Below are 144179 nucleotides of genomic sequence, written 5' to 3'. Positions count from 1 at the left end.
TTATGTATGGAGTATTGACTAATATATTTGTACAATTCTCTGCTTTGTAGAAAGTAGCCTTATACTTTTCTTTTTTCCATAATAGTCATATGGATCTTGAGCTGTGCCCTTACATGTGATATTTGAGAAAGTAAAACAAACTTGGTTGTCTCTGTCTGAATAGATGCGTACGGTACGCTACGACGTACAAGGGCACGCTACGGCGTGAAAGGGCGTACGCATCCACTAGACGTTGCAGCAACAGTAATTGGTCTTTTACCATACATTCGCACAAACACGCATACTAATAAAATAGTACACATTAATGGTAGTTGCAACACATAGTCAGTTATGTCGAAATATAGTAGTATTTATATGTTATATTAGAGTTACATGCATATTAGTGAAATACACGGAACAGGTTGAAGGAATCATATCATGAGTGGTATCATAATAAACCTCTTTACATATCCTACTGTTTGGTTCACTCTGCGAGGGAATCGCAGAGTGCATACACAAGTTATGAATGATAGGGAATTATGAACTACTTAAGACTAAGGAATCTTGGCGGGAAGAGCCGAGCATACCCCCTGGAGAGGTGACCCCCTCCTTTGGATTCCTTAGGATGAACTAGCCAATGATTGACAACCCCTTGGACCTTCCTGAGACCTGGACCAATAGATGCAAGCTATACCATCTTCATTGTGTTACTGTATTTCTGTGTGTATATAAGCAGCAGCTTCACATCTAGTGTTCAGACATCTTGTCCACAGACTTCAGGATTGAATGACTACACACTGGATCCAGAGCGCCTGCGATAAGTAACGGCTGTATTTATTATCACTTCGCTTGAGCATATTATTCTACTATTTGCGAATAAATCTTTGTGCGTTGGAAACACAAATCGAGGTTCGACAATCGTTATTGGTTAGCGACAATACGCACATAACAATATATATATAAATTTGCAATTGGTGCTCTTTATTCCTATTGGCTCTAAGTGGACCCTAATGCCTTGCTGAAAGCATATATATATATATATATATATATATATATATATATATATAATATATATATAAATTTGCAATTGGTGCTCCTTATTCCTATTGGCTCTAAGTGGACGCTTATGCCTCTTGCTGAAAGCACAACTTAAAAGAAGGTGGTTAGTTTCTAAGCATCCTACAATGGCTCCTGAGTTAAACAACTGCCTTTCATGGGAAAGGTCTAAAGTTCTAGTCCTAAAGAGCATTATTTTGGAACAATGACCCAATGTGGTTTTAATTTTGTGCATTTTTGCACTTTTGTTATATACATATCTTTTCTTAAATTGACTGACATAATGGGTTATTTATGTTGTGTTTTAAATGGTTTAATATCCAAATATATGTGCTTTTATGTTTACACCAACTTTTTTGTAATTGGAAACTAGTGATCTGCTGTGTGTTTTTTTTCTCTCTCTGATTTCACCTGATATTAAATATGTCCAGAATCCCGTAGGCTAAAGGGCCTTTTTAAGGAAGTGGACCATTACTATTTTGCTACTCTCTGAGCAAACCACATTTGTGCAGTGGAGAATGCGTAAGAGGTTTTATGCTTCATTTGCAGTTTTAAAGTTTGGTTTCTGGATGGACTTATTACTACATCACTACCCCCGCAGTTGTAATTAAAACAATTTTATTTGTAACACTGTACGGTCCTTATTTACAAAGGTGAGCGGATATTACCGCAAGAGTCTGCAAGCATTGAATTTTAGAGAAAATCTCCGGCCAGAGTATTGCTACAAAAGGACCTGCAGGTAAGATTATCTTGCTCACTTCTAGGGGACTGATTTAAAAAGAAGGCAGCAGGAGGATTTTCATTTCACACTAAAGGAGGAATTGAAAGGTTGGTTATCAGCGGTTGGCAATTAGCTGGAATAATGCTTTGTATTCAAGAAAGGTCTGTTTTAAACTCATTTGCACTTTGAACTACATCAGTGGGTTGTGGGCATCAAGAGCCTAGAATTTATTGAAGTATAAGTGGCTAAAGCTAGGTACACACTACAGAATTTTCCACCAACTTTTTATGCTGATCGATTTTACATGCGATCGATGTTCCGATCGCTCGGTCCATGGACAGCATACACACTAGTCTTGTTTAGGACGATAAAGGGAAGAGCGGACATCCCTTTAGCGACTTTTTACAGCCATGTTGTTGTGAGCAATGACTGTAATTTCGTACTCACTGTTGTGGATCAGTCGGAACTTTATACACACTACACAGCGGAAACGAGATTGGAACGAAAATATTAAACGGTACGACCAACCAAATGAGGTGACAATTGTCCATTTGGGCAGACTTTCGACCATCGTGTCACTGCACACACTGACCCGACTTTTGAACGAGCGGTCGTATGTCGGCTGATTTAGCCGATTATTGGATGAAAACTGTGTAGTGTGTACCCAGCTTAAGGAACTAAAAGATCTTGGACCTGATTCATTAAGGTACTTAAATTAAGAAGTTTCTTATTTAAGTCTCCTGGACAAAACCATGTTACAATGCAAGGCGTGTAAATTAGTTTTCTGTTTTGCGCATAAGTTAAATACTGACTGTTTTTTCAGGTAGCACACATTACTTGATAGCTTATTTGTACACTGAAATTTAAAGTTGATATTTGTGTGCTACATGAAAAAAACAGTAAGTATTTAACTTATGTACAAAACAGAAAACTAATTTTCACCCCTTGTATTGTAACATGGTTTTGTCCAGGAGAATTAAATAAGAAACTTCTTAATTTAAGTGCCTTACTAAATCAGGCCCCTCATCACTACTTTTTCAACCTGATTTCACATTGTCTGAACTATTATCAGCCTGCATTTAACACCCATGCTGGTTTTCAACTGACCTTTTTTTTTTCTCTCTCTGTGGGGAGTGTGTAATATTGACTTTCCGAGGAGTGTACCCCCAGGGTTGAATAAATAGTCATCCTAGAAATAACTTACAAGCGCTTTATGAGGTGGATTTTTGTTATTATGTTTTAGTAATGCTATCTGATAAATTGCAGTGGATGAGTATTTTATATGTTGTGGAAATGCAATGGTTATGTGTTGTTGATGTTTACTTGTAATTAAATTAACGTATGAATTACAAATTGGTTGGTGTTTTGAAATAGTCAGAGAACAGCGCCTTTTCTTTGTCCCCCTTTTTTTTCTCATGAGTTGTCTTCACCTTTTTGGATATAGCACAAACGTTTCCATAAGAGACAGGGCCTGATCAACCACTAGGCTGACCAGGCTGCAGCCTGGGGCACTGGGTCCCGTGGGGCGCTGCCCTGTGGGTATTTTTTTTTTTCTTCATTCATTTTTTTTTCGGGGCGGGGGAGGGGGGGGGTCGCCGCGGGGGGGTGGAGGGCTCGACAATCAAAAGCAATGGTGGTCAGTGGTTAGCAACACACAGCCAATCGCCAGGCTGCCTGTTGCTGTGCAGCAGACAGGAAGCAGGACGTCTTCACTTCCTATCTGAGGAGAGGAGCGACGCTGGCACAACTACAGGTAATTGAAGGGGGGAACTGCCCTGCATATCTATAGGGAGGGGGGGGAACTGCCCTGCATATCTATAGGGAGGGGGGGAACTGCCCTGCATATCTATAGGGAGGGGGGGAACTGCCCTGCATATCTATAGGGAGGGGGGGGGACTGCCCTGCATATCTATAGGGAGGGGGGGGGAACTGCCCTGCATATCTATAGGGAGGGGGGGGGAACTGCCCTGCATATCTATAGGGAGGGGGGGAAATGCCCTGCATATCTATAGGGAGGGGTAACTGCCCTGCATATCTATAGGAAGGGGGGGGAAACTACCCTGCATATCTATAGGGAGGGGGGGAACTACCCTGCATATCTATAGGGAGGGGGGAACTACACTGCATATCTATAGAGAGGGGGGGAACTGCCCTGCATATCTATAGGGAGGGGGGGAACTGCCCTGCATATCTATAGGGAGGGGGGGGAACTGCCCTGCATATCTATGGGGAGGGGGGGAACTGCCCTGCATATCTATAGGGAGGGGTAACTGCCCTGCATATCTATAGGAAGGGGGGGGGACAACCCTGCATATCTATAGGGAGGGGGGGAACTACCCTGCATATCTATAGGGAGGGGGGGAACTACACTGCATATCTATAGAGAGGGGGGAACTACCCTGCATATCTATAGGGGGGGAACTGCCCTGCATATCTATAAGGAGGGGGGGAACTGCCCTGCATATCTATAGGGAGGGGGGAACTGCCCTGCATATCTATAAGGAGGGGGGGAACTGCCCTGCATATCTATAGGGAGGGGGAGAACTGCCCTGCATATCTATAGGGAGGGGTAACTGCCCTGCATATCTATAGGAAGGTGGGGGGAACTACCCTGCATATCTATAGGGAGGGGGGGGAACTACCCTGCATATCTATAGGGAGGGAGAGGGGGGACTGTCATGCATATGTATAGGGAGGGAGAGGGGGACTGTCATACAAATCTATAGGGTGGGAGGGGGGGGGCTGCCATGAAAATCTATAGGGAGGGAGAGAGGTTGATATGTATGAAGGAGGGCAGAGGAGGGGGGCTGATATATGTGACTGGGGGAGTTTTGATGTGACGGGGGGGGGGATAGCTAGCTAGCAGAGTGGAGGTAAGGAAAATAGCTGCAAGTGGGATGGATGCAGGGTGGGAGGTAAAGAAAATGGCTGCAGCAGGGGTTAAGGAAAATGGCTGTGGGGGGGTTGTGGTTAAGGAAAATGGCTGCAGGGGGTATTTAAAAAATACAGCAGCTTTGGGGGGCAGAATCTCATGATTGTGTGGTGGTCACATGGGTGGTCTCAGCAATCACTAGAATACTAAATATTAGTGAGATGGGGCTGGTAGAGGTTTGTATTTGATTGACAACAAATATTCAGATATTGCTTATATATCATACTTGCCAACTTTTCCTCGTTGGCTTCAGGGAGATCTCAGGGGAGGTGGGCATGCAGGGGCGGGGCTTGACGAATCGCGTCATTTGGGCCCCTCGCCTAAATGATTGTCACAATTTTGGCCAATTACAGCAGGGAGCGGGCAAAGATGACATGATATTTGCGTCATTAAGCCCCACCCCCCCACCACTTATCTATGGTAGGGGCTCCTGGGAGGTTGTCCTGCTCTCCCGAGTGGTCTCCCAGAAATGCAGGAGTCTCCCGGACATTTCGGGTGAGTAGGCAGCTATGCGTTAAAGAAAAGCAGCTAATGAATCTCTAGAGACTGAAGTGTCTTTTACATTTCTGTCTCCATTACTGAAGTCATGTTGTCTTACCTTTCAGTCTTTGATTAAATCTTGGTCTCCATGAAAATGGCCACCTCCATAGGCATCAATACATGGACATAGGACACAATTTCTGAACGGTGTCATCATGCCACAGATGGTGAAGCCAACCACGTCTTGTACTGGCTCAGCATCAGGGAGAATGCCAGACTCTTCAGGGAGTGAGGGAGATCACCCCTATTTCAGGGAGTCTCCCTGACATTCAGGGAGAGTTGGCAAGTATGTTATATATGCCTGTCCAATGGGGTACTTTTAGCTGGCCATAATGGAGTGTTTTGGTTTAACTAAAGGGCCTAATCATTCAGGGTTTGCATTATAATACATTTTTGCATTTTCAAAACAGGACGCCAACTTTCCAGAAGCCAGCGAGAGGATAACAAAGTTGCAAGAGAGAAGAGCAAGAACAGGTAAGAGACAATGGCACAATCTGTCTAAATTTGAATGCTGGAGAATACACCTGAACATTCATATTCAGGAGTGTTCCTATACACCTATATATTCGGAGGAGGGGGGGGGGGCGCTGCGGCCGTATTAGCCTAGGGCGGTCAGAACCCTTAATCAGGCCCTGATAAGAGAGCAACTGTTCTGTTATTTTAGCAATGAATGTATGAATTGTTTTAATTCTTTAAAGAGAATAAGAAGTGAGGTATAATTTACCCATAAAAGCGCCTAATCAATACACTGCAGTGAAATTCTGAAGGTATTGTGGTGTTTTATAGGTTAAACACTCTCATAGCTGGAGGTCTTAATTCTGATTTTGAATTAAAATGGTTCTTATAGAATGTTGATGATGATGTGTATATATATATATATATATATATATATATATATATATATATATCAGTTTTTTTGTGTCTTTGAGTTTTTATAGGAACAAAGACTACTGCAAGAGAGATGGATCATCAAATATGTCTTCATGTAATTTTTATATGGGGTTACTTATAGAATAGCTCATGTTTGTATTAGATAGGTGTATTTTAGTATAATTTTCAGAAATGCCTTTACAAGGCAGGATGTATTATGTTATACATAGCATTAAAAGTTATGTTAAGTTATTTTATTCTATTGACATCGTGTGGAATATAATAGACTTAGGCATGCTATTTATATTTCCCGTTTTCGGCAAGCAAGATGAAACGCGTAATGTATACAAACCTTCAAGCCTCATTATGAGGAACATAATTCCAGTCCTTATCAGATAGACGGACTATCATCCACTCCCGGTGACGTACTTCCAGTTTCGGTGGTACGTATAGGGTACATGGATGGGATTGGACTATCTGGATATAAAAAGAGTGCCGGATATGAAGTGATATAGTTTGCTTTGAGAGACTCCAGTAAGGAGTAGAAATGCTTTGGCATCACCACAAGACCCGGTCTCCAACCATTATCATGAGTAAGAAGGAAGTCCTGCAGTTACAACTTGGATGCTTTCCTTAAATGCTAGTGAGATCTGACATTTGGTACAGGCATTATCCTTATTTATTAAGGATTTTACTTTTTTTTTTTTTTTTTGTTTTTTTTATATGTCACTTGTACATACTGCTTTTGGATTAAAGTGGTAATACACTGTATAGTTCCATAGTCCCTTTTTTCCTATATATGTACCTTGGTGAGAATGAAGTCTCCAAAGATATTTTCATAAAAATACAACTTGTTATTATGATACAATACAAGATTTTATCTTGTAAGCATATAACATATAGGATAAGGCTGCATATCCACAATACGGGGTTGAATTGTGATTGGATTTCCTCACTATCCTCTTGGGAACTTTGTTGCCTTTTTTTGGTGAAGGACACCTATTTTTATGAACAAACTACACAATATTAGTTTTTGGTTTATTTTTTTACATGTATCGGTCGTGCAAATGACCATAAGAAGAATTCTGCTATTTGGTTCATGTGGATGTCTATGAGCGCCTTTGTGTCACTCACCGGACTGTGAGTGCTTCTTCCCGGACATTTAGGAACCGTGGCCGTCCTCCATCCTGAGGGACTGCGCATGCGCAGCCCTTTCTATACCTCCAGTGTATGTTCCTTTAACTTAATTGGCAGATCAGGCAACCTCCCTATATTAAGCACCTGTGGTCATCACCACATTGCCTGATCTTGGAGTCTCATTCCCCATGAGTCTCTGAAGGTGTTCCTGTGTTTCCTCGTTTATTCAGCCCAGCTGATTCCTGTGGTTTCCAAACCACTTCTACCTCTGTGGTTTCCAAACCACTTCTACTACTGTGGTTCCCATACCACTTCTACCATCTACTGTTTCATCGTGACTGTGAGCTGATTCCTATCCGCTGCCTCCGTGCACTACAGTCTTCTAATCACTTCAACTCTACCATGCATCATTAGGACTGTTAGCTGATGCCTATCCGCTGCCTCCGTGCACTACAGTCTTTCATTCACATCCACTCACCTGTTCATGATTGTGACTGCCAGCTGATTCCTATCCGCTGCCTCCGTGCACTACAGGCTTCAACCTGCAACTCGTCTGTGTTTCATCATCGTGACTGTTTGGCTGATTCCTATCCGCTGCCTCCGTGCACTACAGTCTTCAACCTGCAACCCGTCTGTGTTTCATCGTCGTGACTGCTAGCTGATTCCTATCCGCTGCCTCCGTGCACTACAGTCTTCAACCTGCAACCCGTCTGTGTTTCACCGTGACTGTTTGGCTGATTCCTTCCGCTGCCCCTGTGCGCTTCAGTCTTCAGCTCTTGTCTACTCTCCCGTGTTTCCTTGAGTCTGCTGCCACTATTGCTACCCGCTACTCTCCGTGACCAACTGTTCCAGTTCAACTCTGCTCCGGTGTCCCATCGTTACTGCACCTGCTGGTTGCTATTGGCTACCTCCGTGTTCCCGCAGAGACCCGCTGCTGTTACTTCTCAGCGCTCCTCATCCATCTACTGCTGATCCGCTCTCCACGCCTTCCTGTGTTCCCTGCTGGTCTACCTACCTGTGCTCTGCACCTGCTAGACCACCGCTTCACCCATCCAGGGACTTTGGATCCTGCCGGCCTCCTGCCCTTCAGGTATCGCTGCACTCCTGTCTGACTGCTTCTCCTGAACCACGGTATGCATACTTCCCATTGACTGTGCTGTGTATTGCATACCTTGCTGGACTGTGTTGGTTCTCCTCTGGAGTGTACTATCTGCTGACTCTATTGCCATCATTGACTGTGTTATCTCATGCTGGATTACTTCAAGAGACTTTCTATATTGGCAGTGTTGTTCAGTCATTTATACATTTATATTGTGCATATTACTGTGGATCAAAGTCAAGGTGCCCGTGTATATATTGTGTTGCAGTCTCTCCCCGTGCACCTCCTCACATATATATTCAGTGGTACAACTTGCTAGTGGCAGACCACTGACTCCTGTTTACAGTTTCACCCGTTCCAGTATCCTCTCACATAGCAGTGGTACAACTTGCTAACGCAGACCACTGACTCCCCGGATACCTCCACTTGGATTCCATTCCTTCACTCAGACAGCGGTACAACTTGCTATCCGCAGACCACTGACTCTCATCACCTCCTCGTTTCTGTTGGACATTCCTCCTCACTATAGCAGTGGTACAACTTGCTACCGCAGACCACTGACTACCTTCACGTGTCCTTTGTCCATACAGTTCCTCGTGTATTACTACCTCCATATTGCCAGTGCTGCTAGTCATAGACTTTCCTGAGCATCTCATCATCTGCTATTTCCTGTTCCGTGATCACCCTGCTACCAGAGTACCATATTACCACCTTTACTGCTCTGGTAAGCCTATCACCTGGTGATCCCTGGGTAAAGACTCCTAGTGCCCGTGACAGTAAGATCAGGCCATGACAGACCCAGATACGGAACCTACCGCTAAAGAGATGCTGCAGCATCTGGTCAGCCGTGTGGAGCAACAGGATGCTCGCCAACAGCTGTTACTTCAATGTTACCAATCATTAACCTCCCAAGGAACATCTGGACAGACTGTTACAGCTAATATTGAAGCTCCTGTGCTTTCCTCCGTTTCCCCAGTGCCATCCCAGGTGTCTACAGCTCCTACGCTTCACCTGCCTACTCCGTCAAAATATGACGGGGACCCCAAAACTTGTAGAGGTTTCCTTAACCAATGTTCAGTCCATTTTGAACTCCAACCTCAAAATTTTTCTACCCATCGTTCCAGAGTGGCCTATCTTATCTCATTGTTTTCGGGACAAGCCCTGGCTTGGGCCTCCCCCCTGTGGGAAAGAAACGATCCAATTCTACAAGATAGTGCCAAATTCATTTCCACGTTCCGAAGTGTGTTCGATGAACCAGGTCGTGTGACCTCCGCTGCTTCCAGCATTCTTCGTTTGCGACAAGGCTCCCATACAGTAGGACAGTATGTCATTCAATTTAGGATCTTAGCCTCTGAACTTCAGTGGAACACTGAAGCATTAGTTGCCGCCTTCTGGCAGGGGCTCTCCGATAAAATTAAAGATGCACTGACTACCCAAGAGCTTCCTTCGTCACTAGAAGATTTGATCTCTCTTTGCCATCGTGTAGATATGAGATTTCGTGAAAGAGAGTCTGAGAAAACAACAGCTGTCAAAGCACCTCTTCGTTTAAACCCTCAATTTCGTCCAGCTCCATCCTCTGTGATTCCCATGGAGATAGGACGTTCCAAATTATCTTCAGAGGAAAGAAAACGAAGAGTAAAGAATAGACTCTGTATCTATTGTGCTGATTCCACGCATATGCTCAGCTCTTGCCCTAAGAGATCGGGAAATGCCAGGCCCTAACTAGTTCTGGAGAGGTGAAGTTAGGGTCCCTGGAGTCCTCTCCATTGTCTATGAAATCTAAAGTCTGCGCTTTTGATGTTACGATTTCCTTTGCTACCAAATCCTTTGAGTCACAGGCATTGATTGATTCCGGAGCAGCAGGAAATTTCATTTCTAAATCACTAGTGAATCAATGGTCCCTACCAGTGATCACTTTAAAAACACCCATTACTGTGACGGCTATAGATGGATCACGCCTCATCAATGGTCTCATCACCCAGAGTACGTCTCCAGTAACCCTTCAGATTGGTGTACTACACCATGAAGAAATTTCGTTTTTAATTCTTCCAGTTACGACAAGTCCGATTGTCTTAGGCCTTCCATGGCTTCAGTGTCACTCTCCCCAGATTGACTGGCGCACCCCTCAAGTTACGTCTTGGGGGCCTGAATGTCACCATCGTTGTCTCTCTCAAGTTATTCCTCTTAAAGTACAGCAATCTTCCATCTCATCTTCCTCCCCGGGACTCCCTCCTCAGTATGCTTCATTTGCCGATGTGTTTGATAAAGCTCAGTCTGAACGTCTTCCTCCTCATCGTTCTTGGGATTGTCCGATCGACCTTCTACCTGGCAAGACTCCTCCCAGGGGTCGGGTCTATCCTCTCTCGTTACCTGAAACTCAAGCCACATCTGAGTACATACAGGAGAATCTCCAGCGTGGGTTCATTCGACCTTCCACCTCTCCCGCTGGAGCTGGGTTCTTCTTCGTCAAAAAGAAGGATGGATCATTACGCCCTTGTATAGATTTTCGTGGACTCAACGCCATTACTATCAAGAATCGGTATCCCATTCCGCTGATCACTGAGCTATTTGATCGCATCAAGGGAGCTCGGATATTTACTAAGTTGGATCTTCGTGGTGCCTACAATTTAATTAGAATCCGTTCCGGTGACGAATGGAAGACCGCGTTTAACACCAGAGATGGGCATTACGAATATTTAGTAATGCCCTTCGGGCTGTGTAATGCCCCCGCGGTTTTCCAGGGTTTCATCAATGAGATCTTTCGGGACTTATTATATGTATGTGTCGTTGTCTACCTGGACGACATATTGATCTTCTCACAGGACCTGCCTTCTCATCACCAACATGTGGCAGAGGTCCTCTCCAGACTACGGAAAAACTCGTTGTTCTGTAAATTGGAAAAATGTTCATTCGAGTTACCCCAGATTCCATTCTTGGGGTATATAGTTTCCGGAGTTGGCCTGAAGATGGATCCAGACAAAGTAAATGCTGTACTACATTGGCCTCAGCCAACTACTCTTCGTGCCATCCAGCGTTTCTTAGGTTTTGCCAATTACTATAGACGCTTCATTCAAGACTTTTCATCCATTGCATCTCCCATTGTGGCCCTAACTCGGAAAGGGGCTAATACTAAGCAATGGTCATCTGAGGCTCTCCAAGCCTTTCAAATCCTCAAAGAGGCCTTCTCGTCTGCTCCCATTCTGCGACAGCCTGATGTGACACTCCCCTTCTTCCTAGAAGTAGATGCCTCTAATGTGGGCTTAGGAGCTATTCTCTCCCAACGCTCGGAGCAACAAAAATTACATCCTTGTGCCTTCTACTCTCGGGGTCTTCTGCCCGCAGAGAAAAATTATACTATCGGGGACAAGGAGTTGCTGGCCATCAAAGCTGCATTAGAGGAATGGAGATACTTGTTGGAAGGAGCTCGCCATCCGGTGACGATCTTCACGGATCATAAGAACTTGTCATATTTGCAATCTGCTCAATGCTTGAACCCTCGTCAAGCAAGATGGTCTCTTTTCTTTTCCCGTTTTGAATTAATTATAACCTTCAAACCAGCCGCTAAGAACAAGAAAGCTGACGCTCTATCTCGAGCTTTTGTGACGTCCTCTGATGTAGAAGAGGTTCCCAACCATGCTATTCTAGACCCCAAATGTATTTCTCTGGCTGCTTCATCCACCAAAATGCTACCATTTGGGAAGACCCTTGTGCCTCCTACTCTGAGGAGGAAAATCCTTTCGTGGTTCCATGCCTCTCGTTTTTCTGGACACGCCGGTGAACACAAGACCTTTGAGATTCTCTCTCGTAGTTACTGGTGGCCTTCAATGAGGAGAGACGTCAAAGAGTTTATTGCTTCCTGTGATTTATGTTCTCAGTTCAAATCCTCCCGCAGAACTCCAGCAGGGTTGCTGCGACCACTACCCATTCCGTCCAAGCCTTGGACCCATATTAGTATGGATTTCGTTACTGATTTGCCACCAAGTAAGAATCACAATACTATTTGGGTAGTGGTAGACAGATTTTCGAAGATGGCTCATTTCGTCCCTCTGTCCGGTTTACCTTCCTCGTCTACTCTGGCTGAACATTTCATTAAAGAAATCTTCCGCATCCATGGATGTCCGTCTGAGATTGTGTCAGATAGAGGAGTACAATTCGTTTCCAGATTCTGGCGGGCCCTTTGTAAAACCTTGGGCATACGATTAGCACTCTCATCGTCTTACCATCCGCAATCTAACGGACAAACGGAACGAGTCAATCAAGATCTTGAGACTTTTATTAGGATGTTCTCTTCAGCCAACCAAGACAACTGGGTAGAATTGCTCCCTTGGGCTGAATTCGCCCATAACAACATGTACCATGAGTCATCATCCAAAACTCCATTCTTTGTGGTCTACGGTCACCATCCGTCTTTTCCGGAATTTCCTGCCCTCCCGCCCACCCAAGTTCCTGCTGTGGAGACTGCTTGTCAGACCTTCAAAAATATCTGGTCTCAGGTCAAAACCTGTTTAAAGAAGACATCTAACAAATATAAGTCTTTCGCAGATAAGAAGAGGCGGGCTATTCCACCACTAAAAATTGGAGATCGTGTCTGGTTATCTACCAAAAATATTCGTTTGAAGGTTCCATCTATGAAATTCGCCCCTCGTTTTATTGGTCCATATAGGATCATTCAAGTTATCAATCCAGTATGTGTTAAACTTCTTCTTCCTAAGAATCTTCGGATCTCCAATGCCTTCCATGTGTCCTTGCTCAAACCTCTCATCATCAACCGTTTCTCGACTCCTTCCTCAGCACCGCAGCCAGTTCAAGTTCATCAGGAGGAGGATTTCGAGATTACTGAGGTATTGGATGCAAAAATTTCGCGAGGAGTCCTCCGTTTCCTCGTTCATTGGAAGGGCTTTGGTCCTGAGGAGCGTTCATGGATCAAAGCTGAAGATCTTAATGCTCCTGCCCTTCTGAAGAAGTTTTATTCCAAAAATCCGGACAAGCCCGGTTCCAGGCGTTCTGTGCCCACCTTTAAAAGGGGGGGTACTGTCACTCACCGGACTGTGAGTGCTTCTTCCCGGACATTTAGGAACCGTGGCCGTCCTCCATCCTGAGGGACTGCGCATGCGCAGCCCTTTCTATACCTCCAGTGTATGTTCCTTTAACTTAATTGGCAGATCAGGCAACCTCCCTATATTAAGCACCTGTGGTCATCACCACATTGCCTGATCTTGGAGTCTCATTCCCCATGAGTCTCTGAAGGTGTTCCTGTGTTTCCTCGTTTATTCAGCCCAGCTGATTCCTGTGGTTTCCAAACCACTTCTACCTCTGTGGTTTCCAAACCACTTCTACTACTGTGGTTCCCATACCACTTCTACCATCTACTGTTTCATCGTGACTGTGAGCTGATTCCTATCCGCTGCCTCCGTGCACTACAGTCTTCTAATCACTTCAACTCTACCATGCATCATTAGGACTGTTAGCTGATGCCTATCCGCTGCCTCCGTGCACTACAGTCTTTCATTCACATCCACTCACCTGTTCATGATTGTGACTGCCAGCTGATTCCTATCCGCTGCCTCCGTGCACTACAGGCTTCAACCTGCAACTCGTCTGTGTTTCATCATCGTGACTGTTTGGCTGATTCCTATCCGCTGCCTCCGTGCACTACAGTCTTCAACCTGCAACCCGTCTGTGTTTCATCGTCGTGACTGCTAGCTGATTCCTATCCGCTGCCTCCGTGCACTACAGTCTTCAACCTGCAACCCGTCTGTGTTTCACCGTGACTGTTTGGCTGATTCCTTCCGCTGCCCCTGTGCGCTTCAGTCTTCAGCTCTTGTCTACTCTCCCGTGTTTCCTTGAGTCTGCTGCCACTATTGCTACCCGCTACTCTCCGTGACCAACTGTTCCAGTTCAACTCTGCTCCGGTGTCCCATCGTTACTGCACCTGCTGGTTGCTATTGGCTACCTCCGTGTTCCCGCAGAGACCCGCTGCTGTTACTTCTCAGCGCTCCTCATCCATCTACTGCTGATCCGCTCTCCACGCCTTCCTGTGTTCCCTGCTGGTCTACCTACCTGTGCTCTGCACCTGCTAGACCACCGCTTCACCCATCCAGGGACTTTGGATCCTGCCGGCCTCCTGCCCTTCAGGTATCGCTGCACTCCTGTCTGACTGCTTCTCCTGAACCACGGTATGCATACTTCCCATTGACTGTGCTGTGTATTGCATACCTTGCTGGACTGTGTTGGTTCTCCTCTGGAGTGTACTATCTGCTGACTCTATTGCCATCATTGACTGTGTTATCTCATGCTGGATTACTTCAAGAGACTTTCTATATTGGCAGTGTTGTTCAGTCATTTATACATTTATATTGTGCATATTACTGTGGATCAAAGTCAAGGTGCCCGTGTATATATTGTGTTGCAGTCTCTCCCCGTGCACCTCCTCACATATATATTCAGTGGTACAACTTGCTAGTGGCAGACCACTGACTCCTGTTTACAGTTTCACCCGTTCCAGTATCCTCTCACATAGCAGTGGTACAACTTGCTAACGCAGACCACTGACTCCCCGGATACCTCCACTTGGATTCCATTCCTTCACTCAGACAGCGGTACAACTTGCTATCCGCAGACCACTGACTCTCATCACCTCCTCGTTTCTGTTGGACATTCCTCCTCACTATAGCAGTGGTACAACTTGCTACCGCAGACCACTGACTACCTTCACGTGTCCTTTGTCCATACAGTTCCTCGTGTATTACTACCTCCATATTGCCAGTGCTGCTAGTCATAGACTTTCCTGAGCATCTCATCATCTGCTATTTCCTGTTCCGTGATCACCCTGCTACCAGAGTACCATATTACCACCTTTACTGCTCTGGTAAGCCTATCACCTGGTGATCCCTGGGTAAAGACTCCTAGTGCCCGTGACACTTTGTATGTATTGTACGTATAATTTTGTATTTGACTTTTTAACCTTTTCTATTCTGCTGCCCATCAATCATTTTATGTCAATCCAACATAAGGATGGGTGGGAGGTCCGAAGGAAAATTCCACTTGCACCACTTTTCTTTTCTGCCACTGCTGTGTGGCAGTGTTTCCTACATGCGCTATGAACTGCTGTGTGTTTGTGCCATTAGTAATCAACATAGCAAACAGGCAGCTTGCTGGAGTCTTAGAGTTCATTGACAGCACTGTTAGCTTAGCTGCCTTAAGCCCATTGTTAGCTTGTTTTGTGGGGGCCCAAATAAACCAAGCACTTCAGCCTCAAAACTGGCACTACTTGTTGCTGAAGTGCTTGGTATGGTATAGTATGCATGTACTTTTTAAGATCCAACATAAGGGTGGGCGGAAGGGACCAAGGACAATTCCATCTTGCACCACTTTGCCTTTCAGACTGATGTGTGCTTTACAAAACAGCTTTCCCAAGAGACCCATTGGTGATGCAGATGAGTCCACACAACATTTTGACCTCAGGTCTAGTCTAATTGAGTAGCCCAAAATCCGTGATACCTCTGTCGTAACTCCACCTGATCCTACTATCAACATCCAAAGAATGGTGGAGGATTATTTTAATGACCGTGTACAAATACACATGTCAGACAGTCCCTTTACATACTGGAAGGAAAAAAAGGCAATTTGCAGACCCATGTTCAAATTCGCTTTGCAATACCTAAGTTGCCCACCTTCCAGTGTGTACACAGAGTTTTCAGCACAGCAAGGATCCTTGTCAGCGATCGGCGTAGAAGGCTACTTCCTACAAATATGGGAAAGATGATGTTCATCAAAATGTAATGGTGGATTCCTGCAGGGATGAATTAATATTATGTGAGGATAATGTACACACTGATGATGGTGAAGATGATGACGACAACATTTTGCCACTGTAGAGTTCATTGATAGTACTGTTGGGTTTAAGGCAGCTAAGCTATTAGTAGCTTGTTTTGTGAGAGCACTTCAGTCACAAAAGTGGCACTCCTTGTCACTAGAGTGCTTGGTTTGTTAAACTGTACATGTCCTTATATCTAACATAAGGGTGGGTGGGAGGCCCTAAGGACAATTTCATCTTGTACCACTTTTCTTTTCGGCCACTGCTGTGTTACAATGTTTCTTACACGTGCTATGACCTGCCGTGTGCTTGTGCTGTTGCTCTGGTAATTAGTAACCAGCCAGCTCATTGCAGTCTTACAGTTCATTGACAGCACTGTTAGCTTAGATGCCTTAAGCCCCTTGGTAGCTTGTTTTGTGGGGCTCAAACAAACAAAACACTTCAGACACAACAGTGGCATTCCTTGTCGCTGAAGTGCTTGGTTTGTTAAACTGTACCTGCTACCCTCTCCTGTTTCTGTGTGAGTTTTTAAACATATGGGTACGTGGGAGGACCCAAGGACAATTCCATCTTGCACTGCTTTTCTTTTCTGTCACTGCTGTATGGCAGTGTTTCCTAGATTTGCTGTGTACTGCCTTGTGTTTGTGCCATTGCTCTGTCGCTTAGTATCCAGCCAGCTCGCTGAAGTCTTTGGCTGAAAGTGGATGAATATAATATTGTGAGGTGGTCAAAATTGATTTGAAATGACTGCAAATTAGTGTAGGAAAACACAAAAAAAGAGCCACATTATGTGATTTTAGTATATTTTAGCAATTTTTCAAAGAAATACAGATCCAAAATCAAAACCCAAACACTCTAGTGGTTTTGCCAAAATTAAAACCAAAACACAGGGGTCAGTGAACATATCTACCCATTATTTGCTTGGCTTATTTTGACTATCCCTGTATCTTCTAGTTATGTGCATGTCACTCTGTTAAGGACTCTGCTTGCTTTCACCTTTCCTATCTACCTGTGCCCTTGAATTTGACTTGTTTGACCTTGACAGTGCTGCCTATCTTGGCCTGTGTCCAACCACGTCTGTGCCTCATCAGTCTTCAGATCTGGCAGGTTACATCAGCTGCCTAGCAGGGCAAACCTGAGGTCCATGGCACGTTGCAAAGTCCATCATCTCTTTTTGGGGGATCTTTGGCATAGACCAGTTATCGATTACACTCTGACCAATGCATGACCAAGACTAGCATTTTTATGTAACATGCTACTCTATGTAGATCCTGTCACCAGATCCTGGTCCAGCAAGTGGTGTCATGAAATCCTGCCTGCCTCCAACTTCACGCAGCTTCCCTACATATCTCCCGGAGAGGAGGTCTGAAAACTCTGGGTTCTTCACATTATTGATGTATATTTTCAATCCCTCTCCCTCTCCTTGGTGGAGGTGCCACCCAATTTGCTGCACTCACTAGGGTCCTGGCACTGGTATGGTCAGGACTTCTGACGTTCACCATCGGTGCTGCTTAGGTCTCTCTGGATTAGCAGAGATCCAACACAGCGCTGTTAATGAAATCCGGCTGCTGACTAGAGCAGAGCCTGCTCCTGCAATTAGCATCCAGCTTTTATTTATAGTGCTGTGTAGGCTCTCTGATCAAATGCCAACACCTTGCTTTTGTGAAGGTATCATCACATAGACTTAATAGACTACAAATCATCCTGAAATTGATGCACTATGAAAAGGAGGGGGCTTTTAAGGAATTACTGGTTTCCATAATACATTTTAAGGCCTGTTCCCATCTAAGCCAGCCACTATATTAACTATCAACTAAGATTTACTATTTAGGTAAACTATGTCTAAGTCAGAACTTAACATTTGTTTCAACTAAATGTACTTTAATTGCCTTATTTACACTTTGGTCTTAAACAAACTCTATTTTTCTCAATAACAATAATGGAAGTTTGAATACAAGGGTACTCGGGGTGCATAGGGCAGCCTCATCTTCAAAGATGGCCGTGTCAGTATTGCAATTCTCTATGTACATTTCACTAGACTGAATTATACAATTGTTTGTTTTATTTTCAGTAGTTTATAAATATGCAACCAAATAGCAGTCACATGGACGGCTTTGGCTGCATTTGTGCCTTTGAACGTAGGGTCATTAATTCAACAGATTGTTACTGTCTTACAATTCTGAACAGTATGAAAACCACAAACATTGGAATGATTGTAATACCTTGAACAAATAATGCTAAGAGCAGAAAGTCAGTGAAATATGAAAGTCCATAGTATTTACAGACTCTGGCTTGTTACTAATCCACTCTAATATCGAGCTGCTCCCACTTCTGTCCAGCTACTTACTCTGCCTTTGTCCTCTGTGCCAATATCAGCACCAATACCAGCACCAATACCAGCTCCCCCCACACCTCAGTCACTATGCCCCTCACCCCCCTCCATGTTTATTTTATTGGGGGGAGTGGAGGGAGTGGTGTCAGGGCTCCTGGCTACTGGTCCTCAGTGCCAGACTGGGAATGTGCCAGTTTGCCATTGAGCAGCAGCATGATATGTCATCTTCCTCCTCCACCCGTCTGCTCTACAAGGAAAGAAATGGCAGGACAATCAGCTTAGTGCCTGTGACAGTCTTTAGACAATTAAACACGCACACTCCTCTTCCCCATTGTCAGTCTCCGAAGTAGGAGGGGTGTTCCTAATTTAAATTCCCTGGTGTCTGGTGGGTCATTGTAGGCAAAATAAAAACACAGCATGAGCTGCATTGTGTGTTCAGTGTTATAGGCGCCACTTATAGCTTGACACGATAGACGACTGTCTCGGTTCGCCTACTGGTAGAACAGCCCTGATTGTCCTGCAGTTTGGTACCCGATTATCTAATTTTTTTTCTGGTACAATTAACACTTTGATTTCAGTTTAGGATAGCCTCAATTTACCCAATACCACATTCACTGTCTTGTTTCCTTCTGCCTCTTCCCCAGTGTTTGTGGATTACATTTCAGCATGCCCAAAGTAACACAAAGTATCCTGTGGGGAAAAGAAGTGTTATTTATACAGAATTCAAAAATGGGATTTCTGGGTTTTGGTCTTGGCTTATAGCCTGGTGAGTATCAGATAAAGGTATATTCCATTTTGATGTCTGTTTCCATGTGTATTTAAGATGATGGATGGTTATTGATACTATCAGTTGCCTATAGGTCTAATGTTGTAACTTGACTGGGTCTGCTTCAGAGACAATTTTTGTTCATGGAAGTATTAAAGTAATTCTATCGTTTTTCAAATAAGCATTATCTAAGCGATTTCTTGTGTTTCCAAAGCACAAACAATTTATTTAGCAGATGCAAAAGTTTTAGCAGTTCAATACATAATATAATACAGTACAGCCGATACCAAAGATACATACATACCGCCGCGCCCGTCTGCGCTAGCTGCAGTCCGCTGGTAGCAGCTACAATACTTCACTCCAGAATACTGTGGTCAGAGAATGACTGGGCTAGTACCAGCAAAGCTGTATTATATACACTCAGTGTTACAAAGAATACAATGCAGATGATGTGACTTGCTTCTATTGGTCCAGGCTTCAGAAAGTTCCAGTGTACTGCAGGTCGTAGGCCAGTTCAAACCAAAATATCCAAAGGTGGGGGGATGTACTCCGACTTTCCCACTAAGTATCCAGTTTCAACTAGTCTATTTGCATTTTACAGTTGGTATCACTTTAAACATTTAGCATGTCCCTAACATCACTAACTAGAGTATGCAATGTGCGATCTCTTCTGTGAATTAATAGAACAACTGCTGAGGAATAGGGGATTACAATTATACTAAACATGACATAGTTCCTGTAACTTGAACCTTAAATATCACTAAAGTGTACATATAATATATATATAACTATAAACTAAATACCATCTGCTCATACATCACTGTGGAATGGAACCATTAAAAATATGAAATATATAAATAACTAAATGTGAGTGCGCCGTGCCACATGTTACGTGGCATACTGATCACAATCGCACGGTAAAACAGTATTAACCAATATACTTTCGTTCATCCAATTATACGACTTTGACAGAAGTATTTGTTAAAGTGTACGCATCACCAAAACAGACTGGAGACAGCCATTTTGTGGTCTGTATCAATATTCGTAAGGAGGCTGCCTATTGATTCACTTGGAACCAGTGACATGATTGAGACTTGATAGATATACATTTAAACCCAGTAAGTATAGTTAAACTGCCCACAAATTAGTTGTTCCTGCCATGTGAAATGCAAATATAAATTTATTATTGGAAATATTTGCAAAAGTGTTCTGCTTCTTACTGGCATACTGTGCTTTGTGTAGTGTTTACATCATGAGATAACTATAGATGTTAGTATTAGAGGAAATAGGTGGCTTAAAGAAGAACAAGAATTCGGCTGGGTGAGTACAAGTAACTGCAACCAGACACATTATTTAATCACACAATGTAATCTATAGCACACGGAACAGAAACCCAATAGTCTTATCTTGTATCGTTCTACTAGTTCTTTCTGCTTTATTGCATATCACCTGGTCCTAAACTCAATACTGTGGAGGTCATTTACAAAGAGCAAAACCACCACACAATACTGAAGCAGCTATGGACCTGGACAAAGCTAAGCCCAATTTAATCACTACTATAAGGTTGCTTAACTACTCTGGTGCATTATTCCAATGTAATAGCTGGTATACAGAGCTGAAAGCTATCTAGTGAAGAAGACCCACATTTAGTAGCTAGTGCACACAACAGTTCCCCAATCTGGTAGCTGATTGACCCTTATATGGTAGCTGGCATAAAATGCTAACTGCAATTTGTTGACTAGTATACTCGGCTGAACAAAAGTTAGTGACTGGTATACAAAGCAGACCATAATTAGGTAACTATCCCACTCTCTGAGGTATCCCACATGGAATGTTGAGGTGTATTATCAGTTATAATATACGAGTGGCTCTCAAACATGTCTGCAAATTCCTCCAACAGTGTACCATAGGTATTCTAGATCTCCTATTAGTACAAGTGTATTGATTAGTGATGCACTTATTATTTCACTTGTGATTTGGAATAGCACAAGTGAATGCATTAATAATTGATGCATGAATTAGTTGCATATGGAAAATTACTGCTTTCTGTCTCACAGCGCTGGGGTCATTCGTTTGATTCCTGACCAGTAGTGTGTGCAGTTTGTGTGTTCTCCTCATGTTTGTATTGGTTTCTTTGAGTTCTCTGGTTTCTTCCCACACTCCAAAAACATAATGGTATGCTAATCAGCTGGTAAAAAAATGTATCCTAGAGTGTGTGTCTCTGTCTAAGGGCTAGATTTACTATCAGGCAGGTTTGTAAACCCGCCGACTTTCAGCGGGTTTGGCGGCGGTTTAGCCATCGCCGGATTTACTAACGCTAAACCCGCTGTCTAAACGGCCAGAAATGATTTTTTCAAACCTGCCTCTTTAGAAAGCGCCATGACGGTTTCAACAATGTTCAACATACAAACAGCCGGATTTACTATTAGGGGGTTTATAAAGCCGCCGGAAAACCGCCATTCAAAAGACCAAAATGAAAGCGCTGCTTTTGAGCGGCGAGATTGTTGAAACAGTGTGCTGTTAGAGGTATTTTGCCAATCAGAACATAAGAGAAAGGCCTATTTCATGTCCAATGATCCATTAGTGTATAAAAAATGGCTAAAGTGTCATGTACTTTCAGGGTACTGTTATGTGTTTTTGGAAAAAAAAATTCACCCTGTATGATTGCATAGTAAAATCTCATTTCAGCATTGCTTTTCTAGTTGTTTTTTCCTTTGAACAAATCCACTATAATACTGGTGCCTCAAAGAAATTAGGATGCACAATGATTCATTACATAGTTAACCCTTAATTTAATGCTAATGCAATCCAAATGTGTAAAATGGTTTATCTGGCTGAAGACATCACAGACAATCACAGTCTATTGCCCAGCAGTTAATCATGATGCTTACAAAAAGGGCCCCTCATTGTTTGTCAGGTGTGGGTTTGTTGGAGAATGGCTTTTGCAGGTAATGTGGTGCATTCTTGCCAGTGTATGTTTGCAGCTTTTTATCTGATGGAGGCAGAAAGGCGCCAGGAGGAGGAGGATGAACAGCAGTTGGCATCTGTTCAGCGGACCCTGCGAAGACCCCGCACTCTACGTGCATTTCCAGTGCGTTTGAATCTGGAGTCTTTGGCTGATGTGGAGGTAGTACAAATGTTTCGGCTCAATCGTACTAACCTCATGCCACTGTATGAGCAAGTGAAGGTTGATTTGGAGCCTACAACCAGCCGCTCTAATGCAGTGTCAGGACTACACAAACTACTGTGTGCAGTTCACTTTTTGGCAACAGGTTCCTTTCAATCTGTGTCCTCCAGAGTGATTGGCATAACGCAGCCTACATTTTCCAGGCATTTTGGACAGGTCTTAGGTGCCCTTAAAAGAGTGTGCCCTAGCTATATCAGCTTCCCCAGCCAGGAGTCAGTGGCATGAGCTCAAGGGAGCTTTCTATAGGGTCGCAGGTATCCCTAATGTAATGGGTGCAATAGATTGCACTCATATTGCCCTGAGACCACCTCACCACAGGGCAGAGGTTTTTGTTAATCGTCATCATTACCACTCCCTGAATGTGCAGGTTGTGTGCGATGCTAACCAGCGTATAATGAGTGTTGTTGCAGGCTATCCTGGGTCATGTCATGATGCCTTTATCCTGAGACAGTCTACCCTTTATGCCAAATATGAAAGTGGTGAAAAGCCGGAGGGATGGCTTTTGGGTTTGTACTTTGCATGTTTTATATATCCCTTATCATTGCTCAAATTGCCTCACATGTGCTAACTGCTGTACAACATGCTCAAATTAAATGGTAGCTAACATTTTACTTTTATTGCAGGAGATTCAGGATATGGGTGTCGTTCCTGGCTCATGACTCCTCTGCTGCATCCTCAGACTCCTGCACAGCACCAATACAATGAGGCACACATAGCCACTAGAGGTGTCATAGAACGTACCTTTGAAATCTTGAAAACCAGGTTCAGGTGCCTTGATAAATCTGGTGGGGTGCTTATGTATGCACCTGAAAAGGTATCTGAGATTGTCCTGGCTTGCTGTCTGCTAAATAACCTGGCTTTACATCAACTTACCCCACCGATTATTGCAGTAGACAGTGAAGAAGAAGGGGTCCATGTCACATCTGGTGATGTGCAGAGCACAGAGGGCGGAAGGCAGATTAGAGACTGTCTCATTACAAACTACTTTACATGTAAGTGCATAGTAGGATAAAAATATATTGCTCTAAAATGTGTTTGATGTGAGCGCAATGTTTTTTTTAATTTAAATTGTTTTGGAAATTGGAACCTTTAAAAAGAGGATAGTGTGTACTCCTCATGTGGTAAATATGAACATCCCTGAAAAGTTACAGGCAGAAGTCAATGTGTAAGTGGAAATAGTGCCTTGTTTTTTACCAGCAGTATACTCTTGTTTCATTTGCAGAAAAGAAAGACACTGTGCATTGAAATGTAAATGCATTTATTGCATGACAACACAATAGAAATAAATGTACAAAACTTAACCCCCCCCCCCCAAAAAAAAAAAAAAAAACCCATGCACTAGCGATGCCTTTTTGCAGCCATATCAGTAGGTCTGGAGCCACTCTCTCCTCTTCCTCAGCCACCCCTGGTGCGAGCACCTCTCCTTGGAGGAGTACTCAGCACAGACCCACTTGGCGTGCTAGTGGTACTGGTGGTGGCTGATGACATCGGTGCAGGGAAACGGGTCACAACTTCCTGCTGGATTTGCCCTGCCAGGCGGATCACATTGGCATTACCCTCCCTAACTGAGGAATGTAAGGCCTCCACAGCCCCAGTCATTTGGATCATAGACAAATTAGCCTGCTCCATAGCAGCTGCAATCCGGTTCAATGCAGCAGGGATCTGGCTATTGGTGCGGTGTACCCGCCTCAACTGGGCCGCAATGTGTGACATGTGCCTAGTTTGACTCTCCATAAAGCTGGATTGCTGCTGCTGAAAAAGGCCAATAGACAGCGCCATTTCTCTTGCTGGGTCCATAGTTGGAGGTGCAGGTTGCTGGTGTGATGGTGGTTCTGCAGGCCCAGGTGAAAGGTCATGGAGGCCAGACACAGGGGCATCCACTGTTTGCAGGGTGATGATCGTTTGATCCTCTGGCTCAGGGAACATTTGCAGGGACTCCCGCTGAGGTGTCTGATATGAAGATGGCCCTGTGTATGAAAAATCACGGTAAGTATATAGGATATAATATGTTTGTATATTGCATTCTGAACACTGGATAGGAAAGAATAATCTTTTGCAACTACAGATTGTTTCACAATGTTTGCATTCCTGATTTCTTGTTCTATGCTACCTGCTTAAGGATGCACTTATTATCTTTTGAATACACATTATCATTTGGACTATGTATGGCTGAGGGAGCTAAAAATGCAAAGTTTTTTTTACCTACAAATATGAGGATGTAGTCAGCCAAATGCTGCTAGACCGTTCTTTGGGGTAAACTAATACTATTTTAGTACTCCCTCTGTGTAGTACATGCTGGGGTATTTTGACTAAACTGCGTGCTTGAAAAAGTGGAGATGTTGCCTATAGCAACCAATCAGATTTTAGCTGTCATTTTGTAGAATGCAATAAATAAAGTAAAGTTATAATCTGATTGGTTGCTATAGGCAACATCTCAGTTTAGTAAATGTAGCCCTATGTTCTCATTGCAAACCATATAAAAGAAACAAAATATAACATTGACATCAACATTTGCACAGAAAATCTACTAACTCCATTATTTCTTTCCTAAACAGAAATCACACACCTGCTTGCTCTTCTGGGCCCGAATCTCTCACTGAAGGTGGAGGTGTAGGTCTCGGACTGGGAGTTAACTGCGGTTCTGGCGAATCTGGATGTATTAGAAAAAACATACAATGTATTTGCAGTAAAAAGCAATTTACAGTTTATTTGAAAAATGTGTTTGCAAATAAAAAAAAATGTCCTTTAAAAACTGATAGAGTAAAAAAGACACTTTTAAAATAAAAACACATTTTCAATAGTGTTAGCGTAAAAAGGGCAAATAACTCACCAACTACTTGGCCAAACGAGGGCGAATCTGTGTCTTGCACATTTATCCCTTCAACAATCTCGGCCGGCATGATCTGGCGCAGCTCCTCCTCGTAACTAGTATATTCCATACGAAGAGGGGGGCCACCACCCGTTCTTCTGGTTGACCTCCTTTCCGCGGCCATTTTTTTCTTTTAGTCTTCTCTTGATGTCAGAGAATCTTTTGCGGCAGTGAGCCAATGACTGCTTTAGTGGCTCCACCACGTTCACTGCATCACACACTCTAGCCCACAATTGGTGGCGCCGCCTTAGCGGAGTCCGGGCTGCCAGATTTCCTAATATCACCTCATAGCAGGGAACTATGTGGTGCACCAGAACACAATTTTCGTCGTGGGAGAAACGCACATTCCTCCCTGTCTTGGTCTTCCTGCTCTGTCCTGTCTCCTCAAACTCTTCCTCTCCCTCCTCTGCCCCCTCAACCTCCATCTCCCTCTCCTCAGCCTGTTCTCCCCTCCTCTCTCTGGACATATTCAAAAATAAATGTGAAACACACAAAACACTGAAGGACTTACAAACACAAAGGACAAACTACACTAACTACAGACACACTCTCAACAGTCACACACAAGTAACACAGACAAAGGACAAGTCAAATACAAAAAATACAAGACAGAAAATAAATGAGAAAATAAATGTACAAAACAGAAAAATACCACAGGACTACTCACACTTCAATCAGATATCGCTCCACCAAACCACCAAACTCCAACTCTCACCAACTCTCACCAACCCACAATCCTCCAAACTAGGGATGTGCACCGGCGACTTTTGAGGTCTCGTGTTTTGTGTTTTGGATCCGGATTTTCGTTATTTTTGAGGTTCGGATTTGTCTCGCAAAACACTTGACGAAAGGTCTCGGTTCGGATTTAAGGTTTTGGATTCGGATTTTTTTTGAAAAAAACATAAAAAGTTTAAAAATCAAGTTTTTGGGCTTATTTTCACTCCTAGGCTATTATTAACCTCAATAACATTCAATAACAAGCATTTCCACTAATTTACAGTGTATTCTGAACACCTCACAATATAGTTATTAGTCCAAAACGTTGCAACAAGGTATCTTTCTGGACTGCGTAGAGGAGTGGGTCACCACAATATATATTAAAAACCCTGAACTTTTATGATTCGCACCAATAAATGTACCTGGACTGCGTAGAGGAGTGGGTCACCACAATATATATTAAAAACCCTGAACTTTTATGATTCGCACCAATAAATGTACCTGGACTGCGTAGAGGAGTGGGTCACCACAATATATATTAAAAACCCTGAACTTTTATGAATCGCACCAATAAATGTACCTGGACTGCGTAGAGGAGTGGGTCACCACAATATATATTAAAAACCCTGAACTTTTATGATTCGCACCAATAAATGTACCTGGACTGCCTAGAGGAGTGGGTCACCACAATATATATTAAAAACCCTGAACTTTTATGATTCGCACCAATAAATGTACCTGGACTGCGTAGAGGAGTGGGTCACCACAATATATATTAAAAACCCTGAACTTTTATGAATCGCACCAATAAATGTACCTGGACTGCGTAGAGGAGTGGGTCACCACAATATATATTAAAAACCCTGAACTTTTATGATTCGCACCAATAAATGTACCTGGACTGCGTAGAGGAGTGGGTCACCACAATATATTAAAAACCCTGAACTTTTATGATTCGCACCAATAATTGTACCTGGACTGCGTAGAGGAGTGGGTCACCACAATATATCTTAAAAACCCTGAACTTTTATGAATCGCACCAATAAATGTACCTGGACTGCGTAGAGGAGTGGGTCACCACAATATATTAAAAACCCTGAACTTTTATGATTCGCACCAATAATTGTACCTGGACTGCGTAGAGGAGTGGGTCACCACAATATATATTAAAAACCCTGAACTTTTATGAATCGCACCAATAAATGTACCTGGACTGCGTAGAGGAGTGGGTCACCACAATATATATTAAAAACCCTGAACTTTTATGATTCGCACCAATAAATGTACCTGGACTGCGTAGAGGAGTGGGTCACCACAATATATTAAAAACCCAGAACTTTTATGAATCGCACCAATAAATGTACCTGGACTGCGTAGAGGAGTGGGCACTGGGCACCACAATAAAATATATAAAAAACCTTCAACAGATCTGCATTACACTACACATACGGCTGCTCCTCCATCCTCTCCATCATATACATGTTGGAGTTTTAGCGTGTGACAACCTCTTGTTTTTGATAATGTCAGTGCATTTTGAATATTTTTCAATTTGCCCCACACCACTGAATGTACTTTATCTATGATACGCATCTATCTATCTTGACTGCGTAGTGTGGTGGCCCCGGTACACAATTTGGTACCGAGGCCACAATATAATTAAAAAACCCTCCACGTGTCAGAATTCCACCAAACAAGTATCTGGACTGCATAGTGGGGTGGCCCCGGTACCCAATTTGATACCGGGGCCACAATACCTCCTCCAAACATGGTACAGACAATTCGTCATTGAGATCCCAGACAGACAGGGTCAAAGTGTTATTGTTTGACTTTGTAAACCCAAAAAACTGTCCCTGTTGCACATAGTCGTGCAATGAAGACTGACTTTTTCATTTAAAGGCACGATCTTTCAAGTGTAGTGTTTGTAAGTCTAAGTCATATTATACTTTTGGTAAAATTGGTTTATTTTGTTCCTCTTTATGGTAATTAGTAATAGAATTAAAGTATGAAATAGAATTAAAGTATGAAATAGAATTAAAGTATTAAATAGAATTAAAGTATGAAATAGAATTAAAGTATGAAATAGAGTGGTATATAGAGTTGTAGTGTGGTATAGATAGAGTGGTCCACACAATATAATAATAATAAAACCCTCAACTGGTCTGAATTCCACCAAACAAGTATCTGGACTGCGTAGTGTGGTGGCCCCGGTACACAATTTGGTACCGAGGCCACAATATAATTAAAAAATTGGGCATCAACTGTCACCGTTGTTTAATATCTGATACACCTAAATATGGACTGCACAGTGGAGTGGCCCCGGTAGTAAATTTGGTGCCGGGGCCACAATACCTCCATCAACCCTCTAAATCCCACTCCACTGATGGCGGACACCGGGCGCACGTCTAACACCAACATTGCAGTTACAGCCGCAGTTATACGCTTTGCAATAGGGTGACTACTATCGTATTTTGTGGTCATGGCAAACGACTGTTGGACGGTCAATTGTTTTGTGAAAGACTTAGCGGTCTTACGACTTCCCCTCTGGGAAGATGACCGACTAACAGCAGCAACAGCAGCAGTGGCAGTAGTAGGCGTACCGCTGCAGGATTCCTCGGATGAATCCCGTATTGAGGAGGACTCAGTCTGGCTGCTGACTTGGGCTGCAGGACTGAATCTGATGGAGATTGTGGAGGAAGTTGACGAGGAGGGTGTTGCTGGTGTGTATCCAACTGGACCACGGGATTTAGGTGTCCCTGTACCGATGAGGGTCCTAGCCCCAGTTCCTGAACTAACCACTGAACTATGAAGGTTATTCAGGTGACGTATAAGGGAGGATGTTCCTAGGTGGGCAAGATCCTTACCCCTGCTTATTTGAGCTTTACATAAGCTACATATGGCCATACATTGGTTGTCTGGATTTGGATAAAAATAACTCCAGACCGAAGAGGTGCATTTTTTGGTCTTCTGACCAGGCATGACGATGGGCTTTTTCATCCCATGGACATCAGCTGTTTCCCCCCCTGGTGCCTCATTTACAATAACCACATCACCATCCTCATCATCAAGTTCCTCCACAGCGCCAGCTACATCATCAATAGCCTCCTCCCGAGCCACCTCTTCCCGTACAGTGATGGGAAGGTCAGGCTTGACAACCACCAACATCCTTGGACTCGCCTTGTGGATTTGTGATAATTTCTCTTTAGAAGGCAGAGTTGTTTGCTGTTTTGTTGCTGACAGCATAACTCTCTTCAATTTTTTGTAGGGGGGGGGAGGAGGAGGAGGGCTAAGATCCGTGGGTGAAGCTGAACCACTAGTCATGAACACGGGCCAGGGCCTAAGCCGTTCCTTGCCACTCCGTGTCGTAAATGGCATATTGGCAACTTTACGTTTCTCCTCAGATGATTTAAAGTTTCTCTTTTTGCTACTTTTTCTTAACTTGGGCTTTTTGGATTTTACATGCCCGGTACTACGAGATTGGGCATCGGGCTTGGAAGACGACGTTGATGGCATTTCATCGTCTATGTCATGACTAGTGGCAGCAGCTTCAGCATTAGGAGGAAGTGGGTCTTGATCTTTCCCTACTTTATCCTCCAAATTTTTGGTCTCCATTATATGTAGCACAAGATACTGCAGAATGTGTGAACTTGGTAATATTGCAGTACCAATGGACTTATACTGCTGGATTGGTTTTGCAAATTTGGTTATAATTATTATATTTTTTATTTTTTTTTAATTTTTTATTTTTTTTTACTTTTTTTTTATTTTTAAAAAACTTGGGAATAGTGGGGAAATAACTATGCCCTTAGAAGCACAGAGCACAGGACACAGCACCACTGGACTGAACAGGACACGGCACAGGACCCAGCAGCACTACGGAACTCAGCAGGACAGAGCACAGGACACAGCACCACTGGACTGATACTGCAGAATGTGTGAACTTGGTAATATTGCAGTACCAATGGACTTATACTGCTGGATTGGTTTTGCAAATTTGGTTATAATTATTATATATTTATTTTTTTTTTTTAAATTTTTATTTTTTTTTACTTTTTTTTTATTTTTTAAAAACTTGGGAATAATGGGGAAATAACTATGCCCTTAGAAGCACAGAGCACAGGACACAGCACCACTGGACTGAACAGGACACGGCACAGGACCCAGCAGCACTACGGAACTCAGCAGGACAGAGCACAGGACACAGCACCACTGGACTGATACTGCAGAATGTGTAAACTTTGTAATATTGCAGTACCACTGGACTTTTACTGCTGAATGTGTGAACTTGGTAATATTGCAGTACCAATGGGCTTATACTGCAGGATTGGTTGTGCAAATTTTGTGGTAATTAAAAAAAATTAAAGTAGTTTTTGGTATTTTTTAAAAAAACTTTTTTTTATTTTTTTAAACACAGGGGAATATTGGGGAAATAACTATGCCCTTAGAAGCACAGAGCACAGGACACAGCACCACTGGACTGAACAGGACACAGCACAGGACCCAGCAGCACCACTGACCTCAGAAGGACAGAGCACAGCACACAGCACCACTGGACTGATACTGCAGAACACAGCACAGCACAGCACAGCACAGCACAGCACAGCACAGAACTAAACAGCACAGAACTAAACAGCACAGAACTAAACAGCACAGAACTAAACAGCACAGAACTAAACAGCACAGAGGACCACCTAACACACCCTCCCTCTACCCTGATCAATGCCCGAGTGAAGATGGCGGCGACTAGCGGGGAATTTATAGGATCCGAGTATCGCGAGATCCGACAACGGGATTATGAGTCAGAGCCTCAGTTTCACTTTTGAATTTGGCGCCAATACCCGGATCTGTCTCGGATCCGACTCGGATCCGCAACGTTCGGGTGGGCTCGGATTTCATAAATCCGAGTGCGCTCATCCCTACTCCAAACTCCTCTCACAAAACTCCTCAAAACCCTATCAAAGAAAAAGTGTCAGGCCAGTGGTTTATATAGGGCTTGTGATGTAAAATCTCCTGACTTTGAAAATAGCCAATAGTAACAGGCCATGAGACAGGTGTAATTTTCAAAAAAACCTCCTTCACACGAAAGAGCCGTCATTTAAAGCAAAAGCGCCATTTTCTATTCAAAGCCGCCGCCGGCTTTGAGCATTACATCCCGCCATGACATCGCCGGCGGCTTCAAATTGAAGATCAAATGCGCCCATTCGTAAATCCGACTGTTTGCAATGCAAACGCGCCGGGAAAACGCGGCGATGCATGGCGGCTTGAAGCCGCCATGCATCCCGCCTGATAGTAAATCTAGCCCTAACTGTGTTTACTAGGGAATTTAGACTGAAAGCTCAAAGCAGGGACTCAAGTGAATAACATTTTCTTTTCCTCTGATGATGTAATATAAATAAACTATTATAATAAAAAATAAACAGAATGGCAATGGCAACATTTGTACTAAAAACAGCAACCAATAAGACACTTGCTTTCATTGTCTAAGTTGCACCACATAAAAGCGAATTTCTGATTTGTTGCTGTGATCAGTGCAAATTTTGCACCTAAATGCAATGTGGGTAAATGAAACCTAAAGACAGCAGGCACATGGGGCCATTTCAAATGCAAAACGAACGCAATGTGGGTTTTGTTAAAAAAAAAAAAGTAAAATAAAAATGCACAGACATTGGGTATACGCATGTCTGTATTCAACTACATGCAGATCTGAAGATACGTCTCTTGTTGACTACGGGTCTACCCAGCGCTGCCAAGAGTAATTCAGGGCCCCGGTACAACACCTTCATGGGGCCCCCCTTACAGTTGAGCATTGAAATTTTTTTTTGCATGCGCTGCAACAGTGGTAGTAGGTGTGTTCATACAATTGGGGGCGTAGCTATGCATCATTGGGGCGTGGCTAACCGGTGAAAAGCGCTAGTCCACCCTCCTACAGAAAAAAAACCTGCATTGTTGTGTACACCATTGGCACAAGGGTGCAGTGCCCGCTCGCCGGAGCGTGACATATGTCCCAGCACTCCTGACTTTCAGGACATCTAGCACCATAGTGTAGTATATAAAGAATGCAGTGTGTACATAAAGAGTTCATTGGGCAGAACACTCACCAACAATTGGGATTGTCCCACTAGAATCACAACATTTCACAGACTATCCTGCTCTCTCCTACCTATTCTTGTCACTTTCACCACCTGTGGCTGCAGGTTTCTTTAATTGTGGCTTTTCTGGATCCTGGAATGTTGGGGGCCCTATTTGGAAAAACAACAAATGGGTACATTTAGAAAATTCCAACCAGCCCCGGTGTTAAATCAATAGCACTACGATTAATAATTAGGCCTTCCTCCAGCCCCAGCAATAAATTAATAATATTTACATTTCATAAATATACCTATTTCCCACGCCCATCACTGCCATTAAATAATTCATAGTCACATTTAATAAAGAGACCTCATTCTCCCCAAACTCACCCCTACATTCAATAGCCCCCAAACCACCCCATCGTAAATTAATAGTCCCCACTATTAAATTGCCCCACCATCACCCCACAAACAAAATTGCACCCATTAACTAGCCACCACCTACTTCACACTACATTGCAACAAGCCCCCTGTGCCATCACACACACATTACCACAAGTCCCCTGTGCCATCACACACACATTACCACAAGCCCCCTGTGCCATCAAACACATTACTGTGCCGCTTCATCACCACGCTGTGCCCCCCTTATGATCACACTGTGCCCTCCATGCTGCCTTTCCTGCCTTAACCTGGCCCCCCTTCATCACTCTGTGCCATGCTGCCCCCCTCCATCACACTGTGCCATCATGCCCCCCCTCTCCTTCATCACTGTGCCATCCTCCCCCTTTCCTTTATCACTGTGCCATGCTGCTCATCCTCTCTCCTTCATTCCTGTGCCATCCTGTCCCCCCTCTCCTTCATGACTCCATTCCTTTACTTACTTTTGTATTGGCTTCTTTCATCTCTTCTCTCTTCTGTCTTCTTGCTTGCTCCTCTCTGCGATGCTCCTCACTGAATGTCGGGCGTGACGTCATCACCTCATGCCCGACATTCAGTGCAAACGGAGCAGAGAGGAGGGAAGAGGGGCACCGACGCCGCGATCACGTGAGTATTTTTTTTTTCCAGTACCCTGCTCCCCCACCAACAATAAGGCGAGGAGGTAAGTACATGAAGTAGGCACAAGGGGGAGAGTCAAGAGCCATATGGGAAAGTATAACTGTCTGAATGAGCTTTTTAGCAATGAATAGAACAGGTTGTATTTTAACTATATTATAAAGGAGGAAGTAAATGTAACATGGGTTATGGAAGCTGTTTGACAATCAGCTATTTTGTTTGCATAACTAAGAATAAACCTGCACTATTTATATTAATCTTGCAAAGAAAAATTACTCCAGATGCACAACATCAACCTCATTTGTGCAAACAATAAAAAGGTTCCTTATAATCCAAAATCTACTCCACAGTCACAAAATGTTGTTTTTATCAAATAGATTGTGTATTACAAAATAGAATTTGTGTTGTTTGATAAGATAATGTTGTGTTACAAAACAGATTTTGTGCCACAAAATAAATTTAGCAAGATACAAATAATTGTATGCACCTCATAATCAATGCAGTGCATCACAAAACCAATGTCTGTGTTATTTGAGATAATCTCGATTTTCGGGAATCCCAAAAATTGTGAATCTGCTTTATGATAGATCTGAGATTCACACAGATCTAGTCCTTTCTTGCAGATTTGCCCCAACAAATCTCTAAATAGTCGTATTATCAAGGGATGAAAACATGCCATAATATATATTGGGTTGTTTCTGGTTACAGCCTATCTAAAGACAGCAACCCTCACCATGACCAGGGAAGACATAGATGAAGTCAAGGATCCAGCCAAGGGTCCAAGACACTCCATACATTCTAGACATTCTTCTAAGACAAATTCCCAGATGAACAGAAATTAAGGCAATCTACAACTAAATGGCACCACAACTAAAGTCAAAGAGCAGGAATTACTTGTGTGTGGAATCCAGCTATTCAATGTAAGCTCGAATGTGAATCTTGTATGTGAGTCTTACGGTAGTACATAAAAGAGATATGAAGAACCAAGATGTTATTTTCTTTATATGACTAACAGTTGCAGATAGAATCTAGAAGTACTCCAACAGCCAATCTGCTTCAAAGATGAGGGTGAGATATCAAATATTCCTAAGAGGTTCTAGGTCTATCTACATCTATTGCCATACAAGGTGCCTGCCTCTTTCTTATGCAGAAGAAAAGGAAGATATGGAGGCGTATAGCTTTAACTTGAAGTTAGTTTCCTGATATATTAAAGTGGTGAGATAAGTTCTGGAGTTATAAAAGCCAAGATAAGCAAAGTAAAACACAAAAGTTCTTAGAACTTTAAGATAAATAGAAATAATTATTTTCTTTGGCTTGAAAGAGTGGGAAATAGTAATCAATCCAGAACCGATTTTCATATCTTTACCCCATAGCAAGTACTGCTATAATTTTCTGGGGTAATATGCCAGTAGTGGACGCAGCTATTAGCTATTTTACAATTAGCAAGACATGTTACTTTGCCGATGGAAAATTCTTCCATCTTAAAGTACTCATGTTAGTCTGTTAAATGATTTACTTATCAGTGGTAATTTGCTCTTAAATTGGTGGCAAAGCATTAAAAATGTTGCTGAATCAAATGTACTAGAATATATTTTGTAAGCTCTGGATAAATTCGTTCTCATCTCCTCCCACTTTCCCGTCTACTCTTGTACTTGAACCCCTCTGACTCCCCTTGTGCCTGCTGTCCGTCTCCCCTCCCCTTAGTATGTAAGCTCCTTTGAGCAGGGCCCTCTTCCCTTCTGTCTCAATACCATTTCTTCTTCTCCTACACCACTCTATTTGCTTTGCTTGGAGATATTGAAGTCTTGGTGATACTTGTTCTACTCTGTACTGTCATACCCTTGTATTCTGTCTGTACTGTATATTGTACGGCGCTGCGGACACCTTGTGGCGCCATATAAATAAAGAATAATAATAATAATAAATGGAAACTTCTGATTTTTTAGCATAGTCTTATGTGAATTTAGTCAAATGATGTCTAGATTGAAACAAGAAGTGTATTGAGGTTAAGACTATGGATGGCAGACCCATCTTCAAAGAGAAAACTCTCTGTAATTTTTTTCAACTGGTAAAAAATTGGTAGATGTCGCAGAAGACTATTATATCTGATTCAGGTTCTGCCTATAAACACCCCCTCCAAGATTTTTGTTACCAACAGATGATCACCTTGTTTATTTGGTCTGGTAGAAAAACAAGCACTTGGGTTGGTTAGTGGGTTGGTTGTCTCTAATTTTGAAAAGTATTTCTACGCCGCACCATTAGCATAGTGTACCAATGACATTGGGATTGCTAGTCTGGGTGGACATAGGTTCAGCAGTATTTCCTTCCTCTAACACATAAATGGTTCCCACACTCTAGCTAACCCCCTAAGGCCTGCTCCCCCCAAGTAATTAGGCTATCTATTGCAATATGTCCACAGTGCAATGGAATCTACACACTAACCCCCTCACCCACCACCCTTATGCCATTCTGGCATAATCTGGACTTCCCTCCTGGGCTTACTGCCATTGTATTTTCCATGTGTCGATGGCTAGCATTAGTAGTCACATCTGGGTATTAGATAGAATTAAAGCATTGTTTGGTTCATAATTTCTTTCTGACCATGCCCTTAGAAAGTCCAGTTGAAGAGACTGCTTTTAAGGCATACACACTAACAAAACACATGTTGACAACAGGAAGTTGTTTAAAGAAACAAACCCTGTCTAATTTGCAAAGCAGGAAGATCAGACACTCTACAAGAAAGCTACATCAGATACAAATCAGTTATCCTACAGTATATCAGCTAGTTTCACAACAAGAATTTATCTGGTTCCGGCAGAAACAAGGTTTTGCAGCTGATATTATCCTATTGTTCTAGTGGAAAGAGTGGAAACATGTACAGGGAGTTAAGCCTTTTGCTTGACTTTGAATATTGAACAAGTTCATACTAGTATGAAATTCAAAATGCAGTGCTTATCAACGTTCATAGACACTCTGAGACCAAGCTATTGAATGTTGTCCTGTGTTACACACTTATATATGCCGGTGGCATCTTCTCACCATGGTTTCTCAGGTTTGCATTAGAGGCGGAAATATTTGGAAGGCTGTTTAAAAAGGTCCTGTTAGGTGTGATACCTGATAGGCTAAAGGTGATCTGGATTCACCATCGCCTTGATAACACCCTTTAAGTAGCTTCAGACAAGGAAACATTTTACATTTATCTTTAGCTAATAAGACCCAATTTGTACCTTCCGAGGATCTGGGAGCATGCTCAACACCATTCAACTTTAGGATTGCAAACGCATCTTCAGTTTCACCATTGCTTTACTAAAAACTTTTCTAAATAAGGTCAGCCAACATAATAACATTGAAGGTGAAGTTGAAGGCAACTTATCAAGCATTTCAATAATTTCACTACTGCATAACTGAGTAGTTGAGGATTACATACACCTTACCCTCAACACATACTTATTGTGTATCACTATTACTGTTGAAATAAATCACAGAATGCACAGTATTGGCATAATTATAAGGGAGTAATGGGGCATAATCATGGGGATAGGGAGTTGTATTGGCCAAAAATTGCCAGAGGATTCTCCAGTGGGTCCAAAACGTCCCCTATAACATGTTTAATCATCATCACCATTTATTTATATAGCGCCACTGATTCCGCAGCGCTGTACAGAGAACTCATTCACATCAGTCCCTGCCCCATTGGGGCTTACAGTCTAAATTCCCTAACACACACACACACGCACACAAAGACAGAGAGACAGAGAGACAGAGAGACTAGGGTCAATTTTAGTAGCAGCCAATTAACCTACCTGTATGTTTTTTTGGAGTGTGGGAGGAAACCCACACAAACACGGGGAGAACATACAAACTCCACACAGATAAGGCCATGGCCGGGAATTGAACTCATGACCCCAGCACTGTGAGGCAGAAGTGCTAACCGCTTAGCCACCGTGCTACCCACATTTAATAAAATAATGCATGGAAAAAATATATCACATACAGATTAAAATCTCTTGCTGTGGGTGAGAAAGTGTCAGATTCTGCAGCTGTTTGTTAGAGAGAATTTGTTTTATGTGTTAATGTGGCCAATTATTCATTGTACCTGTTATTACTACATGACATGTACTAAACATTATTACGAGTTAGGCAGTTCAATACATAGTAGGGAGGGCCTACTATGACACTGGCCCATATGTGCAGTCACCAGGTCCATATTATGTACCATGGGCAATACAGCAGTCTAGCCCACAAGGCTTTGGGAGAAGAAAGAAGAATAGCCAAGATAAGCTCACAGAGGAACACGACTGCTGGATCATCATGTATTGTTAATCCTCGCTCCTTGTGATAGGGCAGCAGCAGTTTGGGTAGACGGCAGTTGAGTACCCAGCATGTCGTTGAAGTACAAAGTAGAAAAATAGGCACCAACCACCCATAAACACTACAATATATTTTGGATCATTTTATATATTAGGTGTAGCACCCCTTAAAGCTACTAAACTGCAAACCTCACTGATCAGAGCTTCCTTTAGGAATAACAAGACTTTTGGTTGCTAGCATTTCATGTCACAGGCTGTGCGCCCTCATTTAATGTCATCAGACAAACCATAACCTAATCTCCCGCAATTTCATCACATCTAGAAGTATTATATGAGTAGAAGAGCCTGGGCCTAGTTACAATAATTCTTCCCTTAAGAGAAGATGCTAATCCTTTTCCTAGGTGTAGCTGCTGTAGAAGAACAACTCTTCTAATCAGTAAAAGCACCAGCTCCAACCATCTCACCACTGAAAGAATTACTTCTGGCCATCTTGGCATAATGTGTACTGCTTGCCAATTGTTTCTAAAATATGTACAACAGCAGATACAAGTATCACAATTTATGTTCCAGGTAGAATATTTAAATTTATTCAGTTTGATATATCTATAGAAGTTGTATCTAATTGCAGCAAAATATCACTATATGCTTCTGTGCAAGGATTATGCCACAGAATCATGACAAGTACAGAGCACACATCACATTTAATCACTAGACACTTTGTAATCTACACTCGAGATGTGCAATACAAGAGTGAATTTGTAAATACACCATAGCAAAGCTGTTTTAATTTAATGTCATCAGCACCCCCTTTGCCTTTGACCTCTTGGCATAGATCAACAAGTTGCTGGAAGCATTTCTTAGAGGTTCTGGTCCATGTTGATGTGATCGCATCACTCAGTTGATGCAGATTTGTCGGGTGCACATTCATGTTCTGAATCTCCCTTTCCACCACACCCCAAAGGTTCTCTATATGATTGAGATCTGAGGGCTGTGGAGGCCATTGGCGTACACTGAACTCATTGTCATGTTCATGGAACCAGCTTGAGATGATGTGCGCTTTGTGACATTGTGTGTTGTCCTGCTGGAAGTAGCCATTAGAAGGGTAGACTATGGCCATAAAGGGATGCACATGGTCAATGACAATACTCAGGTAGGCAGTGGCATTTAAATGATGCTCATTTGGTATTAAGGTTGTCAAGAAAACATTCCCCACATCATGACACCAACACCACCAGTCTGCACCATTGACAAAAGGCAGGATGGATCCATGGATTCATGCAAACTCTGATTCTGTCATTTGCATGTCGCAACAGAAATCAAGATACGTCAGACCGGACAACATTTTTTGCAATCTTTAATTGTCCAGTTTTGTTGAGCCTGTGCCCACTGTAGCCTCAGTTTCCTGTTCATAGCTGACAGAAGTAGAACCCAGTGTGGTCTACTGCTGCTGTAACCCAACCACTTCAAGCTTCAACATGCTGTGTGTTCTGAGATGCTCTCCTACATAGCAGTTATTTGAGTTACTGTCGCCTCCCTGTCAGCTTGAACCAGTCTGGCTGTTCTCTGACCTCTCTCATTAACAAGACGATTTCACCCACTGAACTGACGCTCACTGGATGTACTGAGCACCATTCTCTGTAAACTACAGAGGTCAACACTTTCTGCGATACTCAAACCCCCCATCTTTCACATGTTCAAAAGTCACTTGGATCACATTTCTTCCCCATTCTGGTGTTTGGTCGGATTAACAACTGAACCGCTTGACCATGTGTGTGTGTTTTTTATGTATTGAATTGCTACCACATAATTGGCTGATTAGATACGGTATTTGCATTTACACGAGCAGGTGTACCTAATAATTAGACCACAAAGTATACTTCTCAGTAATACGTTAAAAGAAACCATTTAAACAAAGATACATCATACATCTGTAGTAACAGAGGAGGTATTTTAATGGAAAATAAATAGTGTTTCCCCTCTCAACCCTGACTGGGTAAATCAGTATCTACCCACTAGTAACCTAATGAGCTTAAATTAATACATTTTTGTTTCTTTTTCTTTTTTTATAACTTCAGAAGATTTCAGATTCATCCATACAAAATTATAGAGGATTATTTTTTAGAAAAAAATATTTTATTGAGGTATAAAATACAACAAATACAATTGAATGCATTATAAAATACATATATAATTTCACAATTAACTTACAATTCAATGAGTAATCAACATCTCATGCCTATTCTCATTCTCAATTCAAACCATTCATTATTATGGAAACTATTCCAAAGTTGTAATCGTATAGTATAGTGTGAGGTAAAAGAGCCATAAAACTCTCCAATGTGTCAAAAAATTGTTTTACTCTCAACCTCTTTCTGGAAAGACGTCTCTATCCAGTCCATTCAGAATATATGATAGAGTTTTTCTTTGAAAAGAGAAAACATAGGAGGAGTATCTTGGGCCGAGATCTGGAGTATGCTCCTACTGGTAGCGGCCGAAATTGCCAATAGTAGTTTCTTACATCCCTTACTAACTTTGCATCTACCTAGGAGTATTCCAAATATTGCCCATTCCGGAGAAAGGGGTGCGTAATTCACCAGGTGTGCATTAGAGAATCTTCAAATCTGAGTGCAAAATCGTTTAATTTGGGGGCATTCCCAAAAGCAATGCATCAAGTCTGCCCTTGGAGATCCACACTTCGGACAACAATGGGACCCCGATAGTCCTATCTGGAACCCGACGGGGTGGAGACAAATATGCTCTATGGTAAATATTAAGAAACATTTCTGTATAGGTCATGGCCGATAATGTTTTAATGGAGTTAGCAAGTGCTTTTAAAAGAACCTCTGGTGTCAGATGAGGGAAGCATTCCTGCCATAAAGAAAGGCCAGTTTTAAAATGGTTATAGTCAAATTGATCCTATATCAAGGAATAGTGTTGCGATATGGCCTGGTGAGTTAAGGGAGGTTTTGAGAGTATAACATCCAATGGGTTATCCCAGTCCGAGGGGAAGAGTTTGCATAATATTGTGCTGATGTAATGTTGGCATTGGAATATAGCTAGGTGATAAGGAGCCAGCTGCGGATATGTGGCACTAACCTGGGCATAAGTCAAAGGTTTATGCGTAGCTGTACCAATGTCTAGATCTCTTCCTCGAACTCAGATTCCGAATCGTAAGAGAAACCATGGCATGATCTGAGATAATTATGTCAGCGATGTCTGCCTTACAAACCCACGGCATTAAAGTGCCAGTGACTAACAAATAATCTATTTGTGAAAAGGATCCATGCACGCTAGAATAAAGTATAGTATGACCTGTCTGTTGGATTTAAGAAGCGCCATGGATCAACCATGCCACCTGGACATCAAACCAAAAAAACACTCAGAGTCCCTTTGGCTAGTTGTGGAAGTTGCGTTTGACCTATCATATTTTGGATCAATGACAGCATAAAAGTCACCTGCAATCACAAGGTTAGGGGTATCACGTTGTAGGACAAGCTGGAATAGAGGATTTTTAAGATTCAGATTTTCAGTGTGCAAAACTACATACAACTGCTCAGAATAACTACAGATAAGGGTTTGAGGTTACTTGCTTCTAGATTTCCCCCACCATCCAATGTTTACAGAGAGCCCAGTTACAGTGGGTGATGAGGAATAACTTTGAGAGGAATTGGTCATCAACAGTAGGGAATGTGCGTTGCTCACACAGGAGTCTTGCCTAGCAACTCGGAACAATAAGTGACTGTATGGAAAGTATCTGCAACTCCTAAAGCTACTAGGTAAACACATTGATCAGCAAGCATTGGAGATTGGGGGCCTTGGACATTACAATTTTAGGCGGTACCTCCAAAACCCATGACCTGCCATAGGAGAAACAGACTACATGACCTGTTGGTTTAAACTGTCCAAAGGTTTCCCTATGTGCGCACACCTACAGGGCTCAAATCTGGTAGACATGTTTCAGTTCTTACTTGCATTTCACTCTTGACAGGGTCATAGAACCACACACTTTACAGAATTAAGTTCCACTATAGGATTACATGTATCATTAAATATATGATTTTTTTTTTTTTTTTTATAAAGCTCTGGGACCACAATACCACAACCTGGAATCTAGATTAGACAATTTGGCAGCGACAGGAATAAATAACATGTCGGACGTACATAATTTCCTGTGAACTGCTTATGTTCTCCAATGACCACCTGCACCAATTGCTTAGTGGTAGAAGTAATAGCTATTTATACGGGTCGCTCTGTTTTTCTAATACACAAGAAAAGGTATTTTTCAATCTCCCATTAGAGAATGTAGCTGTGATCAGTTAACAGGGTACCAGTTTTATTTGCTATGCTTCTGAACCACACATGCCTTCTATGGTGGGTAAATGCCAATAGCTTCCTCTGATGAATATGCCTTGCTATATTTTAGGCAATCTTTCACTACTTTCTATTTGCATTTTTTTCTGCAGTAATATATTAGAACAATGTTTTCATTTTTATTTGCACGATTCTCTACACCATGTTAGTCTACTTAACTTATGATTGCGTTATTGATTGATGTTGGGTTTGACCTCATTGTATTCTCTGATTTCAGACAGAATAATTTTTGATCGCAACTCAGGCCCAAAGCTGGTGTGGTGAGAGCAGGGTGCTAGGCTAACTGAGAACAAGGGTTGTGCCCTCTTGGCATTTCCTCTCACCAGAACAATTTATATTGCCTTTATATGCAATGTTATAAGACCACATCAATCTTAAGCATACATGAGCTATAATGTATATCAGTGCACTATTGTTAAATGTCCCTAAGTGGGTTCTCTAGGCACCACTGTACAGAGCTGTAGTCACTTGAGCACTTTGGGGTCCTCAGGCTACCGGCACCACAGAGACTGTCAGCAACGACCACCAGCACTACTCTAGCAGGACTTTATCTGTAATATTTGAGAGGAAGTGCCAGTCCACTAGAAACATGACTTCTTCCAAAGACTGGAAAAATGTAAGAGCAGGAGGTGGCTTTAGATGCTCAGATACCCGGGTAATCAGGATGGATAAATAGGATTCCATTTTTGACACAGTACAAGCAGACTTCCCGGAGCCACCACTGCTGGAACCTACTAACTACATGATGGTGGAGGTGACACTTTAGATTACATAGTCTATCCGAATTAGGACTTGCTCACTAAACACCCTCCTTAGGGGCCGCCCTAGACTGTGGGAACCAGAAGGGTCATAAAAGAGCCCCCACCCCCAAGTAACAGGAGCCGTAACCCCTACTCCACACTGCCCAAAATAGACTATTAAACTGGTCTAGGATTACAGCTGTAAGACTCCACGGACCTTGCCACATTGTGAGCCTGCTATAAGCCGGGACATTGAGCTTGAAAGCTACCTTGCTGGTAGAGGAGTGGAAAGGATTGCATCCATCAGCAGGATCAGTTCTCAGGGAACAGTGATAATAGGACAGTTAGTGCAGGCTTGGTGCCATGAACCCCTGTTACTTATGTGTGTGAAATGATGTGTAATGTTGTACAATAAAGTACATTTACTATGACCAGTTACTTGCCTTGGTGATTTTTAGATCCACAGGAGGTACTGGGCTTGCTAAGCTGGAACAGAAGACTGTGTGTAGGCAACTCTGCCAGCTGGTACAGCATGAGTTAAATATGCATCTGGTAACCAGACATGATATTTTGGATTCTGTATTGTACTTTCAGTCTCAGCACCTACTATTATATTGGGACATTAGGGTTTTACTCCCATCCACAGGGTTTTGTTTTTTTAAACGTCTTTAGTCATTGAAATTGACAAGCAGGAGTGTACATTAAACAGAAGTAAAGCAGTATATTTCGATTTGAACAAAACATATTAACAATGGAGACAGATGAACTAGTAACACAAATTATCCATAGGTAATCAGGGCAGAATAGTTTGGTTCCTATTGATACTAATTGTAGTTTAGAGACACTAAATGAGGTAAATCCCATGTTATAAAATTATAAAGTGACAGTGTAGATACCCATCAGAATGAATGGAGTCACCTTGACGTGGTAGATGGGAATCCCCAGTTTGATCAAAATGTGCAATAAGGACCTCATGTTTATTCTAGCAGTATATTGTAGAGTTTACATATGTATCTTCTTTAATAATGTATTTAGTGTTAAAATGGGTACATACACATCACATGTTAAATGGTACAGGGAAATAATGTATGAAAGTAATAGTACATTTTTTTTGGAATCACATTGATATTTCCTACTATTTGATTTGTGTCAATTCTTACCAAAATAAAGTATTATGTTGGCGATGGTCAGCAAAAAAGCCCCACAATTACATTCCACTGGTTAATTGTTAGAAAATAATGAAACTGGAAAACAGAGCAACCTTTTTATTGAATAATACACAATAATGGTCCAGAACACATAATTCTTTGCTAGTATAGTAAGCAAATAATGTACAAGCATACATGAGTGTAGAGGCAGTGCAGTGCTTGTGCTAGTCACAGATACATTTAAAAAAAAAAATTAGTTTAGAAATATCAAATGCAAATATAAAAAACAAAAACAAAATAAAAACAAATAATACATAGAACAAATATTTGGCAGAATACTGTAAACAGACAAAGCATGATAGGATTCACAGCTCTTGATTATCAGTCACTAACTAGCCACTAAGCAATTCAGACTAATGGCTGCTTCATGTACTAATGTCAGGGGCAAATCAGGACTATAATCAGGGGAGGGGGTTGGATTGTTGCACTGATTAGGGTGATTCAAATGAAACTTTTCTTCAGCTATCTTCAGACAGCATTAAATCTTTAGTACTGTTTAGGACACATTACAACATGCAAACCTTAGTGCACAATTGTATTTTGGGGATCTCCATAAATCACTATGTAGACGTGGTTATATAGCAACCCTTTGCTTTACACACTGTTCTGACTGAAGACTTGTAATAAACTAGCGTTGGCAGATCTTGTTATTTCGAGCCAATAATTATTACCTATATACACACACAAGTAACTCTTCGGTTGCCTCATGGCCTGCATGAAGAACAAGATTTCCCACAAGCAAAGTTAGCACTAGAGACACCAAAGGTATAAAATAATACTATAAAAAGTACAAAAGAAGAGATTCGGCTATTTACGAGACACAGGCCAGCGTTTGCACAGCAATTTTTGGAGACCACCAATGAATCTACAAATGTTAGAATCTGTCATTTCTCTTGTGGAACTGTGAAGTAGGCAATAGGGAGTCAGACACCAGTTCAACGTTTAATTCTATGCATTGTGTCAAAGCTTTTGCGCTGTACCCTATAACAATTCACTAGAAACATTTGCAGTGGTAAAACCAGCTGAATGCAATGTGTTACAAAGTGCTACAGTTTTACTGCTCTGCATTAGAAGGTATGTCTAATGGTTTTATTATATTTTGGGAGAAACAAGGACAAAAACTGACTTTTGCTTTGGACCCTGTTTTTGTAACACTTATGTCATGCTAAGAGGACACAAAAGTCATGTGGTACATTTTAAAGCCATGACAAAAAAACCTAACAAATATTCAGGCTTAGGCAACCTGTAGCTCTCCAGCTGTTGTGGAACTACAAGTCCCAGCATGCCACCAGCCAGAGGTTGGCAGGACATTCTGGGACTTGCAGGTCCATAATAGCTGGTGATCCGCAGGTTGCCCCTCCATCGGACTCTACATTACATAACAAAGATATATCTTGTTTATACAAACAAATAGGCTAAAAGCAAACACATTCATATAAAACTAAATTTACATAAAAGCAGAAAATGCTGGTAATGAAACATTATGCAGCAGTGGGCAGAACTGGTAAATATAAAATTGACACATTGACCTAGTGTGTTTGACAGTGTAAGGCCACGGACCTTAAAGTAGTCTTTGGGAATCCGATCATAAAGGTTATGTCACACGGGTGCTTTTCAAACAAACAGAGACAATGTCACATGAGCACTTTAATTAATGGCATGACAAAAAGAACTCTATAACAAAACTCTCCAACTGGTACATTGTAACTGAGTATACCCTGTCGCACACAGTGTGGGAGAGATTTAAAGCATTGCACCTTTTCAGCTGTGAAAAATACAATATAAAAATGAAGTTTAAAGTTACCATATTGACTTCAAACGTTCAGCGTTTCCGCCTCCACTTTCCTGACCCTATCTTCTCTGTTCTTGTTTTCTCCTCCCCCTATTTTTCTTCTCTTTTCCCTTCTCCTTAAAGTTATAAGAAAGGTGCGTTGATAGACATGCAATTAGAAAGTGGAAATTGTGAGTATTGTTCCTTTATTTCAAATCTATTTGATGTCAGTGTTGTAAAGGGCATACACACTGCAGAACTGGAAGGACATTGTTCCATCATTGAACAAGATTTTCAGTTAAGTCTGAAAATCTCAATCAACGATTTCTTGTGCTTTGGAACAATGATCGTTCCTGGGTGCACACTACTGTGATCAGTCAGTCGTTTGTTGTCTAATTGGCCCGATAATCGGCTGAAAACACAGTAGTGTTTAATAAGCCTTACTCTAACACTTGTTTTGGAAGAGCGGTAAATAAAGAAAAATATATATATATATCTCTCTCAAAAATTAAGCATGGGCACTTCTACAGCTGGAAAAGGGCCCGTGTGACACCACCCTAAGAGGTGACATATTCTTGCTTGAACACAGACAAGTTGTTCAAAATAAATAAATCCTGAACACTGAGTAGTCAGACAGATACTGAACTGAAAGCCATTGTCATAGGTATCAGTGTGTTTGCATGATTCTAATGAGTAATATTTTAGAGTGAATATTCCTTTGTATGCTTTTTTTTTCTTCTTCAAATAAATAAAATAAAAGCAGACTCTGGCTCTTTGTGGCGGACATTTCAATAAGCCCCACTTAACCTCTAATTGAAGGTTTTTCCTCCACCTGTTCTATGCCAACATATAACAATGTATGTAAACATTTCTAATACATACCATTAATCAGTGGAATGAATGAAAGGAGGAGCAGATGCAGCAGTGTCAGAGTGTGGGACATGTGATACCAGCAGTGCCTGGCAACAATGTGGTCCAAAAGGTAATCAGACCCCAGGAATGTCCATGATTTTTAATATGAAATATTATTTTCTGCTAGAGATGCTTCAAGAGTGACTCCTCACCCTTTCCTTGGTTAAGCTCAGTGTTCAGCAGACTGGACGATACAGAAGCAGTGCAAGGTTCAGCGGGTAAGATCTCCTGAAGACGACTATTGGCTCATTTCATCATCACGTAAGAGGTCTAGACACTTGTCCATTCAGTCTTCAGGTCATACCTGTCATGAAATCAGTTAGTTAGAGATAGGAAACGCCTTCACCAATCACAGCACACTGTACCCAAGGATATATTTACACCCATAGTATGAGGTCCTGAAGAACAGAGGATAAGGTAGGCCGTGAGGATGAAATCAATGTATATACAATAAAGAGTTAGTTTTGGACTGAAGCAGGTAAGTAAAACTTGGAACTGTCTTTCGTCAAAATGGGGTCTTTGTAGGTTTACCATGGGGACCAGTAATTTCACATTTTATCTTCCCACTTGTTAATTCTAGCATTAGCACAGCTCTTGAAGTTGTTGCTGGATGAGGATAACACCTAAAATATATTTAGATACTTCCACTAATATTTTATGTTTATCCCCAATTACACAATCAATATAAGCAGCTGTTTGTCATAGTTAGAAATAAAAAATGCTCAAAATGAACCTTCTGGTGCCAATGAGCAGGGTATTACTTTGCATCCAGATGGCATATACCAGACAGTAATGTAATAAGAGATAGGCTGGTGTCTAATCTACCCAGATCCATGTCCTCTGGCATGGCACCAGGAAATTGTTGGAAAGCAGACAAATTGTTGGTTTAGGAGAGAACATTTGTACCTGGGAGTAGGACATGTATAATAGGGAATATACTGGAATATTTAATCAATAGCAATCAGAAATACATTACGGATATCCAGCTGGACATGGCTAAATATACTGTATTCTACAAAATGAAATCCTTTTAAAAGTAAACTTAAAATATATGGCATCATATCTGGGAGCTACCACCGATACGAGAACTTCCATACATCCATTTATCAATGTTTCAAATAAATTAAAAAGAATTCAGAGATTAGTGGATGTGAAAAGAAAGCTAATATGCTAGTACTGTATATAAATTTATTTTCAGGCTTAAAGGGGTTTCCTAACCTGTTTATAACCCCCAATGATGAAATATAGAGGAACCTACCACAACAGTATGACAGGCCGCACACAGGAGGGATTTTCAGTTGCCTGGAAACCCTGTTCCTCTGCGACCCCAAAGTTAATTATCACATCTAACAGCCAGTGCTGCGCCCAGCGCGGCACTGGCTGTTATATAAGAAGACCAGGACTGATAGGCAGCGACTGCACCCCCTAACCCAGAGTCTGGCTCCCTCCTCCTCACTGACTGACTGTTCGGTGTGATGTCATTATTACGCCTCAACGTTGTCAGTGAGGAGCTGCAGCGGGAGAAACTGCAGACGAGACTGTAGGAAGGCAAGTAAAGGTGGGGGACAGAAGTGTGATAAGGGGGGGGGGGGGGGTGATGGACAGAGGCGCGACAAGGGGGGGGGGGAAATGGACAGAGGCGCGTTACATTCTTTTTTTAGTAGATGGGATTTACTTTAAAATTGTGATAAGCATTTTATGGAGCATAATAAGATCTAGATTATTTTTAACAACAGAAATAACAAACTCCTAGCAGAAGTAGTAGGACTTAATGACAGTAAAATAATTCAAACCTGCCTGGGACAGATACAGGTCTGTTGTCGATAACCCATTAATAAGTAAAACGGGCAGATTACCAGTTACCGGATGTCGGTATTCTATATTACTAGGAAAGAGAGAGCCAAGTTTCCTCTGTGTGGTTGGCTATATATAGCTCATTAAGCTGCTTCATCAGCTGACAAGAGGATGTTAATGAGGTACTGATCGAATGTGTTTTGTGAGACACTGATGAAACTTACCACTGGTTCAGTCCTTTAGATAAGTCCACCTGAGAAAGGTCGATAATAACCTGTAATAAGAAGCGCACAGAGCAGATCAGTATCAATGCTGCATTGTGCATCCCATAAGCTACTGTCCATTCTTCTATCTAATTGCCCTTCTTTTCTATAGGACACCTGTTTTATGTTAGTATGTATCAGATTACAGGTTACTGTACAGGTGTTTACACAAGTCTCTACCACTTTATGCATTCAAACATTGAGAGGTATAAATACTAAGCTAAACTGTAACTAAAATAAACCAGGGGGGGTTAAAAGGGACTGATTCATTGTATGAGAAATACAAAAAAAATTATATTTATTTAAGCATAAATTATAGCATAATTAAGTGATCTGAAACTATGGACTAGATTCACTTTGCTGTAACATGCTGCTTCGCACACACACTTGCATCCATGTGTGAATGGACAAAACCCGTTTGATATATTAGAAGATTGAATGATCTCCTGAGCCTCCTGTATATTCAATGAGCTGTACCTTTCCGATCAGCTCCTTTTCCCTAGACATGAAGGACACACTGTTTTTCACACAGATTTCCAGTTTCCTTTTTGCCACTTCTTCCAGTGGAATTTCCCACTCCAATCTGCAACAACAACAAATATATATCAGTCGGCACAAACACAGCATTATTTATCAATCACTAAAAATGTACTTTTAATTATGGTAGTGATCGCTCTAACCGGAGATCAAGGTACCCACATACAAACCTGTTCTATTAGACATGCAGTATGTAGAGACTATTTACATACAATGTTCACACCTAGGGGCATATTTACTAAACTGCAGGTTTGAAAAAGTGGAGATGTTGCAACCAATCAGATTCTAGTCATTTATTTAGTACATTCTACATAATGACAGCTAGAATCTGATTGGTCGCTATAGGCAACATCTCCACTTTTCCAAACCTACAGTTTAGTAAATATACCCCCTAGTGTTATGGGAGCAAGCAGCTAAGTTGCCAGAGTGTTCTTACTTTTCATTGAACTCCGGGTTCCCAGTCCGTTTCTTCACACTGGTTTTTCGCTTTGTGGCACGGTTTTTATCAGGCACCAAAGTGACAGATAGGTAAGGATCAGGGAGATCCTTGGAGCTAACACTTAAATTCCTGGAAGACAGATGAATCCAAAGTGTGTTATTACATGGGCAACATAACGAGAAAAAATAAATAACTTTTTAGATACATTCGGAGACATTTATGAATACTGTTCTACAAGTAACAATGTAATGACGTTAGCTCTCATTTTCTAATCTGTGCAAGAAAAATGTCATATGATAGAAGCTCATCTTAGAATCGATTGCTATGGGCAACACTGTGGAAATGTCCCTCAATTGTTACTTTACTCTACTTGCTCACCTTTGGCAAATCAGTAGCTGGCTTTCATTTACATCCGCTGATCTCTCCTACTATGGAGATACCTGAAGATGGCTATATTTAAGTGCCAGAGCCCTGCTCAATACAACAATTGGTGAGGGCCCCATAGTGGTACACCCACTAGAGTTCAAATTCAAGATAAGGGAGAGGATAAAAAAAACGCAACAACTGAAAAACCTCTTAAGATATAAAAAAAACTAGTTCTGTTTATTTTCAATGCAGTAGTCCCTGCGAATGGTATGAATGGGAAGTTGGCTAGCAAGCACTAACAGGTGAGAGCAGTACATAGCTGGCCCATTCAAGTCTAAATCCGACCCATCCAATCGAGGGATTACTGTTTATTCATACCTAACAGAACTTCACAAAAAAACAAAAATGTTCTGTTTTAGTTGAGGTTTGTGCGATTGTGCGACTGTCTATATGTACAATTTATGTGCTCACTACCACTCCTGTTACTTTGCAATATTCTTTATGATCAACTACTCAAACAAGGTTTACAATGCTTTATAACCCTATTGTATTCACTTAATGTATTGGTGCCTAGAAGAGAGGAAACTACACGCACTGGCTATGAGAAACTTAAGGGTTTGTCATATTTTCTGACCTCTGGATCCTGACCAAAACAACAAATTAGGTCATAACTCACCCTCCATGGGTCAGTATTATTATATATTAAAAATATGGATGAGACTTGGCTACCAGTAATGATGGGCCAAGTGGAAAAAGAGTTTGAGAACCAAAACTCTAGTGGACAGGAGTAACTTGTCTGTAAACACTTTTCCTGAAATCTTTAGATTATGCTTCCTCTATGCATGGCACTGCAGGCCCCTTGTGGTGCCATATAAATAAAACATAATAAAACATAATAATAAAAACATAATTATAATAAAACATAATAATAATAATAATAATAATAATAATAATAATAATAATAATTATTATAATAATAATAATGCTTATTTATTGCATCTGAAATTATTATCAGGGGCGGACTGGGCCGGGGGGCAGTCTAACCGCTTTTTAGGCCGGCCGCCCCAAAAAGCCCTTCCGTGGATGCCATATTACTTGAATATTACCGGCGGCCGCATCAATGACGCAGCTGCATCGCGTGTCATGTGATGCGGCCGCCTGTGCGCCCCCCAGGCTGAAATTTGTCATCCCGCGTCGGATTATTATTATTGGGTGTACAATAAGTTAATATGTTATGCTTGCACTTATACACTGATCAGCCACAACATTAACCAGCTGCTTAAATTTTGTGTGGATCCCCCTCGTGCCGCCAAAACATCTCTGACCCTTCGAGGCATGGACTCCACAAGACCTCCGAGGGTGTCCTATGGTATACGGCACCAATACGTTGTAAGTGGTTTTAATTTTGCGGCTGCTCGGTGTATGTAGATATGAAAGATCAGATGTATCTTACCTGCAGCCGTGCATCACTGCAAGCAGCTTTCCTTCCTTCGCGGGGTAATACACCGTCACCTGTAGCTGACCTACATTAGAATGTGTGGGCTCTGAATCACTGTGGGCGAAAAGCACAATAATTTATATTGCAAAATGTTCTAAATTTTAGTATTGTTCATCAAATATCCTATTGAAAAAAATGTGAGCCATTAACTAGGTATCTCAATATATTAAATATTGCATTGCAAATTTCCATCCCACACAGAAGGTGTGATGTCTACTCTCTATACCATACGAGTTTTATATGTGTTCTGCATACACCAAGTGCAGCTAAGCTATGTACATAATATATAAGAGCTGTAGAATTGGTTCTAACCCTGTCTTAGATCTATCTTACTAGAAAACATACTACTCTAAGGGAAAACAATCATATCATGGCAGATGGAAATTTACAATCATGACACAGAATTTATATTACCTACACCATTGCCTTCTCCAAACACTAACCCATACAAGTGACATTTGCTTCCCCCATTGTATTTGGTTATCTTACTAAGCTGTATATATTGGTGGTACTCACCTGTTTGCATGGGGCAGCCTTTGTCTCAGCTCTCCCGCAGAGCTCTCGTCATTGTCTAAAGCAGATTCCAAACTAAAGGCCGTTTTATGAGGACTAGGGGGTCTTGGAGGATCAGAGGACGCAATACTAAGAGAACGGAGCTCAGGACTGACATTTGGAGAGGCCAGAATCTGGAAGAAAAATGATTTGAGCAGAGACTAGTGGACAGAAAGAGAAAACAGTGACTTGCAATGATGCTGGGAGTGTGGACTTTATGCTTATATCCTGCTGCGAAATATGCATATCACTGTCACATCAGTGATCATTCTTTATTGTTTCTGAAATCTAAAAGACGAGCCCTCAACATTCTCAATGAAGAAACCACCAATCTCTGCATTAACTAACTCTAGAAACGACTAAAAATGCAACTTGCCTCCCTGTCCCCCCCCCCCCCCCCACAAACACACGAAATTCACTGTGCGAATCCACAATAATGTAAGCACATAACGTTTGCACTGAATACTTAGGAACACTGTGAGAGACAACTGGGTTCTCCCATTTTGATACTGAATATTTTATTTAATATAAAATTGTGCCTGCTCTCCAATATTAATAGAGGAAGTGGCTCTGGTTCTTTTCTGCATCCGGAGGGTCTGACCCTGCAGCAACTTCTATCATCTACTGTTTTGAAGACTGTGAGGAGGGTCTTAAACACAAAAGGCTACAAAGAAAACATACAGAGACATCAATGTAAACAAATAACAGAGAAGCCTAGTAGCATCACAAAAGGTAACATACAGTTATGCATAGACCATGGTCTATGTTTAGATTTTCCGTTCTAAAGTTATTATTTGAATGTGGTATTGTAAAGTGAATAATGAGCAGGCTGTTTACAGAGCATAAATAATGTAGTATACTATTAGGTGTAAACAATAACTGCACCTGGCACCTTGTTAATTGACAAGGCATATAAAGCAAATAGGTAGGTTACGTGCTTCAGTATTCTAGTCATTAGCATAACGTGATTCTGTGTGTTCACAGTGCCGAGTATGAATTCTACAAGAAGAGTAATGGATGCAGCAATACACTAACACACAATGTATTTTACATACCCAGGGTCGATTTATCACACCTTCTAAAAAGGAAAAGTGGAGGTGTTGCCCATAGCAACTAATCAGATTCTAGCAATCATATAGTACATTCTATAAAATGATAGCAACCAATCAGATTCTAGCAATCATATAGTACATTCTATAAAATGATAGCAACCAATCAGATTCTAGCAATCATATAGTACATTCTATAAAATAATAGCACCAATCAGATTGGGCAACAGCTTCCATCTAGAAGGTTGGATAAATCTACCCGATGGTGTCACAGACCCCCTGATATGTATAGATGTATAACCTCTATAGATATGGACTCCTATTAGGTTTACGTGCATGTAGTACCACCATGTACCCTGTACAAACCACAACACTCTTGAATAAACATGAACAGAACAAAAACAAAAGCAAGAAACTTGTAGGTGGGTTATCTACATAGAAATTGGAGATGTATTTTCAGTGGAGTGGGAAATAGGATGAGGAAGATAATCCACTCACCCTCATCTGAAGTTTCATCAGAACTTCACTGTTTGCTCCAGATGGACTCAGAGGGAACCACCCATCAAGGGTCAGAGATTCAGCAGTCAGGAGATCAGAAAGCGGAATGGCGAGAGACCCTAGAGACTTGTTAGATTCATCATGAACCTTTAGGAAAATAGGGAACAAGATATCACAGCCTGACAAGATAGAGTGTTCTGGAAGTTACAACACAGAACAGGCCTCATACTGACCTGAAGCTGCAGCGTTTCAATATTGGGGTTCTTGACGAGGAATATAAAGCTTTCATCCCACACTGGATTGCTGCTCTTTGAGGTGATCTGAAGGACACAAAGCAAAAAAATTAAAACAGAGGAAAAAGGTTGGGATGTGTGGCTGCGGTTCGAGAATTCAAACCATAACGGTGCATATAGGAAGCAAAGACAAGCAAAACTCCTATGGTATTCAATGATTTTCTCATAGAGGGTTACAGAAAAATTAAAGATATCAAAGGTCATTTACAACCCCCCACACCTCCCCCCCCACCCAAAAAAGAAGTGGTCACAGTGTGGTGATGTTATGCGCTTATTTTTGCACAAATGCGCTATTTATACAAGGACATGCACGGATTAGCTGGCCAAGATGATGTTGATTGTGGTGGTGCAAAATTCTGAAGGAGGCGGATTGGGGTGTTCTTTCTGGAACGGGAGCTGGGAGCACTTGTGCTCCTCGTATTGCACCCAAGTGATAAAACAAGATGCCAGTTTGGGTGACAAGATAATGAGATTCACATGTGGTGGCTGAGATCAGGCCTCACCATATACTTGAAATACGACTCCTTCTGCACCTTCTGGGCCCTTTATAAAGGCAAGTGATATTTTCACGATTGTCACCATGTGCACGTCGAGCTACACGTACAATTCCAGGAGCAGTACCCAGAAGCAAGATATGGGAGCACGTCTGACAAGTAGCTGCATTTGCACCCAATGAAACGCACTGTAAACTTTCTAACCATGGAATGTTTTGCACTGTATCACTTCCATGACCATCCAGACAGCAGAGCAAAGTCCGAGATCCCCCCCCCAGTAGTACCTTGGTCTTGTAGGTAGTTTTCCTCACAGTTATCTCTGCATTTGCAATTGGCAGTTTGACTCCTTTCTTCATCTAGTTCACAAAGAGAGTCAGTTAACTCACAGAACATGGAGAAAGATGGGAAGAGAGACAACAATGATAGATGATGATTTGTGATGAACGCAACGTAGAACTTGTTACAATAAAAAATAAAATAAAGGATTATAGGATTCATTTAAAAAACAAAAAAAAACAAAATTGCTGACAGACTAGTGTGACGTTAGATTTCTCACCGGCAGGTCACTGGCTCGTTCTAGATAGATGCCCAGGAGGGCAGTAGAGAAGTCCTCATTATGCGCTGGTTGAGATAGGCTGTTGACCAGCAGTACCTAAATGCCAAACAGTTCAACAACATGCAACAGATGTTATTTCACAGACATAAAAAATGCAGGACATTATCAGAATAAGTAGCAGCCAACAGGGAAGCCTGACGAGGGCATGGGACAGGGCAGGGAGAGCGAGTACTCCCAAAACAGGCAGAGGGCAGGGAGAGCGAGTGCTCCCAAAACAGGCAGAGGGCGGGGAGAGCGAGTGCTCCCAAAACAGGCAGAGGGCGGGGAGAGCGAGTGCTCCCAAAACAGGCAGAGGGCGGGGAGAGCGAGTGCTCCCAAAACAGGCAGAGGGCGGGGAGAGCGAGTGCTCCCAAAACAGGCAGAGGGCGGGGAGAGCGAGTGCTCCCAAAACAGGCAGAGGGCGGGGGGAGCGAGTGTTCCCAAAACAGGCAGAGGGCGGGGGGAGCGAGTGTTCCCAAAACAGGCAGAGGGCGGGGAGGGCGAGTGTTCCCAAAACAGGCAGAGGGCAGGGAGGGCATCAGGACAGTTTGGCCAAATCAGATAGAGGACAGAGTACTACCACAACAGGAAGGATGCATGGAGGCATTACCTGTTCTAGCTGAATGGGATCTGTAAGAAGAGACAGACACTCTACTTTGACATGCAATCTTCCGGACTTCACAGCCTCCAGAGGTAGCCACTGTCAAATAGTACAAATACAAACAAAACTGAGAAAACAAATCTAGATTTGAAAGCAGTGGGCACTTTTTTTTTTGTTTATACAGCAGATTAAAAACAATTCAGCATATAAAGTAAGAAGAGTCACTAATAGAATAACATCCAGCGTACAGATCAATAGAAGTGGTACTGTGCAGTTGTTCATCAAAACAAATAAGCATTCAGAAGAAATGCAGTGAAACCACTAAGGGGGGTTTACTGGCAATGCCACCCTCAAATACGTGTCTACGTGCACCCAATGGAAATTACAGATCACCCCAACAATCCCATGTATATGGGGGGACATGTTTTTAACTGTATCCTTCTATTGGACACTGTTTGTACAGACTATAGAGCAATAAGAGGTCTTCATGCTGTTCCAGGAGACACCTGTAAAGACTGATCACATAATTCTATGTTTCAAGTTTTTTGATGTACAAGCAACATTTTTACACTTTGGTAGAATAAAATTATATTTGTTTGGGGAGCTCACAAGTATCTGCAGCAGAGCACATTAAGTAAGCATGGAGATTCTGCTTGAGAGGAGATATGCATCTTATGATATAATTGTTGGTACGTAGGCAAATTATACATTTGTCACAGTGGATTATCACAGATTGATTTTAGAAATGTGTTGTGAAAGGAGGTTTTACAATATTAATACACGTTAGAAGGGTGGTTTGTACATGGGTGTATTTTAAACAAAAGGCAATGCTGCACTATTGCTGTCTTCTTCTCTGTTGGTTTCATGTTAACATCTTTTGGCGCAGTGGCCTAGTGGTTAGCACTTCTGCCTCCCATCACTGGGGTCATTAGTTTGATTCCCGACCATGGCCTTATCTGTGAGGAGTTTGTATGTTCTTCCTGTGTTTGCGTGGGTTTCCTCCGGGTGCTCCGGTTTCCTCTCACACTCCATAAACATACTAGTAGGTTAATTGGCTGCTATCGAAAAATTGACCCTAGTCTGTCTCTCTCTATGTCTGTCTGTGTGTGTCTATATTAGGGAATTTAGACTGTAAGCTCCAATGGGGCAGGGACGGATGTGAATGAGTTCTCTGTACGGTGCTGCGGTACGGTGCTTATATAGTGGCGCTATATAAATAAATGATGATGATGATATATGGAGCAGACAGCTTTATGAGACACAGTGAATCACCACAATATACAGATGAGTGAATTCTGATCGATCACATGGTACACAAATTTTACTGATCTGAATAAGGCTGTAAAGCGTAAGAGTTACTGCACTAGAAGGCGCATTTTCTTTTTAATGTTAAAAAAAACAACTGTTCATTTTAGCCTTATAATATCAGCTTTAGACATGTCTGACATTAGCTGTAACATATACATGGTAACTAATTTTCACCCACAACCGTACCTCTAATTAATTTCAGACCACCAGCACCTATACCCCTCCCCAGTAATTAATTCTCCCCATCAATCTCCCTCTCCCCTGTTATTAATTTCCAAGCTCCTCCCCGTGTAATTTGATTCTGCATGACCTCCATCTCTTCCCCTGTAAATCATTTCTCCCCTCAGCTCTTTCCTGTAATTCCTCCACCCTGTAATTCATTCTCCACTGGTGTGAATAGCACGATACTGATGTCACCGGAGTGTTCTGCTGACAGCCATTCACTGATGTTGAGTAGCAGCAGGATATACGATACCATGGACATTGCCTCATCTACCCACTGCTCGTATATAAGGTAAGAGGAGAGCAGGGTGACAGGCAGGGAGCAGGAGAAGGTGGGGAGGTTCTCCAATATCTTGCCTCTCTGTCTGTCTGTATTACCCAGTATTCTCTTATTAATGTTTGTTCCCAATTGTAAAGCGCTACGGAATTTGCTTGCGCTATATAAATAAATGTTGATGATGATGATTATGTATATGAGGCAGAATATACAGTAGAGTAAAGGCTGCTTGTCCACTACGTAAGTCACCATTTGTAATACTATATGGCTAGATTTGCAGGTGTATGTAGGACATGAAACACAATTCTTACCTCATCAACTGTTTTCTGTTTTAGAACATTTTTCACAGCGACTTTACAGCTGAAATAAGAATAAAGAGTGATAAAACAAGAAAATCATATAATTAATAACATTGGTAAATATGTTCCAATATCAAGAGCGTGCTAAAATAATCGTTTTGTTACTTTGAAGTTAAAGGTTATAAAATGATTTGGAAAATCTAAAACTCATAATTAAATACAACTGTAATTAGCACAAAGATGGCGACTGGAAAACAAAATGGCAGCTTTACAAGTTTTAAATGAGAGCTGACTAGTGGACCTGCCTCATTTGTGGCAGGTGCAGAGCTTTACCAGAGAGCCAAGAGGCTGGATGTTTATCTCTGATCTATAATTAAAAGATTAATACTGACAGATGACACATGAAGGCCGTATATCCCCTTAGGCAGTAATATAAACACAATTTGAGAATCAAACGAACAGGTAAATGCCCGTACTTTGGAAAATCTGCTTTAATAAAAGAAATGGGCCAGAAGAACACAAAGTGCTTAGTGGCGGCATCACTGGTAGCACATAGCTAGGGCTGCATTTTATTTTTGGTCTGTAAGAAGCTGCAATACTTCCCAGGGAGCCAACAGTGCTTTTGTGAAAGCACGTTCAATATTATACCATTAGATATGTTTTAACTATAGACGTTCAGTGTTTGACATCACTATTCAGATTGTGTGTGTATTAATAAAAACACAAAAGGAAACAAAATCAACAAAAAAGTGATAAAAACGCTGATTGAGCAGTTAATTTCAATCTACTTTCAATACATGATCAGGGTGAGATGAAAACCAAGTCTCAACCCTAGTGACAGCAGAGACAAGGCTCTCACCTCAATTCTATATGCCCAACCTGCTTCCTCCACAGTACCGATGGTCACCATGTGCTGCAATCATCACAGAAGTAGCACAGTGTGACACACCAATCACTCAGACTTACAACTATAAATGCTGTATTAGGAGTGTGGTCACTTAAAGCGTGGGTGGATGATGGACTGTTCCTCTCCTGAGCCCTCCTGATTCACTGACTGTCTTACCATTATTGCAGGAGGAAGCCCAGGTGCTAGTATGTCACACTGTGCTTCCTCCTGCAGTCAGTTATTGCAGAGCACAATGGCTGCAGGTACTGGGGCTGGTGGGAAGTTGGGGAGAGAATGTGGGCATTGGAAGGCTGATAAAATTGCAGCATAAGGAAGTGTATTCAGTAATGACAAGAGATAGATCACACTGGTTTTGATCTACAAGCGGAAGGGTTAATTCCCAGACCAGCACACATTCTCATTCATACCATGGTGCAGGTGGAAGGTAACAGAGTTGGGAATGTTCCAAGTGTGTGCTTCATAGTGAAAGGTTGAGGTCACTGAACCCCAGGTTACTGTGTGCTTTACATGCTGCAGACTTCTACTAGGTCAGTGTTGGCTAACCTGTGACACTCCAGGTGTTGTGAAACTATAAGTCCCAGCATGCCCTTCCAGCAATAAGGTACTATATATTGGCAAAGCATGCTGGGACTTGTAGTTTCACAACACCTGGAGTGTCACAGGTTAGCCAACACTGCACTAGGTTATGTGGTTCTAGTGTGAGTATATGTTAAAAAACATATAAAAAAATAAATTCTGGTTAGGAAGAGATTGCATTTAGGAAGTTTATAAAAGGGCCTCTTAAAGAGAGAGTATAGATATAAAACCTATTTTCATATTAGTCACCCTATTGCATAAATCTGTTACTGGATTAAACATGAGTTCCCCTGCTCAGTGACCAGATTATTATGTAAAGTGGTAAATCACTTGCCCACTGCTATAAAACAAAACAACTGTACAACAATATATATTGCTAAAAAAAAGTGGTTTCTAAAGAATATTGTTTTACACATAATATACACTAACTAAATTCAAAAACTACATTTGAGGGATTTTAGAGACTTTAAGGTATAGATACTGACCTTCCAAGGAAATCATCTTTATCAATATCTTTATCAAACACTTGGAACTCAATGTCCTGCCCAGGGACATCAGTAACCAATATCTGCAGGATAAACACAATGCGTTGCTTTTATGCATACACTGGCACAAACCAATAACTGATGTCACATGAATGCTTTGTATCTGGATGTACCTCAAAGACCTGGTCCCAGCGTGGGTTCAAGTTCTCTTTCACCACTCTAGTGTGTACCGACTTTCCTCCTGCTCGTACCACTACATAAGGGTCAGACTTCCCCTTAATCATACCTCCCATAAAGTTATCCTTCGCCACCAGGTTCTCTGCTTGCAGCAAGAATATACGAAGCACGTTCTGCACACAGAAAGAGTGTTACTACATATATGTGATGGAGGACTCCAGAGGCACAACCAGCAACAAGCATACTAACAACAATATTAAAGGATATTCATAAGGAAAATTCTATCCCATTATTTTGTCAAACAATAAACTACCACGCTGTGTTCTTCATATACAAAGAATCATATGTGCCAAAAATATATAGGACATACCAGAACCTTTGATTAGTCCAATAAATAGGCAAAAGAAGAATGGTGGACCTCACTATTAACCCATCAGGTGTACAATGATAGCAGCACCTGTGATTGGCTTTTTAGCCAACACCAAAAGCAGAATTTGTTGTATGTTGGTTAGAAGGGGGAGTCCTATCTCATTTTTTGTATTTGCCCTTGGTCCATGTGTGTGTTTCCTGGATGAATATTTTGGTTTGGTTTTTTTACAAATAATAATACAAAATGTTTTGTGTTTTACTGTTGCATTGTGTAGAACATCTCATTTTCTGCGTGAAGAGCATTAAAATAGTTCACGTCATTTAAGATAGCTGCAGTGTCACAGGCGGTGCTGTCTAGAAGTTCTTGGTGCACTACAAACCCATTATATGTTCCCGGAACCGTTTTTCTGTTAATAAAAATATTTCCATTTTAAAACATAATTGTCACTAAATTAAATCACATTTTCTGTGTGCTGGATCAGACATCAGAGACACACTTCCCAGCTGCCCAGAAGGGTAGGAGCCATGGGCATCAGACTTTATGAGTTTACATGTAGGTTTAAAAGACATGCTAGTAAGTTAGCTCAAACTTTGAACAGGGAGTTTCTGTTCATTTTGCTTTAAATTCATAACAATTCTGGTAAGTTATGGACTCTCAGAATTGAATATGTTCCAACAAAATCTATGGGTGGCAACAGACATCACAGACAATTGTATGGAAGCCTACTGGATCTACATTTTAAATACTGTTGTATCTAAAGGAATGAAGATCATTTTTTTCTGTTTTTTTTTTTTTAAAAAAATCTCATTATAGCTTTACTTATACTCTGTTCTATTTTGAGTATACTAGTATTATGCCGATTTCAAGACTATATTGGTATCTTGTTTTTAACCTCATTTAAAGATGGTATCAACTTGGGTATTTGCTAAGCTGCCATTGGCTTGAATGTGCCCCTTTGGGAGGCAGAATTCTTATCATATCAGGACTTGTGCTGTTCTGCAGGTTTTTTTAAGTCTTGAATAAGAAGTTCTGCGTGGCCTCAAAACATTGATGTTTCAATAGTGAAACCTATTTCTGCAACCTAAGACGACCGGTATTACAATTTCCTTTGGACTTCAGACACCCTTTGAGCCTGCAATGCTCTCATTAATCTCTGGCACCGGCACTTGGTTATGCAGAGTGTTTGCAGGATGCTAATTGGATTACAGACAGATGTAATAACACATATAGTTACCTCCATGACAAAGTTCTCAGGAGGGCTGGTTTTGCTGGGTCTTGGGGGCATATCCACACTGGAGCCATGCGTAGCCTCCTCTATAATAGGAGTATCGGATCCAGTGACCGCACATATTGAGGGGTCCAAATACAGAATCTATGCATCAGAAAAAGAAATCTTAGTCCTTCGCAGAGCTTACAATGCTATACTTATATTATCTGTGAACTGTGTGACTACTCATTATTAGAGCTATGGAGGAGAAGTGCCAATACAAAACAAACGGTTTGCATTGTACTGTATTGTTGTTTTATAGGCAGATGTTACCATTTATTATTACCAATCAGCCAATGACGGCCTTTTTTGTGATGAGCATCTGGTTGTACCACTTCCCTAAACTTCTATCCATGTGAGGTAAGATAATGGTAAGACTTCAATGGAACCAGATTACAGGAGACATTTCTGTTTCAGCTTATGCAGCTCCCGTATATACCTCGTTCAGTGCTATCTGGGCCTCTGAATATGGTGAGCTGCGCTTAGTACTGGCTGTCCTCGTATTCTCAGCAATATGGAGGCTAGATGAGAGGGGGCACAGGTGCCTTTTCAACATATCACAAAATAAAATGCAAAAAGTCTGTGCATTGGGAAACTCTGTGGAGATTGGGCCTTCACGGGTCTACAGAGCTCTGTCACATCAAAAACAGGCCGGGCTGTTGCACCTAATCTGAGGGGTGATGTAAAATTTTGAATGGGAGCTTGTGTGCGGCTTGAGGACCGCACAGGTCGTTGGCACCCAGTTGAGCACAAAGAAAAGGAGCATTTTCTAGAACTTAAAACGGACAAGTCAGGAACATGAATGATTTAAGGCACAATGTTCCCTACAATCCCAGGTTGTACAATAGGAGAGTCAAGCAGTGAAATTACAGTTTGGGAAAGTTACTTTAAAGGAAATATATGATATGGCGGCAATTTCAAAACTGCTAGTGTTGGATGATGTCCAAGTGAGCAGAGGGGTGGGAGGTAGTGGTTCACAAAGATAGAGGTAGCTGTAAGATGGAGATGGCCCATGTGTACTTAGCGACTGGGTATGTCATAAGGTAAAGCACACCAAGGAAGTGCAGTACAATATAACACAACAGAAAATACATGCACAGCACACAGCCAGACACAAGAGCACAAAGTGCACTGCACAGAGTATAAGTGATTATAGATTGTAAGTGATCTCTAGTAATACATATATAATCAATAGTAACACTCTCATCATGTGTTCTAGAAGCATTTAAGGGAAATGCATTCTATAAATAGCATTTATTTCTACTTTACATTTAGAAACAATTCAGTGGACCTATGTTCAAATGTATTTTGTGTATATTTTCATTAATTTTTATGAATGAGTGCATCCAGTTTGCGTGCGTGCGTATGTGCAATCTTTTTTATATATTTCACCAGGGTGGAGACAGTTTTTGTGGAATAGCTTTGAAGCCCTAGAAGAATCTACAGTACCGCACTTAGCTAGGAAGAGTAGTGTTAAGATAAATAAAGTTTTTTGACTAATATCAGTATTACCCTCATAATGAGTTTCATATAGATCCTGCTCCTCAGTCCAGAGTTCTCCAGCTGAAACCACTGGTCTAATGTCAAGTGATCAGCAGAAAGGATACGGCCCAGTGAAATTGACAAAGATCCCAGAGAATGCTGCCGGTCGTCATCTTTCACCTATGAAAGAACACACACGTCATTCTTAGTCCGCATCACAACTAGAGAGAACATCAGTGTCTACTAGCTCCAATCTCACCTGGATGTCCAGGTCCTGTAGGCTGGGATTACGCAGAAAGAAGCGGAAAGGCTCCTCCCATACAGGGGAGTTTGTATTGTACACTGTCTGCAAAAAAGACCAAATACCAAAAATCATTACTTCAATGTTCCCAATACCCAGTGACCCATGCTTATGTTACTTGTTAAGATCTTAGACTTCCGTATAACATTTATTAAAGGGAATCATACCCAATAACAGAGTCGGTGGATGTGTCTATAAGGAGAACAGAATAAATCAACCACCACTGTGCCACCTGGCAGACATGGACCATTATCAACACAAACTCTATATTTTAATCTTCCCTTAGCAGTACTTTAATGTAAATATTAAGGGAAGAATGTACTTTTCTTGTTTTTGTGGCTTCTACTAAAGTGTTATTACACGTTTCCCATGTATATGTTGAGGATTACGCAATTTGCCATCACTGTTAGATGCATTTAAGGCCATTAGAAAACACAGAAGGAACATATCAGCCCTGCAGGATTGCCATTAGATAGGTTCTGTTCACCATAGATGCCTTAAGTGCCAAAACACCTTGTTCCATCCCTTCTGCCATTCCAAGAGGAATCCTCGACACTGGCTATATGTCCCATCACTTACCTTGCTCTCCTGTGTCATGTCCTGTACGGACAGCTGTACCATGGGGTTTGGCTGCTTTACTGACTTTTTCAGCTGAGGGGTAAAAAAAAATAGAAATGATGGTAAGTAACGCCATGCTGTCTGAGTACCAAGCTGAACTAATAGGACATCCTTTCTGCTAAGTGCACCTGTTGTAGATATCCTTATCCCTTGTCCCTGGCTGATCAGAGAAATTGTATAGTTTGGTTTATTAGCTGGACAGTATCAGGTCGCAAAATGCCAATATTTATTAATGAATAAAGGTACAGTGGCACCAATATCAGAAAATGTATCCTATATAATGTAATTAACTTAGAGAATCAGGTTACTTTTAAGTTGTAATAAATCCTTAGATCTGTCTTTTCTATGTTTTGTGCATGAAACGTCACTATGCACCCAACATATCTGGTGTGTACTTAGGGCGTGTTCCAGTTGCTCAAAAACCTGCCCTCCACATGCACAACTTATATGATCATAGACTGATGCTCTGTATATGTCTTTGCCTTGGTTCTCATGCCTGGCTCCTTTCTGCACTTCTGTGGCTGAAGCATCAGCTGTTTGGAGGTTTAGTTTGTTGTGTCCCTGTCTAACAATGATGCAGCAGGAAGAAATGAAGGCTCTGATTGGACTAGGCTTACATGATAGTTCTACCCCTGATTGGCTCTGAAGTAGTCAGGTGACAGCTAGAGAGTCTCAGTTTGGTAGTTTCTTTGCTCCTCCACATTCTTTCCACCATCTTCCGTGGAACATTGTGGAAAGCAAAGGCATGGTGAGCAGATATGAATACCCTGCAGCTGGCACACCGGTGGGAAGACTCCAATCACAGCCCCATTACTGCCTGTACCATATACTCTGGGAATCTGTTCCTGTCTGCACTACTATTTGCAGGTATGTGTCAGTGAAATATTACAGTATAAAGTGTATCATAAATTAGTCATGTTCATTTTTTACCCTTTTTTTTTCTAAAATGTTACAATCAGTTGTCATTCTGAAAAAAATTACAGTTTTTAATTGTTGCTAACGTAAAAATCTGACGTCTACAATCATTCTCACAATGTATCTAAAAAGTGCCCATTGAAGGCTTATTGCAGCAATTTTGTTTGTATATTTGATTCAAAATCAAATGTTTGGAAATCCCCCTCTACAAATCCTGTGTTTGTCCCTCTATGTGTATCCCTAATCAAAAGGCCTAAACGCAAGTTGCCTTACATAAAAGATGTCCTAATTAAATTCACAAATGTATATGTAGGTTCCAGGATATACATTATATCTGACACACAGAGCAAACAGAAACTTTTAGGGTATGTACCACAGTCAGTGCTTTATTATATGCTGTGCCCACCATGTGGGCAGGACAGTGTACTGCAGTTTGCTATTCAATGCCCAAGAATATTAGCCTTTAAGCGCTCTTAATAAGACATTGCTAATAACCTAAGAGAATAATGCTGGCTGCAAACACTCTGATATAGTAGGCAAAGTGCCAATGATGATAGGTAATGCCCCTATTGATATTCAATGCCCATGAGAATTACTTCTATACCTGTACGTGTGGCCATATTCTAACAGCACTAGCAAGCCATGGTGAAGTGATCTGGCTGCTTGGACAAAGTGCCTAGTGGACAGATCTCGGCCAATTTGACCACCCACGAGTCCAAATTAATAATTGCAGTTTTTTCGGCCAGCTTAACTTGTGTTCATATAAAATATCAACTAGCTCATGTCCTGGCACAGTACTGAAACATTTAGTTTAGTGGACCTTTAAGTGGTGGGGAAAAAAAACATTGCTGGATAGTCTAGCAGCAATGCTGTATTAAATACAAATCCTCATACTCTATAGAACAGCTGTACTAACAGTTAAGCAGAGCACAACATATACCGATGAGCATAGAAAACATATGTAGGTATGCAGCAGACCCCACAGGCAACCGGATTGTACTCCAAGCACAAAGACAACAAGATCCTATAGGTTATCTGTACTTTCTAGCCATAGGACCAATATGTTAATCAACACTTATTAGACTTATTTGCTAAAACCCCCCAGTTATTTCTAGTTTGCAATGATTTGGGTAGTTTGACAAGTAAATCACTGGAACAGTAAAATGTATTTGACACAAACAGTTATCTGTCTTTAGAAAAGCAAAGATATAACCCATAGAAATGGAAATAAAAACAGCCACAGCAACCATAATGACAAAAACAAAAATTAAATATTTGTCCTACATTTTTAGAATGTTCATGCATCACGTAATACGCATTTTCCGTGACTCATCAAGACAAATAACTTTGAATAACTTTGAAGAAAAAATAGACACTTTATATAAATAGGATTTGTTTTATTATTCTATAATTGGTAAAACATAAAGGGGCATAAAGTATTTTGCTCAAAGAACCTTATTTTGTATATGTATAATTGAGAATTTACTAGCTGAGTGTGCAGTTTGTATGTTCTCTCCGTGTTTGTGCGGGTTTCCTCCGTGCTCCGGTTTCCTCCCACAATACAAAAACATACTAGTAGGTTAATTGGCTGCTATTAAATTGACCTTAGTCGCTCTCGGCCTGTGTGTGTGTGTGTCTGTGTGTGTCTGTGTGTGTGTGTCTGTGTGTGTGTGTGTGTGTGTCTGTGTGTCTGTGTCTGTGTGTCTGTGTCTGTGTGTGTGTGTCTGTGTGTCTGTGTCTGTGTGTCTGTGTCTGTGTGTCTGTGTCTGTGTCTGTGTGTCTGTGTCTGTGTCTGTGTGTCTGTGTCTGTGTCTGTGTCTGTGTCTGTGTCTGTGTCTGTGTCTGTGTCTGTGTCTGTGTCTGTGTCTGTGTCTGTGTCTGTGTCTGTGTCTGTGTCTGTGTCTGTGTGTGTGTGTGTGTCTGTGTCTGTGTCTGTGTCTGTGTCTGTGTCTGTGTCTGTGTCTGTGTCTGTGTCTGTGTCTGTGTCTGTGTCTGTGTGTGTGTGTGTGTGTGTCTGTGTCTGTGTCTGTGTCTGTGTCTGTGTCTGTGTCTGTGTCTGTGTCTGTGTCTGTGTCTGTGTCTGTGTCTGTGTCTGTGTCTGTGTCTGTGTCTGTGTCTGTGTGTGTGTGTCTGTGTGTGTGTGTGTGTCTGTGTGTGTGTGTCTGTGTGTGTGTGTGTGTGTGTGTGTGTGTGTGTGTGTCTGTGTGTCTGTGTGTCTGTGTGTCTGTGTGTCTGTGTGTCTGTGTGTCTGTGTGTCTGTGTGTGTGTGTCTGTGTGTGTGTGTGTGTGTGTCTGTGTGTGTGTGTCTGTGTGTGTGTGTCTGTGTGTCTGTGTGTGTGTGTCTGTGTGTGTGTGTCTGTGTGTGTGTGTCTGTGTGTGTGTGTCTGTGTGTGTGTGTCTGTGTGTGTGTGTCTGTGTGTGTGTGTCTGTGTGTGTGTGTCTGTGTGTGTGTGTCTGTGTGTGTGTGTGTGTCTGTGTGTCTGTGTCTGTGTGTCTGTGTCTGTGTGTCTGTGTGTGTGTCTGTGTGTATATGTTAGGGAATTTAGACTGTAAGCTCCAATGGAGCAAGGACAGATGTGCGCAAGTTCTCTGTACAGCGCTGCGGAATTAGTGGAGCTATATAAATAGCTGCTGATGAAGATGATTATGATGGTGATAAGTGGAATCTGTTATAATGCTTGCTTCATCACAAGTTCCAATGGGACAGGGACTGATGTGAGCGAGTTCTCTGTACAGCGCTGCGGAATTCGTGGCGCTATATAAAATGATGATGATGATTTGAATCTATTACAATGCTTGCTTATGATATGTAAGCTATAGCATACAGCAGTGGTGCCACGTACAACTACTACTTGGTAATTATTTTGGTTTAGGGGTGCCTTGAAAAAAAAAAAAATAAAAAAAAATGGAGACCATAAGGGTCTCTCGAACCGAGAAAGTTTGGGATCCACTGGCATAGAGTGAAAGAGCACCCCTAGTGGTTAAAATTATAATGAAAGTGATAGAATATTTGCTTCACTGAGGTCTACACTCATTATATAAAACTTTTTCTATTCATGTCCATTTGCCATATACATGTGTCAGATTTTTCAAAGATGAACACTATGGCATGCTGGGATATATTCTTCACTCCGAGTCATGCATGGTCTCTTATACGTAAAATTCACAGTTAGATGAGCTGTACATTCCAGGGCACGCATGTAGCTTTTAGATGCAACAATATTAGTGCCTAGCACTAGAATATACTATATTGCTATACGTTTAAGCTTGAATAACATATCAATGAGCAGTTACCATATCAGTAATAATTAACCTAAAAATCTAGTTAAATATTCTGTGAAAAAACAAACAAACAATATTATATCTCTCTCTACTTTACCATTATAAACTGACCAGTACAAACCAATAAACTAAAGAAAATATGGTGTCTGTCTGCATGTGAACTTACAGGGAGGTCATCTGCACGGTCCAAGTAGATGATGAGAATAGCAGCTGAAGGTTCCTCATTTTTTGTTTTTGCAGTAATCTCTCTGTTAATATTCATTACCTGGAGAGGTGAAGGAGCATAGATGTAAAGAACAACGACAGAACTGTGCACTATGAGCACTTGGGGTGTGTAACAATCTTCTCCAGATCGAAGGGTCTGGTAGAAAATGCAGTCAGAAGATGATTGCCCCATAGGTCTGTGTGCGCCTCCACCCTCTGCCCACACTAACAAGCTGCAACGTGGCAGAAGTGATCAAGCTGCTCGGCCAGAGGGGCCAAGCAGGTGAGTCTGCTCCAATTTGACTACCGACATGAGTGGCCATCTTGAATGGTAAACCGGTCATCCCACACTAGCATCAGCTTAACAACAAACACAAGCTTGCTTTAATACAATGAGACTTTTTCAAATACCCAGAACACAGCCATATGACAGTATACAAAGATAACTGATCCATGCCACAATGACTGTAGCATAATGGCAGGTCAGCAGGGTCAGCCAGCCACAAGAAAACTGGGGAGGAGGAGGTGCAAATGTTGTGTGCTGCTGCCCATTCAGCTTCTATGTCTTGGGGGGGGGGGGGCTGAAACTGGGACTCGCACCGGGGTAACCGGTACATCTCTCAGTAAGAGAAGTCATCACTCAAAAAAAAACGCTCTGAAAATACTGAAGGCATCAAAGCTTTGACAAACAACAATGTGATAATACACAGATATTAGATTCAGTGTCCTTAACTGCAGAGCTATTACTTCTCCATGACATAAGAATATACTTTTTTACCTGCTCAAGTTGGGAAGCATTGGACAGAAGAGAGAGCCATTCCAGTCTCAGATGTATTTGACCACTTTTTGTATCCTTTAATGTATACCACTGAGAAAAGAGAAACCAGTGAGAAACAACAGACACACAGGGAAACTTCCCTCATCTCAAGATTCACAGGTTCTAACCTTGTCCAGGACCTGTGCTTTCTTCACTTCACCGAGATCTAACTTCATTCTAAGGCAGGGGAAAAGACATGGTTAATGGGAGACCATACTACATTGAACATACAGCAGCAGGGTCTTCCAAAACTTCTCAGTAAGAGTGGATCTCTTGGCACTTAAGCAGAAAAACAAATTAACCAACACATCATGAGCTTAAGTGAACAATGATACAAACTTGACATTGAGAAGACTTCTTGTTTTAGAATAGGGCTACGTGGGAGATTTCAAATTGTCATAGTTCTCATGCAACCGTAGGACAAAATCACACGCGCCTTGCTGGAGAATCAGCAAATGCTTGCTCCCATGGGACCGACAGTCAGGGAAATCAGTAAGATTAGGGAGATCTGTCGCAGATCTCACCTGCATGTCAGTACTGATAGATCAGGGTATGCTGGATCTAGCAGTGGCCGATAGGTCAGCTGCGATAAGAGTTTAAAGTCAATTTATCCAGACAGGCAATAGTAAGTAAATAAATCAAAACAAAATCTGAAAAAATAAAACTTGAACTTTACTTTGAGGCACTAAGAGAATGAATTACAGTTCAATGCAAATTTTGCATTGATGTAGAATTTACAGCCAAGCAAACCATGTTGGACCATTACATATATGCTTCCCTTGTAGCATTACATTTGTTGAGGTTGAAGTGCCACTGAAGTAACTGACAATTAACCGTGCAGACAGAATCGTAAATGTTAGCGCAGGGGTGGAAACTAAGTGCTACCAGCCTGTTCTATGATTAGCTGATTGAGCTTTTTTCCTATCATCCAATGAATTCCATTTGGTAGCCAGGTTCGTAGAGGAGAGAGTCTATCAACGCATAGGCTGGAAGCAGTTCTGTGGCCGGACAAGAGCGCAGGATCAAAGGTAAGTAGTCACTAGCCACAAAGGAATGGGCTGTGCACACAACACCGGCTCCAACAAATATATAATTTGTGTTTATAAAATGATCCGGTCACCAAATAAACCCATTGTATCCCTATTAGGTAGAATTTAGGTATTTTTGATAGGTCCATGAATAATGTTTTATCCTATGTCTACATCAAACTTTGCTAAAAGTATATATATATCTGCTATTGCCATACTTGGGAGAGCCGGTGGATAACATTGTGGGGTAATTTTATTGTCCTGCACTAACTGTGTAAACATATCTATGTAAAGAATTTAGGAAAAGTGTTTTTTTGCGATTATATCAATATTTACCTATGACCATAAAACAACAAGATACTTAATCTAATATGCTATCACATAAAGCACCATCTCTTCTGGGAAACAGAAACAATAAAAAAATCTGCATAGTTAGACTTACAAATGAAGTTATTCCAGGCAAAGACAATGCAGAATGAAGGTCCAAAATACAGAAGTTATAAAATAAAGTAAACATGCCTAAAATGGTATGAAACCAAATTGAGGCCACGAACATGAAGTATTATTTAACATAAGAGAACAAAAACGATTTAGAAAGTCAATAACCACAGGACCTTGCAGAGACACAGTACACAATGTCTTTTGTAACACATATGTATACATCAACACCCCATTTCACACTTACAGGTCTAAGATAGCACGCTGATATTACACAGCCTACAATATGACTATCTCTGATAAAAATTAAATAAAAAGCTAGATGACATAAAATGAAGGTTTATTCAATATGAAAAGGTATTGAGGGTTATTTAATAGCACTGCATTTAGGCAGGGTCGGTAGACAATACTAGGCGCTCCTCCCCCTCATTCTTCCTCTGGGCAGAGGGCATTTCAGTCTTAGTGCTGTCTGTGGTGCTCCCGTGTCAGTAATAGGCGTTGGAGTATAGCACAGCGCCGCTACACTCCCCCTTATCACTGCCAAAGCAGCGGCTGGCAGCGTCACAGCGCAAGGTAGGGAAGCGCACACTCTCAAATTAATCTAAATAATTAAACACAAAAACTCTTCCCCACTGTCAGCTAATGAGGGGGATGGGTTTAGTTTAAATTCCCATGGCGGCTGTCAGGAAAGAAATAATAAAATGACCAACATGATGTCACTCAGCCAGTGTTTCAAGCGGCCCCAATATGTTGGTGCTCTAGGTGACCGCATTAGTTTGCCTAATGGTAGCGCCGTCCCTGCATTTAGGAGCATATTTTTACTAGACAACAGCAACCAATCACAAATTTGATTTACTTATATAGCTTGCACTAGACAGATAAAAGCTAAATGCTGATTGGTTGCTATGGTTTAGTGAAAAACTGTAACTGAATGCAATATTACTAGATAACCCTCACTGTGTAACATTAACAACTGTAAATGAAAAGCTCACATACCTTAGCAAATCTTTACATATCTGACATTGTCTGTACCCTTATTATACAGCCAAGTGGAAGCTATTGTAATACTACTGTAAATGTTGCATACTTGTGGTGATAATAAAAATGCAGAGGTGCATCAATCTAATTTTAGCATTGCCGACCTGACCTAAGAACACCACAACGATGCGTTACAGAAGAGAGGGCACAGTGCCCGGCCTGTCTACCGGCACAGTAGGGTAGGGAGAGAGAACTGTACGTGAAAAATATTTCATACATGACATGTGTCTTGTGCCTCTTATTCCGTTTACAAGGGTTTAACTGTAATTTTTTATACTGTCTTGGTACGTTATGTTTAGCCTTATGACTATGTCATATAATGGTTTAGAAAACAGAAGTATATTTATGTGGGATGATGTGACAAACATTATAATCTGTAATCAATAAAACATGGCTATAAAGACAGTGACAAAACTAATAAGCCCAGCACCACAGCAACAACAAACAAGTCTCACTTGTATAGGACAGTACCTAAAACAGGCATCTATTGATCGCTGGCCCTCGCTGCATCTACTAACATTACTGACTTTTAAATGTCAGATGGACCCTGGACACAGCTCAAATGAATAGAGGTTCTTAGTGCTAGTCTGACTAGGTAGAATACCTCCCCACCAGCGACTAGGTGATCCAACTTTAATTTGAGTTGTAGTACACAGGTAAGTTAAATGTGCAAGACGTAGAATATGTATCCCAAATAGTCTTATTTTATTCCCGCTGTACACAACCTCCTTTCTTTCTATTTCACACTGGTTTCTGAATTCTTTATAACCACCACACTGTTTTTGTGTCTTAGGTACGACTATTTGAATGGGTATTATTTATTGTTATTAGACCATGACGCCCCAGGACGTTCTACGGGTGTGTCTATATACAATTAGTCTCATACTGTTTTGCAGAACACAAAGGCCTTGGGAGTAAGGGGAGGGGGGGTATGTTAACCATTTTTACATTTATTCCAACATTAACACAATAATAGTGTAGGATCATATGTAAATATGTACAAATAAAAACATTTTGAAAGGTGGTAACCTTATTTTACTTGTACAAGACTGATATGATTTTCAAAATCTAATTGTTTCCATTGATGTAAGTTCAGGGCTCATTCATATCTGTGCTCTTTTTATCCAGCTTTTATGTATACTAGATGCGTGAAGATTGAAAGAGAGCTGCATGAAGAAACATTACATTGATTCTATGGCCCCATGTAAATATTTGCAGTCATAAATATTTTACAGTATAGTGCATTATGGTGATGTTTTTCAATAGAGCACGTGGCATCCGTCAATGCGTGCGAGAGGATACTAGTCTGGGTTTTCACATCTTATTGCCTTCCCTATTCATTACAATATAATTTAGCAGGGAGCCATCACTGTTGACACAAGCAGATCTTGATGCCAGAGCACACAATCTGGGGCTGAGGCAGAGACATATGCCAGTTTGCTTAGAGTAACGTTTGTGAAACCGTTCTGTACATGCCTGTAAAGTGAGCACATGCCTATGTGCCTATGCAGACTTGCATGCAGAGGAAAGGGGCGTTCTAACAGTGGACTAGTATATGTCTATGCTATAGGGCAGAAAAATACCCCCTGATTATGGTCACTTGTCGCAAACCACGTGCGTATGCTGCTGATCTGGAGTCGGGAGCACCTCAAGATGTGTATGGCTCTGTATATAGGTGGAAATGCGCCATTTTTCCAGGCTTTTTTCTTTTTAAAGAGTAAGTTACTCTCATTTTGTGCAAGTCACAATCCACCTCCCTGGAAACGCTGCATGCAGCATTGCCAGATTGGCGGACATTTACTAGCATGCAGGATGAAGTGCCGTTACACTTAACGTTCTGCACATACTTCTAAAAGAACACGGTAGCGCTGCACTTCACAGAGCTGGGGTCATGACCAGGGCCCCATGAAGTTTGTATGTTCTCCACATGTTTGTGTGGGTTTCCTCCTGGTGTTCTGGTTTGCTCTCCCACTCCAAATACATACAGGTAGGCTAATTGGCTGCAGACATTGAGAAATGGACCTTCGGGTTTGTGTGTGTGCTTCTGGGTAGAGAATTTAGACTAAGTTCCAGAGGAGCGATATGGGTGATATAATCTTTGTACATCACTGCATAATATGACAGTGCTATATCAATAAACGATAAGATAATGAGACAGAAACATTAATTTTAAAATCATATGAGCAGTTGGAGGACTATCACCCGCCTTTTAATCTGAATGTGTAGCTCTAATTTGTGTTCCAGTTCACAAACCACATTTCTTTGAATTTGGAGGCTTCTCTCACCTTCCTAAGAAGTCATCTTTATCAGGGTCCTTATCAAACAGTTCCACTTCCAGCTCCTGGCCAGGCACCTCATGTACTATAACCTGCACAGGACATAAACAGCTGATGATAAGTGTTGTGCTCCACAATGAAAATAGGAATATACATAGATACAAATTAACATTAACAGAGATAGATAGATATCTATCTATCTATATGCATCATGACTGCTGTTTTTAAATTCTGTTGTTCAGATGTGAGAAATCAACCTCGGATATTGCATAGTCACATATTGTTCGTAATCACTTCATCATACAAGGGAACCGCATTACACATACAACATATGCCTAGTAGAACTTGTCTTCATCTTCATATAAAATCAAAAACACTAGGCAGTAAATTTATCAAGCTACGGGTTTGATAAAGTGAAGATGTTGTCTATAGCAACCAATCAGATTCTAGCTGTCATTTTGTAGAATGTACTAAATAAATGATAACTAGAATGTGATTGGCTGCTATAGAAAACATATTCACTTTTTCTTATCCGCAGTTTCATAAATTTACCCCTAGGAGTCCAATAGACAATGAGAAGAACATTTCTTCCAAACTCCATTCTATACAGAAACGCTTTCATGGAAGGACATTTGTACGACTTATATTGGTTATCTGTCACCATAAGAGTGCTAGTTCCAGACAATGACCTAACTATGGAACGTGAAAGGGAATGAGCTCCAGAAGATGTTCATACCTCATACATCTCATTCCATACAGGGTTTAGATTTTCATTAATGATGCGGCTGGTGAAGACCTGTGTCCCCACACGCAAGATGGCGTAAGGATCCGACTTTCCTGACAGAATTCCTCCCATTTGAAAATCTTTGGAAGGCAGTTTCTGGGCTTCCACCAAATGAATGCGCACAATGCCCTGAAAGGAAGTAGAACGTAATCTGCAACTTCATAACAGAATGATACAGAGGACACGGAAGCAAAGTCTGGGTGATGCGCGCTCCAGTCAAAGGCATCACTAGGCAAGGACGTACTTTGTGAGGGGCATGAGGCTATAAAAGATAAGCACCTTTGTGGCATATGTAAAATGATGTATTTGGGAGCCTTTAATGATGTATTTGGGAGCTGAGGCTTAAGGTAATGTATAGGTATAAAGAACAGTTGTGTTAGAACTGAATACAAAAAAAATTAATCGAAAATTGAAATACGGGAAATTTGAGGACTTTGGAAAGGGTGTAATGACCCTAATGCATTTAACATGAACAGACACCTTACCCTAGGCAGTGGGGAGCGCAGCTCTGCCATGTGAAGATCCTTTGCAAGGGGGATACTGAGGCGATTTGGTAGAACAAGAAACCCAGAAATCATGTCCATAACCATTGTATCCGACATAGCACTGAGGAAATGACGATATGAAAAAGTTACAAATAGAAGAGAGACAGAAAAAAAAATATGTCCACAATGTGAATATTATTATTATTAATTTTTATTTATAGGGCGCCACTAAGTGTCCGTAGCGCCGTAAAGGGACAAACTAAATTACAATACGAGATGAGACAGCACAGTACAGTAAATAATAAGCGCAGTAACTCAGTGAGCTCAAAGCACAGCTAGAGAGGGCGGGGGAGGGGAGAGGGGAAGGTCTGCATACAACGGAGCCAAAGAGGGAGGGCAAGGATGACAGGGAGAACCGAGGGGAGAGGAGGGAGCGAGATGGGACGGGGGGGGGGGGGGGGGGGGAGAGGGTCCTCGAGGAGGAGGGCTAGGTAGCTGGAGAGCAGAGTTAAAACTGGTGAAGACAGGAGGAGAGATGACCCTATGACCCTGCTCAAAGGAGCGTACAATCTAAGGGGACAAGAGAACAACTTATATAATAAGAAACTAAAGCAGTTTTGTGCACAACAATAAGTTTCTATGGCAAAACAGATTATACTTGGGAATGGAAGCACATTACATTTCAGGGAAGCAGTAAATTGCAAGGTCCCACTGAAAATATGTACAACTGACCCCCCCCACATTGTACGCAAAAGCCTGAGCCGGTAACATTATGGGGGCAATGCAGCCTAGGAACTAGTGGCATCATGGAGACATCGAGTCTGGGCGCTTTAAAGTATTGGACCTCAGGGACGTCACACGTTCACACAAATATTGGTTCAGCCTACAAAGTATATGCCTCCATAGTGGGTATGTGCCCAGTATGATGCCCGGTCATGCTAGTATTTCTCAATTACCTATCTGCCCAGACTGTGTGAGCAGACCCCGTTGGCACTAGAAGGTTTGCCTAAACAGAGAAATGACTGGTTAGGAGGCCACTGTCATACCTAGCAAGGGCATTTCTGTTGTACCAGAGGATGAGAGTTGGTATTAAGCAATAAAAGTGAAGGTCACTTACTCCAGTCCAGGAATGTCCAGTAAGTTTGTGAGCCCGGTCCAATTCAAGTCCAACATCTACCAAGACAGGACAACAGTGAGAGGATTTATCAAGAGATATAAAAACAGGAAATGTATATCTGCAGTATCCATATGGGTTCTCTCATGCTGCCATTATAGTAAATATTAATGCAGTAAAACAACCTCAGGTAAATAAACACTACATGAATAGCCACAATGTTATATATGTAAATATCTAAATAAGGGAAGGTGTTAATAAACTACTTTGCAGCTAACATGTGGAATTGTGTAATAAGATCTTTCGTCAGTTAAGAGCTTAGGGAACAAAACTAATCCTTTTCCACTCTTAAATCTTGATGATAATTTAATCTATAGCTTTTGATATTTACAACCCACAATGTGAACATTTCTGTGTAATAATTACATGGTTTTCAATTGAAGAAAATTAGAAAATGACACAGTTGTAAATACAATGGGCCCGATTCATTAAGGACAGAAAAGCAGAAAAAAGAAGTAAATTTGCTCCTGGACAAACCATGTTACAATGCAAGGGGTGCTAGTTAGTTTATTATTTTGCATGTAAAGAACATACTGGCTATTTTTTCATGTAGCACACAAATACTTGATAACTTTATTTTACACTGAAATTTAAAGTTGATCTATGATATATGCCTTATCCCAACTATAAATCTGCCATCACATTTTAAATTGCCCCCCCCCAATGCAACATGGCTTTGCCAAGGTGCAAATTTACACCTCTTTTTTTCCCTGTTACTTTCCTTAATGATACTGGCCCTGTGTGTTATCTTTGATTTCTGTCTCCATGGGACCTATCAGTTAAAATGCAAAACAACTACTCCCAGAAATAAATGTATGTACACACATCTCTAACAGACATACACAGCTTATTTGTTGACCTACCGGCCGCCGTATGAAGAACAGTGTTATGGCGCCCACGATAGGGATGTCGCCAATCAGTGGCTCCAAGATGACACGTAACATTCCATGCAGCTGCCGAAAGAAACCAGAATGGTGTCATACAGTAGTGGAGAAGATACAGAATGCTATAAATCTCACCTTGCAATTTATCAAATTTTGTGCCAAAATTTCCTTTTTGTGCTTCACTCACCTGCACACCCTTAACGCCAGCTTTACAGAAATATCGTTTCACCTCCACATCTATTTCAACGTCACCAACATAGCTGTAGAGAGAAACGGGCAGGTCAATAAGGCACAGTCATACAACTGTACAGACAGCAATAGTGACCACAGTATGGAATTGGGGACAGGCCCAACAAGCCTTGTCCTAGGGCAGCTAAATCTAAAGGGTGGCAACAACAAACATATATCCGCATGCAGCATCTCATCATCAACATTTATTTATATAGCGCCACTGATTCCGCAGCGCTGTACAGAGAACTCATTCACATCAGTCCCTGCCCCATTGGAGCTTACAGTCTATATTCCCTAACACACACACACTCACAGACAGACAGACACTAGGGTCAATTTGTTAGCAGCCAATTAACCTACTAGTATGTTTTTGGAGTGTGGGAGGAAACCGGAGCACCCAGGGGAAACCCACACAAACACGGGGAGAACATACAAACTCCACACAGATAAGGCCATGGTTAGGAATTGAACTCATGACCCCAGTGCTGTAAGGCAGAAGTGCTAACCACTAAGCCACCGTGCTGCCCACTCATGAATTATAGCTGGTACCTGAGCAGCAAGAGTTAAATATTTAACTGTAGCTTAATAGCCATCCAACCAGAAAAACATAATAGGCATATATTATGTAGAAATTCTGCACAAACTAAATTTGACTAATGTAAGAATTGATCAGATCATGATTAATTAATGCTAAGTACAATGTCTAGTACTGCTCCTCTTTATTTTATATGCTGGATAGTTCTAGAGTAGGAGAAGGACTTCTATGGACAGAACTTAACAGGTCTTTAGCGAAAACATATGTGGTTACTTTCTCATGTTCTATTGTTTGGCTAAACTGTAAAATGTCTGTTATACGAGTAGGACGAGTTTTACAAGTATTTTAAAGGCACTTACCTAATATTCAGGTCCAGTATAATTTGCTTTTTGTCCATCTCCGTATGAGCTTTAACACCAATCACCTTCGGTGCCTGAACAGCAGAAAAGAAATTACAGACCACTTAGGGGTATATTTACTAAACTGCGTGTTTGGAAAAGTGGAGATGTTGCCCATAGCAACCAATCAAATTCTAGCTTTCATTTATTCAGTGCATTCTACAAAATGACAGCTATAATCTGATTGGTTGCTATAGGCAACATCTCCACTTTTTCAAACCCGCAGTTTAGTAAATATACCCCTCAGTCAGAAATTCATGGGTGGGTTTATTGTAGATGGGGAATATGATATATGATTCATTATTTTGATGATATTTTATCCACATTAATCATTATTTATCAACTGTATTAGTACAGCAGCAGAGAATAAAAGTACTTTTAGGATAAATAAATTAATATGTTTTTACTTAATTAGTCTGTTCAGGGTGGAGCCCATTCTTTAAAGCAGATTTAAAAAAAAAAATGCTTAGGAGGGTGGTACATCTCTATCTTGCATTACTCCAGGACAGAGGAAAGCCACAGTGTGCACACACTGACTATAGGTAAAGGAATTACTCTGTACAGACTGCAGATTCCCAGTGATCGCAGGAAGCATAACTGACATGCTATGCTTTATCATTTGTACTATTTGTTCTATGCCCTATGTCTTTTGTTCAATGTAAGAGTTCTGGTGGAGATGGTAGAGGTTTGCGATAAAATATATATTTAAACTTTAATGCTTAACAAATCTGCCCTTGAAAGCCAGTGTAAAACGGAGTAATGTATTTACCTGTATGTTTCATATATTAAATAGGTTTGGGATTTTTCACCAAAATATTACCAATAATAAAGACAGACCTACCGATGATTGCTAAAGTCAAGCATTTTGTCCATCATGAGCAGGGTACAGCTGCGGTACATCACTAATCACAGTTCACATATCTTAAAATATAACTAATGTCGCTAGTGCATGGCAAAGCAGTCAGCGGTCCTAATAGTTTAAAGTTAGATGTATATAAATTTAGGTACCGTGTCACCAAGCGTCCATAATTTCCCTTGACATCCCCTGTTTATCCCTGGAAATGTCCCTATATTTCCATGCTGAGCAAATGCACAGTGTAATTCTTCCTATTCAGTAATACTGAATGCAAATCTCTTTAGCTATTCTTAGTCCCTGGCAATTATACATTAATATTAAAGTGTGTATACATTTCAATGAAGTTAGGTGTTGTGATCGTGCAGATTGAACCTTCATGACAATAAGTAGGTATTGGGGAGTAATACATGTAGGTATTGGGATGTCTTACCTTCTCACCAAGATTGATCTTTGTGAAGTGGAAAGTGGAGAGGTGCGTATTACATGAACGGACTGAAGGTGCTACAGTATCTGTGAGCATCTTCTCCAGGTATTGTCCAATAAACGGCCACATCTGTGCCACAAGCTGCAATATCAGAATTCTTGCATCAGCTAAATGGTACAAACTATGCTTCATAGCCTCAAGCCATTTTCAGGATTTTATTCTGCTTCAGACTTGGTCATATAATAATAACACTCAAACCAATAACACAGGCATTTCAGTGCAATGCAATAAAGCTTTGGAGATTTGCTTATACAGGAATAGTATTTGTTTTTCAGAGTTGCATCCAAAAGAAACTTCAATAGTTGAAAAGGAAAGTGTATAACAGAAAGATGTAAATCAGAGCAGAAACATAACATTTCTATACAAAATCTGAACATGACGTAGTAATTCAAAGCAAAAGTACAGTTAAGAGTAGATACAGAGTTTCAGAAATTATGCTTAGTTGGTGTTTTGATATAATAATGTTTATAACAGGCACAGCTATGTATGCTAACAATTACTATGGAAGGACACACCAGGCTGACACAGTGGTATATGTGACTCCTTTTGTGCATTGTGAACATAACATGCAATATGACTGATACCAGGCTTAACTGCAACCTTTTTTATTTTTTGTGTGTGCTCTACCTGTATCCTCTATGAGCAAAGGTGCCAAGTCATGCCCAAGCGGTGGCATGGCTAGGAGCCAAGGGAATATGTACGCTTGAATAAAGAGCTCTGTCCACCTCACAAAAATGGGAAATGACTAAATGACTAGAGGGGTTTGATATCCAACAAAAACAAGTGCAAGATTTTCATATTAATTGATTTAGGCCATTTTTTTGACCCTTCTCAAAAGCAACAGCAGATGCTACAGAAAACAAAGATTGCACTGGCCAAGCTGTCGGAGCCAGCAACAGATCAAGAAGCCTCTGGAGGAGAGGAACATACAGAGGACATGGTGAGTGTCCCTGAGCTGTACTCCCCTGCTACGGTTTATGCAAAACCCTTATCTACTAGAGAGTATTTTAGAACACAGACGACCTAGGTTAATTGCATAGAGCAGACTGTACAGAGATGAGGGCTGATTCAGCCGAGTATGCTCAGCATCTATCTGGAGGTAGAAGAGGTTCAGCAAAGCACTGATCATTATGTACACATTGCAAAACACTCCTATACACAAGGGTGAACAGATTAAACCGCCTCAACTCCGGCTAGATAATCAGAACAAACATAGCAACTTGAGAATTAAAGGATTATTGGAGAAGGAGCTTGCAGAGGCCATTGGAAAATCTTGGTTATCTTTTGATCTATCCAAAAGAAAATGTTAAGAAAATATTGAGTTCCCTTTGATAAAGTACAAAGGGCTTCATGCCCCAGCAGGATCACTGCCAGACAGGCCCAGAGATATTATCTGCAAACCTATGGACATTAAACAAATGTAGGGGACACTGGTCAAAACCTAAGCTGCAGAGTCTATAACACAGACATGCTCAAGTATAAATCTAACAAGACACCAATATTGGCCTCTGGAGCATGTCACGGCACAGCTCAGAACCAGAAAAGAGTATACTAACCACACAGGGATAAGCACTATCTACTCCTTGTATACTTGCGGAATTAGTTACCCAACATCACACTGCCAGACTGGGACCCTACGGAGCCAAATCTATATCACCTAAGCAATCCCAGAGGACCATAAGGACTTCAACACCTTCGCTGAGTGAAGTCACCTAATTATCATTACGCCATGTACAGATAGGGACTGTAGATCTTGTGATGTCCTTGAGCAATTTAACCAATAATAGTTTGCACTAGGTGGAGAGTTTTGTTATGCTAAATGAACCTCCCGCCACAAGATGACTTTGTTAAAGACCCAGTGCTGGCCACAGCTAGACCAGCTCTCCCACTTGGCGATGTTTACAAAACAGGGGAACACTGCTACACATCTGGTTCTCCTGTCCACCAGGAGAACCAGACACCAGTCCATCAAGTTCAACCTATTTTGGATCTCCTGCGATCACTCACTTATATTTGAAATTGATCCAGATTAAGCCGCCAATCTGTTTTAATCGGAACAAATCCGTCCAGACCCAATATTGCAGTCCTATTTTTTCCCCTATATCCACTACTATCCTTCATTTTAATTAACAGTCGTATCCCTGGATACACTTTTCCACAAAAAATTTGCCTAATCCTTTCTTAAACATATTATCATCATCATCTATTTATATAGTGCCACTAATTCCACAGTGATCAATTGAATCTGCCATCACAACCTTCCCTGGCAGTGAATATCATATCTTGACTGCCCTTACTGTAAAGAACCCTTTCCTTTGCTGGTTGTAAAACTTCCTCTCCTCTAATCTTAGTGGGTGACAGCGTATCCTGTGTATGGTCCTTGGGGTAAAAAGTCCCCATGAAAGTTCTCTGTATTGACCCTTAATGTATTTGTACATAGTAATCATATCTCCACTTAGATGCCTCTATACTAAAGTAAAGAGGCCTAAACTGGCTAACCTTTTTTCATAACATGACTCCATACCCTTTATCAATTTAGTCGCCCTTCTCTGAACCCTTTCTAGATCCAAAATATATATTTTTTTTAGAGTGGTGCCCAGAACTGTACCCCATATTCAAGATGAGGTCTTACCAACGATTTATACAGTGGCAAAATTATACTGTCTTCCCTTGCATCCATGCCCCTTTTTATGCCTGCCAATAATTTATTTGCCCTTGCAGCTTGACATTGAGCACTATTGCTAAGTCTACTGTCTATGGGCACTCCCAAATCCTTTTCCATAATAGATTCCCCTAAATAAATCCCATTTTAGATTGCGTGTTTGTTTTTGATCCCGTACATTTATCTATGTTAACCCTCATTCCATTTGGCCGCCCAATCCTCCATTTTACTTAAGTCCCTCTGTAGAGAAGATATATCTTGCTTTGATTTTATTACCTTACAGAGCTTAGTGTCATCTGTAAAAATGGAAACTTTGCTCTCTAAACCATCACCAAGGTCATAAATAAATATATTAAAAAGGAGTGGCCCCAGCACGGACCCTTGAGGTACTCCACTTAAAACTTTTGACCAATTAGAAAATGTTCCATTAATCACAACTATCTGTTTCCTTTTCTCTAATCAGTTTTCGATCAAAGTACAAATGTTGTTCCCTTAACCAACCTCTTGTGTGGCATTGTATCCAAAGATCTTTGCAAAATCTAAGTAGACCACATTTACTGTGCAGCCCTGGGGGTAAAAGTATCAAGCTGAGAGTATTCTGGCGGGTTTGAAAAACCAATCAGATTCTAGCTATCATTTATTTAGTATATTCTATAAAATGACAGCCGGAATCTGATTGGTTGCTATAGGCAACATCTGCACTTTTCAAACCCGCCATAAAACTCTCAGCTTGATACATTTACCCCCTGGTCTAAGTTCCCACTAACTTCCTCGTAGAAACTAATTCGATTAGTTTGACATGACCTATCCCTCACAAATCCATGTGGATTCCCACTAATAATCTTATTGTGCACCAAGTAATCCTGAATACTATTCTCTAATATACCTTCCAGTAGTTTCCCCAGTATTGATGTCAGGCTTACAGGTCTATAATTCCCTGGTTGTGATCTCGTCCCCTTTTTAAACAACAGCACATCTGCTATTCGCCAATCCCTTGGTACCTATCCTGATGAGATTGAGTCTATGACAATTAAGAACAGCGGTGCAGCCATTTCTTAGTTTAGCTCAAATTGAGCAAATCTGAACTATGGAAGAGATGACTCATGATCTACTGGATACACATAAGGTTTAGTATAAGACATGGTATAGCACAACATATAAAGACAGAACCACACACACCTTACTTTTCTTTCTTTATACATTTAATAAGTAAAAAAAAAAATTGCTTAAGGGAACTCTATTATAGAAATAATTGAAGTAGTCTAGCACTCCCTCTCCCATCCTTATTCCCTCTGACTCCCATCGAATGTGTGTGACCGGCTTGTTATGTTTGAAGATTTCCAGGCTGTACAAACTACATCGTTTTATTTTACAATATTTGGATGGGGTTGAATAATATATATATATATATATATATATAGACCCAGTGTCGGACTGGCTGCCGGGGAGCCGGTCTATCCCCCGGGAGGCCCTGTTACCTGATAACCCCGCCCTCTTTGTTGGTGGGGCGGAGCAGAGAATTACTGAGTTGTGGTCAGTTTACATATGAAACGGAGACTGTCAAACTAATAAATCCTTCCCTACAGCCAGCACGTGAGAACACTTCCTGCTCCCGAGACAGAAATGCTTCACAGTGACACAGATCTCAGATTACTCCTTCTGCTGTAGTTGCAGGCGTCCTGTAGTCATAAAGTTGCCGTCCTAACTGCAGTGTGAGTCCGTGTAATCAGTAAGTGTAATAAATCGTGCAAACTTCTCTAGAACTCTCCACTGTGTGACCTCGGAGGGAGGGAGATAAATTAGAATGGCTTCATGGTGATATATGTCTTCAGTGCCTCTATAAAAGGATCCTATTGCAGCTGACCAATGAATGGATTCCTAATAAACTAGTACCAAATTCACTGTTTATATCATGTTCCATATTTTCAATCAATTTTGGGACTCTATTCCCTATAGAAGCATATCGTAATCAGAATAAAACACATTGAGACAGTTAGGTCCTTATAGGATTGCATCTGCTATATGATTTAATATTAATGTTTTGCTTTTGTCCTTTGTAGTGGCATTGGATTATTATTGATTGTACATTTTGTGGATAGATCATTTTTTAAAAACCTGTTTTTATTTGCCAGTGTCTAGAGTGTAGGGAGTGTGATTAGATTTATGTAATATTTTAAATGTGCATATATTTTTATGCTAATAAATTTGTGGTTTCTATAGTGCTTCATGGATATATTAATATTTAGTCTATACCCTTATATTGTGGTTTTCATATGATGAATGGTTGATCTCTAGTGCTGTATTATAGCATTTGTTTTCTGTGTACACTATGAGGGGAGAGAGCACTAACCACAAAGAATGGACAGCACACAAAGGGGGAGGGGGAGTGTAAGGGAAATGTGCGCAGATGGACACAGACGGTATAGCCTTGCATTTAATATCATCATCATCATCATTTATTTATATAGCGCCACTGATTCCGCAGCGCTGTACAGAGAACTCATTCACATCAGTCTATCTGTCCCTAGTGATAAAAAGCATCTAAAATGAATTCAAACTATCAAGTTCCTAGAAGCTACAGGGGGCCCTGGCGGAAACCAGGACACCATTCACTTACATCTCCCATATCGACACTTCTTGATTTATACTTTGACAACTGATTTCTACAGTGTATATGAAGGTTACCACATTTGATGTATGTGCGAAAAAATATTTGTGTAACGTCATGATAAACTGAAAAAAAAACATGGCCCTAGCAAAACTGGGCAGTGCCATTTCATCACCCACTGTCATCCAATTCACTGCAGCGCTCCCAAAAGGACTGGATTTTCTCCCTGACCCATTGTTATTAATTTGGAGTATGGCTTCCTGAGGCTTTCCACTTTCTGCTTAGACCCTTACAGATTTTATAAAAAACGTCCACGTACCTCTCCATAGTCCCATATTTGGTGAGACAGTCAAAATGTTCAGTTCCCTAAAGTTTGTGACTTTGCTGTAACCAGTGCATGTTTGAAATTGAATCAGGAAGTGACTTGGACAGATAGGAGGAGTAGCTATCAGTGATGGGGCTTATTTTGTTCCAATTGATATGTACAAATGTTAGGAGGTGTAGGTCTGTGTGCATGTGTACCAATATTTGCCATGTGTATACTGGCCTATATGTATGATAGTTGTTTTTAGCCCTGTGTTGCGATGGTACAAGCACAAGAGTGTTGTGTATCAATTGATGTCTATTACTGTCTAGTTTGTTGAAATGCCTTGTTTTGAGCAGCACTGTGGCTCAGTGGTTAGCATTTCTGCCTTGGGGTCATGAGTTTAATTGCCGACCATGGCCTTATCTGTGGGGAGTTTGTATGTTTTCCCCGTGTTTGCGTGGGTTTCCTCCGGGTGCTCCGGTTTCCTCCCACACTCCCAAACTAGTAGGTTAATTGGCTGCTATTAAATTGACCTTGGTCTCTTTTGGTCTGTTTGTGTTTATGTTAGGGAATTTAAACTCTAAGCTTCGACGATCAAAAGCATTGCTGGTCAGTGGTTAGCAACACACAGCCAATACCCAGGCTGCCTGTTGCTGTGCAGCAGACAGGAAGCAGGACGTCTTCACTTCCTATTTGCTGATCTGAGGAGAGGAGCGACGCTGGCACAACTACAGGTAAGTGAAGGGGGGAACTGCCCTGCATATCTATAGGGAGGGGGGGAACTGCCCTGTATATCTATAGGGAGGGGGGGGGGAACTGCCCTGCATATCTATAGGGAGGGGGGGAACTGCCCTGCATATCTATAGGGAGGGGGGGAACTGCCCTGCATATCTATAGGGAGGGGGGGGGGAACTGCCCTGCATATCTATAGGGAGGGGGGGGGGAACTGCCCTGCATATCTATAGGGAGGGGGGGGGAACTGCCCTGCATATCTATAGGGAGGGGGGGGAACTGCCCTGCATATCTATAGGGAGGGGGGGGAACTGCCCTGCATATCTATAGGGAGGGGGGGGAACTGCCCTGCATATCTATAGGGAGGGGGGGGAACTGCCCTGCATATCTATAGGGAGGGGGGGAACTACCCTGCATATCTATAGGGAGGGGGGGAACTACACTGCATATCTATAGAGAGGGGGGGGGAACTACACTGCATATCTATAGAGAGGGGGGGGGAACTACCCTGCATATCTATAGGGAGGGGGGGGGGACTACCCTGCATATCTATAGGGAGGGAGAGGGGGGACTGTCATGCATATGTATAGGGAGGGAGAGGGGGACTGTCATACAAATCTATAGGGTGGGAGGGGGGGGCTGCCATGAAAATCTATAGGGAGGGAGAGAGGATGATATGTATGAAGGAGGGCAGAGGAGGGGGGCTGATATATGTGACTGGGGGAGTTTTGATGTGACGGGGGGGATAGCTACAGAGTGGAGGTAAGGAAAATAGCTGCAAGGGGGTTAAGGAAAATGGCTGTGGGGGGGGGGGTTGTGGTTAAGGAAAATGGCTGCAGGGGTATTTAAAAAATAGAGCAGCTTTGGGGGGCAGAATCTCATGATTTTGTGGTGGTCACATGGGTGGTCTTAGCAATAACTAGAATACTTAATACTAGTGAGATGGGGCTGGTAGAGGTTTGTATTTGATTGACAACAAATATTCAGATATTGCTTATATATGCCTGTCCAATGGGTACTTTTAGCTGGTCATAATGGAGTGTTTTGTTTTAACTAAAGGGCCTAATCATTCAGGGTTTGCATTACAATACATTTTTGCATTTTCAAAACAGGACGCCAACTTTCCAGAAGCCAGCGAGAGGATAACAAAGTTGCAAGAGAGAAGAGCAAGAACAGGTAAGAGACAATGGCACAATCTGTCTAAATTTGAATGCTGGAGAATACACCTGAACATTCATATTCAGGAGTGCTCCTATACACCTATATATTCGGAGGAGGGGGGGGGGGGGCGCTGCGGCCGTATTAGCCTAGGGAGGCCATTACCCTTAATCAGGCCCTGATGGTGCTATACGTTGTCCTCCATGGGCTGACCCCATCCCCTTTAATGACTGACCACAACCCCTCTTACAGTTGGCCACACCCCATTGTAGTGGGCCCCTACCGCTGCATTTCCCCCGGTGGGCCCTTCATGTCCCAGTCCGACACTGTATGGACCACCATCCCTCCTTGCTCATAGATAAGCCTGCAGACTGTCACAACTCACTGACTGATCTGCCAAATTCTTTGCATGTCTGCTAGGCCATCTTATTACAACGCAGCACAATGAACAATCGCAGGTTTGAACAGCCAGTTAATTCTAAATATCCTGCAATGTGCCCTTATTACAACTGTACAACATTCATCTGCAATTATATTCACAGCGACTCCCAACAGTCACACAGTTGCATGGCATACATTTACCTTACCTTGTTCAGCCATTCCGCTTTCTCTACATCAGGAAAGGTGACCTGCAGAAACATAAGAAAACAATGTAAACCAATGAATCAGACTTTGTTCATAGATATTGGCTAAAAATAAAGCAAATGGCAGCAATGGAAAGGTGTTTAGGGTTGGAAGGTCACCATGGTCCCTAAATTTCAGGGCCAGTCCCAAATTTTAAAGACTTGTGCTTGGAATTGTCCCCATTATTCAATATTGAGTAACAACACACTACAATTTATATTCTTGTGTATAAGCTAATATTTATTGAAGAGGAACATTTACAATGCAAATAGTACATCATAAACAGGTTCAGTAAACATTCCATGAAGGACAATGCAGTACAAATAATCCTGCATGCAGTACTGCACAGAGAGGATCTGCCTAATAGCAAACTGACAGTGGAGAGGTTATAATGTCAGTCACTAGAATGTCCTCTCGCAGTATATGAAACATGTGTAAGAATGGACCTTGTGTGCAGCACAAGCGGCTTAGTCACGTCTCTCACATGAATAAGTAGGATATATAACCGGCACTATGGAGTCTGTTTATGAAAATGCTCCATAAATCCCCTGTCGCCGCAATTTACCATTAACACTGCTCTGAGACAGCTTGTCGGCTACTCTGAAGAGATATGTATGACCCAGCTAGGTGGTTCACTTATGCACACTTCCACTTAGTAAAAACAATAATAAATAAAACAATAATTGTTGTTATATAAAAAAAAAAATATAAAATCTATTAAAAAAATATTAATCATTGAAAAAAAAAAAAAAAGTTTTATCCACAGAATAAAGCATTTCATTAATTTTCTACAGTTATCGCCAAACTGACCGCCGATAAAACTTGTTAAATACGCTTCCACATGCATTGGATGGGGGAGCTATGGACGTTGAAACCCGGCGTATCTAACCGCCAACAATAGCACTGCTATCACCTGCAGTGACCCTTTGATGTCTTTGGACGGAACCTTCATCTCTGGCTAAAATACCTGTCTTAGCCAGGATTAAGGCTTTCCTCTCTTTATCAAACAGACCTATAGGTTTCTATTTCTTTCAATGTTATGTGCTTTTGTAACTTTGTCTGTTTTACATACACTACAATAAGAATTCTAGCAAAAAAATGTGCATAGTAAGTGTCCACTTATAAATCCTTAAGCATACGGTGGCCTACTGACAAACTTTACTGGAGGTGGGAGCGGCTTGGACGGATCAGGGATGGGGCCTAATGTGTTCTTATATTTCATTTGGGAATGTTGGCAGGTATGTCTTGGGTGTTACACATTCTAATGGGAACTCAATGGACCCGATTCATTAAGGCACGCAAAATGAACGTAATGTGTACTTTTTTTTAAAAAACGCATGTAATTCGGGCACAATTACGTCCATATTCAACTACAAGTGGATCTGAAGAAATGTCTCTTGTTGAATACGGATCACGTTACACTCTGCCTATATGGCACTTGCCGTATTGAGACAGAACATACACTGCAGTAAACATCTATGGAGTATAGAATCCCAGCAGAACGCACACAAAAAAAAAACAGAAAAAAAAAAAAACAGAAAAAAAAAAAAATTTCAATTGTTGTCACATGAAATACATTATTATGTTACTGTCTCCTGTACATAAAATGCATTCTTACAGTTGTTCCTGATTGCATGTTCTAGTATACATACTCCACGATCATCACTATCGCTCGGCACGTACACCTGACCTGTAGCTGGTACAAGTGATACAACTAAAGAACACTGACCTTAGAGATGCCCAAGGTTGAACCAGATGCTGCTGAGCACGCTCAAGCTTGGCACACCATTAACGTAAACTGACTACGTGCATATGCCCATCCCCTGCCTGTTCTGCCCATGAAATCATAGGCTATCCTAAGTGTTGTTTGTTCTCGAAGACAAATTGCATACACTTGTGTTCTCTGGTGTATAGTCCATTTCTGGGAATGCACAGAGCAATTTAATGCAAAATACAGCACATATGGGCATTTATGTTCCTTAATGAATCAGGCCCAATGTATCTATATATGAATTTGTACCATCATGAATCGAATTGTTCCACCTTTATGTATAAATTCCTTCTACTCTCTTTCTATTAGTACTTTACATATTTGCTATCCTATCCAGACTGGTTTATGGCTTATATTACTTAGGCCAATCCATGTGGCAGCTGCCCCTTAATGACATTAATAATAATAACAATACAAGTACAGCTGGTAATAATTAGGTGTTGTGTGCAGAATGACATATCCATATAGCTTCTACATAAAAAAAAAATTAAGTCCAAACAAACAATTAGTTAGAAATAGTGTAAAAATAAAAAATAGGAGAAACAGGATAAAGTACAAAGAGAAGATTCTTGACTGTGGTACACACAGTTCTTGAAACTGGTTTCCGCTTGTTGATTTGCTGCCAAGATGCGACTATCTTGTGCCTATGATACCATCAGTGTATAAGGAAACGGAAGTTACTTGTGTGAAAGCGGAAAAGTAGAGCTGCTGGGTGAAATATCTGCCGATTCTGATCCTTGATACAGATCATGTCTACAAAGAACTGGACCAGCAGCTTAAGTTGAACACCAGAAGAGAGGGGAGAGAGGAGAGGGGAGAGAGAGAGAGAGAGGAGAGAGAGAGAGACTAGGATCAATTTTGATAGCAGCCAATTAACCTACCAGTATGTTTTTGGAGTGTGGGAGGAAATCGGAGCACCCGGAGGAAACCCACGCAAACACAGGGAGAACAAACTCCACACAGATAAGGCCATGGTCGGGAAATGAACTCATGACCCCAGCGTTGTGAGGCAGAAGTGCTAACCACTTAGCTACCATGCTGCCCCAATATAAATGCGATTAGCTGCATGAATTATTTATTGTTTAACCTTTATTTATATAGAGCCAACATATTCTGCAGCACTTTACAGAGAATGTGCAATCATTCACTACAGTCCCTGCCCCAGAGCTTACAGTCTAAATTCCCTACCACATAAACATGAATGTTAACCTACCGCTTGGACTGTGGGAGAAAATCCACATAAGTATTAGGAGAATATATGTACTGCATACAGTGCTATGGTTGCAACAAAACCTCTGGCCCCAGAAATGCTAGTCATTGTGCTGCCCCAAAGCAGACATGATGTCTATGTATATCTAATGCCTACTGTTTCAAATTAAAAGCTACACATAATTACCAACAGCAACAGGGCTGCATTTCTTTGCTGCAAGAAAGGAATTTCAATTCCTAATCACAGAGGCTGACATCATGTCTGGCTAACAGGCCTGACCCAGTGCACTCCAGGGAATTCATTCATAGTACAGCAAATATGTAATTAGATTAACAACCGCCTAAAAATAAGTATATTGCATTATCATGGAACTCATTAACTAAGTTAAGAAAATAGTAAAAGAATAAAAAAATCATACAATAGTAGTCAAGTACAATATTTGATTACATGTATTATTATTGCCCATTTTATGCAGCATCCTTAAAGGGCACAAGAATATTTTTAAAATAGAATGTTAATTCCAATGGAAAAGAAATGCACACATGTACATTTAAGTAGTTAAACAGTGCCAATAATTTATTTTTAAAAGTGGTCTGTCTATTACACAGTAGAGGCCGCACATGCCCACTTTGTTATCAGCGCATGAGGCCTAGTAGATTGGAGCTGAGCCATCTCCCAAATTCCGTTATAGAGAACAGCGATGCAGTGTCCCTCCCCAGTGTATTGCAGAGACTGACAAATCATTTTACCGAGCCTCACTTACTCACTGCCATCCAGAACCAAACGTTACCTACATCACCAATCTTTGCATTCATTGAGATCTGTATACAAATACCAAAGTATTTGCAATATTAAAGAGCAAGTAAGGTCACAATTGTACATTAACATATAGTAATGGCTGTATATTACTGAGGTTACACTGTGCATGAAATAACTGGCATTTATACCTGATAAATATGGTGTTTCACTCCTCTGCGGCAGGTTGTTATGCTAGGATGTAGGTCATTCTCTGATATAGCAGGTAGAGTTTGAGTGCTTTTGGGGTTAAGGGGCTCCATTTAAAATTATAGTCGCATTTACCAATCTAAGATTATACACAGTCGTGGCCAAATATATTTGCACCTTTGCTGTTTGTTCTAATAATGCACCATTTCTTCCAGAAAACTGTTATTTTGGTATCCACGTATGTATTAGTTTTTATTTTCCAGTTGATTAAAACACAAAAAGCAGAAAAGCTGTTTATTCCACACATAAATCCTTAAATTGGCCGGTTGAATTTATTGGCACCTTTTCACTGTAAATACTACATTGAATATGGAGGAAAGAAAGATAGCCAGATAATTGTCTGAGAAGGTCAGACAGAAGACTGTGGCCAAGCATGGACAATATCAAGGCTACAAATATCCAGAGACCTTGATGCTTCCGTTTCCACCTAAGAATGTTTATGAAGTTTAATGCTCATGGTACTTGGCCAACCTCACTGGAAAGAGAAAACTTGATTGAGGGTTGTAGCACAGGACTGTAAAATGGTGGAGAAAGTACTTTGATCAACTGCCAAACAGAGTCAAGCTAACCTTCAGGCACAAGGTATATGACATACTAGTGCTTACAAACGTGCACTGGCTGTGCTGCACTACTGGTAATTATTACAATGCTGGGCCTTATATGGTGCTCTGTAGCGAAAATCCAGCATGTATTTACTGCTCCATATTCCCACCACTCAGCATTCCCTGTTTTCCCCAGTCTGGAGCCTGTTATATTATCCTACCGAAAACAAGTATTCAGAGGAGAGGGTAAAATAAGAGCTTTCCACCAACAACAGGCCAACATTTGGTCATGTGCCACTGGAAGCACAGCTCTAACTAGAGGCTACAATTGTTCTTCTGCTACCTTATGTATGAAGTTTGCTCCACACCTCTTAGATTGTAAGCTCTTTTGGGCAGGGCCATCTTTTCATTTTGTTTCATGTCAAGTATGTAATTTGTTTGTGTCATGATATCTTCTATGTACAATGCTGTTTAATATGCCTCGCTTTTTAAATAAAATAAATCGATGGTAATGGTGATGATGATGATGGAGAGTCTTTGTTCCCACTCTCCAGATATTGCTCCTTGGTCACCATAGTGACTTGTGTCTAGGATTTGTTGAAGTGTGACGTAAGCAATAATGCCTGAGCATACCATAGCACGAACTACAGCAATCATGTGATGCATTGCGTGGTTTGTGCAGGCTACTCGGATTATTTTTTTCTTAAAAAACTGAATTAATCTTGACGTGATAAACCCCTTTAACTTGAATATAAGATGATGCAGATTTCCTGCCACGCCCAGAAAACCGTTTTTCTTCAGTTTCAGTGGTTTGAACCATGGAAACCAAGGTACAACACAAACAATGGGCAAAACAAATACAATCAAAACAGTCCACACAAAGCATTTAAAAAGGAGCTGTGGTTACATACCACATCCTCTTCAAGGTGCAGGACATAGAGCTAGCAGCATTTCATTTGTGCTATTGTAAAACCACAGTTTACACTGAAATGGAACAATTAGTATATAAAGCCACACACAGAATTGCTCAGGTCATTTCCCTGTCCTGTCCAGTCACATACAATCTATTGTTGGTACCAGGGACACAGGGAGACTTATCCACGGTGCTGCGGAATCTGTGGCATATTATAAATAAACTATGATGATCCATGATCACAAGGAGATGACTGGGATTCAAACTGGGGTCTCCAAGTCTCTCGGTCTCACGGGTAGATGTTCAGCACCCTTAAGCCCAGAACACACGTAGTGGAGGCAGATATTTTGGAAGCTGGCCTAATATGCATGAGAATGCAGTAATCACATCACATGTTACTCTGAGCCACAACCACCTCACAAAGTACTTGCAAATTAATAGGCTGCATCATAAACATTGGTCTGCTCACAAAATGGCTGCCTCCATTGTGAGTGGGTGAATATTAAAAGACGTTGGTCCAGCGCTATCTGTTAAAAGATTGGAGGAATTATAAAGTGTATTAAATATGACTATGACCTCTGATGTTATAAGGATCTCACATTTACCAATATTTTAACTAATCACATTTTTATATAGCATACAAGTAAATGGCATTGTATAAATAAAGGTGCCTACAAAGCTGGCAGGACCATTAGGGTGTAAAAACGACATATAATTAAAACTAATTGATTGATTTTCTCAAATTAGCCTAGCTGTCCACCAATGAGAATGGGCTTACAAAGCAAGACGGTGGTGTTCACAGAGGAAGTTTGCACAGAGCGAGGGATGGAGTTTAAAATAGTGAAGGTGTTCATAGCAAAATACTGAGTAAACGTACCAGTGCACATCCTTTTGTGAAGCAGTGCAGAAGCTAGATATGCTTATGCGGAGTCCTCTCCTGGTTTTCCTCTTACCTCACCAACCGCTCCTTCTTAGTCTCTACACATGACTCTACACCCCGCCCCCCCTTCCCTTACCTGTTGGCGTTCAAGGTTCCGTTCTTGGCCCCCTGCTTTTCTCCCTCTACACCTCCTCCCTTGGTGTCCTCATCCGCTCCTTTGACCTCCAGTACCACCTCTATGCTGATGATACCCAAATCTATCTTTCACCCCCTGACCTCTCCCCTTCCCTTATGTCTCGCGTCTCTTGCTGTCGCTCGGCCATCTCATCTTGGCTTAAACTCAATATTTCCAAGACTGAACTTATCGGCTTCCATCCTTCCAGGACTCTCCCGCCTCCCCCCCTCTCTATTTCTGCTAATAACACTACCCTTGTTTCTGTCCCTCAATGCAGATGCCTTGAGGTTATCCTTGATTCCTCCAGCTCCTTCAAACCCCACATTCTGTCCCTCTCAAAATCCTGCTACTTCCAACTTCAGAATATATCCAAGATACACCCCTTTCTCATCACAGAAGCCTTTCTCATCACGGAAGCTACGAAAATCCTTGTTCACTCGCTTGTAATCTCTCCCCTTGACTACTGTAACCTCCTTCTCTGTGGCCTACCCGATTCTCACCTTAACCCTCTTAAGTCTATCCTCAATGCTGTTGCCCACCTCATTTTTCTCTCCCGCCATTCTACCTCTGCGGTCTTCCTCCAATCACTACATTGGCTTCCCATGGCCTACAAAATTAAATTTAAACTCCTCACCTTTAAAGCTCTTAATCAAACCTCCCTTCCCTACACTCCTAGCCGCCCCCTTCGCTCTGCCTGTGACCGCCGCCTCACTACTTCACCTCTTCTCACTCCCGTCTCCAGGACTTTGCCTGGGCTGCTCCCCAGCTGTGGAACGATCTTCCACGTTTCATCAGGTTAGCATCTACTCTCAAAGGCTTCAAGCGTGCCCTCAAGACTCACTTCTTTATTCAAGTCTATTAGTCCTCCTCCTATCTCCCTTGTCCCGGCTCTCTCCCCCAGTTAGTACCACCCTATTTGTGTTTCCCTCTTTCCTTTAGGATGTAAGCTCTCAGGAGCAGAGCCCTCTTTCCTTGTGTGCTCCTTCCACTATTCCATCACCCTCTCTACCTCTTGGCCTGCTACCCTAGCCCTATTTTCTTAAGCTTCGGCCTACTTCTCGCTGATTTCTACCATCACTTTCACTCATTGTCCCAGAAATAATTTGATTTGCACTACCATGTTACCTGTGTCTATGTATATATGTATATATATTTATTTAGTGTACTTCCTGTATCATAGCCCACTGTTTTCTGTATATGTCATGTATGGCGCTGCAGACCCTTTGTGGCTCCTTATAAATTAAAGATAATAATAATTATGGGGCGATTGGTCTTTCTAAAGTTGACATCACTGAAAGTTTCAATAATCGTTTACTGGCTAATGCTATTGTTCTCGTATTACTACAGAATTTACACTTTCTCTGGTGCCAGGATTAACTGGAAATATTCTCAAATCCTCACAATTGAGGTGGAAAGCCCAGGTGACGTTCCTACGTTTAAGAATGTATAGATTCCTGTAGATTTGATAGTCTCAATATAAATGGTTTATCCTTCCACACTCAATCCTTGAATGGGTTAGCCTGGTTAAAATAGTCCTTTTACCCAAAATTTTAAATGTAACCCAATTCTCCAATATGTCTCCTGCAAAGTATTCCCCGCAAAATGATGTAGTGCTTCACGTCACCATGCAGCGTTCAGCGGGCTGTCCCGACTTCCGTCACCCTTTCTTTGTAGACGTGCCTCCACATCTCCAGGTCTATCCACCTACTTCAAAATAAGTTGAAGTAACATTTAACATGGCAGAACTATGAGGATATCACATTATTACAGTCAGAAAGGTTGTAGCATGATGTGGAAGCAGTGGTTACATAAAGGCAAATACAGATATAGTATCTGTTACAGGAGAATGAAGCAAGACGTATCTGTAGTAACATGAAGCTATGAGCAAACCTTTTATCTCTAGCTGTAACTTTCTCTAAATGCTGTAAAATGCAAAGTGAACTTATGTGCAAGCTGCCTGCACAAACAGGGATGCTCATCTCAATTAGAACAAGTCACTGAGAAAGACATTTATCACACAAAGGGCCCTATTTCTTAAAGGGCAAAAAGCTCCATCTCTGGGAAAATCACTCGCCAGATATAGTGCTTCACCCTGTGCATCAAGGGGTCACCACTGGCGTTAGTCACCAGCAGTAGCCCACGGTGTCTTGCGCACAATCCCTCTTATGTTATCGCTAGGATATTGAGATAGGAGATAGAGATAAATATATATATTGTGAAATAAATAATGATGCCTTTAATTAAGTAATGTAACTTAAATTGGTATAACTCCCTGGCGCTTGATCAGAGGGGATAGCGGGTAATTATCAAGGGTCAATACAGGGGTACCAACCTCTACTTGTATTTCCTAGGATTAGTATATGCCTACGGCACTTGGAATAATAGTCAGGTATAGATAAATACAGAGAAATTTATTAACTGCAGTATTGGTGGGTAACACCCTCCAGTATTAATAACACTGACATAATAAAAGATGGCACATATGAAGCTGTTAGCATAAAGACAGACAGAGAAGATATACCACAATTAAGTGCGGCAAACAAAGTCCATATTCGCCACGTTCAAAGTAATGTAACTTGTATAGAAATATTTGGTATCAGAATGAAATTAGTTAGAATAGCTTACATGCAGAAGTGCACAGTCGCAGTAATTGTGATTAGAATGAAAAGTTCTTCTCTATGCTGAGAAAAGAACTGTAAAACTGAGATAACAGGGTGTCCATACTACAGGCTACAAGACAGGGTGGTCATAACCAAAAGATTTGCAGAGATATTTAAAGGACGTAGTAAACAAACTGAAATGTGGCAACTATTACACAATGTAAGCATAAAGATAAGTTGAGCATACAATATTCTTTGTATAAATACTAGCGCGTAAAGCTTCAACAGAGTTGGTTTGACAGACTCCTGTGTGAGTGATTAAATCTCCAGCACTGACCAAATCAGATGGGATCGTTATAGGTCACAAAGTCAGGTTCCATTTACATATATATATATATATATATATATATATATATATATATATATATATATATATACACATATACATACACACATACATACACACACACACACAGGATAAGTTATTTGTCAGGATTCAGAGATATATGAACATACATTTGTAGCAGTGTTGATTCATGGTGGATTGAGAGGCTGTATTCTCAGCTGCATATAATGGTCTATTCTGGGCATTTAAATCAATTGCTGACCTGTCAAGTCTGAGGAACTCTAAATAAACAAAAGCTGATGTGCTTAACATCTAGACATAACTTTTTGCTCAGTCTGTATAGACAGAATAGCTTACTCATGAGTTTCTAACTTGTATGCCAAAGACTGCCAAGATACATGCTCTTGTTAATAGGCAATACGATAATTATTTGTTAACCTTTTGTTCCTCTCTGATAATTTGAAGTGTTGGGAGGCAAGATTATATCAATCGATTATATCATAACTCCCTCTCCATCCACCCTCGGCCATTTTCAAGCCCCCCCTCCCCACACACACACAGATCTAGAGTGATGCCGAGATATCTTATTTTCACTGGACTGCAGCATAAAAGTGGTAAATGGAGCATAGCATGCAAACCAGAGCAGTGGCCTGGCAGATCAGTGAGTATAATACAGCAGACCAGGGGGCAGGACTGTGCAGCCCAGGGTGTGGCCATGTGTTTCAGTTATTACATTTGGAAATGTTGGGAAGCAGGTTATGTATTTGAAGAGAAAAAGGAAAGATTTAAACATGAAATCATGGCTGTGGACATTATTCATCCTTCCGATTTAACTGGAACTGCACAGTCACATTCAGCCATCTGCATGATGAGAAATGGATGGAGGGTAAGTCAAGGACAAATCTCTTGACTGCTGTTCTGGCAGATGACAAGGCCAAGATATCCAGCTGAGTAACACTGCTAGTTTCATAACCTCAATTGCTGCATCTGGCATGGAAACACATAGTACAGTGAGTGACTCAAGGCCAGTCACAAGCACAGATCACAAGGACTGGGCTGCACATTACAGCAATGTAACCACAGAACATATTCATATCTGGATGAAATGGAGAACTAACAAAAGCAGCGATTACTATTTTAGCAGCTCTATTAGCTGCCCGAGATATAAACAATTTAATAATGAATGTTTGAGACATAAAGGACACACATTTTAGAAAATCTGGCTATGGGAACCCATTGCGGAGTCAAAATTTACATATCACAGAACACACACATAACTTAAAATGTTCCGGTGACAATAGTGACTTGAGTAGGTACACATATTGTGCCTTACATTTCAAATATTTGAAGTTTGTGCAGTACCTGGGAAAAGGTGTTATGGTCATGTCAGTGGTGCCGCATCCTCGGGGGTGTGCCTAGCGCCTCTGAAGCACTAGATCTCCATCTACCCCACCCCCCCTTCCCTAAAACCACCCCAGCATTGGGGTGGGTGAGACAAACCAACCATCAGTCCTGGCAGTTGGGACAAATGTCCCGACTATAGGGATGGTGGGATAGTGCCCTAGAATGGGGACTGTCCCATTACTGTTGGGAGGTACGATTGTACTTTAAATACACAAAAACATGCAATACAGCACAGACATATTTTATAGCCACTCATCCCTCCAGTCTAAACCGCAAAAATTAAAAGTCATTTAGAAACTAGCAGTATAAACAGAGAATGAAAGACAAAAAGAGGCTACAGTTTAACGGACATTGTAAACAGATTTTTGGTCTCAAAACTACTTAAAAAAATCTGACTTTTCACAGCAACTCAAATATGAAAAATGAAGTTTCCAGATATAAAATTATGAAGGGAAAATACATTGTTCACCTGATATTTCAATGCAGCTCTGTTAAAATAGCAAAAACTACATTCCTGCTCCATTATAGACAGTTCCTTCCACATCTTTAGGACAAAGTCTTAATAGGATCTCAAAAAGCTGAGACTGTCCCGATGTATAAAACCACCAATCCACACAGTACATTTCTGCAAAGCAAGTCTGTAAGCCTGTCAGTCACTCTGTCTGGTTTGTTAGATAAGCACCTCCCTTCCAACACAGCAAACTGCTGCAGAGGACTGAATGGAAGCATGATGGATATATTTAGTTAAATATAAATATTCCAGTTGTTTCATGTACATTTTCAGCCTACAAATACGAAGTCTTTGAAATATTATAAAGCAAAACTAAAATCTTAACACTTCTTAAGGAATAAAAGAAAAAAATAGACAAGAATAAGATGACCTTGAACATTACTATTAAAAAAAATATGTTTTATATCATATAAGCTTTGAAATTGAGGGCAAATATAAATTCAATACTGAACTAGATTTGAATCTAGAGATTAACCTCACCAATGGAGGTACAAAGGGATCAAACAACTCCCAGATACTGTATATAGTGGATACCTAACCATTAACAAATTACCTAGGTGCCAGAATTGGAGTTTCCGTTCATTGAAAGTTTGGGAGACATGTCATTCAGTATGTTTAAGTCACTGGGATCTGTAGTCAGGGTTCAATAAAATACACTTTGTGTTGCTCCTGTGTAGGCAAAAGCACTGAATTCATCAATCTATGTACTACACTAGCAAAGAGTGGAGGCATACAATCAGAACTGCAGTTCTAAAGAGTTCAGAAGTCAGGTGACAAATAGTACTAATAAGCCTTCAACACACAGGCCGACTCCAGTGCATCAGGTAATTTCCAATTAGGCTACTCAGGTAGGTAACCACTTTGAATGAGATCTACATGTATTTCTCCATAGGCCAAGCAGCAGATCATTCTCAGTTCACAGGGACCTGATAATGTGGATGAAAGAAAAACGCACTCACAAGCAACTAAGTCATCTGCTGTCATCTTCCTACTACATTAACAAACATGCCCAATAATGATACAAGGCCATGGTCGGGAATCAAACTCATGACCCCAGTGCTGTGAGGCAGAAGTGCTAGCCACTAAGCCACTGTGCTCAGAGCCGGATTTAGACCTCATAGGGCCCTAGGCAGGATGCGGTTTTTGGGCCCCCTCCCTGAAACAATCCATAGCACTATATTTTTGCAGCCTACCATATACCCCTATAGTTACATAGAAGTGAAAGCATGTGCCGCCGCATGCCTACCATATACCCCTATAGTTACATAGAAGTGAAAGCATGTGCCGCCGCATGCCTACCATATACCCCTATAGTTACATAGAAGTGAAAGCATGTGCCGCCGCATGCCTACCATATACCCCTATAGTTAAGTAGATGTGAAAGCATGTGCCACCGCATGCCTACCATATACCCCTATAGTTAAGTAGATGTGAAAGCATGTGCCGCCGCATGCCTACCATATACCCCTATAGTTAAGTAGATGTGAAAGCATGTGCCGCTGCGCAGCGGCGGCACCCCGCCAAAGGAGGTGGGGGCGTGGCTTGCATCTTTGGGGGCGTACCTAACATGTGAAAAGAGCAAGGCCACCCTGCTGCAGAAAAAGGCACCCCTAAATATTTACTGAGCAGTCCCGTTTTTTTAAGTAGTTGGGTCAAAACAACTTAATAAATATTGAAGTCAGGGCAGAAATACTTAAGTTGTTTGTGTGATGTTATTGCATTAGATATGCTTAATGTTTGTAGACACTCCCTTATATGTTTAAGCTTGAATCTTTAGTGATGGTCCCTAAGACCATGGGGAATGCTGGGAAGTGGGTGTGGCCAGTGTGCAATGTACCCAGAGTCTGCAAATGGCTGAATAAAGAGCTCAGCAGTGCCCACCCATGCTTCAGTGTCCTGATGAACTGATTTACAAGTATATTAACAAAACATGGTGTCAGAAGAAGTTTTAACTGGACTGCTAGAGCTCAGAGTGTGAAAGGATCCTGCAGAAGTCTGTAAAGCTGTGACACGCAGTGTCTGAATATCTGCCTTGTGCTCTGGTCACATCAAACAGTGAGTAACTATGGATAGGCTGTCTCCTCCAGCAGGCATGCTCATGTCTGGCAACTTGTCTGAAAACTGGAAAAGATTTAAACAAAGGTTTAATATATATCTTGCTGCATGTGGAGCTGATGCAATGGAGGATAAAACAAAGTCATCCATCTTCCTCCATGTGATAGGAGAGGATGTGCTGGACATTTATAACAGTTTTCAGTTTGCTGAAGGGCAGAATATGGTGCTATCTTCTATAATGCAAAAGTTTGAAGATTACTTTGTGCCAAGGAAAAATGTGACATATGAAAGATATAAGTTTTTCACATGTGATCAGAAGTCTGGAGAAGGATTTGATCAGTATGTTACAGAACTGCAATCACTCAGCAAAACCTGTGAGTTTGGTGATTTAAAGGACTCACTGATTAGAGATCGTATTGTCTGTGGAATACCTGATAATGGACTCAGAGAAAGATTGCTGAGAGAGCAAGACCTAACACTAGACAAGGCAATGACTATGTGCAGATCTGCAGAAATGACCAGACTGCAAGCCAAACAGTTACACAAGGAATCTGATACTACTGTACATGTGGTGAAGAAAACAGAGCCAAGCAAACCACCATTCTCTAAAATGAAGCAGTCTAAAATGCAATCTAATAGGAAAATCTGCAGTAGATGTGGAAATACTCACAATCCTAAAATGTGCCCTGCTTATGGTAAAACCTGCATCAAATGTGGTGGACTTAATCACTTTGCCAAATGCTGTAGAACCAATAGTGAAACAAACAAAGTGCATGCCGTTGAACAAGCTACGTCTGAAGATTTTTTTGTGAATTGTATTGAACTTTGCAGTACAGACAAGAAAGAATGGATTGTTCCTTTAACAGTGAACGAGATTGTCATTCCCTTTAAGCTTGATACTGGTGCGCAGGTGAATTTGATATCGTTTCAAGACTATAAGACTTTTAGAGTAAAACCTAAAATTCATCCAGCCAATGTGAAAGTTACAGGCTACACTGGGGAGGAAATTCCTGTGAAAGGTACATGCCTAGTGACCCTGAGCTACAAAGGACAAAAGTTCAAAACATCTCTACTGATTGTGGATAAAGATGTACAACCGATTCTAGGATTAAGTTCATGTGAGAAGCTTAACTTGATAAAGAAAGTTTTCATGGTGACATCACAAGTAGAAGATGAATGCAAATCAGTTTTTACAGAATACAGAGACATGTTTGAAGGTTTAGGTTGTCTGCCTGGCGAGCATAAGATAAATCTAGACACGCAAGTTCCTCCAGTGATACACCCCTGTAGAAAAGTGCCATTTGCGCTGAGAGAAAAACTAAAACAGGAGTTAAACCGCATGGAAGCTTTGGGTGTGATACAGAAAGGTGATGAGCCTACTGAATGGGTGAGCTCCTTAGTAATTGTTGAAAAGAAAAATGGACAACTCAGAATATGTCTGGATCCAAGAGATTTAAATAAGGCTATTAAAAGAGAACATTTCAAACTACCAACCAGAGATGAAATCATGTCACAATTTGCGGGAGCAAAATGGTTCAGTAAATTGGATGCATCTTCAGGATTCTGGCAAATGAAGCTAGATGAAGCCAGCTCAATGATGTGTACATTTAATACCCCAGAAGGTCGATACAGATTCTTTCGACTACCATATGGGATATTGTCTGCTCCAGAAGTATATCACAAAAGGATACACATGATTTTTGAACACATTCCAGGTGTTGAAACAATGATGGATGACATTATTGTCTGGGGATCTACAAAAGAAGAACATGATTCTAGACTGAGACAAGTAATGGAACTTATCAAGAAGGTGAATCTAAAGCTGAACAAGGACAAATGTGAATTTGGTGTGAAAACACTTACCTTTATGGGTGACGTGGTCTCGGAGGAAGGTGTGAAGCCTGACCCGAGGAAAATATCAGCCATAATAAACATGGAACGTCCTAACAACAAAGACGACGTGAGAAGATTCCTAGGAATGATTACTTACTTAGGAAAGTTTATTTCTCAACTCTCCGAACAAACAGCACCTCTAAGATGGCTGTTGGACAAAAATAATGAGTGGATGTGGTCACATGAACAAGAAGAAAGTTGGCAAAACTTGAAATGGACCATCACAGAGCAACCGGTACTAAGATTCTTTGATCCTACAAAAAGTATAAGAATTTCAGCAGATGCCTCGCAATTTGGCCTAGGCTCAGTGTTGTTACAAGAACATGAGGATACATGGCAACCGGTAATCTATGCATCAAGAGCATTGACAAGTGCTGAAACAAGATATGCTCAGATAGAAAAAGAACTTCTAGCAATCACATATGCATGTGAGCGATTTCATCAATTTGTGTATGGTCAAGCGTTTACAGTGGAAACTGACCACAAGCCATTGGTAGCTATCATGGCTAAATCGTTACATGACTGTCCCATGAGAATTCAACGAATGCTTATAAGACTACAGAAATATGATGTCCAATTGCTGTACTGTCCTGGTAAATACATGTACATTGCTGACACACTTTCCCGTGCTGTGAACAAAAGTGAAGGTTCCGAAAGTCTGATGGACAAAGAGATAGACGCATATGTTAATTTGATTGTAGCTTCTCTACCTGTGTCTCTTGCAAGACAAGAACAGATAAGAAAAGAAACAGAGACAGACATCACAATGAAAGTGTTACAAGACATCATTCTGAAAGGATGGCCAGCAGAAAAAAATGCGTGCCCACTGTCTATTCATGATTATTGGATGTACCGCACTGACCTTACGGTTGTCAATGGTATTATTTACAAAGGCAATAGAATTATTATACCTGCACGACTAAGAAAAATTATGCTGTGCAAGATACATGAAGGCCACTTAGGAGAAGAGAAATGTAAACGGAGGGCGCGTGAAGTGATGTATTGGCCAAGAATGAACCAGGACATAGCACAGACAACAGCTACATGTGAACTGTGTCTTACGTACAGACCAAAGCAACAAGTCGAGCCGCTGAGTCCTCATGCAGTGCCAGAGAGACCATACCAGAAGGTAGGCGCAGATTTGTTTGATTGTATTGGAAAAACGCACATTGTCGTGACTGATTATTATTCTAATTACCCTGAGGTGCAGACTCTACCTACAACTACTAGTAAAGCCGTAATCAGTTGCATGAAGTCAATCTTTGCAAGGCATGGTGTTCCTATGGAAGTGTTCACTGACAATGGACCTCAGTTTTCCAGCGCTGAATTTAGACAGTTTGCTGAAGAGTGGGAATTTGTCCATGCAACATCGAGTCCCCACTATCCACAGTCAAATGGGTTGGTAGAAAGTTCAGTAAAAACTGTAAAGAGTCTAATGAAAAAAGCACAAGACGGCAAAGAAGATTTCTACAAAAGTCTTTTAATCTACCGCAGTACACCTCTACAGAATGGACTCTCTCCTGCACAAATGCTGATTGGAAGGAGGATTAGAGCAAATCTTCCGATAAGTGATGAACTGCTTAATACGCATAACTCAGCATTGGTGAGACTGAGTAAGGTACGTCAACAGGAGAAACAGAAACTGTACCATGATAGGCGAGCAAAAAGCTTATCTGATCTAAGATCAGGTGACCAAGTCCGTCTCCGAGATCATGAGAAAGGCATTTGGATGCAGAAAGGTATTGTGCAAGCACAAGTAGCACCAAGATCTTATATTGTACGTACAGATCGTGGAACAGAAGTAAGAAGAAATCGGGTCGATTTAAGATCTCAACCCAACCATAGTGATGGCAACACGACTGAAGAATACCCTTCATCTGACATGTATGATGGACTTGATAATGGTGAACAAACCATGATGGAAGAAAGGTCCAACATGGTTGACGATACACAGACTTTGTGTGAAAGACCCATAAGAGAAATACGCAGACCTGAGAGACTCATTGAAACGTGTTAGATGATGTTCTTAATGTTATATTGTTAAATTGTTATACTGAAGGATACAGGGCTTATCTTTAAAGAAAAGAAGATGTGATGTTATTGCATTAGATATGCTTAATGTTTGTAGACACTCCCTTATATGTTTAAGCTTGAATCTTTAGTGATGGTCCCTAAGACCATGGGGAATGCTGGGAAGTGGGTGTGGCCAGTGTGCAATGTACCCAGAGTCTGCAAATGGCTGAATAAAGAGCTCAGCAGTGCCCACCCATGCTTCAGTGTCCTGACGAACTGATTTACAAGTATATTAACAAAACAGTTTGCAAAAATAATACGCATAAATCCAAGTATGTGCTCTTGTCACTTTTGTCCCTCTATCATCACACTGTGCCCCTTCATTGTCTCTTTTGCCCCTTCACCATCACCACCTCTGTGCCCCTTCACCATCACCACCTCTGTGCCTCTTCACCATCACCACCTCTGTGCCCCTTCACCATCACCACTTCTGTGCTCCTTCACCATCACAACCTCTGTCCCTCCGTTGTTTTACTTACCTTTCTATTGCCTTTCTTCTCCGGCGCGCTGCTCCTCCTCGGTTAGTCCAAACAGATTAAAAAAAAAAAGTCACGTGATCGCTCGTCGGGTCCCAGCAGTCTCTCCTCCTCTCTCTCTCTATCACTGAGAGACTGAGAGGAGGAGAGGCTCCTGGGACTCGACGAGCGGTCAGCTGACTTCTTGTTGTTTTTTCTTAAATCTATTTTCTGCCGGTTCTTGTGCATTATGCCGGCGGCCAGAGGGGGATGGCAGGCGGAGGGGAGAGTCCCTCTGCCTTGCCTACCCCGCTCACCGTCGGCTCTGGCTGGGCCCCCTGGGTTCCGCTGGGCCCCCTGGGTACCCTTGGGCCCTAGGCAGTTGCTTAGGTTGCCTAGCTGTAAATCCGGCCCTGACTGTGCTACCCTATGTCGCAGTGTGCATTGCCAGCGTTAAGTAGAAAGGGATAACTCCTTGAGTCAACATTGCAGTTCCGTTTTGTCAGAGCACTCTATGCTGTAGTACTATTTGCTAAATAGATACATCTGCCAAGCCAAACCTCTACTGCAGAGATCAGTGACTGCAAAGAGTGAATGTCATCTTACAAAAACTTTAAATATTCAGTGAATATAAGAAGTAAGCTAACTGCATAGGTGAATGTGATTACTTAATAAAATCTGAAAATGGTTTAAGGCTGGCCTGGCTCCTACTCTGCAGGGGAGAGCCTGGCTAATACATTACATGGATATGGAGGAGAAACTGCAATACTATGGGAAAAAGATGGGGATGGGGGGGGCTTGTGCACTGGCATTTCTACTGCGTGGAAAGAAAGTGGAGGCACTGGCATTTCTACTGCGTGGAAAGAAAGTGGGGGCACTGGCATTTCTACTGCGTGGAGAGAAAGTGGGGGCACTGGCATTTCTACTGCGTGGAAAGAAAGTGGGGGCACTGGCATTTCTACTGCGTGGAAAGAAAGTGGGGGCACTGGCATTTCTACTGCGTGGAAAGAAAGTGGGGGCACTGGCATTTCTACTGCGTGGAAAGAAAGTGGGGGCACTGGCATTTCTACTGCGTGGAAAGAAAGTGGGGGCACTGGCATTTCTACTGCGTGGAAAGAAAGTGGGGGCACTGGCATTTCTACTGCGTGGAAAGAAAGTGGGGGCACTGGCATTTCTACTGCGTGGAAAGAAAGTGGGGGCACTGGCATTTCTACTGCGTGGAAAGAAAGTGGGGGCACTGGCATTTCTACTGCGTGGAAAGAAAGTGGGGGCACTGGCATTTCTACTGCGTGGAAAGAAAGTGGGGGCACTGGCATTTCTACTGCGTGGAAAGAAAGTGGGGGCACTGGCATTTCTACTGCGTGGAAAGAAAGTGGGGGCACTGGCATTTCTACTGCGTGGAAAGAAAGTGGGGGCACTGGCATTTCTACTGCGTGGAAAGAAAGTGGGGGCACTGGCATTTCTACTGCGTGGAAAGAAAGTGGGGGCACTGGCATTTCTACTGTGGGGAAAGAAAGTGGGGGCACTGGCATTTCTACTGTGGGGAGAGAAGTACTGGCTGCTATGTCTGTGGGGGAGAGGACAGTTGGCTGCTATATTGTGTGTATGGGAGAAGGAGGGACCCATACTGCTATACTGTGGGTAAAGGAGGAGGGGCCCTGGTTGTTATATTGTGTGTGGGGGGAGAGCAACTCTAGCTGCTATATTGTGTGTGGGGCAGAGGGGAATATTCCTCATATGGGTATCATAGCTGCTATACTGTGTGGTAATGAGGTCCCTGGCTGCTATACTGTGATGGGGTGGTGACCTAATTACTATACATCACGACTGTTCCGATTTAGGTGGGACAGTCCCAATTTGAGGGCATTGTCCTACGGGCCAGAAGGATGGTAGGTATGTCATGCCCACTGTTGCTCTGCATAGCAAATTGTCTACAGTCTAAGACTCATTTGTCAGCTTTGGCCTATGTTTTAATGAACATTAGCCTAAGCAAAATGGCCACCATCACTGATCTTAATGTTTTTGGCTCTAGTGTACTATTTTTACCTGTATTTTGCATCTAGTGCTCTAGAGTTTTTCCTGAAAAAAAAGGTAAAATGTACAAAGTAAATGACCTATGCTCCTCTGTAGTTTTTTAATGTGAAGGACTGGGTGAGTAGCACTATTTTCATTTTAATTGGTTGTGAAGGGAGAGTAATATTATGTTTGTAGAATAGTATTCATTTTGGTAAAATAATCTGATTTTGGTATCAAGGTGATTCTCTCCCCTACATCCCACGCAGGTGGAATTTCCCAATGGTACCGGACACTCTTAACTCCCATTGACAAATGGGTTTTACCGATTCAAGCTGTCTGGGAATCTGACCTAAATATCACTATTACAGAAGAGGTATGGGGGAGAGTCTTCCTAAACATATATAAGATGTCAAAGTGTATTAACCATTCGGAAATGTTGACTAAAATTGTTCACAGGTTATATCTTACTCCAGATAAGCTGCATAAAATCTGGCCATCAGAATCTAAATATTGTTGGAGGAATTGTGGTGAAATTGGTATGCTTATGCACATCTTTTGGTCTTGCTCGAAACTTCAACCATTGTGGACCGAAATCTTTCATTTAATCTCTCAGGTCTCCAAAAATAATCTCTCTCCTTCCCCAGATATGGCTTTACTTCATCTGTGTCCTAAACATCTCCAGCGACACAATCATTATGTCACTGGACATATTCTCATTGCAGCAAGAGCTGTAATAGACCAGAACTGGAAATCACCTCTAATTCCAGCACTCCCTAAAATTATTAACAAGATCCAACATAGCTACCAAATGGAAACCATAGGTTTTAATCTGTCTACAGGGGCTTCCTCCCCGCTTGTTAAGTGGTTTATATGGTATGAGTACTTTACGAATCACAGCTCAATCTTTGATCCGTGAGTACTGTGGAATGGTTTTTGAGTTAAGTTGGGTGCCTGGGCTAGACCCACTGGTACACTTTCTATAACCGGATAGTCTCTTGTCTTGTCCCCCCCTCCCCCCCTTTATCCGTCTGTTTTTCTTGTCTGTTCTCTTTGCCGTCTTCGGCTTATGTATACTGGGTCATAAGATGTGTTGTTGTCTGTACCAATATTTTTTCTCATTTTTAATTACTTGTTTGATTGTTTATCTAAGCAGTGTGGATTGTTCAATATAACTGATCTGCTGTATGTACTCTGTAACCACTGCTATGTTTGTAATATGCTTTTCTAAAAAATTCAATAAAAACCTTTTGAGTTAAAAATAATCTGATTTATACATAAGGGGATTAATATTAATGTGGAGTTTTCCATTAATGCACTTGCATGCTTTGGGGTCAATAGTGCTGGTCTAATGTTGGAACTGTAGCTGTGTATACTGTGCACATCATGTGGGCTGTATAAAATATTTTTCATAATAGCCCTAATCATCACGCTTTTATGCACACCACAGATTTCTCCTAAAAATTTACTGGTTTCTAACTAGTCGAGGCCTTGCCTCAATAACAGAATAATATTTGCTGCTCGGAAGGCTACATCCCAGTTCCAAGCAACTGAATTTTAAAGATTCTCAGTCTATCTTAAAGTGCATTCCATACCTCCCAAATGCTTTGTCAGATGGACAGTCCCTTTCCATACACTATATGGACAAAGTTATTTGGCCACACCCGTTAATTATTGAATTGAGGTGTTTCAATCAGACCTATTGTCAGAGGTGTATACAATCAAGCATCTAGCCATGCAGTCTCCATTTGCAAACATTTGTGATACAAAATGGGTCGTTCTGAAAAGCTCAGTGACTTCAAGCGTGGTCCTGTGATAAGATGCCACCTTTGCAATAAGACGGTTCGTGAAATTTCATCCCTGCTGATATTCCATGGTCAACTATAAGTGATATTATTAGAAAGTGGAAGCGTTTAGGAACAACAACTCAGCCACGAAGCAGAAGACAACGTAAAATTACAGAGCAGGGTCAACGATTGCTCAGGTGCATGGTAGGTAAAAGTTGCCAATACTCTGCTGATTCCATAGCTGAAGAGTTCTGAGCTTCCACTGGCATTAAATGTAAGCACAAAAACTGTAGAATGGATTTCCATGGTCGAGCAGCTGCATGCAAGCCTCACATCACCAAGACCAATTGCAAGCGTCAGATGGAGTAGTGTAAAGCACACAGACACTGGACTGTGGAGCAGTGGAAATGTGTTCTGTTGAGTGATGAATCACGCTTCTCTTTTTGGCAGTCAGATGGGAGAATCTGGGTTTGCCGGATACCGGGAGAACGTTACCTACCTGACTGCATTATGCTAACTGAAGTTTGGTGGAGGAGGGATAATGGTATTGGGCTGTTTTTCAGGGTTTGGCTAGGCCCTTTATCTTCAGTGAAGGGCAATCTTAATGCTTCAGCATACACAGTCATTTTGGACAATGCTATGCTTCCAAGTTTGTGGCAACAGTTTGGGGAAGGCCTTTTCTATTGCATTCCAACATGACTGTACCCAAGTGAATAAAACAAGGACTACAAAGACATGGTTTGATGAGCTTGGTGTGAAAGAACTCTACTGGCCTGCACAGAGCCCTGATTTCAACCCCATTGAACACCTTTGGTGACTACGGAGACTGCGAGCCAGGCCTTCACGTCCAACATTAGTGCCTGATCTCATAAATGTTCTACAGAATAAATAGGCACAAATTCCCACAGAAACACTCCAAAATCTTGTGGAAACTTTCAAGAAAAGTGGAAGAGTTTTTAAAAAAAAAGAGAAGTGGAAGCAGTTATAGCTGCAAAAGGGGGACCAACTGCATAAGTTTGCACTTTGACCACATATATATATGGATATTATATCCATATATCCATTATATCTCAGTTGTTCATGCAATAGTATATGTAAAGGGGTATAAATGCAGACATGAAGGGTGTGAAGAGTATTCTTAGTGTGGCTCTATTTTAACAACAGCATAAACCACATATAATTGTACAGGTTTCACTGCTTTAGGGCATTTAGGATCTGCAAATGTCTGTTAACATGTTTAGCAATTACTGAAAAAAATACTTTTTCTTTTATAGAGATCTTTGGCCATGTGAAATGTTGAGAGATATATATATATATATATATATATATATATATATATATATATATATATATATATATATATATATATATATATATATATATATATATATGTAATATTTCTGGATTGCAAACGAACACCAATATAACACTTGTATAGGCAGCAATATAAATAGCATAGAGCATACTAATAAAAACACCTATATGTAGGTTAAGCAGCAAGTATTTAATCTTTAAAACCTGTTCTACTACATAAAGAAATGTAAATAGCTCTCAACAAAGGCCTCTAACTATTGCATACAGCACTCTAGACCGGTCCCTTGCTCTTTATTAACATGCCTGCCTGGGATAGCAGTTATGCGCAATGCAGTGGTAATATCAGTGTGTTATAACCCCATCCCACTGCAATCCTCAGGCTGCATGTGTATGTAATATATATATATATATATATATATATATCTGGCTGCATATGTGAGGAAATGCTATCAGTTTCCTACTTGTGTTCCAGTATTTAGCAACAGCAGAAAACATCTATATCCCCATCAATTATTCATACCATAATCTCTTGGGGATTTAACATTTCAAAATAGCAAACAGATAATTTTTAACCCCGTCAGCAAACAATGAAGGACATTTCTGAAAACTTGTGCAAAGAAAAAAGGGTCATCTAGAGGAGTATATTTAATAAAAGCAAACCATTGGTTCCTATGGGCAACACCACCTTTTTCCTTTCCACTAGTTTCCATAAATGTTGTCATGATAGATTTGTACTGTACATTTCCAGGGACACTTAGCTGCTGAGTTGATGTTATTTAAGCATGCCACATGCTATCCTGCCTCGCCAGACCTTAGAGCACTACAATTCCCATATGTCATGTTTACAGAAACTGTATTTTAATGAAGTTCTAAGTTTAAGAACTGGCAGGGGGGAGGTTATATAGCAAAGAAAGAGAGAGAGGTGCATACCTCCCAACCATCCCAATTTAGACCTGATTTGAGGGCTCTACCCTGCCCCCCCCCTATTGGGACAGCTGTGTCCCGCGGGAAGGGGGAAAGTGTCTACCAGTGAGCAGGTGCCATATGCACTGGTGTGCATGGCAATGACCATGTTGGGAGGGGAGGAGAGAACAGGGCAGCAGAGAAGAGAACAGGGAAGCCTAGCGCTTCCAAAGTGCCCCCATAATGATGTTGCGATGCCCCATCAGCACGTGAGCCATGCTCCCTTTTCCGAGGCCGATTACCCAAATGTTGAGGGGTATGGAGGTGCATGTGTGAATTTGTGGGGGATGAGCCTGTTTGAGAAGGGGTGGGTTAGGAAGGTATAATATGCGACAATGGTGGGATGCGAGATATATTGTGTGACAAAGGCCATAATTTGAGACAAGGGGAAGGTGGTTGAATCTCAATTTTATATTGATATTCAGAACAGCATTGGCATTAATTAGTAGTTACTAGTATGCATTGTGTTTTGACTAAAGGTTACTATGCTAAGAATGACCTCTGTGTAGTATAGAGGTTTCTAGGATGTTCTCTGCACTGTATATCTGTCAATAAGATGCCCCTGTTTTGTACAGAAGCCACTATGATGCCCCATGAATGGTATATAGGCCACTAGGATGTTCTCTGTATTGTATATTGGTCAGTAAATGTTCTCTCTAATGTATAGTGGTAAATAGAATGCTCTTTACATTTGCTAGGGATTGTTAGAATGCTTCCTGCATTGTATAGATACCACTAGGATGCTCTGTGCATTGTATAGAGATCATAAGAATGCTCAATGCATTGTAAATTGGTCACTAAAATAGTCCCTTGTATTGGATACTAAATCAGATAGGGTTGTGTTATATTTGATTATAGCGCTTTGACATAACAATTTTTCTTATATTTCTTTGACTATATAAATGAAATCCCACAATAGAACAACCATGCTTGCATGGTCTTCGTCAGACTTATTTTTCCATTATATAAGAACCACTTGCATGTATTCATCTATACGTCCGAAAGTTGCCAGCCCTCCACTTGTCATTTCTTTTGGATAAGTTACTGCAGTCCCTCACAGGCTATTCTCATTAATTTCACTGAAACTCTAGAATAGACTATACAACTATTCCCTGATTCTGCAGGCATGACTGTTGGATCCAGTGATATAGTAGGAACAGTCTTCTGGAAGGACTGCAGGTATATGGGTGGCTAGGGGTGACTAGGGAACGTTTTCTCCTGTTCAGAAGGACCCCATTTTTTTATATCACTCACCCCCTTTTTAACCAAACTATAATTGATTTTTTTTTATTGATTTTTTTTGTTTAAAGAGGTGTGACAAAAAATATTGATCCACTGACCAATATATGTGAGGAGAGTAGAAGAAGCCGTAATAGTTGTCAGCAAACAAACCAGATCATGGCCAGACTGAAACAGGAAAATTAACTCATAAATAAAATGACTTTAAGAAAAAATAAATAACAGATAATTAGAAAATGTTTCAAAAGTTCCAATAAATATATGTTTAAGTAGACATCCTCTTTAAGAGTAAGGAGTGGTGTATAGTCAATAAAAGGGAATATAAAATAACGTGTGAAACAAATTACTTTGAAGTTTTGATCCCTGGGGAGAGGAAAGCAGGAGACAGATGCAGGAGGGAGAAGAGGTATTAGAAGAGAAGGGGGGGGGGGGGATCTGGGGACGACACATATAATGGTCTCGCCCAGGCAGCAGCTCACATTAGGAGAACCAAAACCAAGGGTTAGATTCACTAAACCTTCTAAGAAGTAAAGGTGGAGGTGTTGCCTAGAGCAACCAGATTGTATCAATTTATCTGTGGTACATTCTACAAAATGCTAGCTACAATCTAATTGGTTGCTATCGGCAACACCTTTACTTTTACTCTTAGAAAGTTTAGTAAATCTACCCCCAAGTGTTTAGATTATATCTGGACTAAACAAATGCCAGCTGCCAGATCACCATGACGACTGCTAATTTCGACCTAGCCATCAGAGATATGTTGCTGCCCCTAAGCCATCTACTGCAGGAACCACTCTGTTAAACTTTCCTTTCAGAAGACGTCAATATATCTCATAAGATTAAAATGTAATTTTGGGTGGGGGCCACCAAGTTATAAAACACAGAAGCTGCGTGCCTCTGATCCAATGGGTCCCCCTGAAGACTCCCGTGGTCCAACGCTGCTCTTCACTGGTACTACAGCTTGTCTGGTTCAAACAGGCAGCGCTGTTACAAAAGGACAGTTCACAGGGAAAGGAAATAAAACAACAAGCTATGTCTCTAAAACAAGTCCATTTTAGTAGCAGAGAATAGAGAAGTACTGGACCACTGCAGTCTTCTGGGGGACTTGCTGGATCAGAGAAACACTACACCCCAGGTAAGTAGATATCTGTCTTTAATATTACTTTGGTGGACACCACCCTAAAGCTAGATTGTAAATTTTAGGTAGAGCTCCATAAAATGAGAAAATGTGACCCCACTTTATGGGAGGTCTGTGGGGACTTTTCTACATTGGATGGAAATACGATTAGATGATTCTACAAAAGACAACCATACAATGTTCAGGTGGTTGCTGCCAAGCAGCCTGAGGAGCCCCAATGTTTGTTTTTTTCTTTTCTTCTAATGCTAAGGTTATGCGCAGTATGACCTTCTGTGACTGAACTATGAAGTGAAACAAAATGGCGGACACTCATTTTATTACCTTTGCAAAAACAATTAAGAAAAAACTTCTTTCTTGTGCTAAATGCACATCCACTATTTAGACTAGAATATCTGCTACAGCACTTAAGTCGCAGTTGTGCTTTTAAATAAATGTTAGAGGAAACTAATCGATTGAACAATTTGTGGTTGTGTGGTATTGCTTGAAGTGGGTTTTGTACATGGTAGTAATTAAATGATGATATATGTAAACAATGCGCATCATAGTGGCTCAGTGGTTAGCACTTCTGCCTCACAACACTGGGGTCACGATGATTTGTGTGGAGTTTGTATGTTGTCCCCATGCGTGACTTTCCTTCTAGACTCCGAAAACATACTAGTAGTAGGTTAATTTTCTACTGACAAATATAACCCTAGTCTGTGCGGGTATTAGGGAATTCACACGGTAAGTTCCAATGGGGGCAGGGACTGATGTGAATGACAAATATTCTCTGTACAATGGTGATAATAATTGCACTAATTACTTGTACATCAAATGGAAGGAAGGTTGCTTAACTTTTTTGAAGCAACCACCTAAACAGCTCATACTGAATATTGAACTAGTAATTCAATTTAGGGACTATGTAAAAGCAATGGAGTTGTGAACAACTTGCACAACCTGAACAAAATGTTGTTCAGTCTTTTTTTGATCAAAGAAAAGACCGATTTTTTTTTATTTTTTTTTCTTAAACAAATTTTTTTTTATTAACAGTCCAAAGCATAAAGCAACAGGTTATTAAACAATGGTACATAAAGTGCACAAATAAAAGATGTCCATTGGGCAGAGAAAACTATTCAGAATCCACTTAGGCATTAAAACTGAATGACTGGGAATTTACAGTGATTGAGACAGAGCAGAGTCAGAAAAAAAAAAAGGAGCAATGGATGAAAGACGGGACAGGAGTTCAGTGGAAAGAGAAGAAAGAAAGAAGGAGGGAAGGAGAGAAGAGTAGAGGGGAAATAAGAAAGGAAGGGCGAGATGGCGGCCTGGCAGAAACTGACCTGAGAGCGATTGGGAGGAGGGGTGTAGTATAGTGTGTTAGCTAAGTAAAGTGGGAACAATATTGAAAGTAGGACAACCAGGGATCTGAGACCTCTTTGAAGGTTTTAGAGTAGTTGTTTATAAGGCTTGTCATGAATTGCAAGCGATCGACTTGGCAAATGATTTTTTTTGTAAACTAGAAGCAATTGTTACTTGAAGAATCTGTTGTGATTTCCCCCAAAGTAAACTATCATACTTACATACTATACAAGTATTCCCCAAACCCAGTTCTCATGGCACCAACAGTGCAGGTTTTCCAGGTGAAATAATTAGTACACGCTGTGAATCTGTTACATTGTATCAGACAGTAATGAATACACCTGTGCTCCAGCAAGGAGAAATGGAAAACATGCACTGTTAGGAGCCAGGAGGACTGGGGTTTGTTAAACCTGTACTATACCATCTGTTGCTGCAATTTCTGTGTCTGGAACAAAATCAGCTGTATGAGTGTCCATAGTGAGTTTTTTGGCAGCTGAAACTAACAAAAATGTCCCTCCATCGTGCCCCCAGTCTGCCTTTTACAGTTCATGGGAATTAGTAGGGCTGTTTAGCAGAAACTTGGATAAGATGTACAAACAGGATCAAAAATAGATTAAACTGAAAACTGTTCATATATTCATAAGTCCCAGAATACTTTGCAGTTGTCCAATGCTGTATAATCACTTTCAGGAAAATGACTCGGTTATGTATAAAAGGAAGAGAAAACACAAGTATTCTAGGTTACAATGCATACAGCATGGATGGAAGGTTTGCTGAATTTGATCTGCACAAACTCAAACAAGACCTAGATTAGAAAGTACTAGAGAGCTGATCATTTTTTGGTTTTATATTTAGTGTTGGGCTGTGAGTAACGATTTCCTGTGGCTAGAAGATTCTTTAGAAAAGCATACAGGAAGGGGTTCAGATGAAGCAGATATAAAGAAACCTCCAAAGCTTTTATCTGCTCTCATATGTAGCAAGAGAGAAAATGCAACAAAGTAGAATAGTGCCATTAAAGAGTTCACTAGAAATGTAGAGGAAGCAAGATGATGAATGTGCAACACAGAGAAACTGCGTCAGAATAAGAGAGGGAGGAGAAAGGGTTTCTATGGAAAATAAAGCAACAAACAAGGGAAGGGGTAGCTATCTTAAAATAGCCAGGGAAGAGAACAGTATTCTACATATGTTACATTCCTACTTTTAAATATAAACTTCTGTCCATAATTGTTCCAAGCACAGGGAACCACATATGAATGTAGATAGCTCATCTCCCGCTGCCTGCTCTCTTCTGAACGACCCACATCAACAATGACATCACACCATGTACGCAATGATGTCATACCCTGCTCTAGCGACATTAGACCATGCGCCCAAATTCATTGAGAGAGGATTGTCACAAACGAGTGAGATTTACACAAATACGTCATCATCATCATTTATTTATATAGCGCCAACATTTTCCGTAGCGCTTTACAATTGGGGACAAACATAGTAAACTAATAAACAAACTGGGTTAAACAGACAAAAGAGGTGAGGAGGCCCTGCCCGCAAGCTTACAATCTATGGGACACTTTGTGAAATGAAAGGGGAATTATGGAATAAAGACTAAAACAATTGCACTCCAGTATACTCTGCATCGAGAGGGCGTCATTAATTAGATTTTGAAGTAAACCCAACTAGAAGGTACAATATTGTAGTTGTGCCAAACCATAGTGCGGCAAGATGGGTTCTGGGGGGGGGGTAATTAAAATGTGTGGACAAATTTAGCTCAACTCTAAATCACACAGTAAAATAAAGCTGTCCAGTATAAGGGACCAATGCTGAGTTAGGAGCAAATCTGCACATTGGCAAAACCATGTTGCATTGGGGGAAGGGGGTACATTTAAAATGAAGTGACAGATTTATAGTTGGGAAATGGCATGTCATAGATTAACTTTAATTTCCGTATAAAAATAAAGCTATCAAGTATTTGTGTGCTACATATAAAAAAAAAACAGCCAGTATATTCTCTGCGTGCAAAAAAAGAAATCAATTTGTACCCCTTGCATTGCATGGTTTGTCCTGGTGCATATTTGTACACTTTAGATGGATTTGCTCCCAACAGTAAATGAGATGCAGAGTTAGCAACAGTATTATGTAAACTAGGGAAAGCTGTGGAACATGTTTGATACAATAATTTCCATTCGATAAAGACAAATGGGAAAATAATAACATGACAAATGTATATAATGCACCTTCAGTGAGTGTTGGAACACTAGCAAATGCAGTACTGCTTCTTGCAGAAGAGACATTATAATCATCCAAGTATCACCCTATAAAAGGTTTACTAATCCTCAGAAATAACTACCCACAGTACACTGCACAATTCAGAATCTCAAAACGTGTTTGATAAACAGACAGAGATGCATTATTTTCAGAATTGGTCTTGGCCAGGATGTCTGCATTTATTACAAACTTTTGACTCATACAGTTAAAGAAAATACAAGTGTGTGCGATATTTATTTAGATTCATCCTGTATTGAATTTACTACAGCACAAATCCATGTACACAGTCAGTACCAAAATTAACACTGGTCTATGTACTAAACTGTTACAAAGAAATGATGGTCTAGAGAAGAATGGCTCACTTGCAACTGTTCCTTGGTCATAAGATTAAGGATAACTTTTCAATGAGCATCATCCCCACGGCGCAAACCTACGTCTAGCCTTCAAAGAAAAAAAAAAATTCTCCCTTAATGAGCACCTCCTATGTAATGCCACGAGAGTAAAGACAACAAGAGTGCCACGTCACTCAGCAAAAATAGGTTTAAGTTAAGAGTGTTATGGCGTCAAGCACAATCACAAACACATATAGAAATAATAATGAATGAATAATAAGTAATAGACAGACAATTCTATTTAAATGTAATCCATTCTATGAACTTATTTCAATATATCTTTATCAAATGAATAGTCCATTAAATGGTAGTCTTTGGTCTTCTAGCAAAAAGGTCACTCACAGTAGGTAAGTAACTACTATCGAATCTCTGATCCTTTATTTGTGATAGGTGGTCTCTCGCAAGTCATCAAAAGAGTAGGGATTTTCAAGTATTCCACAAGACAGAGGGAGAGAAAAACACAACATAGTGTGATATCTCTTATTTTCTTAGGAAACCCCAATTCTATATAAAAACTTCTTTTTTTCACCACCTATCACAAATAAAGGATCAGAGATTCGATAGTAGTACTTAGTTACTTACCAACTGTGAGACCTTTTTGCTTGAATACCAAAGACTAACCAAAAACTACCATTTAATGGACTATTCATATGATAAAGATAAATTTAAATAAATTCATAAAATGGATTACATTTAAATGGAAATGTCTATATCTGTTACTTATTATAAATTCATTATTATTTCTATGTGTTTGCACCTGTGGTTGACATAACACTCTTAGCCTAAACCTGCGTCTAGCCTTGCCAACATCCAAATCCTAAAGTCCCCGCACTATGCCCAATCTAAATTTGTTGAAGTAGAAACTGAAAAGCCATTTGCTTAGTGAGCTGCAAGCAGCACATGAGCCGGTGCAGAGGCCTACCATAGAGCCAAGCTGGGAAGAGAAACAAAATGAGTCAAAAGCTCAAATGACTATTTGGCTCCAATATCCATCATGGCCACTTCCCTTTATAGTATGTGTATTAATGCTTTGTGGTATCTCTTTCTATATTAAGAAAGCTGTGTTTTATGATGATTTACATCTAAACATCTGCTGATGTGTGTGTGTGTGTAAATATTTCTAGAACAAAATATTAAAAGTTCCTCTTTGGCCATTGTAAACATTGAAAAGTATGGACTAGGAGAGGTAGACATTGGGGCACCCTAAGAGGACAAGATAACTGAACATGGCCCCAATGCAATTTTATTGTATTTTAAAATGCCCCTCAAAATAACTAATAATATAAATACAAAATAAAAAGAGATGCTGAAAACGCTGCAGACAAACGTGACCTGAAAAGAGGTGTGAGTCCAGGGGGCATAACAATAGGGGTACGGTGGTCCAGAGGTAACAGAGGCCCAGCAATGTAAGGACCGCCCACCCTGCACTATTTGGACTGGGCATGCTCGGAAGAGACCTCCCTTATCTGCTCGATCCAGAGCAGATTGGGGGGCTTGGAAGGCGAGAATGGCGCCACCAAGTCCCCCTTGTTATGGTGCGCAGCGACGCACTGTTCCACCACTGAGTGAGACTATATGGGGGGATTTTCAATTGTTTGTTCAGACCGCCGAAAAACTCACGCTCTAAAACTATTACCGTTAATACGGTAATTACTCGCTGAATTTCAGCTGGCAGCACCCTGAGCTGTGAGCTGAAAGTCAGCGAGTAATTACCGTCTGAACGGTAATAGTTTTATTGCGCAAGTTTTTCGGCGGTCTTATTTTTTTTAGTTTTATTTTCTTTAAAAGAAATAAATATTTTTTTTAAAAAAAAATATCACATTTCATATTACAGCATTTGACCCATTTTCTAGATCTCCTTATCAGACATAGTAAGACATTCATCTTTATTAAGTGCATGGCAAAAGACATGGTTCTAAATTATATCAGTGTTTTGAATAATTTTGAGGGACAGTAATGGATGACAGGGCCAGTTTGTTTGCTTTCTCTCTGCAGGAATGTGACAACACAAGAGAAGAAAAAAAAAAAAAGCCTGAATAGATGCCAGAAGAAACAGAAGTCCATAAATGTCCATGCAAGAAAATGAAGGGTGATTAAGCCTTAAGGAAGTCCAGTTGCATTCTCTGTGTGAGCAGAGCAGTGACAAATGGAGGAATTTGTATTTTATAACTATAAAGACAAACAAAAGAAAACAAAATACATTCACACTTGAGCTAAACATTGTAAATATGTTCCATAAGATGCAAAATCATTTTATTCCATAACATTTAAAATGGAACCAACATTTTCCTATTAAAATTTCTTGTTTACATTGTATGTTTTTTGAACACCCGGTAAGAGTGCTGCACCAAGTACGGTCATCTGCAATGATCTAAATCCAACATGATTGGATTCAAACGGACAGTGCAGAAAATCATATTGGCCAATGACCGCATCTGCAAACATAAATAGTTGGGATCCATTTGTTCAGCACACTCGCTGAACAGAAGGATCTGTTCAATTTGGCCTTCCACATGTGTGGCTAAATAGCATACATCAAGTTTTTCTTTAATGGTGTAGAATGACGTCTCCCGCTATAGAGTTAGCTTTTTTATGTGAGAATGCAGCTTAATGTACAGAGATATGGAGTTTAAGATTTTAGATTACCAAAAAAGCATATTGCACCCCTATAGCCTTGTTGCTGTCACCTGCATACAAAATCTAGAAATGGAAAATTGCAGAGGCATTTAGTCGTGTTTATACTTGGTAATCAGACCAAGCGTTGAGCTGGTTGATGTATCTGGCCAGAAATCTGAAATACTTCTACATGTAACCCAAGGTACAGATTTGGTGAACGGGGGGTTAAAAAAGAACCCAAAAAGAAATTTACAAATTCCCAGTAAATTCCTATAAAAGAAAAAAAAAAAATACACTGTATACAAAGAATCTAACTTTTTGCAATACAAACATATTAAACACATTTAATATTGATAAGCAACATATAAACGATTTGAAATCTCAACTTTTTATTTCAAGATGTTACTTAGACACAACTAGTTGCTTTTATAAAAACTGTCCATGTGGTTTGTCAGCCACTAAAAATATTTTAAAAATTATTTTGAATTCGAGTATTGCAACATTTTATAAATACAGCTCATCATTATTTACAAAATGCTGCATTTTTACAGCCCCTTTCGGTGTACCGTACAATGTGTCCATTTTTTCCGTCACTATACAGTTTATAAATAGACCTTGGACGATCACAATTTTGTCCAACAACTGTGATGTCATAGATGACTGTACCTTTAAAGCTATTAGAAGGGAAGAATGTACTTTAAGAATAAGCTGCAAAATAGACAAACCCTTCCCATATACATTTATACTGTTAAAATGATGTCCGCACATGTGGTTAAGTTTGTTTTGGGCAACTGCTTAACAAGTGATTCTTAGGCCAATGTGAGTTGAATAAGGAAGGGCAGATTAGAGAGCTTCAGTGAAGGGCCAAAATGAATGGATTGGAAGGGACGCATGTTAATTGACCGATGACCCTGTACAATATGGACAAGAGGATTTTCCATCCTGATAAGTTCATTCTGATCTGACCAAATTGGTGAAATAAGTGAAGCCTGTATATGGATTACCCATTTTTGCATAATAATTTATTTTACCGGGACAAAGATTCGATGACAAATTCCACTAACTACACAGTGTTGATATATAAAGAAAACTAGACAAAGTAACAAGGGCCCAACTAATATAGACTATATTCTCCATTTAATTTAAAGCATCCACTATATGCAGAACAAACATAAGCTGTTAATCACCACGGATCAATATACCCTGCAGTCTCCTAAACCACTACAGTAATAGATGATGATGATGCAGTGACTTACCCAGGAAGGCAGCTCTTTCTTAGTCATAAATATGGTACTAGCAGTGATGGCTTCTTCATTCTGTAAGGTCTCCAGTGCTGATTTTAGACTACTCCACTTGCTCTTCCGTGTAGTCTTCCAACCCAAATACACAAGCAATCCCAGTACCACAAACAGTAGACTCAGCCCCAGGTATCCACACAAGTATACTGGCAGCAGAAGCAACAGTGTGCGACCCACTGTCCACAGGCCGGTCACCAGTTCTGACCCAGGGGCAGAGGGAGAAGATTGCTGTGCATCTGACATGATGAACAATGGTTGTATCTTTCTAGAGATTTCACTTTGCAGCAAGACCTGTGTGAACAAACACAAAACAGTAAGATATAACTTATCTCCAAAAGATAACAAAAGTTATCTGAGGGCTAGAATGTAATATAATAAATAGACCCTACCAGGTTGGGTCTGGCCTCTCTATTCACTCCTGGAACTAAAATGTGGACAATTTGTAAAGTTTCAATGGGACATATGTCTGGTGCAGGACATGATGGTTATCTCTTCTCTCTGTATATCTGGCTGTATTGTGTGCACAGTATACAGAGCAGCAGCTTGACCGGTCTGGTGTGGCAGCACCAATGCTGCTAGATCAGATCACAGACAGAATGGTTGTCTCCATACACTGTCCTGTACTGTGCCAGCTGCAGGGCGGCTCCCAGCACCCCCAAATAACTAACCTCCCCCAGGTCCCTGACAGTACCCCTCAAGGCTCCTCACGACTGTGCTCAGTGATTGTGCTCCAGCAGCGACTCTCACGTAGACTCCGGCTGAGCAGTATGGATGGATCCGCTCTCCGCCCCCCACACAGACACCCTCACCACTTGGTCGAGATAACACTCCGCCGTTAAACGTAGTGACTTGCCAGACTGGCCAATGAGGCGTGGCCTCCCACTCCCTTCCCTAACCTGATTGGTGGGGTGGTCGACCCCATGTGGGGGCGGGATGAGGATTCCAACCCAATTGGTAGATGGGGCTGACCCTGAAGGGGCGTGACCTCCTAGCACAGCTGGCACAGCGGCGGCGGGGCTCATATACATATAGTGTAATATGTGCCCTATAGACACACGGTACCAGCTGATAGCACCTATCAGTGTGGTGTACATAGCTGACACAGTAGATCCGTATCACCGTATAGTGTAATATGTATAGACACACGGTACCAGCTGATAGCACCTATCAGTGTGGTGTACATAGCTGACACAATAGATCCGTATCACCGTATAGTGTATGCTGGTTGTGAGGGAACCAGCCGTAGAATGTTCGGTGTAGTCTTATGATGGACCGGACACCGACCGCCCCAAGACACGTCCTCCGCTGGTCTCAGCTCCCCAACATATACTGATCGTGTGCACTGATTTGGGATACAGTTATTGGAATCATTGAATATTTTATCTGTGAGATGCTCCCCAACGATCCCTCCATCATGACGTCCTTGTACAATATGTTTCATAGATCGAGCGTACTCAGCAGACAGGGCCATTATTGTTCGCCTCTGAAAGTCTGCAACTCATTCCAATTCTAGAGTGGGTTCAACACCCTTTATTCCGTTTTCCTTCGTGGTCTACATGTTTGTGTAATCGGATGAATACTAAAGCTCTTTTTTACTCCCATGACATTTTGACATATCAATCCTGAATATATATTTGGCCCTATCCGTGATCAGAACCAATTCCATTGTCTATTTCATTTGTATAAATTAATGTACTGGGAACCAGACAATCACCAAAATGTATGATATTGATGTGTCCCAGTGTGGATGTTTATTTGTGATGGAGGACTCTGCCTCACTTAGTTAACACTATTTGACCATAGAGGGTCTCTTACTGGAGCAGGGCTGGGACCTTTAAAACTAGGGCACTAACTTTGTGAATTGATGTGAGAATTGCACATAGGTTGTAAGCTTGCGAGCAGGGCCCTCTTACCTCTTTGTCTGTATGTATTACCCAGTATTGTTCTATTACTGTTTATTCCAAATTGTAAAGCGCTACGGAATTTGCTGCCGCTATATAAATAAATGATGATGATTATAGGTTAGCATTGCTGTCTCACAGAACTGGGGTTATGGGCTCTAATCTAGTCAAGACACTATCTGTATGGAGTTTTTTCAGTTCTCCCCATGTGTATGTTCTTTTATTCAGGGAGCTAATATTTACCAATTACCTACTGGGTAGGTTAATATTAGTGTGGTAGAAAATCTTGACTGTAGGCTCCTCTGGGCAGAGAATGATGTGAATGATTAAAACATTCTCTGTAAAGCGTATGTGATCAGGGATGAAATGTGTAGGGTGACCTCTCATACAGTGAATTGCATAGTCCTAAATTAGCCTGTTCCATTACTGGTGACATCCCTTCTAGTTGTGGGACATAGGACAAGGAAAGAGTAATACACACCACCTCACCAACCCCCAAACGAGTTATTATTAATCTTTATTTATAGGGTGCCACAAACCTTGTGGTCGTAACAGATGTTTGCATCTGATCCAGATTGTATTGTCACTTAAGTCTGATAAGCTGTGCAAGATTATTATAAAGATAAAGTTCAACTATTCAAGTAAACAGTATTCGTTCAGCATTTTATATTTTGTTTACCAGAATATACTCCATAATTAGTGCTCTCTCGTTGTGCTTTGTATTCAATAGCCTTTATTAGTGAATTGGTTCGGGAGTCTGTTGTATTTAAGCAAAGGAACGCAAATAAGTGTTTGAATTTTAAGTCATACATTAGCTTGGTGTAATTCACATGAACTATGTTTTTAATCATTGGTTAAAACCCGAGAGGGGGAGACCAAAATACTTTATCTATATTTTGTCTCTAAAGTCTTGTGTTCAACCCATAATGTATTTATGTATAAAGAGATCCAACTGCATGTTCTTAGCTCTAGAGGAGTGCCCAAAACCAATTTATGGCACAGGTCGTAAAAGCTAAATCTTCTTGGAATTTTTCTTAAGGTTATATCAATATCTATCAATAATATCCAACAACAAACCTTCTTTGTAGTTTTGTGATATCTAAAGCTGGGTACACACTACACTGTTTTCGTCCAATGATCGGCTGAATCGGCCAACATACGACCGCTCGTTCAAAAGTCGGGTCAGTGTGTACAGTGACACGATGGTCGGAAGTCTGCCCAAATGGACGATTGTCGCCTCATTTGGTTGCTCGTACCGTTTAATATTTTCGTTCCAATCTCGTTTCCGCTGTGTAGTGTGTATGAACTTCAGACGGATCCACGACAATCCTCCGATACTTCCTCGACCTGGGGGACGTGTGTATGTAAATTTTTGATGTCAATCACAGTCTCACGTGGTGCGGAATCCGCACATCACTGTGTTTTGTATCAATGTGTATTGCACCTGTCTGGCTGTAGACTGTTACACGTGTAGAAAGCACGTGGGTTATTACTCTTTGGATGTATGTTGGCATTCATTTGTCATTTAACCTCTATAAAATTTTAAAACTATGAAAGTTATGAAAGCCATAATAACGTTTATTATAGAATGGATATGCCCCAATATGTCTGAAATACTCGAAGTAAACCACACACTGTGAATGCAAAACTTTTATTGCTGGTAAAAGCAATAGAAACGTTCAACTTCTCCAGTACAATTTGAAAAGTGAAAAAAAAGTAGCTTTACAGTGAAATGGTGATACTGGTTTGTGGCACAACAGTTGCAAACAGCATATACATATCATCGAAAGTATTATCAAGGATTTTGATTTTCCTCTTAATGTTCGCAATATTGTCTTTCATTTTTTGCAAATGATCGTAGAGCTCGGCGACATTTTTCCCCTCTTCCGAACTTTCGTCTGATATGACGATGGTATCTATGAAGTAAGAAAATACAAAGGTTTTACCATTTCGCTTCTATCTGTACTAAAGTTAATACAAGTTTTAATCCAAGACCTGACATGTGCTCACCTTGCCCACTGCTCGAGATCACTTTATGTTGCGCTCCCTCGGACACATTTATTTTTTCGCTTTTTATCACAGGTGTAATTACATCACTGGTATCTACAGTGGCCTTGTCACCGTTAATTCTTGCTTCTGACAAAATAAAAATCATACGTTTGCATTGGTTCTAGCGACAGTAGAATTCAAACAGGTACATTACACGACTACTCGTGGTACTCACTTTTTTTATGTTTTTACAGATTCGCTCCAGTCTCCTAGCTTCTTTATTTTTAAGGTCCGACCACCTCTTCTGGACTTGGAATTTATTTATTTTCTTTCCAAGTTTTTCCTTCAGTAATCGCAGTAGTTTTTGCATTATCAATTCCTTTCTATTAATCACTTTTCTGTACTTTCGCTTTTGACAGTCATAGTCGTACTGGTCCAGTATTTTGACCATCATCTCCATCTCTCTAGGGCTCATTGACTTTGCTCTTTTACCTGCAGTACATTCTTCTTGAGCATCTCCATCCCCCTCTGTAACTTTTCCTACATTTGTTGGCCCTTCCGGAACCATTTGGGCCTGCGTCTCCGTCTCCATTGCTTCCACCCCCACTAACACCTTCTCTTTATTCTCCATCTTGTCACGTTCCTCGGCGTCAGACAGGCTCCTCTATAATTTTATACACTTTGACATGGGCGTTTGTTTACAGAATGGAGCATTGTGGTTGAAGACTATTCGTGTATAAAAACCTTGTGTATCTTTTTTTTTTTTCAATAACTGTAACCTGTTCATGACCATTACATACGAAGGGATTTAACGATTCTTCGGAGCTGTACATTCGTCACATATACGGTAAGTTCTTTCTGATTGCTACGTACTTGCATTGTTGATATTTACAGCATGGATGGGATTTATATTTCTTTTCATTATACCAAAACAAATCATCATAATGACATTTGAAAGAAGTGCTCACCTAATGAAGGATTTCATTGAGACCAACAGGGCTCACCCATGTTTGTGGAAAGCCAAATCCAAGGAGTATTCTAACAGAATGATGCGAAACATAGTGATGCAAGAGCTTGTAAAAGCATGTCTGCCATATCACCCTGGAGCAACTGTTGAATGGGCAAAAAGCAAGATCCAGAACCTTAGGACTGTGTATAAAAAAGAATTAAATAAAGTTGAAGCATCCAAAAAATCAGGAGCTGCAGCTGAAGACGTGTATGTGCCAAAGCTATGGTACTTTGAGATGTTACACTTTGTGAAGGACCAAGAAACACCACGTACGTCCATTAGCAACTTGCCCACAGACAGCAGTTCATCCCCAGAGGTAGAGCAAGCATATGATATACCTGCAAGCGGCACAGTAAGTACAGTACATCATTATGTTGTTATGTAACAGATTTATTAATGTTCAAACAATCAACAACACAATAACAATGCATAATATGTTTATAAATATTCATATACAATCATTTTGCCATGGCACGGCACCATCTCCGTTGAAATATGAAAGGTAGGCCTCCCGATTTAATTTTGCCACAGAACAACTGTTTTTAGAGTGGGCATACTCTAATGCTGTTAAGCCCACTACCTCCATGTCCTCACCATTACTTTTCGCATTGATCTGGGTGGTACGGCCACAAATGCTTTTACGCCGCAGAAAGTTATGCAGAACACAACAGGCCATCACAACTTTGTCTATTTTGTTCAAACGCAAGTTGATTGTAGAGTGAAAAACTCTGAACCTGTTGCTTAAAATCCCGAAGGCATTTTCTACGACACGCCTAGCACGTGACAGTCTGTAATTAAATATACGCCTTTCATGGGTCATATTTCTTTGCAGGTACGGTTTTAATACATTCCCATGCAATGCAAAGGCGTCATCTGCCACAAGCACAAAGTTTACTCCATATTTAGTGCTGCTCCGCAATGGAAGGTTTAGGGCCTTGTTTTTTAGTTTGTTATGGAAGGCAGTATGCTTTAATGCACCACCATCTGAGACTCTTCCATTTTTCCCAATGTCCACAAATAGGAATTCATAGTTCGCATCCACGATGGCCATTAAAATAATGCTAAAAAAAACTTTGTAGTTGTAGTAGAAAGATCCACTGTTTGATGGTGGCATGATTCGGACATGTTTGCCGTCAATAGCACCACCGCAATTTGGGAAATTCCACAGTCTCTCAAAGTCCTCCGCTATCACTTGCCAGTCAGCTTCACTCGATGGGAACTGAAACATAAAGATGTGTACATAGTTAACATTTGAACATGCATGCAATTGCATTCCCTCATTCGTTTACTCTTTTTCAGCCTGCACTACTGCCTGATGGGCTCCTTCTGGAAGTTGAAGACCCGGATGCTACAACTATTTATCCCACTCCATGTGAAAGCCAGCTAACTGCAGACAGGCAAGATGCGACCCAAGGTGATACACCAGCAAAAATAAATCAGAAGCGAAAGAGACGCAGAATACATGAAGTACCAGAAAGTGATGCACTAGCAGAAAGGATGCTTGATTGCACTAACAGTCTGCTAAAACCAAGAAAGGAACAGTTTGAATGAAGGCAAATAAGTATATAAATGTCATAGTTTGTCAACTACAATACTTACAGGATTCATGCTTGATATGTAAATGAAGGGAAACTGATGACCTGTTGTGTGGAAGAAATATCATCTTTGTAGAACATTCTGGTGAGAAGTTAGGCCAGTACAAATAATCACAGAGGAGAAGTGTGTTTTGAAAAGAGGGTTGTAAAAACTAATTTTAATTTACACAGACTTTCTGGTTCTGACATCACATTGGAAGGGGGCTATTGTCACCTGAAGCATATTTATAACATCCTGTAAAGCTACAAGATTGGTTACTTTCATATTGAGAAGTGTTCATTCATGCTCTCCTGGCAGGCAGAAATCTGATTACTTCTGAGTGTACCGTTTTCCTGTTGTTTAATCCTTTTTATTTTACAAGAAACTATTATATAATATCTTTGTATGTCATTTTGTTCATTATTTTGCATCTTAAGCAATGTGGATTAATTTTTCATATTAACCCACACTTAATAAGTTCACGTCTCTGTGTCCTTACAAATTCATATGTCAGACCTAGCTTGGTATTGAAATGCTACATAGCTGAATTAGAGGGGATCATTTAGTTTTTGATAACTCTGGGTCAGGGGAGATCATTTCGTGTATGATCACTCTGATTAAAGTAATTTGTGAGAGATAAGTTTAGATAAAGGGAGAACTGTGACGAAATGAGTTTGATAACACCATTACCAGCCTATTTCTCGTTTCTCACAAAATATGGATTATAGCATGTACTTTTTATCGCCCTTGGTTTTGTTCCCAGCTCAACAGAATATAACTGCAGTGTCTAATTACATATGGATAAGGGGACATTGTAGCTCATTGTAAATATGTATATTGTATATTGATAATATAGCAGTGAGGTTGTTATTTATTGTCTTTAAAGTGAAGCCGGGTGGGTTATGGGTAAAGATCAGGGGGTGTCCAGGATACAGGTGAGGGGGCTGGGGCTGGAGCTGAATTCATTCTCCTCCCTGTCAGGCACCACCTCTGCACTGTCTCTATGTGCGAGAGGCGGCCGCCTGTTTCTGCCGGTCCTCGATGTCCTCCATTTCTGGGTCACCGCACGCGCTTGCGCAGTCCCGGCCACGTTCCGTTGCTAGGCAACGGGACAAAGCCGGCAAACTGCCCACCAATGAAGGACACCCCAGAGGGATATAAGGAAGACTCTGGCACCATTAGGGTGCCAGAGTATTGGTTTTCACCCTGCTCCAGCTTCTGTACTTTTGTGGCTCCTGTTACTGTTATTTGACCCGGCTTTCTCTGACCTTCCCTTCGGATTCTCCTTGGTATCTTGCCACATGTCCTTGTTTCCTGATTTTGGCCTATTCCTGGCGATTCTTTTGGATTCTCCTTCTGTACCTCGCAGCCCGCTGATTCTGACCCGGTTTGATCGACTACGCTACTCCCTGTTCCTACGCTGGTGGCCGTTTTGGAGAGCCACGACCTGCACACCCCTTGTAGCGAAGCCCAAACTCCCTTGTGGGGGTTTCTGGTGAACATCGGGGGTGCGTTAGACTTCGCGCCTCCTCGCACGGCTGCTCCAATACCAGCTAGTATCAGTGCGTGACACACCCTCCTTCCACAAAGTAGTGTAAGGGGTTAATTTTTGGAGGGGCTGACTGCTACCCTATCTTTGGAGATGGGGGAAGCCAATTAGTATCCATTGTTCTCCATAGGACTAGTCCAGATGTTTTGTCTACTTCTCAGCAAGGGGCTTCTGTGGAAGCACAGCTCATCTCCACTCCCCCCTCTAACCCCCTGATACAGGACCTACCAATGTTTTAAGAGAGAGAGAGAACCAGGGGTTTGCCGAGGGAGGGGAAAGCACTGTGGAAATTTGACCCTAGATATAAGGAACCACTCCAGGGGAGGAGGTGTTGTTCATTCTGTGTTTTGATTCCTGGAAGTTGAAAGATCTGTGTGACTGGATCACTTATGGTATAAATTTATTTAAAGGAGATAGCGCAGGGCACATGCACTTATTTTTGATATTGTGTATATTTTGGTAAAGGAAATCTTTATTTCTGAGACCAGGGAAGAAACTCATTTGTTTTAACCTTGCTAGAGGAAATGCATGATTTCTGAGGTATACATCTGATAAAATAAGCCTTTGTGGAGAAAGTCTTCTGTGTATCGTGATGTGGGAAATTAACTAGTTTGAGGTTTTGTGACTTTCTTTGGGAATGTGTATTCTGCAGTTGTCTGAAGAAAGGACCCATATTAATCTTATGTTAATGAGACCATTTGATGTGTGAGAGTCCAGTACCTGAACACACAGGAAGGTTTAATTAAGACTAGATTCCCTGCATCTAAAAACAAGATGCAGGAAATCACAGCAAGTTTTAAAATATCACAGATAAGTGTAAATATTGTTAGCTTTGCTTTGCATGTAAATCCATGTGTGGGTAAACAAATTGCATCCTGATTCTAAAAATAGCTCAGACCTCAAGGGAGCTGGCTTATGAAACTGTGTCCAAATCTGTATAAAAAGCACTGACTTGTATTGAAAATTGTTCTTCTGGTTCCATCTGACCTGATCACTGGTACCTTCAACCAGCGTGACTGCAAATAAACATCACTTGCTTCAAAGACCTGCTTGAAAACATCTTCCATGCTGAAAATCCTGTGACCTACAGATTAGACCCAAATCTAATCCGTTCCCAGGTAGTTCTGAGCTTCATCATCATTACCATTTATTTATATAGCGCCACTAATTCTGCATCACTGTACAGAGAACTCACTCATATCAGTCCCTGCCCCATTGGAGCTTACAGACTAAATTCCCTAATACACACACATACACACACACACACAGACTAGGGTCAATTTGATAGTCGCCAATTAACCTACTAGTATGTTTTTGGAGTGTGGGAGGAAACCGGAGCACCCGGAGGAAACCCACGCAAACACGGGGAGAACATACAAACTCCAAACAGATAAGGCCATGGTCGGGAATCAAACTCATGACCCCAGTGCTGTGAGGCAGAAGTGCTAACCACTAAGCCGCTATGCTGCCCTGCATCCAGTACCACCGTTCTGCCCTCTACCCAGCAGCTTTGGCCAGTGTGATAGGGCAGGGGGGATTCATCCACAGCAACCCTGATCCATAGGAAGAGGTCAGGAGTACCAGATCAGGTACACCAGTAACTGGGTAAACTTGTACCAGTTACCCAGAAGGAACCCGGGTCTGGATGCCGCTAAAGGAGTCCAGTGGTGGCGGCATTTGTAAGCCCCTTCTACTGCGGTGAGAGGGCATATTTGGGATAACGAAAGGGAACGGTGGCTAAGTGAGCCCAGCAGATTCCCAACAACAACAGACAGGGTGGAATAGGCGGTCCATCCTGTCACAATCTGGTTTTGCGTTGTTGTTTTCTACCAGAGTCTACATATGCAGCTGAGAGAGATCCAGGGGTCGTCAAGTCTGGACAGCCAGGTGACTGTAACTTCTTAAGCTAGTGGGGTAAGGGACAGATGATATGGTAAACCTGCCTGGCATTTATTTACTGTGTGTACATAATAATCTATTGATTGTTTTTATTACAATAAATGTATTGCTTTACTTTCTAACTGCATTTGCCTGAGTGACTATACAAATCTTAGAAGGTACTGGGTAGACTTCTCTGTCATAGGAAGGCACCCATGGGTGGCCTGCCAGAGTGAAGTGGGTAGAATTGGGCCAGAAAACCCGGTATCTTCACAAGAACTAAAGGCTTCCTGAGTAAGAGTGGCAGCTCTTCAAAAAACATTGGTGGTGACATGATTGCTAAGACAAAATGTATTATGGGAGATAGACATACTTCACGCATGCTCAGGTGAGTTCTAGATTGTGACAGAATCATTAACTATGGGTATGCTCAACAGGTGGTGTGGGCAAATAGCCTGTAGGTGCCCTGGGATCGTGACAGTCTGTGAATAGTTGTACTTCTGTGCACTCCCATATTTTCATTTGCTAAATACCTTGTTAAGTACACTTTACTTTCTCTGGATGCTTTTTTTTATTAAAAAATCCACCAAACGTGTCAATAAAAATGTTTCGTCTTAAGTACAAACCTATACAAATCTCAATATGACGGGATAAGACATTTAATGTACAAACTATAAGAGAGTGGAATAAAAACACTGTCCTCTACAGAATCGTACTGGAAGGTTTTCCCCCTGTACAGAGAGCTGCAGCAGTTGTACGTAGATAAGCAGCATGGTTCAACTGCGGGATCCTAGAGGGGTCACATTAAAGGGGTAACAAGTAAATAATCAGTCAATACTACTGCTCCTTTCACAGAGTTTATTTTCTGGGTAACCTCCTAGTGCTACAGTTTAATCCCATAGACCCAAAACAAAGCAATAGTTTAATTGGCTGCTGACCCTAGTATGTGTGTGTTTAAGGAATTTAGATTGTAAGCTCCAATGAGGCAGGGACTCTTGTGAATGAAAATATTCTCTGCACAAAGTTGTGTAATATGGTGGTGCTATATTAATAAATGATAATGCAAAAAGGAGTCAAAGTGCATCACAGGGAGGTTATAGCAATCTGGGATGCTCCTCAAACCACCATTCACTTAGCTGTAATGCCTAAAGGTGCTGAATTTCATTGCTCTCTATAGGAGCGCTATGGTCACTGCAATAGTGGTCCTGGAACTCTTGCATTAAAAACCCAACTGTTGGCTGGGCTGTAACCTGTCTCAATCTCCTCGCTTTAATAGAGAAATCATAAGTCAGCAAAAGGTTCCGTGAAGGTTGCACAATAACTGCCATCCTAGTGCTGAGGCGCTAATATTGTGTCTCAGTAGTCAAATGGATATAATGACTGTGAATGCCCAGCAGCACCCATGATGCATTAGGGGTGCAAAGCAATTAAAATGCCTGGGTTACTGTATTGATATTAATCTTTATGTTAAACCTCTTAGTAGTTAGCAACAGTATTTCTAGATGTGGTTATATGCAGCGTTCATTCTCTCGATTAAATGTAAAACACAGAACACTGATTGACCACTTGTCTTTGGATCAAGGATTCCAATTTGGTTAAAATAAATAAATAAATAAATCCAGAAGTAAATGTTCCCACAATGTTGTCAGGGATGCCCTTGTACATATTTTTGTCTGTGGTTGGAGACTAGAGAGTAGTGTGCTGCCTCTTCCATTTCTACTAATGTGATGTGAACCATATCAATAACCGCCCACAAAGGGTATTGCTAATATCATCTTCCTTACAGCCCCGTCGTTGGCATCAGTCGCAGTGCCATGGTTGTAACCTTTTTCTTGTCTACATTTTGCAGCAATTTTCATTATTAATTTCCCACACTGAAGGAAAGGGAAAGCAGCTCCCTGTAGAATGACTCCACCCTGTAACAGATTATTTTCCTGTAAATATCTTCTGCAGTTTAAAGTCACAAAGATTTAAACATAGCACCAGTGAGAAAATTCAGTCATCACACCTAACATATATTTCAGTGGAAGAGCACTTTAACAACGAAAAACTTCAGATAGAATTCCATACGTTAATAATAAATAATAATAATAATAATAATAATAATAATAATAAATAATAATTTATTTATATAGTGCCAATCATATTACACAGTGCTATACAGAGAATATACAGTCATTCATATCAGTTCTGTCTCCTTGGAATATGCAATCAAAATAGGACATCAAGGTGGCACAGTGGTTAGCATTGTTGCCTTAAAGCGCTAAAGGTTATAAGTCCATTTCTTGGTCAGAGCCCTATCTGTGTGGGGCCCTGATCATATGTCTTTGGAAGTAACCCACTCCCTGGGCTACTTCCAACGACATAAATGGTAGGTTAATTGGTTGTTGAATAATAATAATCATAGTATGTATTAGGGAATTTAGACTGTAAGCTTCAATGGAGTAGGGACGATGAGAATGATCAATATTCTCTGTACAGCATCATGGCTATAATAATAATAATACATTCCCTTTTACCATAGCTTCCAACATTCAGAATCCTGAAAATGGGGCAAAAAAGCCCCGCCCTTGCCCCACCCAAACTCCACCCACCATATTTGTTTTTTTAAAAAAAAAAACAAAACACTCAATTTCCCATTAGGACCTGCCCATTTTGAGGGCAGCAAACTGGGATGTCCTGCCAAAATAGGGACAGTTGGGAGGTATATACAGACCATGGTCCATTAGTATCCTACAATGAATAATAAAATAATTCACATTTCATTATTAACGTCTTTGCTGCCATCTGCTGGAATAAATAAACTTATATTTAATTTATTTCTAATTTGCATTGAGCTTAAAACTTCAGATGACAAGTAAGAATTCAGTTTAGCAATTGAGCTCTCATCTCCTTCCAAATTTATTCACAATAAGGGCTTATTCAGACAAGGCATTGGGAGCATTCACATTATTGTGTACACATAAAAATACATTGTGAAAATATTGCAGGAAGATGAATCATGGACATATATGTTTCCTGCAGCAAAGCTCTTTTCTTGCCTTAGAACCAGAAGGAATGCAATATATGAACATGCTAGTCTGAATAGTATTAGCTAAACGTGGCTGGCTGGCTGGCTGGAATACTGCCTGGTATTTATTTTGTTGCATGTCTTTACAGTATAGTTAACCGTTATTGCAGCAGAACACTTAAGGTGCCCATATAGGCTGAGATATTGCACAGTTGGCATGACATCACATCTACTTATGATAATTATTGGGCATGGACATTAGTTAGGTTGGGATATTGCCACAGTAGGCCTGAGTGTGCGATCATCTTTCAAATGCACTTACAGGTCATAATGTGTTCCAGATCGATGAAGTAATGTGGCCACTAGGCCTGAGTGGTTCTAGAGGACGGATCCTGACATATTATATGATCCAGGTGCAGTGTTCTCCCCAGCACCAATTTCCCGGGTGCTCCCCCGGATGTTTTTACTTGCCAACCGGCTCTTGGAGTCCAACAGAGTCCTATTATAATAGAGTAAACCATTGTTTCTCCTGTTAGAGCAGACACTATGTGCAGGGCCACCTTAACAACAGTATGGGCCCCCGGGCACAGCAGTGCATCGGGGCCCCTATATATAAATATATAAGTAAAAAAATAAATAAATAAAAAATCCCCCTCTTAACTTACCTTTCAATCGCGTTGCGTCGAATCCTCTTCTGTACTTTGGTACTTCGTCACTATGCTCCTCCATGCTGTGCTCGCAGTGAATGTCGGGCGTGATGATGTCATCACGGAATAGAGGACAAGGGAGTGAGCCGGATCATCACCTGACCTGAACGGTCAGGTGACCGCAAAAGGTAAGTTTCTTTTTTTTTTTTTCCTTTACAGCATTTTTTACAGCAGACCTGCCAGGGCCCCCTTTCCCCCTGGGCCCCCGGGCACCTGCCAATCGTGCCCAATGGGAAAGACGACCCTGACTATGTGAGCACTACAGCCAGCAGTGTGTTAGACCCATGACCACCAGTCTGACCAGCCCTTGCAGGTATGGGCAGTAACCTCCAAAGTTTTCTGGGGGAAACACCGCAGGGGAGGCAAAATTGGGCAGTGATCCTATTGCTCTGTGGCTGCGGTGAGCAGCAATATTAGGCAGCTTCAGAAGTTAATTTCCATAATATATATAGCTCTTGTTTGCAGAAAGACAAAGAGACAGACCTATTCTGACAGCACCTGCTCTACAAAGAGTAATTGGGTGTCTGGTTAGTAACTGCTCTGTCCCTGTTCCACACACATTCAGTAACACAGAAATACACCACATTACAATTAGAAAGCCAACACACATGACAGGACATGATGCATTATCACCCTTGCGCTTGCCAGTTTACAATATCATACCCTTCTGAACTTAAATATTAATTAAAATAAGTAGCAAGCCCATCACATAATTATATTATTATACACAGCTAATCTCACTCTCTTAAATATTTTGCAATAATGAGTAAGTACATTTCCCCAAATGCATTGGAATATACAGCAAGTACCTTACCACAAGCATATTTAATTGACTTTTTAAAAAATAAATAAAAAAATGACATAATATAGCCCTCAGACCCTACATGTACTCCAAAACTTCCCCACATACACCTAACATGCCACTCAGACCTCACCACATGCCCTTCAGAGCTCCCCCAAATGTCCATCAGCCCTCTCTCAAGCCCCTTACACCCAGGGGTGGCTTCGGAACTTATATTTGCTCTGGAAAAATTTTGAAAGTGGCCTCTTGTAGGTGGATCCAAATAAACTGTAGTCGGAGCTAATACAAAAGTAGATGTGGTTAGAACATCGCTCTAGCCAGATCATTGCCTCATGGTGGAGGGTATGCCCTTACCCCCAAGAAGAGGTCACACATTCCCAATGCCCTCTGTAACTTATGCAGCAGGGGTGACTTTCATAAATAAAAAACACTTTCTTTTAAATCTAACTGTGATTACTTGTAAACATTAGCATCCTAGTGACCGCCACACAATACAGAGGGCATTCTAGTAATTGCATTGCAATTGGAGATGGTCACTGACCCCCATGTTTTGGTTTTGGATTCGGTTTTGGATCTAGATTACCGTCGTGTTTTGGTTTTGGTTTTGGTTTTGCAAAACCGCCATTGCGTGTTTTGGTTTTGGTTTTGTTTTGCTATTTTGTTGGAAAATCAATGTTTTTGGGCCTAAAATAACCCAATTTAGTGCTCCAACTGTTTTAGAGATAAGTAATCTAATTGTAGAGGTAATAAATCATCCAAAAAACAGTTTAATTCTTCGTTGGTAGGCCTTCATTTATTCTACACACAAAACAGATTGTCTTCCTCTCCATCTATGCATATTGGCAATGCAGCCATCGTCTTTGAATGTATATTACACCCTATAGTTAAATATGTAAAGAAATGGAAAAAGGCAGTTTGCTTTCAGTCTCTATAGGCCCCCCTCCACTTGTTTAAAAAACAAAAAATTAGCCGTTATAGACTGTACAATATTAATTGAAATGGAAAAAGCCAATTTGGGTTCTGGCTCTCTATGCCCCCCTCCACTTGTCGAAAATACAAAAAAAATTCAGCTGTTATAGACTGTACAATATTAAGAGAAATGGACAAAGCCAGTTTGGGGTCACTCTGTCTATGACACCCTACCCTTAAGGATAAATTGCCCAAACAGCAGCCTTTCAAGACGGTACGTGATATGGAAATGCCACAAGTCCCTTTCCTCTTTGGGGGTAGATTGCACCCTACACTTACATAGAAAGTTTTAAAAAGATGTTATCGTCATCATCTTCAGCTTCATCCTCACCCTCATCAGTGTGTACGTCATCATCACAGACTATCAATTCATCGCCGCTTGAATCCGCCATTAGAGAACAGTCAATGCTTGGATGTCTTGGATGGTAAAGGCCTTCCTCGTGGAAGATGCAGTTCATTTTTATAAACATCATTTTCTCCACATTTTTGGGAAGTAACCTCCTACGGTGATCACTGACTAAGTTCCCTGCTGTGCTGAACACTCGTTCAGAGTACACACTGGAGGGTTGGCAGCTTAGGTATTGCAAGGCAAGTTTGTACATGGGTTCCCAAATGGCCTGCTTTTCTTCCCAGTAAGGAAAGGGACTGTCTGACATTTCAATATCAACTACCTCTTGGAAGTAATCCTCCACCATCCTTTGCATGTTTATACTCGTATTGGATGGAGTTATGGGCAAAGCGACACATTTTTTTGAAAAATCCTTCAAACCAGCCCAGGTGTTAAATTGTTCTGGTCTGCCCCCTGCGTCTTCCCTGCTTCTTTTTGGGAAATTTAATTTTTTACGAGCAGCAGCAGCTTGAGAAAGTGAAGGAGGACACGTTGTCAAGCCGGGGCCCAGTTCAGCGGCCAACTTGCTGAGCAATAGCTCCTTGCAAAAGTTTACATCTCGCTCATTTACAAGTAAAGACTCAATGTAGGTTTTAAACCTTGGATCAAGTACAGTGGCCAAAATGTACTGATCCGAGTTCAAGATCTTAATAACTCGAGGATCATTGTGAAGCGAATTAAGTACTTGATCGACAAGGCCAACATACTTTGCTGAATTCCTTGCACAGGACTGAAAGGATTTCCCACTGTGCAAGAGTGAAATACATCCCCCCTCCTTTCCCAATGTCATGGCTTGTGCAATATGCTTGGATGGCTTTGCGCTGTTCCTCCATCCTCTGAAGCATGTACAGGGTGGAATTCCACCTAGTTACCACCTCTTGCTTAAGTTGCTGGCAGGGCAAGTTAAACTGCTCTTGGAGCTGCTGTAATCTCCTACATGCTGTTGCTGAATGCCTGAAATGGGCTGAAATTTTACGGGCCACCGAAAGCATTTCCTGCACCTCACGGTTATTTCGTAGGAAGCTCTGCACCACCAAGTTGATGGTGTGAGCAAAACAGGGAATATGTTGGAAATCACCCAGCTGTAATGCTCGCACTATATTGTTGGCGTTATCAGAAATGACATACCCTGGGGAGATTCTGAGTAGTATAAGCCATGCATCAATCACATCTCTCAGTTTGCGTAACAAATTGTCAGCCGTATGCCTGTTAGTGAAGCCAGTGATACAAAGAGTGGCCTGCCTGTGACAAATGTTATGTAGTGGTGTACATGCTGCTGCTGTTCCTGCTGGTGAAGGTGAATGACCAACCCAGTGGGCTGTCACAGTCATATAGACTTTGGTTTGGCCACTTCCACTTGTCCACATATCTGTGGTTAAGTGGACAGTGGGCAGAATGACATTTTTCAGCGCAATCTCTACATTTTTACACACTTTTTGGTATAGTTGTGGAATTGCTTTACGGGAGAAATGGTGTCGCGATGGAATTCTGTAACGCGGACAGAAAACCTCAAATTAACTGTGAAAAACCAGCTGCGTTTATTGTGGAGATTGGACGCAGATCTAACACTAACATTGCAGCCATGGCGTCTGTGATTCGCTTGGCGACTGGGTGACTGCTGTCATATTTGCTTCCCCTCGCAAATGATTGTTTCACAGTTAATTGCTGAAATGTAGGACTGCTCATTTTCTTGACCTGCCTCTGGGATGAAGATTAACCTCCAGCAGCAGCAACAGCAGCAGCAGTGGGACTAACGCTTTCTTCAGAGGAATCAATAATAGTGCAGGAGTCATCCAGCCTTAAGTGGGATGCCGGGCTAACTCCGAGCGCTACTGACTATATTGATGAGGATGGTGTGCTGGGTGTATTTTGTAGCCGTCGGAATGTCGGTGAGCGGAGGGTCTTAGCTGATGATGGAGTGCTTGTATTTTTTTGGGAAGAACTTTCAGCTTTTCCCAACACTTTGCCATGAACTCTCGTTAAATGGCGTAACATAGACGAGGTTCCAAGATGGTTAAGGTCCCTCCATCTACTGACTGTGGCTTGACATACACTACAAATGTCTATACAATTGTTGTCTGGATTTGGGTAGAAATAATTCCACACATAAGAAGTGGATTTTTTTGTTTTATGCCCAGGCATGACAATGGCCTTTTTCTTGTCACGTGCCAGAACTGCTGCCACTGGTGCAGGACTTACATAAACAACCTCATCAACATCCTCATTAGCGCCCTCGTCGCCTATACAAATCTCCCCCTCATCCTCTTCTAATTCCAAAGTGGCATCCTCAATTTGGTTATCACCGGCTACACTCGGGCTATTAAGGCACACATCAGCAGAATGCTCACGATTAGACATCCCACTGTTGATTGGACTCTCCACAAGGATTGTTGTCATTTGTGAATCAGAGCAAACATTATCCTCTAATGCCTTACTGTTATCTTGCAGCTCGGCTTTGACGCGTACTAATAGTTGTGCACCAACTGTAGGCTCAGTAACTTTTTGGGATCTGCCACTAATAGCCAAAGGTGAAGGCCTCATTCTCTCTTTGCCACTGCGTGTGTAGAATGGCATGTTGGCAATTTTTTTTTTTTATCGGCACTTAACTTTTGCTCAGTAACACTTCTTTTTCGCTTCAACCCAGTAAAAAAAAAAATTATTTTGTTTTTTGGACTGATTTCAAAACACTCTGCAGTTTGACATCGCCTTGCCCAGATGACGTACTGGGAACACTAACATCAGGACTGGTGACAGAACCTGGTTGCTCATTCTGATCAAATGTGGACTGCTTTGAATCCATTCGAAATTATTTGGTAGATACTGCTGATAGATATGACTTTTGACAGACAGAAATATTTATGCACAATTATGGGGGACACCCCAAAAGCACTGGGGAGTGCTAAAAATTATTTGGTAGATACTGCTGACAGATATGACTTTTGACAGCCAGAAATATTTATGCACAATTATGGGGGGACACCCCAAAAGCACTGGGGAGTGCTAAAAATTATTTGGTAGATACTGCTGACAGATATGACTTTTGACAGCCAGAAATATTTATGCACAATTATGGGGGGACACCCCAAAAGCACTGGGGAGTGCCAAATATTACAAAAATAAAATAAACCTCTATCCTCCTCTCTTCTCTAGCGATTTTTGTTACAGCAATTGGAATAAGAATATTGTATTCCCTGTCCCTGCTCTAATCAGCCTGTGACTACACCCTGCTCTCTCCCTCTGTCAAATGGCGATGGATTGCTGTGGAGGCGTGTATTTATAATCTTGAAGTATCGCGAGAACCGAGCCACGAGATCCGACGATGTCACGATGACGTTCGGCCTCGATTTGGATTCGGAGCGGGCGGGAGAGTACCGAGCTACTTAGCTCGGTACTCGGATACCCAAAGTTCGGGTGAGTTCGGTTCTCGGGGAACCGGACCCGCCCATCTCTAATTGCAATACAGAGTGTATACTTGTGTCCACCGTATAATACCCAGGGCATTCTAGTTAACAACTATACAATAGAGAGAGCATTATAATGACCACCACACAATATAGAAAATGGGAACTCTCTCTCTGTTAGTCATTGTGGTCCTGAACCGGAGTTAGGAGCAAAGCAAACCAGGAGCAAATTTGGATCTTGGCAAAACCATGTTGCATCGCAGAGAAGGAGGGGGGCAAATTTGAAATATGTGGACAGATTTGGCAGCTGAATCTTATCTTTAGAGAGATGAACTCTAAAATGCAGTGTAAAACTAAATCTCACCGGTATTTGTGTGCTATGCGAAAGCAGCCACTATTTCCCTTCATGCTAAAACTGCACCCTGTCAGGTGCCGTCTCCGCACCCCCCCCCATAAGTGCTGTAGACGGACACCTTCCTCCTCTCGCCCACGTCCTGTTGACTCTCTTCCGGTCTTGGCCGACTTGCAGCGAGCACATGCGCAATACACTCGCATCCCATTGCTAGGCAACCAGAAGCTGTTCTCTTCAGTCTGTCGGCGGTCAGAACACAGCTGCAGGCTCCAATCAGGAGTCACTTCCTCCTATTTAAAGCAGACTCTGGCACTATTCGGGTGCCAGAGTATTGGTCCACCCTCCTAACTTAGCATCAGACCTTGTGACTCCAATCCTTTTCTTGTCACACTTTGTGTCTCAGACCCCCTGTATTGATGTCTCCCCATATCTTGTCCCTCCTGGACTGATTTGTCCCTATATTATGGCCCCGCTGGATTGTTTCTCTTCATATCATACCGGACCTGAATATAATATCCCTCATATTGAATCTCTCCAAATCATGCCTCATCCATATTGATTCTCCTCATATCTTGGCCACCTCTATATTGGTTCTCCCCCATATCATGCCTCCGCTGTATTTATTCTCCCCCAATTCATGCCATCCTTGTATTCATTGTCCCCATATTATGCCACCCCTGTGATTATTCTCCCCGATATCATGTCATCCCTGTATTCATTATTGAAGAAGATATATATAATCGATTATTATATATATACCATTTTCCTTCCTTAAATAACTATTGTCTCTCCTCCCCCCACTATGGCAAGGTACCGTTTTTTGTCTGAGAAGAACTGTAAGCTAAATACATATTAAAACAATTGGCTTCCAATCATGTACATTAACCCATCCCACAGAAGTTTTGTAATCAGCTCTGTGAGGCCAAGGCTGCCCTTTTTGGATCAGACTGCTTAAGCTGGGTACACACTACAGAATTTTCCACCAACTTTTTATGCCGATCGATTTTACATCCGATCGATGGTCCGATCGCTCGGTCCATGGACTGCATACACACTAGCCTTGTTTTACACGATAAAGGGAAGAGCGGACGTCCCTTTAGCGACTTTTTACAGCCATGTTGTCGTGAGCAATGATTGCAATTTCGTACACACTGAAGCATCATTTGCGGGGCAAGTACCAAAGACATTAGCATAAAGGGGCAGATCTTTAGCTATAGTTAACACCCAAAACCGCATAAAAACAGAAGGCAACACTGTCTCTTCATTCAATCCTATTTGTAAACCTACAATAGCTACAGTAGTAGAACAAGCAACTGCACTTTTCCTGCTTGCTGTGGTAAGAAGACTCTCCCCATTTTGTAAACAGAGAGACACAAGGATTTTGCTAAAAGGGCCCCTTTTCAGAGCATTGGTAATGTTTTGATCATGAGGAAATAGACTTAAATATGAATAAATTGTACACTATATATTGTTAGTAGATTAATGGTAAATGATATTGAAATACATGGGAGAGCATGGAGTGTTGATATCTGGTTCGTGACCAGATCACATTTGGTTAGTAATTATGTGATGTTTGAAATTATATTCTTTGGTTTCTAGAAATGTTTGTAGCTATGTTATTGTAAATATGTTGGTAGATTTTGTTATTTAGGACATTCTCTGGTTACATTGTTTCAGTGTGCTTAAGAAGAAATGCAATTTAAGGGTTTGAAATGTCAAATTAGTAATACCTTAGGAGTTTGATGGTGCCAATACAATAGACCTCATGTCCCTGCTGTATATGGCAGCAATGTGATAAACAGAACCATAAGCCATGTATGTGTAAGTGATTGAATAGTATTGTATTAAGTGATATTAGATACAAGTTAACAAAAAGGTTATTGTGGGAGTGAATATCTGTGTTGTAAGAAGAAAACAAAAAAGTTATTTGTTATAAATAGCTGAAAGAGCCATAGGCCATATGGTATAGCCCTAAATAAGATAAGTTAGTTTAAGGATTAGTTTGTGTACCTACCAATTAAACAGATACCTGATCAGATAGAAAGACTTCTTTGGTTACACATAGTTTGAATTTAAATTAGGGAATATTGCTGGGAAATTTGTAGATATTCCCTCCCTGTGAGACCAAAGGGAAATTAGTGGACAATGCTAGATAAAGATATATTACTGGTTGTGTAGTCTAATAAATTAAAATCTGCTACTGTGGCTATGAAGAGTGCATTGTTAGTAAATTAGGCCTTTGAGCCATAGTCTGCTAGCATGTGTTTGGAACAAAGCCTGGTATGAGGTCAGCCATTTTGGGTGGTGAATATTCATTGTAAGAAGAAGCTTCATTATGAGTAAATGTACTGAAATTATAAAATATATATATATATATATATATATATATATATATATATATATATATATATATATATATATATATATCTCACAAAGCACAATACCCAATAAGGTGCTTCAACACAATGTCAGTGTTATCTGAAAATTAGTACATGTCCCAATAAGGAACTAATGTTCAGAAAGTCAATTAAATCAGAATAGACACACAGGTAACCAAACGGTGTGGTAGGAAAATCTAGGATTATAGAAATGGAGGACAAAAGGGCGCACAATAGTGTAATATTGTAAGTAAAAAGACCAAGAATGGTCTAAATAGCAATCTCTAACACCAGAGAGGTAGATCAAAAGTAAAATAAGTGAATAGAATAAGGAATAAAATACACCCGTCACTCCAGTGTAATATATGCGTACCAGAATGAGATTCTTTAAGGCTTATCAGATCAAATGTCTCAGTAGACGCAGGTTACACGT

At 41.2% G+C, this 144179-nt stretch overlaps 1 protein-coding gene across 2 annotated transcripts; it reads right to left on the bottom strand.

The window, feature by feature from the left end:
• Positions 1 to 43564: 43564 nt before the first annotated feature.
• On the bottom strand, positions 43565 to 122686 carry ESYT1 (extended synaptotagmin 1). 2 transcript variants are annotated; one of them, XM_075199570.1, is made up of 32 exons: positions 122228 to 122686; positions 121797 to 122129; positions 87606 to 87647; positions 79498 to 79632; positions 78173 to 78246; positions 77235 to 77307; positions 77027 to 77116; positions 76107 to 76162; positions 74990 to 75110; positions 74457 to 74633; positions 73730 to 73812; positions 69069 to 69117; positions 68902 to 68991; positions 68086 to 68184; positions 63684 to 63755; positions 63063 to 63149; positions 62834 to 62983; positions 61289 to 61426; positions 59681 to 59857; positions 59508 to 59590; positions 57552 to 57600; positions 55443 to 55532; positions 54794 to 54889; positions 54522 to 54593; positions 53684 to 53770; positions 53451 to 53597; positions 51868 to 52037; positions 51307 to 51405; positions 49485 to 49616; positions 48989 to 49094; positions 48473 to 48522; positions 43565 to 46758 (listed from the first exon to the last, which is right to left on the bottom strand). In XM_075199570.1, the coding sequence occupies exons 2-32, from the start codon at positions 122079 to 122081 to the stop codon at positions 46725 to 46727; spliced, it is 3213 nt and encodes a 1070-aa protein (XP_075055671.1). In that variant the 5' UTR covers positions 122082 to 122129; positions 122228 to 122686; the 3' UTR covers positions 43565 to 46724. The 2 variants fall into 2 exon arrangements, with proteins under 2 accessions (XP_075055671.1, XP_075055672.1); XM_075199571.1 differs by having other exon boundaries at positions 122507 to 122686.
• Between the last annotated feature and the right edge of the window lie 21493 nt (positions 122687 to 144179).

Source organism: Mixophyes fleayi, chromosome 2 (genome assembly GCF_038048845.1).
Source record: "Mixophyes fleayi isolate aMixFle1 chromosome 2, aMixFle1.hap1, whole genome shotgun sequence".
In the NCBI taxonomy this organism is placed as follows: Eukaryota; Metazoa; Chordata; class Amphibia; order Anura; family Limnodynastidae; genus Mixophyes; species Mixophyes fleayi.
Note: the sequence above shows the minus strand (reverse complement) of the source record. Positions and strands in the feature narration are given on the sequence as shown.

What these genes read in the sequence shown, in the direction of transcription:
- ESYT1 (XM_075199570.1), bottom strand. Translation starts at nt 122,081, where the DNA reads ATGTCAGATGCACAGCAATCTTCTCCCTCTGCCCCTGGGTCAGAACTG. An exon ending in TTGAAACGCTGCAGCTTCAG is followed by an intron (nt 53,598 to 53,683) that starts GTCAGTATGAGG and finishes ATTTTCCTAAAG; the next exon opens with GTTCATGATGAATCTAACAA. An exon ending in TCTAAAGGACTGAACCAGTG is followed by an intron (nt 46,759 to 48,472) that starts GTAAGTTTCATC and finishes ATTTCATGACAG; the next exon opens with GTATGACCTGAAGACTGAAT.